Source organism: Lethenteron reissneri, chromosome 46, assembly GCF_015708825.2.
Source record: "Lethenteron reissneri isolate LAM-NWPU_2019-01 chromosome 46, ASM1570882v1, whole genome shotgun sequence".
Lineage (NCBI taxonomy): Eukaryota > Metazoa > Chordata > Hyperoartia > Petromyzontiformes > Petromyzontidae > Lethenteron > Lethenteron reissneri.
The window spans coordinates 11,423,625-11,554,432 of NC_083824.1; the positions used below are offsets into that span (position 1 = coordinate 11,423,625).

Consider the following 130,808-nt stretch of genomic DNA (forward strand, 5'->3'; position numbering starts at 1 on the left):
AGAATTGTAATTGGTATTTGGCAGTCATTAATGTATTAACTGCCAACATTCAGCCGGGGCGAATGTCAAACGTCGAGTTCAAAGGTGTCAGTGCAAAGGTGATATCGGGTGCTCGCACGGCAACTCACGGCTGCCCTGCGCCCACAAGGCGCATCGAGTCTAGTTCAAAGTCTGTGTGGGTTATCAGCCTTCGTGACAGCCAATAACCCCGCACCTCGCTAGCCAGACAGAGCCCGCATTGCCCGCGTTTATTAAGGCACGTTGTATAAGTCAGCAGACTTACTCAGTAGGTTCTAGATTTGAAGCTTTCGTGACTGCAAGGATTCATACCCTTAGGTTTTTTTCGGTAAAGTCACGTAGGGGGGAAATAAATAAATAAATAGATGGATCAATAACATATAACTCATTAAAAGAATATAACTAATAATAGAAATAAAATAATAAATCACGACGTTTCGGAGGCAACACAAGTCTCCGAACAACACATGGTCCCACCTGCCTCCGAAACGTCGTGATTTATTATTTTATTTCTATTGTTATTTTTATTCTTTTTCTTTCTTACCCACGTGACTTTACCGAAAAAACCTAAGAGTATTACTCAGTAAGGTTTAACCCGTAGGCATATTTGTTCAAGTAAAACTATATTAAACAAACTAAGCCGTACTTTTTAATTTACGAGGTGAGGCCCACTCCGCTGCGACGTGGCTCTCGTTAGCTGGACAGATGATAGCTGGACGAAGTGACTTATCATCACGTGGACATTAATTGCAGCCAAATTCTCTAAAACGCACGTTGGTTTTTCAATGTGGACGGGGGGAAACCGGAGGGCCTGGAGAAGAACCCACGCCACTACGGGGAGAGAGAGAAACGCCAACTCCAGGGTCGGGATCGAACTCACGACCTCCTATAATAGAGGTTTTTGGTGTTAGATCCCGTAAATATCAATGTGTCGTTAAACCCTCCACCACCCAATACAGCCAATTAGTAAGGTTTGTCACGTAAACATAACACGCCAATTCCTTACTCGTACAGCACACAATGTTGTGGGTTTACTCTCCAACACACCGGTGTGCTGTACTAGCAACAATTGGCACGTTTTGTTCACGTGACAAACCTTGCCAATTAGCTGTGTCGGGTGGTGGCGGGTTTAACGACACATTTATATTTACGCGATCTAACCGAAAAAAAACCGATATTATGGATATTAGTCGCGAAAGCCCACGTATTAAACCCACGACCTCCTGTAATACCAGGCGAGGTAGTTAACATCTCCTGGCGCCCATATTTCTCTACCCACCGACTCCTGACTGATGAATGCCCCGTGCGTCAACGGTGTCGTCAGCCGCTTCACGGTGGGAAGTTGTGGGCGCACTGCCACAGCCACAACAGTTATGCGGAATTTCGCGCACGTCCAAGCAGTTGAGTCATGAGAGAAAGTGGATTCTCGTCTGGTCGTCGAGGAGTTACCAAGGAAAATTATCACTCCATTTCCGCCTTCACCACAGCTGGATCTCCCGGTTGAACTTCATGCGTTTGAATGATGACAAGGTAAGACAGCAGAGATGTTGTTAAGCGATGTAATCAGTGCAAAAACGACAATACAGGGACTCCTCTGCTTAGGAACATTCGACTTACGAACTTTCAGAGATAACGAGAGCCGTAAGTTCAACCGCCACGCAATAGATGGCGATGGTGGCATCTGCAGAACATGAAGAACCAGTGGCATCTACGTCTACAGGAGATTATACAACTTTTAAAACCATTCCCCGCGTTTAGTGTACATCCTGTCTAACGTGTTTTGAATCGACAGGAGCAAAGTTGGACTTGCGAACAATACAACTTACGAACAGACCTCTGGTACCTAACTCGTTCGTAAGTAGAGGAGTGCCTGAGTACATTGAATCACGAGGGTCGTCGAATGCCTGTGGTCGAACCGCATCAGCCATCGTGACGACGTCTGGGTGAGCACGTGACGCCGAAGGATACACACGTGAGGATATCTTTAACGTAACAATTATGCCAAATGTAAGACGAACACCGCCCAGTTGTTAATTACCCCGACATTGAAACACGTAGCCGTATGGATTGCACAATTTCTGTAGAGTGCGAACTCTTTGCAGATCACTAACCAAATATAAGATTAAAACAACCACGTGTCGTGCGTGCAGTAGACATGATTATTGCAACAACAAATGACAACATAACCCAAACCCCTGTGTAACCATGAACACAGCATGCGCCTGAACAGGTGAGGGGGGGCACGGGGGGGGAGCACGGGGCATGGGTCGCGCTCTTGGGCACGCGAATTCTCAGGATCGCCCCCCCTTCTTCTTCTGCTTGAGCTTCATGTATTCCTCGTCGCACTGGATGGTGATGATGCTCAACAAGGACATGAACTCCTGGAAGTTCACTTGGCCGTCCTCGTCCGTGTCGAGGTCCTGCATCAACTGGTCCAGCATCCCCGGTTCGAGCTGATTCTAAACAACAATATAAAGATACAGCAGATGATGTGCTTCAGACGCCTTCTGGAAGTGCGTGATTGCCAGTGAGCAAACCCGGGACCGGTTTCGACATGCTGTGTCTCTTCGGCAGTCAGGCTTACTCTAAATCAATGCTGGTGAACTGAACGATGGTATGGGCAAAGAGCCTATCTATAAGGTCGACGCAACCATGATATAATACTATAACACAAGATAAGCGTGGGTGTCGTCGTGGAGAATATATACGTGGGAGGGGGCTTCGTTAACATTTTTGGCGTTCTCTGGTCTACTGACACCTGGTGAGACTGGGCCATAAAGAAGGCTGCTGTCCCTGGTGTAGGCCAATCGGTTTCAAAGGGGGCGTCCATAAATGACGTCACGCGATTTTGGACGATGTTTGACCCCCCCCCCTCCTCATTACACGGCTTCACAAAAAGGCAGCCCCCCCGCAAATATGACGTCACAAAGCTCTAGCCCCCCCCCCCAAAATAAAACATGCTTAAAATCGCTTTAAACTATTGTCATTGTAGTGTGTATTTAATGTGCCGCTGCACTCTGATGTTGTAAGAGAAAACATTTATAAAAAAAATTATATTTAATTAACTACAACGTGTTGTCTATATTTATTTAAAGTTGCGCATTTTGATGTGACGTCACATTTCTCAAACCCCCCCCTCCCCTCGTCACACATCGTCACAAATGTCTGACCCCCCCCCCCCCTAGGTGCGTGACGTCATTTATGGACGGCCCCAAATACAATGCCCATATATTACTATTATCAGAGCGTGTTTTGTTTGCATGTTCACCACTGGTGCCGTGTGTGTGGTTAATGCAGACTTTAGTTTGAACATCTTAACACATACTGTTTTATTGCCGGAAAGAGTCCAACTTATTCGTATTCCCCGTACTGTATATAAACAGGGTGCTTCAAAATGTTCTAATACTTCTAAGAATTTGCTAAAAAACATGTTCTGCCTCCGGGCACCTGGAGACCACTTGGAGAAGATTCCAGGCACGCGTTGACGATGATGGCGAACAAGTAGAGACTCTTTGACCTTTTGAAGCTGTTAACATCACATTTGTTATCACGCTATAGTCTATTATCCGTTCTATTTGCCATTAAAAACGATAGTCCCGTGTAAGCGTTAACATTTTTTTGAAGCACCCTGTATTTCCACTAACGACCACAGTGTTATTGACAAACGCGTTGAAGTGTTTCGTTATCCGTGCCTCTCCACTTTACGTTGCTGCGTTGGATTGGGTGGAGCCCCAATTGAGCAAACAACAACAACAACAACCCTGCAGGCGATCCGCGTGACGTTACACACGCAAGGTTAAAGGTGCAGCCCTGCAATTGCTCGCTCGCACCAAATGCCTGGCCGATGGGGCCTCCTGCCAGGGCGCAAACGAGAGGCTCATTGACATGCGCCGCACGTACGTTGAACTTCTTTCGCACCGTACGTAGCCAACCGTACTCATCGGAGGTGCGCGGGGGTTAGTGACAACAAAGTGCTCTTCTACGTTGACCGCACGTCACGTGTGTGTTGGGAGGTGGGCGTACCCACATTTTACCCCACCACATTGCGTCCTATGACTATCGACTGCCGTGTATTATTTGTATTGCTGGGCAGACAGAGGTGGCCGGTGGGGGGGGGTTGAGAAACGTGCCCATTGTTTCACCTGTCCCACCGGTGGGAAATCAAATCCTCTGGATTGCAAGTCCAGTGAGCGGCACGAAACCACCCACATCCGAGTCATCTTCGTCTGCGCTGGCCGGGAGAGAGAGACGCGAACTACAAATTTCCAGCAGCCGTCAGGGTCGGGATTGAACCCACGAGGTAGTTAACAGCTCGCCACCTCTCTTAAAGCCTCACCTCTTCGCTCCCCTGGCCCCTTCGCTTATTCCCGTCCCGCCCCTACCCTTTCGTGACCCTCACGTACCCCTCGATCGCTGTCACACATTCCCCAATCCTAGTACGCCCCCTTGCGACTCCATCATTCCGTTCTGCGGCGCCGTTTTGCAAGCGACGTCAAGCTCCTCGAGCTAATGGGCCGTCCATAAATGACGTCACGCGATTTTGGACGATTTTTGACCCCCCCCCCCCCTTCGTCACACGGCGTCACAAAAACAGACCCCCCCTCAAATATGACGTCACAAAGCTCTGCCCCACCCCAAAAAAAGAAAACATGCTTCAAATAGCTTTAAACTATTGTCATTGCAGTGCGTATTTAATGTGGCGCTGCACTCTGATGTTGTAGGAGAAAACATGTATTAAAAAGTCTATTTCATTAAGTAGAACGTGTTGTCTATATTTATTTAAAGGTGCGCATTTTGATGTGACGTCACATTTCTCAATCCCCCCCCACCCCCATCGTCACATATATCTGACCCCCCCCCCCACACCAGGTGCGTGACATCATTTATGGACGGCCCCTAAGGCGTTCGCTGTATAAATATACGATTTGACGAGATGCTGCGTGTATGGTACGGGACAAACCCATACGTTGGACAGACGTACTGAAAGTAACGTGAGCCTCACTCCCCGCTGCGACTTGCCTGGGCAGGTGCGGCTTGAGGAGGCGGCTCATGCGTCACCGCACCTCGCCCGCGCCTCCGGCTCATGCTCATGTGGAGAGGCTGCAGCACTACATGGGCTGCAAGTCCACGGAGTCCAGGAGCCGTTTAGACCCACGGGAGCCTCTGTGCGTAGTCGCAGAGAGGCTGAAACGCACTGGCCCTTGGGTCCAGGCTGGCGCAGTCTGAGCTCGTGGTGGTCAGGATTCAGATATTCAGATTGTTGAACTCTCTTTCTCTCTTGGCCATGTCTTCCCATGCTCCGAGCAAGCCTAAGAATATTTGCGTACTATACTTATGCAATGTGTATTTGCATAACGGATAAATGCGACCACACATCAGCACATTGCACAGAGACTGCGCGTATTTATTTTGTAGAGGAGTGGTGACAGGCTGAGAAAACAGAAAGTCTTGAACTTTAAACCGGGGCGAGGAGTCCACATCACAGGTGGCTGGGTGAAGGAAAATTCAGACTTGTGTGGGCAGCAGAGAGAGAGAGAGAATCAGCGGCTTCTTACTTGATCAAGGGTTGACTGGGAGCTTTTACAGAAAGCTCTGGTTGCTGAAGAGGAGAGCGCATGGAGGGGAGTAGAGTGAAATGAGAGGAAAGCAGTGATGAGTGTGATCCTGACATTAAACCAGGATTGGATTAGGAATCAATGGAATGAGCCGAATGCTGGGGCGATGTTGGTTTATTTGCGGGTGCCATTGAAGAGTCTGGCAGCGATATTTTGGATCATCTGGAGTTTGGATATGCACTGATTAAAAATCTCTTCGTCGTAGCGTCGATGTCTTTATTTTCATGATCAAATTTAGCTTTCAGAAAGCACAGAAACCCGCTCTCATCCATCTGTTAAGAAGTTTGATCTCGGTCGGCCCTCAACTCACTGCTATTTTCCAATTGGGTGCCTCTGAAAGATGTCTCAAATTATTTTGTGCGTGACTTTTCTTCCTCTCACATTCATTCCGAGCCCAACTGCGCAGCCGTCTCTCCGTGAAGTAGTGTCCGGCAGTCTTGTTTCCTTAAATTATGTTCTCTGCGATGCATTTTTTCTCGTTATTTATGTATTCTTTTTTTATTTGCTTGCTAATTAGTGGAGTTTATTTTTTTGTACAGAACTGGATACTTGATGTGCAGCATTGTGGGATGCAATTGCATAACTTACGCTCTATAAAATGAAATTATTATTAAACCCAGAGACAATTGCGGTGGCAAGCTGTGCGTGTGTGAATACGGTACCAGGAATCCAGGAAGCTCAGAGCGCATTAATTCCCCAAGCTCCTCTTTGCTGAGCGTGGTCGCGTCGTCAGACTCGGAAGAGTAGGCGTTGAACACCAATACGATGTCTTTAATGATTCCGTCCAGTTTGGGTTGGGCCATGTTTCTGCGCTTGTGTGTTTGTCCGCTGCGTGCCACAGTGTGGAATTTAAAAGGCAAATCGTTACCGTGCTTAGCGTTCATAGATTTCACAACTGTATATGACAAAGACAAAAACCCCTCCGTGTAGCCTGTAACAGACTGTTGGGGCAAGTGCTGATAGCGAGTAGCACCTATAAAGGCCGACACGGCACACGAGGGGGTGGGTAGCCAACACCTCGCCCGACCGCCTTTGTCTTCCCGGCGGCGACGTTTACACATCGCACCAGCTACTCATTTGAGACGGAGCCGACCTAGGGGAGACCCAGGACCGGTTCAGATAATCGTCACTGGTGTTGACCATGAACTCGAGTCGCCGGGTTCGTAGCACAACGTAGCGCTAACCGCTACACTACCGCCCCTTCCAAAACGGTGTATACACACAAACTTTGATGTATTCACGTAGGCAAGCGACGCACAATAATGTAAACATGTGGATGAGCACGTTTGTCTGATAAGTGTCGACAGAATACGCGTGGCATATCTGTAACTGTGGGTGAACGAATAAACGAGTTAAGTTTACGGAAACCACAACAGCCACGCTGGCAGCAGCGATAAAGGAGCGATAAGGCGGTGACCGGGCCAACGGCCATGCACAAAGCGATTAGGTGTCGGCAGACGTGGAACTCACCTCTGTCGCTTCCTCGGAAAATGTCTGCGCTGTGTGGCCGGGGAAAGGGCTCTTAACGCATCTGGGTCAGGTGGCACACCCACCCAGCCCAAGCGACGTGGTCACCCCCGGGGCTTCTCCGCCGAATATGCAGCGACAGGTCGGACCAGTAGCGGATGCGGCACAAACCAAAAATGCGAGCCCGTGTCTCTGTCGCGCCCACCGCATCTTGGCAAGTTTCTCTCGGCGGTGATGCATGGATGCCCCGTGTCAAAGGACAGTCATTCGCCGTGGAAGATTGTCTCTGGGGTCGTCCATAAATGACGTCACGCGATTTTGGACGATTTTTGACCCCCCCCCCCCCCAGTCATATGGCGTCACAAAAAGTCAGACCCCCCTCAAATATGACGTCACAATGCTCTGCCCCCCCCCCCCAAAATAAAACATGCTTAAAATCGCTTTAAACTATTGTCATTGTAGTGCGTATTTAATGTGGTGCTGCACTCTGATGTTGTAGGAGTGTTGTTATAACAATTAGTGTTGTTATAACAATTCTATATTTTTTTATTTAAAGCTTTCGTGACCTGCAGGGATTCATATTCTTGGTTCTTTCGGTAAAGTCACGTAGAAGGAAAATAATAAAATAATACAAATATTTCCCTTCTACGTGACTTTACCGAAAGATCGAAATTTTACCGAAAGAACCAAGAATATCATTCTATATTTATTTAAAGTTGCTCATTTTGATGTGACCACACATTTCTCAACCCCCCCCCCCCTAGATGCGTGGCGTCATTTATGGACGGCCCCTGAATGGAGTTTTCACGTGGACGTGTTAAGAAGCCATGGTATGCTCAGTACGGGAACGTTCACAAAGAGCCAGGCAGACAGACACGCGCATTCTCTATCAACAAACAAAACAGCTGTGGTGGGAGCCCGCTGAGTGTGAGTCAACGCGTCCCTTAGTCACGGGAGTAGCTGGGGTTGCCAAAAGTTTATAATATCGCCCAGGCTTTACTTGTGTGATCCCAGGCGTCTCGGGGCCTCTCTCGCACCAAGCGGGCGCCTCGCCTCTAAGCCCCATAGCCACCCGCAGCGCACCCCGATCCCTGTGAGCCCCCGTCTCGGGTGGGTGGGTTCAGCCTGGGCGAGTGACGGTGGGTGGGGGAGCGAGTCCGACGACGCTAGAGTGCAGCAGCAGCAGCAGCTGCACGATCACCCATTTGTCCTGTCAGAATCAGAATCGTTATTTATGCTGCAGAAATCCTATGAGCTACAGAAGCGTCGGGTCAAGCAACCCGCAGTTCTGACCCCGTGCCCCTATTGGACATCAGCGAAAAAAGAGCGTCAGAGCTCATTGGATTTCTCCTCCAGTATGAATAAATATTCCGATGCTGACATTTTCCCGGCACCTCCTCCAACCTCTGGAGCCGAACCTCTCCCTCCCCACGTGACAGGTGGGAAAGCGGTGGGGGGAAGGGGGCCGGGGGGAGAAGAATTGGGGAGTAGGGGGGAGAGGGGGGAAGAAAGGGGGAAGGAGGGGGAAGGAGGGGGGAGGAGGGGGGAAGGAGGGGGAAGGAGGGGGGAGGAGGGGGGGAATGGGGGGGAGAGGGGGGGGAGAAGGGAGGAGAAGGGGGGGAGGAGGGGGAGGAGGGGGGAGGAGGGGGAGAGGGGGGGGAGGAGGAGAAGGGGGAAGGGGGAGAAGAGAGGAGAAGGGGGGAGGAGGGGGGGGAGGAGGGGGGTGAGGAGGGGGAGGAGGGGGGAGGAGGGGGGGAGGAGGAGGGGGAGGAGGGGGGAGGAGGGGGGGGGAGAAGGGAGGAGAAGGGGGGGGGAGAAGGGAGGAGAAGGGGGGGGAGGAGGGGGGAGGAGGGGGGAGGAGGGGGAGGAGGGGGGAGGAGGGTGGGAGAGGAGGGGGAGGAGGGGGGGAGGAGGGGGGAGGAGGGGGGGGAGGAGGGGGGGAGGAGGGGAGGAGGGGGGAGGAGGGGGAGAATGGGGGAGAATGGGGGGAGAGGAGGGGGGAGGAGGGGGAGGGGCAGTTTCCGCTCAGCCTTGACGGAGCTCAACCACCCGGCGGGTCACGTGACCCGCTCCGCCGCGCGTCACGTGACCCACCCCGCAGGCCCCGCGATGTCTGCGCTGGCCCCGCCGCGGCTGCCCGGGTTGGTGCTCACCGAGCGGCTGGGCTCGGGCAGCCACGCCACGGTCTACCGGGGCTACAGCAAGGTGGCCAGGCTACACCACCACCACCACCCGCTCGCACTGCTCGCCCGTCGCCTCACGGCTGGTCTTATATTATATCTGTGCCGTGCCGTGTGTCAAGGCCTGTAGTGTGAGTGTGTGTCAAAGCTGTCTCTGACCTGTGTGTGTCAGGCCTGGAGTGTGCCAGTGCTGTGTGTCAGGGCTCTGTGTCAGGCATGTCTGTGTGTGTGTCAGACCTATTTGTGTGTCAGGCTCGTGTGTGCGTCAGTACTGTGTGTGTAAGAGCTATACGTGTGTGTGTCAAGGCTGTGTGTGTCAGAGCTGTACGTGTGTGTCAGGGCTGTGTGTGTGTGTCATGGCTGTGTGTGTCAGGGCTGTGTGTGTCAGGGCTGTGTGTGTCAGGGCTGTGTGTGTGTGTCAGGGCTCTGTGTGTGTGTGTCAGTACTGTGTGTGTGTAAGGGCTATACGTGTGTGTGTGTCAGGGCTGTGTGTCAGGGCTGTGTGTGTGTCAGGGCTCTGTGTGTGTGTGTCAGGGCTGTGTGTGTGTGTCAGGGCTCTGTGTGTCAGAGCTGTACGTGTGTGTCAGGGCTGTGTGTGTGTGTGTCAGGGCCGTGTTTGTGTCAGGGCTCTGTGGACGGTGATGGTAGTGGTGTTATGGGATGCTTTTAGCATGAATGGCGCTGTATTAAGTTACACTATTATTATTGTATGGGAGATTGTATGTCCGTATTGAGTCCTGTTCAGAGTCTGAAACATAGCAACTCCAGGCGTGTAACCAAGTGTACCGTAGTGGTCAACTGTATCTCTATAGGGTGTTTGACAGGTGAGTTAATGTCCATGTGGATGTACAGGTCAGAGCTGGGCTGCATGGGCCATACTCAACCGATCCGGTGTTTGACTTCTTTAACATATGCTGCTTAGAAATCAATGGATAATAAGCCCCCCATATCTTGACGGACTAAATGTAAAAACATGTAAAAAAAAATGTTTTACATTTTCACGGTAAAGCTGACCCTCGTCTGTTTGTAATATCAAGATGTTGACGTGTGTCCACAAGCTCACGCGGTGTCAGCATAGTAACCTAAACTAAACTATGTTTTATTTTACCAGGTAAGGCCCACTGAGCTATATTTAGATATTTTTTCAGGAGCGACCTGGCTATCACAAATGATAGCTCAACGAAGTGGCTTATCATTGTGTGGAAATTGAGAGCTTATACTCGAAATGCATGTTGCTTCTTAATGTGGAGGGAAAAACCAGAGGACCCGGAGAAAAATCCACGTGACCATAGGGAGATAGACATGCAACCTCCAATTATACAGCAGGCGTCAGGGTCGGGATCGAACCCACGACCTCCTGCATCCCAGGCGAGGTAGTTAACATCTCACCACAACGGCGCCCTGTCTCTACACATTTAAGGCTTTGAGTTCTGCCAGTAACAATTTGGGAACTGCTTGCTGGGCTGCGCCCTGATGAAACTAGTACTGTCAATGCTGCCCACTTGATGAAACTGAAATGTGCACTTGCTAACAGATGAAGTAATCGCTGTCAATGACTGCAACATGATAACGCCGGTCTGGTCTTGTGACACGTCCAGACCGCACCTCCGATTGAGCACGTGTTGGCTATGTACGCAAAAGAAGTTCAACATACACGCATGCATGCAACACAAAGCGACCGTGGAAATCCTCAAGTATGGTCAAGAATTGCTTCCGTGCCCTTCTTAGCTCGTGCATCTGTCAATGAAGATAATTGATGTCATCAGCCTCATCTGAACTTAGCCCTCTGTCTGTACTGGTTTATATTATTTAAAGCAAGGATACAAATAACACTGTTTGATGTTAAATTCATAAAACCATAGCATTCTCTCCTAATTCACTTTATATTGTAAACAATATGGATGCGTGCTCTATTTGCTTAATATCGAATGGCAAATGGCCAATTGACAAATAGCTATGGTACACTAATGTGGAATACATGGATCATGCCTTGGCCACAAGATCTGTAACTATTCCTGGGTTTTGTATTCCGACATTTGCTCAACTTTTTTTGTTTGTTAAACTCGCCGTCTCTTTCAGTAACTCGGCTTTGTCTCCGGGCTGCCTCCGCCCCCTTTGTGCTGTCCCCCATCACTAGACTAACAGTCGGGAGGTGGTGGCCGTGAAGTGCATTTCCAAGAAGAGTTTGACGCGCAGCTCCACGGAGAACTTGCTCACCGAGATAGAGATCCTGAAGAGCGTGCGCCACCCACACATCGTGGAACTCAAGGACTTCCAGGTGCGCCGCGCGCGACTCCGCCACGGATGTAACTTGTGTATCATGTATTATGGATAACGTATGTATGTTGAAGTCCCTTCGCACCGTACGTAAGCCAACCGTGCTAATCTGTGGGTCTCTGTGGGTGTCTTTCTAGGTCTCTCTGTGGCTCTCTGTGAGTCTCTATGGGTCTGGGTGTCTGGGTACAGGTGTCTGTGGGTCTCTGTGTATGTATGTACATTTATTTTAAATGGTCAACTCGGTTTACCATCCGTACAAAGTGATACTCGTTTTATTGACCCCAGAGGTATGATGGTCAATTCAACCATTCCCCCAAGTAGGATTTGACTGCGCAACCTTTTGATTGTGAGCCGCTTGTTCTATCGCCGGGCCACCTGCCGTGGGACTGTGGAATTTCCACCTCGGTGGTACCGGTGTAGATGAGCGCCGGGTGGCTCCCCGGTGTTGTTGTGGGTTGCACGTGGTGCCACTTGCTCATCTTTTCTCTACTTTACACTCCTATCATTGTTTTGCATTGTTTGTTGTTGTAACCTGCTGACACCGTGTCCCGATTGGACATCTGTGAAGGAGAGCTTCATAGCTCATCGGATTCCTCCTTCAGTCTAATTCCTCCTTAAGTCTAAATCAAGGTTCTGTTTCCGATAACTAAACTATTTTTTATTTTACCAGGTAAGGCCCACTGAGCTATATAGCTCCATTACAGAAGCGACCTGGCCACAAATGATATCTCAACGAAGTGGCTTCTCACGTGGAAATTGATCGCAGCCAAATACTCTAAACGCACGTTTCTAAATGTGGAGGCAAAACCCGGAGGACCCAGAGAAAAATCCACGCGACCACGGGGAGAGAGAGACACGCGAACTCCAAATATACGGGCGTTAGGGTCGGGATAGAACCCACGACCTTCTGTATACCAGGCGAGGTATTTAACAATCTCGCCACCGTGGCGTTGTGTGCACCCGCACGCCGTGTGTCTCGCAGTGGGACCATGAGAACATCTACCTCATCATGGAGTTCTGCGGGGGGGGCGACCTCTCCCGCTTCATCCGCAGCCGACGCCGCCTCCCGGAGAAAGCCGTGCGCCGCTTCCTGCAGCAGCTGGGTGCGCACCAGGGTCGTTGAAATCGTCACTTTTTTTTTCACATTGCCGCAAACCAAACGAGGAAACCGGTTTAAACCGGTTTCCGGTTTACCGCACGTCTAGAATGTCGAGCAACAAACACGGTGGTTTCACCTTTTAACTGAGCAACGAAGGGAGCCGCGCCAGAGCGGTATCATCGTTAACACTGAACTTGCAATCCAGAGGCCATCCGTTCAATTCCATCTCCCGGCCCAACAGTTTCCACAATTCCTCCCCCCCACCCACCACCTACGTTCACCCAGCGTTACTAATGGCTTCACCACAGTCGATCGGCAGGTAGCGTGTGGGTGGGGGTAATGTGGTCAGCGTGGAAGAGTAGACCAAATGCCCCCTTAGAGCTCTCGCAGGCTTTTCCTCCGGCAGTGGCAGGAGCGAGAAATTCCGCAGTGAAAAGAGCGCACCTACACAGGGAGGATGGGTAACTACGCTCCCTTGAGAGTGGTACATGCACCGCCACGCTTGACCGTTCCTTCGTCTGAACGTTACTTCTTCATGGGGCGGCAGGGTACCGCGGTGGTCACACTTGTAGCCCACAGCAGGAACGGCCCAGGTTCAATTCCGGACTCGTTGGGGGTGGGGGGGGTTGTGTATTTCCCCTCTGGTCTCAATTGGTTTCCTTCAGCTGCTCTGATTTCATCGCTGTCAACCCATACGGTTTACCCGTATCTTTGTACAAGGAAATAGAGTTTTCAGGTCCATACGGCGTACAGCCGTTTCAATACGGCCAAACATTTTTTTATCGTCTATTTGTGGTTCTCCCTTGTGACGGGACTTTTTAGGATGAACGTTGAGATTTATAAGTAGCACGGGGTGACCAATAAGGTCTGAATTGGTCTGTAATAAGGTAGGGCACTGATAAGGGATTGACAGGTATGTGATTTACTCCCATAACTAAACAACCATACAATGTAACCGCCATTGGCCAAACATCCCAATGCTGAAATATTACCTGGGAACACTCAATCGGGATTACACAGCAGAAGCAACAGCAGCAACATCATCCCATACTTTGAAACACTTGGCAGGACCCTCCTGAAAAGGTTTTGAGACTCAGCGAGGCTTTTCTGGGTCAACAAGCTAAATTAAATCAATATATATTTAAGCTGCTAGGTATTTGAAGCTCTGCATGGGGCTGTGGTCAAGGATTCAGATTATAAGCTTTTAGTTGCAGATGTTAAGCGTTAAGCTAATAATAATACTTTCATTTCATACGGCGTCATTCATGCTAATAGCCTCCCATAATGCTGACAATCATATATATAAGGACCAAATCCCATGTACAGCCACTGCCAAGCAAATGAAAACCCTACTACCAGGGAAAATCTAAAATGAATAAAAGAAATTAAGAATCGGCACCAAAACAAAAAGCACAAACAACAACACTTTCCACAACAAAAACGTCGGTCCATAAGGTCTACTACACATCCCAGACCACAATCCAAACTTCCCAAGCAAGCCAGGAAACCTTCACTGGAGGGGCGGTGGTGGAGTGCCAAAAAGTTACGACTCATACCAATCGGGGGAGATAAACGATTCAGAGTTGCAGGTGGATTCTTTGACGGGGCGAAGTTGAAGACTCGTAAGAGTGCCGCTACAGTAGCTTCAGATGGACTTTGCGGTGAGGTCTAAGCTCTTGCAAAACTCGAGGAAGGCAAATCGAGTGATTGAAACACACTTGGAAGAACAAGAGAAGATGCAGGCTTAATTAAAGACGTTAAAAGCCAAATGAAAGACATGACAGACCGAGTTATAACAATACCAATTATTGAGATAAGCAGGCAAAAATAATAGAAACAATTGCATTTCATTGTAGTACAGATGCGAATTATGCAACATTTGGGATCTGGCAGCGTTGTCGGCACTGGTCACAATGTCTCTCTCACCTTAGACCCAGCTTTTGTGTTTTGTGTATGTGCCTGATTGTGACATTTTCCGTGGCAGCTTCAGCCTTGCAGCATCTCTACGAGCGCAAAATATCCCACCTGGATCTGAAGCCCCAAAACATTCTGCTCACTTCCTGCAGCCACCCGACTCTCAAAGTGGCAGGTACGGCTGTCGGGACCATTCCCGTTGATGCCATCGCCTTCTCCATCACGTCATCATCTTGAGTTGACGCGCATACCTTCTAGCTCAGTGTGCTTGCAGTAGCCCACCACCTGTTATTGTTTTATCGTCATGCTTTAGTAGCCAGAAGAGCCTCACTGAGTCTCAGTACACCTGTTTCAGGAGGTTCCTACCAAGTTTTTTTTTTACAGCAGATGCTGAGATAAATTAATCAAAAGAGAATACACTATAGACAAGAACTTAATAAAATGTGTATTTTTTTTTTAATGCAGGCCAGGTGGCGATCCTGCATGTGATAAAGCGGGAACGATCTGCGAGTGTGAATGACGCTGCGTGCCTTTCCGCAGACTTCGGCTTTGCCCAGTACATGGTGCTGGAGGACGATTGCCGCTCACTCCGCGGCTCGCCGCTCTACATGGCGCCCGAGATGGTTTGCCGAGGCCAGTACGATGCCAAAGCCGACCTGTGGTCTGTGGGCATCATTCTGTACGGTGCGTCCTTTTGCACGGCTTGCCACTGCGTTCCGGTGATATCCCGGTTAATCGGTAGAACCCGTGCCTGGCGATCGGCGATGGTGCCAGCAGTAGTCCGTGATGGCCACGCTCTGATGCAAGAGTTCGTGTTATCGCTTGCGGTGTGTGAGCACACCACGGTGTATGTCTTGTCCTCCGCTCGCTTTGCAAGACATTTATTTTTAAAACAAATGTAAATATTTGAATGTTTTAATTCCTATGGCAGGGACGAGTCTGACCTCCCACGGGGCAGTTAGCGATGTCTGCGTACTAAGTGGTATTAAATTGTGGGATGATGACCGCGTTTCCCCCCAGGCTGGGATTCAGAATCAGAATCTTTATTTGAACTGGAGGAATCTGAGGAGATTACGAAGCTGTCTTTCACAGATCTCCAGTATGGGCGGGTTAACTGTGTTACCGTGTTACCGTGCTGGTCTAGACGGCGCTGGCGGAGTGGGCGTTCACAAGGCCGGTACGGTGGGGCCAGAGTCCGGCCGTGAGCCACCATAAACAACACTCGCAACATTCAAACAGAAACCTGCTCGTGGCAATTGAGCGTTCACATCTCCTATCTGAGCCAAAGTGGCTCAGCGGTGGAGCGTACCAATTGGAAGCTTGCGAGTTCAAATCCAGATTGGGAATTGGCTCTGCCAATCTTCATTCCAGGGTCGATAAAATAGTTACCGCCTCGTCTGGTGGCACAGACTAGGCTGAGAGCATTGCAATGTGGGTGTCACATGACATGCACGCAAGGCATGATGGGAGTTTGTGAGCAGCACACCAGCCTGCATGCATCTCCCGCTACGATGGGGCTTCTCGTCATTTACAGAAAGCATTGGGATTTGAACAGAGAATGCCGTGGCCATGATGCAAATGGAATTGTTGTTGGGGTGGGCGAGGGCTCACCCTGGCTCTTGTGTCTTGCAGAAGCGATCTTTGGGGAGCCACCCTTCGCCTCGCGCTCCTTCACCGAGCTGGAGGAGAAAATCAAGAGCGATCGCCCAATCGAGGTACGCTGTGTTCACAAGTGCCGCCTTGTTGTACGCTGACAAATTGACCCCAGTAGCTCAAGCGTGTGTCGTGTGAGAATGTAAAGCAAAAGTCAGAATCAAGTCACAGTGGGCCCCCCCCCCCCCCCCCCCCTGGCTCAGACAGGAGTGACGCAGTGTTCATCGCTGCTGGCGTTTCTGGGCCAGTGCTGAATAGACACACAGGATACATGTGCTGTGTTCAGCTTAACCTTGTGTCACGCTGTGTGTGTATGTGTGTGTTGCAGAGTGTGTGTGTGTTGTGGGGAGTGGTAGTGCAGCGGTTAGCGCACTGCGCTACAAACCTTGCAACCCGAGTTCGATTCCTGCTCACAGCCAACACCAGTGACTTTTATCTGAACCGGTCCTGGGCCTCCCCTAAGTCGACTCGGCCTCAAATGAGTACCAGGTGCGGTGTATAAACATCGCCACTGGAGAGGCAAAGTCGGCCGGGCGTCGTGCTGGCCACCCACGCCTTCTTGTGCCTTCACTAGGTGCTCACTAACTGCATTTGCCCCAACAGTCTGTTAAGGCTACACGGGGAGTCTTTTTGTGTGTTGGGGTGCGGTAGTGTAGTGGTTAATGCACTGCCTTTACTAACCCGACGACCCAAGTTCGATTCGCGCTCACGGCCAACACCGGTGACGATTATATCAACTGGTCCTGGGGCTCCCCTAGATCGACTCGGCTTCAAATAAGTACCTGGTAAGGTGCGTAAACATCGGCATTCGGGAGGCAAAAGCGTTTGGGGCGTGGTGCTGTCCACTCCACCCCCTCGTGCGCCGTGCCGGCATTTACAGGTGCTCGCTAACGGCACTTGGCCCTACTGTTTGTTAAGGCTATACTGGGGGCCCTTTGCCTTTGGTGTGGAGCAGCTGCCGCCCGGCGTGCACGTGTCGCCCGCGTGCCGCGACCTGCTGGAGCGGCTGCTGGTGCGCGACCCCGAGCGCCGCATCTCGTTTGAGGAGTTCTTCTCGCACCCGTTCCTCGACCTGGAGCACATGCCCAGCGCCAGCAGCCTGGAGATGGCAGTGAGTCCACCGCCACCACCGCCACCGCTTCAACGGTCCTTGAGCCACGAGCCCAACAAAACAACCATTTGGTAACACCCAGGGTGGCCAAATGCTAATGTGGATTTTCTTCCAAGCTTTCTATCTCTGGATCACAGCTATGCATGATAGCACCGTCACCGTGGAAGCTTCAAATGATAATGATACAAAGGTTTTAATGGAGAATATCATTACTGGGGTGAAAAAAACAATATAAAACGCCTATGGATGCGAGTGTCTATCAAACAAAGGGTGTGTACAGAAAGCTTTCTTCCCAGGTAGATGCTAAGATGAGCCCTAGGTACTCACTGTTAACAATTCCGTCTGAATGGAATAGAGTGTTGCTCCCTCTCACACGTGAGGTTTCTTCGGGTGCTGCGGTTTCCTGCCACGTGTTAACAATCGTTAAATTGGCCGATAACACCTCGATATATAGAGGAATGCAGAGCTTGGACAATTGTTGGTGCCGGGTCCTCACCGCTTCGGCTGCCTTCCCGCTGGTCTGCAGCTGCTCCTGGGGCCTCTTGAATCCGTTCTCCCTTTGAGAGAGTGAGCGAACACTGCGCGTGTTGCAAGTTGATATAATGACTATTAGTGCTCGCGGCGTGCTCACGCGGGCCGTGTGTCCGCAGGTTTCCCTGGTGACGGAAGCGGTGCAGAAAGACCAGAAGGGAGACTTGCAAGGCGCCCTAAACCTCTACTGCCAGTCCCTAGAGTTCTTCATACCCGCACTGCACTGTAAGTGGCCACACCAAAGGACCGACTAAGCACTCGCCATCTTGCCGTCCTACGGGTAAAACCTCTTCTATTGCCCGAGAACACATTAATATGTAGAGGACTGCAGAGCTTGGACGGTTGTTGGTGCCGGCTCCTCACCGCTTAGGCTGCCTTCCCTCGCTTGTCTGTAGCTCCTTCTCCTCCTGGTGCCTCTGAATCGCCCTCTCTTTCTCTCTGCGCGAGAGAGAGAGAGAGAGCGATCCCCCTTGCCTCCCAGAGCTCAGGCTCGGTTCCCTATCCTCTCTCCACCGTTTTAAATCGTTCGTGACAAAAAAGAGCCTCCTTAGCTTTTACAAACATTTATTAAGTAAGAACAAACACTTACATTTGAAAATCCTTAAGCACTTTTTTGCATGCACATCACATTTCCTCTTCTCAGACGTAATGAGAGGCGAAAACATAAAAAAAAATGAAGAAAATTGACAAACAATGAGGAACGCTACGGAAGAGACAATGCGTTCGCTCCGGGCGCAGCTGCAGACCGTCGGGCTACACTGTACATACGGCGGAAGGCGACGAGTCTGCCCGCGTCACGCACAGACTCGTCACCTCGGCGTCGGTAGCAGTCGTTAGGTGGTTATTACTGTGGGGGTCTTACGATAAGAATGGTCGTGAAAGCGGTGGGGGGCGGGCGGGGGGGTCGGGGGTCACCTGCATTCCCCTCGATCCGCCGCGTTCGCTTCGCCACGCGCTCGCCCCTCTACAACCGCTCACTGCCTCTCCCCCTCGTGTTCGGTGCAGTTTGCCGGTGTCGTATTGTTTATGTTGTACGTTTTTGGCCTCCGTTGTGTTCCGACGTTGCCGCCTGTTCCTCTGTACGGATCACTTTGCTGTTGTTCCCGTGACGATGCATGACAGATCTCCCTTGCAAACTGGCTGGGTGACTTAGCTAAACGGGATTTTTCCGTGTTTTAAAAATAAACATTGAGTTACATTTTCTCTCGCAAACAACCGGGAGCTGTTAGCCTGTCCATATTAACACGTGTTTCTTTCCAATCCAATGCTGGATGAGGGCCCCCCATGTCACGTAAGTCGAGGAGGCTATGTAACAAAACTTCATGTCACTGGTCGGTGTGAGCTGTAAAAGGTGGTTAGCATAGAAGCACAGCGCAACAACTAACATTTCTGCACTACAATCTGCTCCCCACCACATAGCCCCGAAGCCTATAATGCCTGTTATGCATGGTCTTCACCCATACAAGCACTAACCTGCTTAGCTTCTGAGATCTTCCAAGTGGCTCTGAACGTGGGAACAGCTTTATTGTGAAGCCAAAGCATTGGCTCCGTGAATGGACTCAAAAGCTGAGATGTTGTCACCTTTCGATTGCAGATGAAACTGACTGCCGACGGAAGGAAGCGGTGAGGAAAAAGGTCGGTGTCCTCCGGCTCACGATAATAATAATGAAAATGTATAAAGCGCCCTTAAACAATCGTTCTCAGGGCGCGAATGACTTCTCCCCTGTGGCCGTGCACGCTGCTGCAGCGGCACAGCCGACACGGCGTTTCTCTGCCTCAGTTCCCAGGGCTATTCGTCGCAGGAGGGTGGCTCCGTCGTCGCGGGGAGTAGCAGTGTCATGAGCAGGAGTGGTCTGAGGTTGATAGTTACAGGGCCAAAGTTTCGCGAGCCCCAATGTAGCACAACTCCCAAAGCCACTGGGCCCCCGCAGCAGTGCCGTGGCACGCCGGGTGATCTCGGCACGACCGGAGGAGGCAACGGGTGCGTTGAGCTGCCACTGCTGTCCGCGCACATTGGGAGTGGAGGAACCACGACGGCCCAGTGTCCCCGCAGTCACGAATCACCACTGCGTAATAACACGAGCGTATATACCGTACACGGGACTCCATTCTGTAGCTGCACTTGTAAATACAAATGTGAGTTTGTGGAATCTGCTTCGGGGGGGACTGGGGGTGGGGTGCTATAAAGAATCGGTTAGGCGGGTTGAGTACGAACATGATGACTCTAACAAAGGTGGATAGCTTGCAAACAAAGTTCAAGGGTGACCACACTTGGCCAAGAAACGGGGGCACTCGAATCCGTGAACATTTTGTCCAGCAGCCAAGGACAATGTGCCCGTAAGCTCAGACCATGTGATCAGCGAAGCAAGCCGAGTGGACACGGCCGAGGTAGCCAACGAAGAAGACGCCCTATAATGCCTCGCTACATGCGGTGGCAGAAGAAGTTCAACATACAGACACACACCATGCCTCCGTAATCATTACAATGAGTGCCACTCTGGGGAAGTCAACAGTAGGTTTCTTATCTACATACTCGTTCCTGCCGTAGGAACGTGGATCAGGGCTGTGAACGTGAAATGAGCACCGTCTCAATGCTCATTTGAGCACGAAAATTGTTTTCCTTTCAGTTAAATTCGTGCGAGGGCCGCTCCACAATTTGCGTGCTGGCACGGCCTTAACGGTGAATGACAACTTGCCGTCGTTTGCTGTCATCTCATGGTTGACTTCTTCAAACGTTGACAGCCGTTGGACGACGGCATCCCCGGCTCGTCGTCATTGTCGTCGTCTCGTCCCGTAGGTCACTCAGTACATCGCGCGGGCCGAGGAGCTCAAGGTGATGCTGAGGTGCAACTTCCAGGAGACCTGCGTGCGGGCATGCACCTCCCGCGAGATCCTGCTGGGTACTTGTTTCCACGACGTCGCACCGTGCGCTCTCTCGTTTACTATTAACTATTATTAACTTATCAGGTAAGGCCCACTCAGCTTTGTAGCTCTCTTTCAGAAATTATAGCTCGACAAAGTGGCTTATCATGTGGAAATTTATAGCAGTCCAAATACTCTAAACGCACGTTCATTCTAAATGTGGAAGGAAAAATCGGAGTACCCGGAGAAAAATCTACGCGACCAGGGTTGTGATCGGACCCACAACCTCCTGTGTACCCGGCGAGGTAGTTAACATCTCGCCACTGCGGCGCCTTACACATGCCGAGCAATGCCTGCTTCATTTTAAGAAAACATCCCTTTGGCGAACTTAACCCGTAGACTTTCGTAGACAATATTTTGACCTGATTGGGCCTTACAATAGTTTTGACCGAATGTTATTCCGACTTCCCGAATGTTGTCCCGAAGATGCCTGCTTTTGATGTACTTGCAAAAGAAACGCTGCGTATCTTAATCGCCGATAAATTTGGTTTGTGAGGATTGTTGTTCGGCTCACCGCTGTGAGCTCAAACGAGAACAATCGGCGCTCTAAATGCTTGCGCCGCCGCATGACAATTTAAGTAGGCGTGCTGTGGATCTCTCAAGTGCACGGTGGTCACCATCCGCAAGCACCACGCAGACTCAAACCTTACATAGCTTCCTCCAGGTCTGACCGGATCGAGTGCATTCCAGGTGCTCTGCCACAGGCGTCAAGGTCGGCGAATGTTCGCCGGAGGGTTTTTGGCGTGGGCGTAACCCGCGTTCAGCGCCTAATGGGCATTGTCCTTCGTGAGTGAACGGCCGATGGATTAAATGTAGTATGATTCTGCTCTCAGAAATGTCGAAAGACAAGCCCCGCCTCCACAAGGCCCTCCAGCTGGCACAGCAAGCCGTCACACTGGTAGGTGGACCATTGCTCTTGCCGTGGCTCTGTGTTCTGCAGTCACCCATTGTCCCGTCGCTTTCAGCATCACACATTGCGTGATGTCGGATTGTTGCGTCTCGAACTCGCGTCCACGGAGGGCTGCGCATTATCTGGGTAGAAATGGCATGTCCAATGAAAAAAATAACTTTTTATTTGTACTGTAACCGTGGGATTTTGTATGATATAATTGTCATTTTGTATAATCGGAGAATTTTTTTTGCATGTTTTGCCACAACTATGTGTGGTTAATGCTGACTTGATTTCTTATAAAATTTACTGTTTGGTGTTTGAATATCTTCACACCTTTTTTATTGCTAAAAAGGGTAAAACCAATTTTTTTCATAATTTTTGATAATGGCAAAAAGGTCCTGTAGATAATCATCTCTTTTTTTTTACAAGTGTTTCCTCACACAATGAATGACACATTTCAGGCTTTTATTTACCTAAACTAACAATTTGGTCTGCCATGATTTACATATCCAAGCTCGATTGTCATTTTGTTTGGAAAATCGGGAACACGTGGCTCGTAAGCCACCCACGCCTCCCTGAACATCACCAAAGAAATACAAAGATCACAAGAGGCAGACAGAGCCAATTAGTTTTGACCGCCTTGAATACGCTTTCAAAGCCAACACTGGGCACTGTTCATCAATAGCGGTTGTCACAGATCCATACGTGAAACCTTCCTCCACTCGATTAACACTCTTAATTCGTGTAACATTGAGAGCGCATTGCATAAGGCTGTGTAGTACCCCCCACCCCCCGGTTAACTCTGGTTAAGGGAGGGCAGGCCGGCGAATGCTGAAGCCCGTGCGTTGGCCCGCAGGAGGAGGACGGTGCCGAGCCGGTGCTGGAGCTCTACCAGGAGGCGCTGGGGGAGCTCATCCTCATGCTGGCAGGTGAGGGCTGCACGGGGCAGCATGTGGCAGGGCAGTGCGTGGCACGGGGAGCATGTGGAGGAGCAGTGCGTGGCAGGGCAGTGCGTGGCACGGGGAGCGTGTGGAGGGGCAGCGTGTGGTGTGGCAGGGCAGTGCGCAGCACAGGGAGCGCTTGTCTAGTCGCTCGCTCGTCTTAGTGCACCTAGCGTCGCTACGCTTTATCGCACTATTGGAGTGTTGATAAGGAATTGCAAATGTACATATGTACATTGAAATTCTTTTGCAACTGTACTTAGCCAACCGTGCCAATCGGAGGTACGGGGAAGGACAATAACAAACATTTTAAAAGCAGTTGATAATATAACATATTTACGGGAGAAGAGGCCTCCTCCTATCTGCATTGTGATACGCAATGCAGATAGGAGCATCCTAATGCAAACCCTGCTATTCTCCTGGAGTACTATTTATATACGTGACCTAATGACCTTTATTTACTTGGTTTTGATTTAGTAACAATTTAGTAATTAGAACAAGTTTTAACTAATTGCTCGTGATTGTATAAGTGTATTTTCACGAGGTAACTTGTACGGTGATTTTAACAAACCAATCTCGTCGCAAAAAATACATTTTCCCAGGGTTAAATGTGAATCATCTCAGGTACCACCCTTAAGAGATTGACACTCATAGCGAGGACTTCGGGTCTTCGTGTGTTTTGTCAAAATGTTTTATTAATTACCCAATTCTACAAAACGGTCATTGTATCCCAGTAACCAGGTAATCTCTTTTTACAGCTGAACAGGAAGGCAGAAGAAAGCAGCTCCTTCACTCGGAGGTAAATCTTGCAACAGAATTGTAGCTCTCAAGTCAAGTTTAGTTAATGTTTTTAACCGAGTGAGGAACTTAAGAGCCCAGGATTATAATCTCACTTGCACGAGTGACCTGGGTCATGAAAATGACAAAGAGAAAAACAAATAAAATAAAGTGCAGCGATGAAGCAGATAGAAATTGGGGCAAAAAACATCTGTGCCGTGTAAGAGTGTCAGTAAAGACGTATAAACAACTGCTGTTTGGTAGATATCACAAAGCTTGATAGGCGAATCATGTTTCTTCCGTAACAAATCGCAAATTCACAATTGTTCGGTCTCATGTGCGTTTCCATCCAGAGCAGATGGTGTGTGTTGTTTATCAGCTTCGAACAACAGATGTCTTTTCATCACCAGATTCAGAATGTCATGAGCAGGGCTGAGCGCATCAAACAAGACAATAAGGTGCAGCTCTCCACCAGTGTTGCGTCTTTTTTTGTGTATAACTGTGACTAATACTTGTAAGACATTGATGCACAGCGATGTGCATACATACGTACAGCCAGACATATATGTGTAAAGGTATGCAAAAGAATGATAATAATAAGTTCCTTTCAAAATATACGATTTAATTCTATTTTAATTGCTTTACAAATGCGTTTGCATTTTGAGTTGTGCTTTTATAGTCAATGTTTTCGACACTGTGTGGTCGAGACAACCTCTCAGAAACTGCGTTGTAACGCGGTGCGCCCGGTCCACGTTGTAACGGACGCATTCCGCGCTGTGCGAAAAGTGTTGCCAAGTGGAAGAACCGCGTTGTAGCGAAAACGCGTTGTGTGAGCACGCGTTACACGAGGAGGACTTACGTTAATTTGTTTTCATTGTGTCTGCAGCATGGGGTACACGTGCTCCACTCCGGACAGTAATGCATGCGCAGAGAAAATGTTTACGACCAATGCTAAAGCTATGGGACCTGTAAGAGCTACAGTGTTAAATGGAACAAAGCTTTGTCACTGATTTGTGATTTGTTTAATTCTAGATGCGGGAGTCGAAGGACACTGCTCTGGAAGCAGGGGAGCTCTCCGACTCTGTGAGAACAGGTACATTGTGAATCGAGCTTCCCCAGTAACACAGACATGCTTCCACCCCCGTGACAGATGAGTTCAGGTCCAGAGGTCACCAAGGCTATTGTTGCTGATGCCACGAAATGTCGTTTATTTCGCGAGATCCCTCGGCTGTTGTGAAATCAACACATTACCCCCACAGTCTCCCGTTAAAGAATTAAAGAAGTCCTCTTTGAGCGTCTTCGTGACCGCGCAGAAGTCTTCGACACTCGTCTCCTGGTTCCGCTCCGCCCTCTCAAACTGCTCCTCCTCCGTCTCCACGCAAGGACTGTGCGATGGGGGCCCACGAGGCTCCATCCTCAGCCCTCTGCTCTTCTCAATGTAGCTCCTCGCTGTCGGCAAAATCACCTCTAGGGTTCAAGTCGAACCCCGTTTCTATGCTGACAATGGGCAGTTCTACGCCGCCATTCACTCCATGAGCCCAGCTTCACTTGATGCTCTCGTTGTACAATTCACAGTGAATCTGCACTCAGCATTCCAAGTACATATACTTAGAACTGCAATTACACCATACGTAGCCGGCCATGCTAAACGTAGCCAACCATGCTCAAGTTAAAATAAAAAACATTTTAGATTTTCATCACTTGTGACGTCAGCAGCTGTACTTAAACCCGCTCGGTGTTGTTCGTTGTGGTCTCTTTCAGCGTGTACGATACAGTAGCGCTGCTGTGGGAGCGCTCGGCATCTGAGCGATTGGAGCGGCGTGGAGAACGGTGCGACACCTTTGGAACGCTGAATTTAGTGCACAGTAGGAAGGGCGTTATGGTGTACATTCTCTATGCGGCTTTGAAAAAGCTGTCAAACTCGCGCCGTGGCGATTAAATGTGTACAGGTGACCATTTCACCTTGACACCCGCTGGGGAACAGGCTTTGCGACGTGGAGACGGACTGGCTGTTTAACTTGAGAACTTACACCATACGTAGAGACACATGAAGCGTGTCCATGCCATTGTTTGTTCCCCGTAGTCTTTGCGTGCAGAGATGCACAGAGATCCCTGAAACGTACGATGCAGAGCAGTTTTCCGGTGCAAAATATCACCGTGCAATTGTTGGGCATGTGCCTGAGCTTGTACTGCAACCCTTTAGGAAGATAAATGAGAAAATGTGCCATGCACCGATGCACATGTATTGTACGTTATATTTCATCGCAGTATTTAAATGAGATATTTTGAAGCTACGTAGTGTGTGCAATTTTACGTGTATCTCAATGCATATGAAAAAACATTAACATACACGTTGGTTTAAGTTGCTTATTTAATATTACGAGGCAGTCTATGATTTGTATTTAAATATTGGTATAATATATATATAGGGAGGCTCTTAGATATTTATATGGCCAGGATGTCCTTGTATACCAGCGGTAAGGGTAGGTGGGGCGAGGGGTCACACCCTTGCCATGACCCCTTTTCCAAGACTTGAGATTTTAGGTGCCGTGATCATACCTGGAGCCGTCATGGTCCCAGGCTCCGCATATGAAGTTCTCTATAAATAAACGTGTTCATCACATTGAATGGCCGTGCCCGTGTATTGTGTTCTGCTGTGCAGTATTTCTTCCTCCTGGTCATACTTTTTTACGCAGTGCCACAAGTTCCTGGTTTAAATTGTCAGCCTTTACATTGTTTGATGCTGACATCTGCTAGTGCTACTTCTACTCGTATTTGATATATTTCACGAACTTAAATGTGAGTGGAGTGGTGAGTAGCACACTGAAACTCGGGTCAACACAGTAACATGAGTTTGTTTACCAGTCACGTTGGGATTACAAACTTTCTCTTGTGTTGTTGAAGTGTGTGTGTGGATGTGTGTGTGCGGTTAGCGTGCTGCGCTACGAACCTGGTGACCCGGTTCGATTCCCACTCACGGCCAACACCGGTGATGATTATCTGAACCGGCCCTGGGCCTCCCCTAGGTCGACTCAGCCTCAAATGAGTACCTGGTCCGATGTGTAAACATCGTCACTAGGGAGACAAAGGCGGCCGGGCGTGGTGTTGGCCACCCACCCCCTCGTGTGCCGTGCCGGCCTTTATAGGTGCTCGCTAACAGCACTTGCCCCTACAGTCTGTTAAGGCTATACGGGGGATCTTTTGTTGTGACAATGTCCAGTTCACTTGGTAGCGGAGATTCACAAGTCTCAAGATGTCTGGCTCTTGCCGAAGGATAATAGATTAGCGTAACCGGTGTTTGGCGTTGCCATTATCTTGCCAGGTCGCTTCTGAAAAAGAGCTACATAGCTCAGTGGGCTTTACCTGGTCAAATAAAATAGTCGTTAAATATGATTTGGGTCTTTCGGTAAAGTCACGTAGATCGGTTTGTTATTTTCGTTTCAACCTATCTACGTGACGTTACCGAAAGACCCAAAGAATATGAATTCCTGCAGTAACGAAAGCTTTAAATAAAGATTTCGTCGTTAAATAGTTAAAATAGTTTTCACGGTAAAATAATAATTAGGTAAAACACGAGTTTTTCAATGCACACACTTTTTCACTCAAAAGTAGAAAATACATTTTGACCCCAGAAATTTATTAAATTTGATGTGCTGAATAAAAGTGGATGGCTTTCTTTTGCTGTGTTAAATTTGCTTTATGCACACCACCCACTTTTATTCAGCACATCAAATTTGTTTTATTCTGGGGTCAAACGAACGTGACATGTTTTACTTAAATTGACAAATACATTTGTATAAATGTTTATTTAAAAAAAGTGCCTTCTTCCTCTGCTTCAGTTGCTTGAGCTTTTGAAAAATAAACCTCGCTCACTTTCTACTACATTGCACGGTAGAACCATAGCTGTTCAAATGTGTTCCGAGCCGTGTTTGGAAGTTTCTGCATCGTAAAACGATCATTGAAGGCCTTTGAAGGCCTGATTATAGACGTTGCAAATCGGACGGTTGTAACCCGGATGTCACGGTTCCCAAACTTTAAATCACAATTTTTAGCTGACACTTAAAAAATACATAAAATCAATACTTGATGTGAATATCCATGTTTCACAAAACGTTATGCGTGCAAAAAATTGCCCTTAATAATATATATTTAAAACTTTTTTTTTAAACACGCTTTTATGAAATGTACCGTACTAGTAATGGAAGAACTCCACGACTCCAGGAAGTGGCCCCGAAGCTTGCCATAACGTAAGGGACTGTTGACCGTGGACAATTAGGCCCAAGCCGAAACATAACATTAAAAAGATGGTTTAAAACATTTTTATGATAGAATTTAGTTTCGTCATCAGTATGACATAAGTATACCAAGTTTGCAGTGGATACCACATTGGGAATTGGGTTAAAATTGAGTTACAAGATTTGAGGATACAACAACGACAAGAACAACAACAGAGTGAGTTAAATAAAAGCGTGTAACAATAAAAAGGAAGAACAATCATGGCTTACGGGGTAACATACACTTGCTCCATTACAGTATAATTATTTTAAAAAAAGCGACATGACATAAAATTGCAACTTTTATCTCAGCCACAGCCCTGGGCGGAATGCACGGAGCAATGTGGCACTGGGTCGGGTTTGCCCGTCAAATCATCTCCCTTTGGGTCGCTGTGGCAGCGGGAATGAGGAACGAACATCAGTCCCCTCGAGCGGTGATGCACTGCGGGGTGACTTTGTAGGACTTGATAATTGTTTTTTTACCCTTCTATCTGGCAACAAAACTGACACCTTTTTTTACAAGGAGTCATGTTTGCATAGACCACAATACTTGCAGCCATAATGTAAACAAAAAACATAACTATGATAATATATGCACTGTCCTTGAAGTTGATTGGTCCACACCGAGGACTTGTTCATGGGGAGGGTTCGGAATTGCGAGAGTTGAGGAAGTACGTGGGGAGGGAATCACTGGTTGGTTACCGGAGCATATAAAATATAACTCGCCACAAATCAACGCCGGACTTTCATCTTCACCATTACGGGGCGAATCGCGTTCGAGGGATAACGCAATCATGACATGACCCCTCCCACCACCACCACTCCCAGCCAACTCTTCCACCGTGAACACGCGAGATGAACTTTGTGAGCACAGCCAAAACCCGAGCATCCTCCACCATCGTCAGGGAGGAAACGCGGCGTGGGGGGAGCGGTGCCGGTCTGTGCGTCGTCAGCCTGGCACGGGGAGCGGCGATTCTGCAGAGGGACGTGGTGCCGCACCTCGCTCAGGCAAGGAAGGGAGGCAGGGAGGCTGCGAGGATGATTCTTTATCATCATTCGTCTTGCGTCTGGCTGGTACGGGTGGGGAAGGTCATCTGCGTTCTCGGTCTGTTCAGAGAGTGCCTACGAATCTCAGACACCAGGGTGTTTGGAAAAGATGGACCCAAATTCGAAGATATAGCGAATTCAGATCGAGTGCATCTTTTTGAAACGCCCTGTGTAACAAACTAAAACTTATTTCTCGAGGTGATTATTGATAAGAGTTGAGTGCCCTTTGGTATGGCATGATAATTGTTGTTTTATTATGTGTGTGTGTATAATCACTTTTCAACAACATTCTTAGTTAATACGCCCCCGTAACTTCTAAATCACAAGTTTTATTATTGGGAATGTAAAATAAATATTGATTTAAAGCTTTCGTGAATGCAAGAATTCATACTGTTTGGTTCTTTCGGTAGAGTCGCGTAGATAGGTTCAAATAAAATAACAAAAAACGACGACGTTTCGATCACAACACCACTTACAGACGCACAACCCAGTACCACACGGCCGCTTGTGTTGTGATCGAAACGTCGTAGCTCTTTGTTATTTTATTTCAACCTATCGACGTGACTTTACCTGAAAGACACAAAGAAAATGTAAAATAACATTCAACGTTTGATAATCGAGGACACTTTAAAACATATTAAACATGTTGAATAAGCAAAACACATTACACGTACGTAGAAATATGCTGCCATTTAAATGTGTCGAAGGCTCAAACAGCAACAAATAATTCCGTGCAAGGGTCACTAACGAGGGGATGACCACGGTGTTGTTTGCGGGCGTAGTTGAGACTGGGGATGGAATGGCAGAAGCAAAGGTAGGGGGGGCACATTGTTGCTCATAAGGCGTTTTTGGGGGGTTAGATCGCGTCAATATAACTGTGTCGTTAAACCCGTCACCACCCGACACAGCCAATTAGTAATATGCCACGTAAACAGAACGTGCCAATTCGTTACGAGTACAGCACACCGGTGTGTTGGAGGGTAAACTCACAACATTTACAATTCGAGTACGACGTTTCGCCAGTAATTACAACCGGCTTCATCAGGCGACAGACAGATTTGCGCAGAAATCCTCCTCCTGTTTCGCGTTGTTGTTCATTGCAACTTGCTGGGACATCAGTGAGGAGAGGAGAAGAAAAAGGAGAAGAAAAAAGACAGCTACGTGGCTAATCGGATTCCTCATCCTCCTGTCCTAAATAAAAGATGCCGATTCGCAAAAAAAAAGTGATCGTGTTTGCTTGCCCCCCCCCCCATCCCCAATGTCAACGAACGTGCCTCGGAATCCCTTGCGTGCCACGTGGGCTGCTCGGAGGAAGGTTTCTGTGTGGAGGAAGGAAACGTGGTGTGGTGTGGCCATGGGTCCCAGCACGAATGAATGTTCGTGCTGGGACCCATGGCCACACCACCAGAGTCCAGAGCGCAGAGGGAGAACTTGGCACAGACCCCCCCCCCCCTTCATCCTGTGGCATTAATTGTTACGAACGCGTTCATCGGGTTTATAGGAAGAATGCGCAGCGCTGGGTGTAATGTGACACGACAAAACGGCAAAGATATCATCCTGTCTAGCCTGTGGCATGCAGCCTCTGTGGTCGAGAAGAGGCTGCGTGACGCACGAGCCTGGAGACTCACAAACTCGGCCTGGCGGTGCCACCAAAGACAAAGGTCCCCCGTCTAGCCTTGACTGACTGTTGGGGCAAGTGCTGTTAGTGAGTCGCACCTATGAAGGCCGGCACGGCACCACGTCCGGCCGCCTTTGTGTTCCCAGTGGCGATGTTTACGCACCGCGCTAGGCACTTACTTGAGGCTGAATCGACATAGGGGAGGCCCAGGATGGGTTCAGATTATAATCTTCACTGGTGTTGGTCGTGAGTGGGAATCAAACTCGGGTCGCTGTGTTCATTTGATCCTTATGGCGCTACCCCGGGTAACCAAATGATACAAAATGACCGAGGCAATTCAATATTTTATTTCTGGGACACTATTTTTTCCCAGGGGTGTACTTCACTCCGCGACTGGGGTACCTATCAATCCGAAATCGGTGCTACTCCGCGATGTCGAAACGCAGCGAGGACGATTACGCTGAAACCCTGAACGCTCGCGGTATGCACCATAGCGCATCGTGTACATCTCGTTGAGATGAGTCGATTGCCGCATCGCCGACCATCAACAGACTAAACATAACTGCATTACGGACATTATGCGAGAGCCGGGGTACTATGGAACCCCGGGGTACCGCCATGAGGTTCATTTGTGCATTAATTCAAGTGTCAATGCGTTCTTGCTTTGCTTTGTGCAATTGTCGCTCTGCCCATGGTTCTCTCTCATTCATCTGTAATCTGGTATCAATACATGTTTGTCTCTGTGTGTAATTTTGGTCTCGTGACACGTTCATCTGTGTGCAATCCGGTCTAACTACATGTTAATCTGTGCATTCGGGCCTTTGTTTGCATGTCTACGTTTAGTACAGTGATGGAAAAAAGTATTTGATTCCCTGCTGATTTTGTACGTTTGCCCACTGACAAAGAAATGATCAGTCTATAATTTTAATGGTAGGTTTATTTGAACAGTGAGAGACAGAATAACAACAACAAAATCCAGAAAAAAGCATGTCGGATGAAATCTCTTCCCCAGTGCCACGCTCCCCATGCTCCTCTCGCGTCTCCACTGGGGCTCGGTCCACGGTTGGGCCCTGCTGCCCCGGAGCCTCCTGGCGCCGCCCCCCCCGGCACGCCGCCTCCACTCGGGCGGCGGGGGTCACCTCGGCTCGGGCGCCGGGGGTCCCCTCGGCTCGGGCGGCGGGGGGAACCACTACACCCACGTGGTGGTCGGGGCCGGCAGCGCGGGCTGCGTGATGGCCGGGCGCCTGTCCGAGGACGCGGCGTCCCGCGTGCTGCTGCTGGAGGCCGGCCCCAGGGATACGGTGCTGGGCAGCAAGCGGCTCGCCTGGCACATCCACATGCCCGCCGGGTTGGGCAAGGCCCTCCACAATAGCAAGTGAGGCCCCCCCCCCCCACAACGCCTCTGGTGAGACTCGCTGGGGCGGGACGGGGGATTGGTTACAAGTACAGGGATCTCCTCTACTTCCGAACATTCGACTTACGAACTTTCAGAGATACGAACAAACCTGTCCGTATGTCCAGTCGCCCGTTCGGACCGAGAGTCTTAAATTCAACCGCAGTGTGGTGGAATCTCCATCTGCAGAACGTGAAGAACCAGTGGCATCTACAAGAGATTATACAACTTGCAAAGCCATTCCCCGTGTTCAGTGTGCATGCCGTACAATGTGTTTGAAATCGACAGGAGTGAAGTTGGAACTTAACTCGTTCGTAAGTAGAGGAGTCCCTGTAGATAGTTTTTTTTTGTTCAACCAGTGTGAGAACGTAAAGAGGCAAGAGAGGTCAGTGTCATTTGCACGAGCGACCTCAGGTCACTAAAATGACAGGTCAACAGTGTTAAAAACAAGTGCAGCGTTGAGGCAAATAGAAATCGACCAAACGAAACGTAATAGAGCAAAAACACAACCGCGTTGCAGGAGATATCTTTCAACAGTGCACAAACGTAAACTAAACTATTTTTCTAATTTTACTGGGTAAGGCCCACTGAGCTATACAGCTCTTTTTCAGAAGCGACCTGGCCACAAATGATAGCTCAACGAAGATGGCTTATCACGTGTAAATGTATAGCAGCCAAATACTAAATGTCGAGGGGAAAACCGGAGGTCCTGTAAAAAATCAATGCCCCTACGGGGAGAGACATGCAAACTCAAAATATACAGGAAATACTCCAAATATAAATAACAATGAAGTTATATTTCCGATAACATAATAAAAATATTTAATTATACTGGAGGAATCCGATGAGTTATAAAGTTCTTTTTCACAAATCTCCATTAGTTTTCACAAAAGTTGACCTTGGACCAAATACTTTAAAACGAATTCGTAGTGAAATGAAGTTCCATGAAACACCGTGCCAATTATTTGCTTTGGCTCACACCGGTAGGTTGAGAAACAATTCTCACAACCAAATTTAGCAACGACGAGATCGGCAACGCCTCTCCCATTCCAATCCAGGGAAGCCAAATGTCACCGTGCCTCCTGACTCAACTTCTTAAACAGATGTCCTCGATTATTGCTCACCCGTGCCCAACTTTATTGACTGACTCACCCCTACCATAACTGAAACATCTCAGTGCACTTCTGCCAAACTCTTGTCAACGCTTGACGCCGCTCGTGCCGCGCGTGCCACGCGTGCCACGCGTGCGTGCGTGTGACGTGTGCCCAGGTACGCAGTGCACTACTACACGGAGCCCCAGGAGCACTTGGGTGGGAGGTCGCTCCTCTGGCCCCGAGGTCGCGTCTGGGGTGGATCCTCGTCCCTGAATGGCATGATCTACATCCGGGGCCACGCCCTGGACTATGACGGGTGGGTGGCGCCGTTACCTCAAGCAGGAGTCGGACGGAACTGTCGTTGTGCAAACGCTCTGAGTTAACGTGAGCAAGGGAAGGGAACGCTTAGTGTTACGCCTTGCAGGTGTAGTAAGTATCGGAGGAGACGATGTCGAAGTTGAGACACACTGTTTATTAACTCCGGGACAGATACAATAGTTGAAGGGGTATCGGCCCCTTCACCCGTACTATGGGAAACCCACCCTAGTACTAAGCCCTCTGTCCTGTCCCCCAGTCCTCCTCTACTGGGCTACGGGAGGCTGACTGATCTGGCCCTGGCAAGCACAGATCTCGGCACCAGCTAACCAGCCTTGCCCTGACAAGGGCAGCGGTCTGGAAGCTCCTGGGCCGCGCCACTGGCTTACCCGGCTCGGCCCTTATAAGGACGGCGAGACCGGGGAGTCCCAGGGCCTAATCTCCGAGTCTTGGATCTTCACTGGTCAGCTTCGTGTCGAACTGAACTCGAGCTCTTTGGGTTCCACCTTTTATAGGGATCGCCTCCGAGGGCTGGGGCGTGGGCAATAACTGATGCGGACGTCGGTGTGACCACCCGTGTATGTGAGTGCCGACAACCCTGTGTTTGTTGTCCGCCGTTTCTCCCGTAATAACCCCTACACAGGCACGGAACTCCCACCTTGAAACTCCCGCCATTGTTTGGCACGGTGACCATCGATGGCGTACACCACGACTCAACAACCTCTCACACAGTTTAACACGTAGGCTTTTGCGACCAGTATTACCATAATGGAGGGGTTTTTTTTTTGTTAGATCGCATAAATATAAATGTGTCATTCAACACGCCACCACCCGACACAGACAATTAGTAAGGTTTGTCAATAAACAAAACATGACAATTAGTTACTAGTTCAGCACACCGTTTGTGTGTTGAAGAGTAAAACCACAACATTTACGATTCGAATACGACGTTTTTCTGGTAATTACAACCAGCCTCATCAGGCGACAGCCAGAATTTTGGAGAAATCCTCCTCCTATTTCGGTCTTAAATAGAGGGATGAATGTGATGTCGTCACTTGTGAGCCAATCCGGTGTGAAAGCGATCCCCTCACATCGAGCACAATTACCATACAATAGCACGCACCGCCTCGCAACGCCGATCACAATTAAACACGGCAATTAATAGCACCCGCGCGTACATTGGTGGTGGCCCTCGACGCTCGTATACAGCAGTGGAACAAAAGGCCCAAAATAGCCAGGGACCCTCTTGAAAAGAAGCCTCCAGAAGTCTGAAGCCCCCTGCGTGCGTGAGCCTCTGCGAGGGTAAAGCTCGAAATTCCTCCACACGGTATTCACACGTGCCTCAGTCTCTCTGCTCAATGTAGACACGACTCTCTGTTTGCACGAGGCTCTCTCTGCCGAGAGAGGGTGAGGTGCGGCGGTGGCTCCGGTGCGATTGCAGCGGTGCTGCCGCACTTTCAAACAGTTACGATCCCTGCCAGCGGTGTGCGGTGCGCCGCTGATTTTAGACTGAAAACTCGTTTCTCTAGAGCTGCTTTGTGTGTTTGGTTTATTTTCCTTCCCCCCCGCACCTCCGATTAGCACGGTTGGCTACGTACGGTGCGGAAGAAGTTCAACGTGCACACATATGGCCCACTCTGCCTGGTGAGCTCTCCCCTGTCCACCCTCCACCAGGTGGGAGCAGGAGCACGGAGCGAGCGGGTGGTCGTACGCAAACTGCCTCCCCTACTTCCGCCGAGCACAGAGCCACGCCCTGGGCCCCAACGAGTACCGCGGCGGCGACGGCCCCCTGCGCGTGTCGAGCGTGCCCACCAAGGGCCCGCTGCACGTGGCCTTCCTGGAGGCGGCGAGTCAGGCCGGCCACGCGCTCAACGACGACATGAATGGTTTCCGGCAGGAGGGCTTCGGGTGGTACGACCTCACCATCCATCAGGGTGCGTGTGCGCGTGCGGCGGCTGCAGCAGTAGTGATGATCGTAAGGTGGTGGTCGTAATTATGATCATGACGATGATGATGATCAGTAATGAAGATATCGAGTGTGCAGGAGGTGCAACTGTTCACCCCCAGGCCGCTATATCCTTGCACCAGGACCCACGCCAACCACGTTATTCTACTGATGACACCGATGATAACATCACGGTGTTGGTAGCATCTGCCCCAGTAAGTCGAGAGAGAGCGCCTTGCACTGTAAGGGGGCCTCACGCTGTAAAGCCCTCTCTCTTGACTGTCAATCTGTGCCCAGTCTTATCTGTCGGCCACCATCCTTCGTAGTGCAAACACTCCAACGAAAATTGTATTTTGTCCAGTGAACTTTGTATGAATGGGACTTTGTTCATATTTATCTTTCAGCCATCCTGTGTCCTTCGTTTCACATCGATAATTCTTAAGTAATATTATGATTAGTGTCACAAAATCTGAAATGGTTTCATAATCGAGGTTTTTTCGGGTTAGATTGCGTAAATATAAATGTGTCATTAAACCCTCCACCATAGCCAATTAGTAAAGTTTGGAAACAAAGCATGCCAATTCGTTACTAGTACAGCACACCGGTGTGTTGGAGAGTAAACCCACAACATTGTAAATGTGCACACCTGTGCACACCTGCGCGCACCTGCGCGCACCTGCGCGCACCTGCGCGCACCTGCGCGCACCTGTGCACACCTGTGCACACCTGCGCACACCTGTGCACCGCCAGGCAAACGCTGGAGCTCGGCGTGTGCGTACCTGCACCCCGCACTGTCGCGCCCCAACCTGGAGGTGCGAGACGGCGCCGTGGCCACCCGCGTCCTCTTCCGGGGCGAGCGAGCCGTGGGGGTCGAGGTGCTACGAGGCGGGGTCAAGGAGCAGGTGAGGTCCCGCGGGGTTGTCGTGGGAGCAGGCGGGGGGGGGGCGGGGCTGTCTCGCGCTCATCGAGCCAGACGAAGGCTCCTTTGTTTAACACGTGTGAGGCTTTCGCGACCAATGTTATTCATAATCAACGTTTTTGGGTTTAGATCGCGTTATTTATAAATGTGTCGTAACCCTCCACCACCCGACACGGCCAATCAGTAAAAATGTGTCACGTTGACAAAGACAAATAGTTAACTGCTTTAGCCCACCGGTGTGTTGAAGCCAGTGGCTTCCGAATAAATGTTGTGGCTTCAACACACCGGTGGGCTAAAGCAGTGAACTATTTGTCTTTGTCAACGTGACACATTTTTACTGATTGGCCGTGTCGGGTGGTGGAGGGTTACGACACATTTATAAATAACGCGATCTAAACCCAAAAACGTTGATTATGAAGGCTCCTTTGGTGACTGCCGCTGCCGCCGCCCCATGCCGCCCCACGTTGCTGCTGCCAGGTATTTGCCGAGCGGGAGGTGATCCTCTGCGGTGGCGCCATCAACTCTCCCCAGCTGCTGTTGCTGTCGGGGATTGGACCGGAGAAGCACCTCAAGCAAGTGGGGATCCCGGTGCTGGTAAACAGCCCTGGTGGGTTCGCCTTGGTTTTTGTCGGCGCACCCTTTTCGATGTATTCCATAATCAGGTTCTTGTGTTCGTCCAGATTTCTAGTCACTCGATTGTTCTACTTTGTTTTAACGCGATTGATTTTGTCGTTTTGGTGACCCGGGTAACACTTGCAAGATGTATTTATGTTTGTTTAACTTCTTTCGCACCGTACGAAGTCAACGGTGCTAATCGGAGGTGCGGGGGGAAGGACAACAAACCAAATACAAAAACCAGTTCTAAAGAAATTAGTTTTCAATATATTTAAAGTGCACAGGTCCAGTGGCTTCCGAATATCGAATGAGAACCCATAGGATCGAGGGGTCCTATGGGTTCTAACCCGGTTAAACAAAATTGTCTTGACTTAAAACTTGAAGATAATGACGACATTGAGCTTCGTACATGTACACACCTAGCCATGAGGTCAGTCCGTTGCTTGGTGAGGACATCCCCACCACCAGGCGGATTTTATTTGACCATGTTTCACCACACTGGTCAGTGCAGGTTAGTGAAAGCAGCGAGCATAGCTGTGGGAGTATAGAAGTACAGTACAACGATACGTTTTTTTCTTCGTTACGTAGCCATGCAGTAGGCCCGTTTTATGTACGGTGGTTGCCCATCCAAGTATTTATCCAGGCTCAAGCACTGCTTAGCTTCGGAGAGCCGATGAGTTCACGTGCCTTCTGGGCAGTTTGGTCATGGGCTGTTGTTGTAAATTGAATGGGATGATGATTTCCCTCTCATTCCTCCCCCCACCACCCCGGCGGGCGTATAGGCGTGGGTCGCAACCTGCAGGACCACCTGAGTATGAACATTAAGCAGAGGTGCACGCAGCCCCTGACGGCTTACACCGCCCAGAAGCCACACAACATGATCCGCACGGCGCTGGCGTGGATGCTGACGTCTACAGGTGAGGAGGGTGGACACTTGTCCGCAACGCGGTTCAATAGGACGAGAGCGTGCGACTGCGCTCGTCCAGGACAGACCGTAGTACAACGTGTCATGACGCAATGCCCCGATCCGCGATTACGAAGGAGACGACGCGGTGATGACACTCTCGACTGCTCCTGCTGACCCGGTTGTTGTCTGGGATTGACCACCTGAATGCGAAATTGTAGCTGTTGCTCTGAGTCTACGTCAGCAGCCGCACGCGAAAGGAGAAAAAATAGGACGACAGATGCTGCAACGGTGTCTCCACGACCTCTCCAAATCCCACATCTCCCAAAATTCCGCACATCGACCGATTTGTCTCTTATCTCACGAAATCCCTCGCCTCCACGCTCCGGACGATCCAAAATGCCGCTGCCAGGCACCTCAACCGCACCCGAGGCCTCGTCAGCGAAACACTCGCATCCCTCCGCCGGTTCCTGATCCAATCCCAAACCATCTTCAACGTCTCCGTACGGAGATAGAAAAAAATAAAAATAAAAAAGTGAATAGAAATATCACGACGTTTCGATCGCAACACAAGCGATCGTCATCAGGAAAAGGGGTCAGCCTCTAAAGGCAAACTGTTTATAAAGGTTTGGAGATGGGCGTAGCCCAAGAGTATTAGCAGCACCAGTAGCATGGGCGGGGCAGCAATGCCAAAGCAGCAGCAATACCAATGCAGGGGCAATGCCAATGCAGCAGCAATGCCAATGCAGCGGCAATGCCAATGTAGCAGCAATGCCAATGCGGCAGCAATGCCAATGCGGCAGCAACGCCAATGCGGCAGCAACGCCAATGCGGCAGCAACGCCAATGCGGCAGCAACGCCAATGCGGCAGCAACGCCAATGCGGCAGCAACGCCAATGCGGCAGCAACGCCAATGCGGCAGCAACGCCAATGCGGCAGCAACGCCAATGCGGCAGCAACGCCAATGCGGCAGCAACGCCAATGCGGCAGCAACGCCAATGCGGCAGCAATGCCAATGCGGCAAAGGGCCGCCAAGAAATCCGTGCACCCCGCTCCACACACCACACTGCTGACGGTGGAGGTTGATTGACAAAGTGGTTGACGGCATCTTTGCAATGATTGCCGAGTCTAGAACCTTCCTCTCGGTTGAAATAGTGTCTGTGTCTGTGTATATGGATGGCTTCATGAACGAATCTTTGTTGATAGCTTGCAAAGTACCATCGTCTTTGAGAAATCAATTTCGTGTGAGCCAGACGCATTACAATAATGATCGACCACGGCAGAAGTATTGGTCCTACCGTGTTTCAAATCTGCCTTGTGCTCACGAACACGGTCCGAGACATGTCGCTTAGTTTTCCCAATGTAACTGCTGCTGCAGATACAGCTTAGTTTGTAGATGCCGGGATATTGCATGTCAGTAATCTTGTCCTTCACAGATGGGATCAGATCACAAATTGTATGTACTGTGTTAAATCGGACCTGGATCTTGTGTTCATGATTTTGGAAATCTTCTTGGTATGGCTGGTTGATGGTTTTGATTGGATCCTCCATATCCCTGTGTCCCTTTATCCTCACATTCCCATGTCCCTGCATCCCCATGTACCTGTGCATATCTCATTATGTCGCTATGTCCAGTCTGTCCCCATGCCCTTGGATGATGGGAATGATGATTTGTCCTTTGTGTACTTCTTTCCCCGTGTGCCTGCGTCCTTCCGTCTTGGTCTGTCGCCGTGTCCCCTCGCCTGTCTTCTCGTGTCTCCGTGCCCCTGTGTGTCTCCGCATCCGTGTCCCCAAGTGTCCTCGTGTCTCTGCATCTCCCGTGTCCTCACGTCCCCGTGTGTCTCTGTGTCCCCATGTCCAGGTCCAGCAGTCACCGCCCACATCGACACGGGCGGTTTCGTTCGCTCAGAGCCGGGGGTTCGACACCCGGACCTCCAGTTCCACTTCATACCGGGCGAAGTCATCAACCACTTCCGAGAAAACTCCACCATGGAGGCCTTCCAGGTGCTGTAGAATCTCCACGCTACCACGGTGGAGCCCTGTATCATGAATTTAACTGATGCAAATGGCCACTGTGATACTCCCCTCGACAGCATAGCTACGATGAGGGGGCAAATTGGACTGGGGGGGGTGGGCGGCGGTTTATTCTTTCCACCAGGGCCCAAGCCAACACTTTGCGTTGCCTCCCCTGAGCACTGCCACCTCAACGTGAGCTTCCCGAACACAAGGTGGCAGGTCGGATCCTAGGGGCACCAAGTTGGCGAATTCGATTCCGATGCTGAAGATGCGTGCTGTATATTTGGAGTTTGCGCCTCTCTCTCAACATCATCACGGTGGCTCGGAAATGTTAACTACCTCGCCTAGTATGCAGGAGGTCGTGGGTTCCATCCCGTGGTTTTGTGGAGTTTCCTCGGGGTCCTCCAGTTTTTCTCTCTACATTTAAAATCAACTTTGTTTGTTTAGAGTATTTGGCTGCAATACATTTCCGCTTGATAAGCCACTTTGTTGAGCTAGCAATTGTGGCCAGGTCACGTCTGAAAAAGAGCTGTATAGCTCAGTGAGCCTTGCCTGAATAGGAATGAGCCTTACCTGGTAAAATAAAAAAAATGCGTTAAATAGTTATTGAAAATACATCTTGAGACTCGACGAAAAGTTAACTTGCGTCCTCCGTTATCGTCACCAGGTCAGCGTGTGTGCATTGCGGCCGCAGAGCCGCGGGTGGGTGGAGCTGAAGTCCACCAATCCCCTGGATGCACCGTTGATCCAGCCCAACTACCTGAGCACAGGTGAGGGAGGCATGGCAGCCCATTTGCGAAGGGCAAAAAATAGTGGATGTGGGTGTTTCCGCCATGCTGCCGCTGGATGATCCGACATTGGCGTTGAACCCTCAGGAATTGTGCCCTAAATCTAGATTGAAAATCTAAATGAAAAACAAATATCTTTTATAACTAATTTTTGTGTTAAGTTATCCTTCCCCCCCGGTGCACCTCCAGTTGGTACGGTTGGCTACGTACGGTGCAAAATAAGTTCAACATACATCCTAAATCGGTTGATGAAGTTGGTGCTGCTGCTGCTGCCGCCCACGTGAACCGCAGACAGAGACGTGTGGGAGATGCGGCGCTGCGTGGAAGTCGCCCGAGACGTCGTTTCGCAGCGCGCCTTGGAACCCTTTCGCAGTGGAGAGGTCGCGCCGGGACCCGGGGTGAAGACGGCGGCGGAGGTGGACGCGTGGGTTCGCACCCAAGCCGAGACGACCTACCACCCTTGCGGGACGTGCCGCATGGGCGGGCGGGAGGATGATGCCGCCGCGGTGGTGGACGAGTTCGCTCGCGTGCGAGGGGTGAGCGGCCTGCGGGTGGTCGACGCGTCGGTGTTCCCGAGCGTGCCCAGCGGCAACACCAACGCGCCCACCATCATGGTGGCGGAGAAAGTGGCCGACCTCGCGCGGGGCCGCGAGACGCTGCCGCCGAGCCACGTGCCGGTGTACGTCGCCGGCGACGGTCGCCAATGAGTGGCGAAAACCAGCTGCTTGCTATCTGGGAGGCAAGCGGGCGATGCTTGGGGTGTTTGTAACCGTGTTGCATTGATGAGCTTCTGATCGAAGTGAAACTGGCTAGTAGGTGAAAAATCAAATGAAGCCACGGACATGCAAAGGGCTCTTGCAAACACTGAAAGCTGATCGCCTTTATTGCGTTTTTTTACCTTTTCATGAACGCAAATGATCCTTATGGCGGTACCCCAGGGTACCAAATAATACAAAATGACCGAGGCAATTAAAGATGTTATTTCTGGGACAGTACTTTTTTCCAGGGGTGTACTTAACTCTGCGACTGGGGTACCAATCAATCCGAAATCGGTGCTACTCCGAGGACGATTGCGCTGAAACCCTGAACGCTCGTACGCGCCGTAGTGGTGCATCGTGTCCAAGCTCGTAAAGATGAGTCGATTCCCGCATCACCGACCAGCAACAGATTAAAAATGACTGCATCACGGATATTACGCGAGAGCCGGGGTACCACCATAAGGTTCAGATTGTGCACCGGCTCATGCCTTGCAAACTTAAATTCTGTATTCAGCCATCGATTCATGTTTATTTTCATTTGCATAAACAGTATCAAGTATTCTTTGAGTCTTTCAGTACAGTCACAAGTATTAAGTAGTCTTCAGACCAATTGTCAAGTTGCATGTTGAACGTCTTTTCGCACCGTACGAAGCCAATCGTACTGACTGGAGGTGCCTATTTGATGACTGGTCCTCTGATTTGGAATACATTTAAATCAGATGCATGCGGCTCCGGAGCCGAAGGTTCCCGACCCATGCCCGAGAGTAGTGGTTTATCAACCCTTGGTTAGCTACTGTACCCAGCCTTGTTGACTTTTGTCGCAAACGAGTATCTCCACCCCCCACCCTTGCCTGACCCAACACGTTTCTGAAAAATAAATGCGTGAATAACGAACAACAATGTGTTAACCACCAATTGTCAAATTCGTTCTCGCTCGCCGGTTGGTCGATGGAAACCGACATTGTTTATGGTCAGCGAGTCTTCGATATCGCTCTAGATTGCCATATGGATTTAAAGCCGCTGCCACCACCGATCACGTATCATTCATGGTTGTTGAAACCGGTTTTATGTTTTGCCTTTTGTGGCTGCCGCATTGTTGCCCTTCACCGCACCTCCGATTCGCATGGTTGGCTGCGTACGATGCCAAAGAAGTTCAGCAGAGTACACATTCAACAAAACCGGGTTTGCCGCACGTATGGAAGTGTCCGTAGCAGCAACAACAACAACCCGCCATAATTACCCCATAGATAACGAGGGGGACGGCTTGCGAGCTGCCACGGTGGGGGTGTAGTGGTCAGCAGCACGCCACTGAACTTCGATCCCAGAAGTCACCGTTCGACTTCGATCTCCCGGTGCGACAGTTGTTTAAACAATGGAGGGGGGGGAATTGTATCAACTCCCACCCACCGATCTCTCACCACCCACTCACCACCCAGCAGCACCAGCAGCTGCGTCCATGGGTTCACCGCAGTGTTAGTCTACCAGCTGGGTGCATCTGGTGGGACAGCGTCTGCACTGCCGCCACAGCCTCCGTTCTCCACTCGGCCCGGCACGTTTGGGGTTTTCTCTGGGTGCTCCATTTTAACTCCCGCATGTTAAAAACACGCATTGAATGGAAACATCCCAAATAGAGGATCACAGTACGTGGGCAATTGTTGTTAGCGACGGTTTTGGCTTTGCCTTCCCCTCTTGCGTGCGGTTTACCGTGCGGTTTACCGTGCAGCCTCTGAATATTTCTCTCCCTCTGAATCACTCACTCTGAATCAATCCCTCAATCGTTCTCTGAGACCAAACGAAAACTGCACGCAGCATTACAATTCAAATTATCCGAGTTTTTTGTTTGTTATGAATGCGACGGAGCTTGCCCAGGCAGCGAGAGGACGACTTGTTCAGATCTGCAACAGGGTCCTCATGGCCACGCTCTCTGAGTGCAGGTGGCCCGGGTTCGAACCACACTCAGAACTTTTTCCCTGGCGATATTTACAAATTGACGCGATGACGCCACAATGCGATGGTGCCGCGTCATCGGAAGTGGGAGGTGAGGATGAGGGAAGAAGTGACATCACAGGGCGGTGAGGGTGTTGTGGGAGGGGGGGGCTGATGTCACGGGGAGGTGAGGAAGAGGCAGGAAGTGACGCCGTGGGAACTTGCAGCCTGTGAAAAATCTGGCAGAAGGAAGCGGTGACCGCTAGCCGTGAAGAATGGTCCAGTTCTCCGCGGTCACGTGGCCGCTCCCCCAACCGCCCTGGCAACGGCGGTGAGGGTGAAAGGTGGAGGGGCGTAGGTCAACCCGAAGGTGCCCTGGAGGACAGGGCTTCGTGGGGCGGAGTCGGGGCTGTGGGGGGCGGAGCTGTGGAAGGTGAACTCTTGCACGAGTGCGGAGAAGAAGAGGAAGAGTTCGACGCGAGCGAGAGATTCGCCCAGACAGGAACGGCGACCTGCACACGCGCAGAGACGCAGCACAGACACGGGGAAGGGGAGGGGGGGGGTCACAGCCATCGCGCATCTCTCCATGAGGTCGCTTGAAGAAGGCACCAAGACACGAGAAGGTCATTCGGCCAGGGTGACGGACTTTCACGGAGGAAGCCCACGCAGAACCGCGGGGGAACATGCAAACTCCACACATACACTCCGCAGAACAGAGAGGTTACAGACAAACTCCACACACACACACATATACCCTCACACACTTATTCACTCGGACTGACGTGCCACACTAGCTACACCATACCGAGGGTCACCCACACTGCCCGGTGCCAAGCTAGGTGCACCCACCGATGCCGAAGGGCATGAAGGCGTCCCTCCTGCGAAGGCGGCCGTGGGGGTCGAGGAACCTCTCGGGGTCGAAGAGGAGTGGCCGGGCCCAGACGTGGGGGTCCACGTGGCACGCCCACAGGTTCAGCAGCACCATGCTGCCCTGGGGTACAGTGAACCCCCGCAGCTCTGCGCACAGACAAAGTTCCCCCGTGTAGCCCACGCAGTGCAGTTGGGACAAGTGCCGTTAGCGAGGGGGTGATGTGGCCAACACGACTATGCCGGCCGGGCCACCTTTATCTCCCCAGTGCTGGTGTTTTGCACATGCCGCACCAGGAACTGATTTTTTTAGGCTAAGTCGACCGAGGGGAGGCCCAGAACCGGTTAAAATAATCGTCACTGGTGCTGGTGGCCGTGAGCAGAATTCGAACTCGGGTGTTTGCCGGGTATTTAGTGCAGTGTGGTAACCACTGCGCTTCCACTCCACGCACAGAGATCCCCCATGCAGCCTTGTTGGGGCAAGTGCGGTTAACGAGCACCTTGAAGGCCACCCATGAGTAGGGGTGGCACGGCCAGCACCACCACGCTCGCCCAGCCACTTTTGTCTCCCCAATGCTGATGGTTTATACACATCGCACAAAGTACTCATTTGAGGCTGAGTTGACTTAGGGGAGACCCAGGACCGGTTAAAATATCAGTTATTGGTTGTGAGCAGGAATCAAATGCGAGTCTTTGCCGGATTCGCAGCATAGTGCAACGTAGACACCTAAACACATACACAGTGTACATGCACACTTGTGTGTGTGTATACGTACGCACGGAGCGGGTGGCCGAGTGGGGGATGGCGAGCGGCACCACGGAACTCAGCCTCTGCACTTCCATGATGGTGGCGACGGTGAACGGGAGGCGCGGGCGATCGCTCAGAGACACACGGCATCCACGGCCGACCACCTGCGTCCAGCTCGGCCTGCACGCGCGCTGAGATGTGGGGACATGGAGACGCTGCCTCGCCAGCACACCCACCCCTTCACTCACCCACCCCTTCACTCGGCCACCCCTTCACTCGGCCACCCACTCACTCAGCCATCCACTCACCCATTCGTTCACCAACCCACTCAAGCATTTGTTCACCAACCAATGTGCTCGCTCTCATTCACCCACTTATTCATCCACTCAACTTTTCATTCACCTGCCTACTCACACAACAACAACAACCGCCATTCGCCACTAAGTGGCAGTGATGTCACCACGACGCTTGTGCCAGGCCATGTGCGCCTTGAGGCCACGTGAAGTGTCGAACGCCCGCTGGCAGGAGGTCGCGGGGCAGATGACTGGCTGATGCACCACCTGTGCCCCATACTGTGCCAACTTGCTGTGCTTTAGCCACCCGGCGCTCTGCTCGTTGTTGTGAGCGTCGCTCCTCCGCCCTCCGTTGTTGTTGGAGGGCAACTGCCTCCAACTGCCCAGTAGCATCCTTCATGAGCCTCCTCCACTGAGGCCGATCTTGACACCGCTGATACCAGTCATCGGCAAGTCCTCTCAGCTCCACGTCCTCCTGTACCACATCACGCCCGTTTAGCCCCCTCGATCCGGCCGAACAAAAGCTGTTTAGGCATGCGGTGGCTGGGCATGCAGGCTACATGACCCAGCCAACGCAGCCTTGCCTGCCGGAGGAGCTCACCGATGGGACTTTGCCCAGATCTTTCAAGGATTTGTGAGCTCCTCACACAATCCAGCCTGGTTAAACCCAGGATGGATCATAGGCAGGCCAGGCTAAATGTTTCTAACCAGCGAAGATGCCCCATTAGGGGGGTCCACGTTTCGCAAGCGTAGAGAAGGGAGGGAATGACTGTGGCCGAGAAGACCTGAAGCTTCGTGCGGAGCGACAGACCAGGCAGCTTCCACACAGCGTTACGCAACCGATGAAAAGATGCCGCTCGACTGATTCGGAGTGAGACTTCCGCTGCCAAACTGGAGCCGGTCATGAGCACACTGCCCAGGTATGGGAAACTCTCCACAACTGCCCCATCACCGATTGGGAGTTGTGGGGGTAGAGTGTCCGATGGTACAAAATACCCAGGCAGGTACTTCGTTTTGGTGGGGCTGATGGTAAGGCCTCACCTCTTAGTGGCACACTCCAGTTTCAACAGAAGCGTCTCTAACTCCTCACACACACCCACTCATTCACCCACCCACCTGCGCATTTGCCGACTCATGCAACCACCCACTCGTTCACCCGCCCACTCATTCACCCGCTCGCCCGCCCGTCCGCTCGCCCACCCGCTCACCCTGCACGGCCGGGTAGGTGCACATGAGGAGGAGGCCCCACAGCAGGGTGTTGGCCGTCGTGTCGGTCCCGGCAATGAAGAGGTCGGCGACGATGTAGAAGAGGTCATCGGCATCCAGCACTCCCCGGGTCCCTCCCGGGGCCTCCCCTCCTCCCTCCTCATCGTCGTCGTCGTGGCCTCCGCGGGACTCGACGAGGAAAGCGTCGATGAAGTCGCGGGGGTTTGCGGGATCCAGGGTCTCCTCGTGCTCACGGATTATCCCCTTGGAGAGGCGGGGGTTCACAATGGCCGTGTCAGTGGGTGGGTTCACAATGGCCATGTGGGTGGGTTTATAGTGGGTGAGGCGAATAGTTTCAGCACATGGTTTGTGTCTTCCCTTGGCCAAAAAGGGTTTCCTATCTTAATTTTGGAGCTTTCGTGACTGCAGGAATTATTCTTTGGTTCTTTCGGTAAAGTCACGTATAAAGATAAGGGTTTCCTATAATTGCTAGGTGTCTTCTATTGGGTTAGTGGGTGGGTGAAGAGGTGAGTATGTGGGTAAGCGAGTGTGGGTGAGTGCCCCTCGGCTGGACCGCACAGCAATCATCGCCACCCTCCCCCTTTACTGGCAGACTAATGCGCAGAGACAGCTGCCACTGGAGGTGCCCCAGGCTAGACCACGCAGCGGCACTGGCAGGACCCCCTTGACAAGACCGTCGCGAGACTCGGCGGGGCTCTCCGGACCTTGAGGAAGCGGGACACCTCGTCCACGGTGGAGAAGAGCTCCCGGAACGGACCGCACGGCAGAAAGCGGAGCGCCGGCACGAGGTTGATCAGCATGGCCGGGCTGTTGGACGCCAGCTCCATGCCGCGCACCATCAACCGCAGGGCACGGCGGAATCCGGCGCAGCCTTCATCGTCGTCCTTGCCACCGCTGCCGCCGCCGTCGTCGTCGTCATGGTTGTGGTAGTGGCGGGAGAAGCAGAGGCCGCAGATGACGTTGGCGACGGCGCCGTGTATGAGCGACGCCGGGGAGAAGGGGGCGGCCGCCCCCCCCGAACGCGATGCAAGCGTGCGGAGCAGACTCGACACCTCCCGCTCCACACGTGTCTCCAGCAGCCAGGGGGAGGTGGGGCCGGGGGAGGGGATGGAGCAAGATTCGGATCTGGATCCGGTTGTTGCGGTTGCGAGTCCGGCTCCGAATCGGCGCAGCGCCGCGTGAGAGAAGCGGCGGTGGCGCTGCCACGTGGCCCCCAGGGGAGCGAACACGATGCCTACGGTGTGGGGCGATTCGGCGAGAGAGGCCGCCACCACCACCACAACATGACCAACAACCACTCGCCTAACAACACTCCCATCACAAAGGCTAGACTATTTCAGCTCCATCTGCTCTGCCACCCCTGCGCCTCTACTCTCGATCGTCCACCATTCTTATGCCACGATGGCGATGCCGACCTAGGGGAGGCCCAGGACTGGTTCTGACATCATCATCACTTGTCTCGGGTTATTCGCGCAGCGTGCTCACCACGACACTGTCACTCCCCACCAAATCACTCACTCATTCCGCATTTACTCACACAATCACTACTCAACTACACCGTGTGTGTAGCCTTACAAGGAAACATAAATAGGTGACGCTTTGGGCAATACCCCTTCTTCATAGGGAGGCCAGAGAGACAGAGTGGACGCCGCTAAGAGCTGGAGACTGCACCTGTTCACAGCATTGGGGCCTGACGAGAATCACATTCTGCACACGTGTCTCCTGATTCACCGTTAAGTAATCGGCGTACGGCTAAGTCGACACATCCCCGTGAGCTCTCAGTGGCTCTGTAAGCGACATCTATCGATGGTCTCTGTGCGAGTCCAAGTATCGATACACCCACGCGCACGCCTGCACTATGCACGCTCTTGCTGCACGAGGGGCAGCTGCCACTGGGAAGAGGGGGGTGGGGGCCTCTCCTCACCCTTGCGCCGGGTGACGAGGCGGACGAGGGGCAGGTCCGGGCGGCCGGCGAGGGCCTCGGGGTGGTGGCCCAGCGCCTCCCTCACGGCGGTGGCGCTGCTCAACACCACGACGGGCGGGCGGCCAGCGACCGTGGCGATGCTCATCACGTCGCCATGGCGACGCGCCAGCATCTCCAGCGCAACGTGCAGCAGCCCTCCCGCTGCCGTGGCAACAGGGCACCGCGTCGAACGGTAACTACGTGAAGCAATACCTCGCGGTTGCCGTGGCAACGGGGCACCGCGTCGAACGGTAACTACGCAAAGCAATACCTCGCGGCTGCCGTGGCAACGGGGGACCGCGTCGAACGGTAAACTACACGAAGCAATACCTCGCGGTTGCCCTGGCAACGGGGCACCGGTAGCTAAGTAACGCAGAGCTTGGTGCCATGGAAACGGGGCAGCAAGTCAGTCGGTGGGTAACTGCGTGAAGCCACCACGTCCATTGGTAACTAAGCACACCTGCCGCTGTCAGGGCAACAGGGCACCATGTCAAACAGTCGGTAACTTGGTAAAAGTCGACCTGGTAACGGGGCAACTGCGTCAAACTACCCCCGAAGTCAAGGCGCCACCAACCAAAAATCGATGATAGAAATTGACAAAGTCGTGGTTATCGCGATAATCGTCACGGCGAGGGTAGTGGGGGCCACGTGGGTTCCCCCCCTCCCCTCCATCCCCCATCCACCCCCCTCCCCTCCCCTCCACCCCCCTCACCTCCACCCCCCTCACCTCCACCCCCCTCACCTCCACCCCCCTCACCTCCACCCCCCTCCACCCCCCTAACCTCCCCTCCACCCCCCTCACCTCCACCCCCCTCCACCCCCCTCACCTCCACCCCCCTCCACCCCCCTCACCTCCACCCCCCTCACCTCCACACCCCTCCACCCCCCTCCTCACCTCTCCTCCACCCCCCTCACCTCCACCCCCCTCCACCCCCCTCACCTCCACCCCCCTCCACCCCCCTCACCTCCCCTCCACCCCCCTCCACCCCCTCACCTCCACCCCCTCCACCCCCCTCACCTCCACCCCCCTCCACCCCCCTCACCTCCACCCCCCTCCACCCCCCTCCACCCCCCTCCACCCCCCTCTACCCCCCACCCCCCTCCCCCCCTCCTCCCCCCTCCCCCCCTCACCTTTGCGGGTCTCCCACCACAGCGCGGGCAGCCCCCCCACGAGGGGCCACGCCCGCGGGCCGGGGGGGAGAGGCCCCCCGGCGGCCGCGGGTCCCCGGCGTCGGAGCCAGAGGGCCGAGAGGAGCGCCGAGGCGACGGAGACGAGGGCGGCGAGGAGGAGGAGGAGTTGGGGAGACATTGGGACCAGGAGCCCCCCGAGTTACTGTGGCGGCCTCGGTGACGACCCGCGGGCGCTCAGCGCTGATACTAAAAGCGGCGTTTGGCTGCTGGCCATCGGACGAAGACGGTCACTCGCGTCGCGTCTGGATGAGCTTCTGCGGCCGTCTGGAACGTTCCACCGATATTAGCAAGCCGCTGGGAGAAATGCACTTTTAAATCGTCTATCATCTAGATTGACAAACCCATTTGTCTAGAAGCGATTTTTGTGTGTTGGTCTCCTTCCCCTGCAACTTGGATCAGCACGGTGGGTCTTAGGCACGTTGCCAAAAAAGTTAGACAAAGCTAAAGATCCCCCGTATAGCCTGAGCAGAATGTTGGGGCAAGTGCTGTCAGCGAGTAGCACCTATGAGGGCCTCTAATCCTGGCTCTACAGCTGAGACTCTCTCCTGGCTCTACAGCTGAGGCTCTATCCTGGCTCTACAGCTGAGACTCTCTCCTGGCTCTACAGCTGAGACTCTCTCCTGGCTCTACAGCTGAGACTCTCTCCTGGCTCTACAGCTGAGACTCTCTCCTGGCTCTGAGGCTCTCTCCTGGCTCTAGAGCTGAGACTCTCTCCTGGCTCTACAGCTGAGACTCTCTCCTGGCTCTGAGACTCTCTCCTGGCTCTACAGCTGAGACTCTCTCCTGGCTCTACAGCTGAGACTCTCTCCTGGCTCTACAGCTGAGACTCTCTCCTGGCTCTACAGCTGAGACTCTCTCCTGGCTCTGAGGCTCTCTCCTGGCTCTAGAGCTGAGACTCTCTCCTGGCTCTACAGCTGAGACTCTCTCCTGGCTCTACAGCTGAGACTCTCTCCTGGCTCTACAGCTGAGACTCTCTCCTGGCTCTGAGGCTCTCTCCTGGCTCTAGAGCTGAGACTCTCTCCTGGCTCTACAGCTGATACTCTACCACTGCGCTCCGGCTCCGGGTCTCGGCTCAACTCGCACCCACGTGGTGTCCCCCAGAGTCGCGGGGCGGGGCTTGTTGTGACGTGACGCCATCAGCGTGCGCGGCCTCACCCGGCCTCGGCTCGGGTCACAGTCGCTCTAATTATCGCTCTGTGCTATACTCTATCATATCTCATGCTAATACAATATAACAGCATAATACCGTGCTGGGCTGTGTTAGTATACTACCATGTTGTGTGAATAGAGTTGGGTAACGTTAGGGGACATTCACTTGGGACTCCAGTCCGTGTTTTGTATTGAATCCACTCCGTGTGTTGTATTTAATCCACTCCACGTTTTGTATGGAATCCACTCCGTGTTGTGTACTCAATCCACTCCACGCTCTATTTAATCCTCTCTGTGTGTGAGATTGGTCCTGGTAATTATCTAGAGGTAAAAAAACCTCTGAACTGGCATTAGTCCTGGGTTATAATCTAGAGGGTAAAAAACCTCTGAGCTGGCATTCGTCCTGGATTATAATCTAGAGGTAAATCCCCTCTGAGCTGGTCCTGGTTATTATCTCGAGGTAAAAAAACCTCTGAGTTGGCACTGGTCCTGGTTATAATCTAGAGGTAAAACCCCTCTGACCTGACACTGACCCTGTGTTATAATCTAGAGGTAAACCCCCTCTGAGCTGACACTGATGCTGGGTTATAATCTAGAGGTAAAACCCCTCTGACCTGACACCGCTCTATTTAAGACCGGAAGCAGGTGGATTGCTTCACTATTCTGGCAAATCGCCCGATGATGCTGGTTGTTGTAATTACCAGCGAAACGTCGTACTACTCCTCACGTTGTAAATGTGGAGTTACTCTCCAACACACCGGTGGGCTCAAGTAGTAACTATTTGGCGTTTTGTTTACGTGACAAATCCCTTACTAATTGGTGGTGGAGGGTTTTTAAAATTTTCTATTTACGCGATCGAACCCAAAAACCTTTATTATGAATAATATTGGTCGCGAAAGCCGACGTGTTAAACTGAGGTATACCCCTCTGAGCTGACACTGATGCTGGGTGATTGTCTAGAGGTAAAACCCTCTGACCTGACACTGATGCTGGGTTATAATCTAGAGGTAAAACCCTCTGACCTGACAGTGATGCTGGGTTATAATCTAGAGGTAAAACCCTCTGAACTGACACGGACCCTGTGTTATAATCTAGAGGTAAAACCCTCTGACCTGACACTGACCCTGTGTTATAATCTAGAGGTAAAACCCTCTGACCTGACACTGATGCTGTGTTATAATCTAGAGGTAAAACCCTCTGACCTGACACTGATGCTGGGTTATAATCTAGAGGTAAAACCCTCTGACCTGACACTGATGCTGGGTTATAATCTAGAGGTAAAACCCCTCTGACCTGACACTGACCCTGTGTTATAATCTAGAGGTAAAACCCCTCTGAGCTGACACTGATGCTGGGTTATAATCTAGAGGTAAAACCCCTCTGAGCTGACACTGATGCTGGGTTATAATCTAGAGGTAAAACCCTCTGACCTGACAGTGATGCTGGGTTATAATCTAGAGGTAAAACCCTCTGAACTGACACGGACCCTGTGTTATAATCTAGAGGTAAAACCCTCTGACCTGACACTGACCCTGTGTTATAATCTAGAGGTAAAACCCTCTGACCTGACACTGATGCTGTGTTATAATCTAGAGGTAAAACCCTCTGACCTGACACTGATGCTGGGTTATAATCTAGAGGTAAAACCCTCTGACCTGACACTGATGCTGGGTTATAATCTAGAGGTAAAACCCCTCTGACCTGACACTGACCCTGTGTTATAATCTAGAGGTAAAACCCCTCTGAGCTGACACTGATGCTGGGTTATAATCTAGAGGTAAACCCCCTCTGAACTGACACTGACCCTGTGTTATAATCTAGAGGTCAACCCCTCTGAACTGACACTGACCCTGTGTTATAATCTCGAGGTAAAACCCTCTGAGCTGACACTGACCCTGTGTTATAATCTAGAGGTAAAACCCTCTGACCTGACACTGACCCTGTGTTATAATCTAGAGGTAAAACCCCTCTGACCTGACACTGACCCTGTGTTATAATCTAGAGGTCAACCCCTCTGAACTGACACTGACCCTGTGTTATAATCTAGAGGTCAACCCCTCTGAACTGACACTGACCCTGTGTTATAATCTAGAGGTAAAACCCTCTGAACTGACACTGACCCTGTGTTATAATCTAGAGGTAAAACCCCTCTGACCTGACACGCCCCTCGAGTGACCACGCCCCGCGTGACGTCACGCGCCACCCGGAAGTGGAGGCTCGCGCTGTTGGTGGGCGTGCGACAGAGAAGGCAACATGGCCAAGAGCTACGATTGCCTCTTCAAGCTGCTGCTCATCGGGGACAGCGGCGTGGGCAAGACCTGCGTGCTCTTCAGGTTCTCCGAGGACGCCTTCAACTCCACGTTCATTTCCACCATCGGTGGGTCGCGGCCGGTCGGCCAGGGAATCGCGTGGAGGTCGCATCTTGGTCCTCGGTTGTTCGGGGTTACGATCGCTGTATGGCGGCGGCGGCGGTGTCGGTGGGGCAGGGCGGGTGAGTTAAAGTTTGGATGAACTCGACCCCGGCTTGGGATTGTTCAAAGTAAGTGGGTTTAAACTGCTGTTGGTTGGTCCATAGCGAGTGATGGTGGTGGTGTGTGAGACCAAATGGGCGTTGTAAGTTATTGGTGGGCGAGTTTTGTGAGGTTAAGCGAAACTTTGGATGAACTTTGTCCCGGCCTGGTAACGTTCAAAGTAAGTGGATTTAAACTGCCCTTGGCTGGCCGATGGCGAGAGGCGCTTGTGTGGGAGAGAGAGAGAGAGAGGACAATGGATGTGCAGTGTTGGTGAGTGAGTCAGAGGTTAAGCAAAACTTTGGACGAACTTGGTCCCGGCCTGGTAACGTTCAAAGTAAGTGAATTAAACCGTCTCCGCCACAGCTGGTTAGCTGGTGGCGAGAGATTGGGGGGTGGCACGGTGGTTGTCAATGGACGCAAGTTAATTTGTGGGTCTGAGTGTGAGTGAGGGTGGAGGGGGGGGTCGTAAAGTGGTGGATGAACGCTGCCCCGGCCTGGTAATGTTCAGAACAAATCGCGTGGTGGGGTGGCGCTTGATGGTGAAGCCTGGCCTGGTTGTTGGTGTCTGTGGTGGATGTGTGGGTGGGTGAGAGTGGGGAGAGGAAGTGAAACTGAGGGTGGACGCACCTCCGGCTTGGTCGCCTTCAATCTGGAGCTATCATTGCCGTCACCGGCGGTGAGTGGCGGCTGGTGATGAGAGAGAATACGTTTGTGGGGGTTTTTGTGCGGATGAAAGTTCTGTTTCGTGTGTGTGTGGAGTGGGGGTCGGTAGCGGTTAGCGCTGCGCTACGAACCCGGCGACCCGAGTTCGATTCCCGCTCACAGGCCAACACCAGTGACGAATATTTGAACTGGTCCTGGGCCTCCCCTAGGTTGACTCAGCCTCAAATGAGTACCGGGTGAGATGTGTAAACATCGCCACTGGGGAGACAAAGGCGGCCGGGCGTGGTCCTGGCCACCCACCCCCTCGTGTGCCGTGCCGGCCTTAATAGGTGCTCGCTAACAGCACTTGCCGTAACAGTCTGGTAAGGACTATACGGGGAATCTTTGTCTCTGGGGGTCGAGGTACGTGTTGAAGTCTGGCTGGACTTTGTCCCGGCATACTAACGTTCTAAGATATGCTTAAGTGTGGGCGGCGGTGGCTTTTAATTAATTCCGTACTTCAGGGCCCAGGCGAACCACGTTAAACAGCTGACCTTAACCACGTTTAGTCTTCACGACAACGCTAATGATGACGTCGTGTTAAGTATTATACAGCATGACGAATGCACTGGGACCCATCATATTTAGCAGGGAGGGCGCTCCTTTGCCTATAAACGTTTGGCAGTTCCACCAGCATGGGTTCAGTGTCGCGCTGAATGCCAAGTGAGACACTTGACTTTGGAAATCGGTCCAGAGTTCGGCTGGCTGCGTGGAACCACCGCTGCAGGAATTCTGCGCTCTTATTAAGTCCGTGGCACCCGATAGGATGTTGTAGGTGGGGGGACGGATCTGTTATTTTTGTTATTCGCCCGACATTAGATCGTCTCCAAGATCTTTTGCCGAGGCAATGGGAAAACAGCTGTCGCAGCGCTCCTGTGACCACCCTGGGGAGCGGTGGTGCAGCGGTTAGCGCTACGCTGCGCTACCAACCCGGCGACCCGAGTTCGATTCCCGCTCACGGCCAACACCGGTGACGATTGTCTGAGCCGGTAATGGGCCTCCCCTGGGTCGACTCGGCCTTCAATGAGTACCTGGTGCGGTGTGTAAAAAAAAATTGCCACTAGGGAGACAAAGGTGGTCGCGCGTGGTGCTGGCCACCCACCTCCTCGTGTACCGTTGCAGCCAACATAGGTGCCCGCTAACAGCACTTACCCCAACAGTCTGTTACAGGCTGTATGGGGGATCTTTGTCTTTGATGTGACCCCGTACACCCCCCCCCCCCCCCCGCTGTGCGGGGTCACAGCAGTACCGGTCACTTCTGACCCTTGGCGCTTTCTTCAGTAATGATGGCAAATTACTTTGGAGCGTCTTTTTCTTGTTTGCGATTTCTTGTGCGTACACACAGAGCCCTCTCAACACTTTGCCCGTGGCAAGTGACCGGAAGGTTTTGCTTTGCTCCGTTGAACAGTTTGATTACAGCTCTTGGTCAGGTCAGGAAGATTATAGTTTCGTCTGAAAGGTTGTTGTTCGGAGTCCTATATATTTACACACATCCCCAAGATCGTCACTTGAGATGAAACATCTCATTTGCAAGCGTGTCCTGGGCGTCAAGTTTTCAGTTTCATTTATTTGGTATAGCCCTGTGAGCCAATCGGCTCTTGAATCGGGTGCAACCGCAACAAACAAGAAACAAAAACATGAACAAAAAACATCTTAAAGTGACTATGTGACTATGTGCAAGCAGAAAATCCAAGAAAAAGCACCGTACACCAACACTGTGTGCAAAAATCCCAGTGGGATGCAAGTCAAACAACAACTTAGATTAAGGCCATCAGTCTCACTCAGTACTACAACAAACAAACATGGCCAAACCAAAAAAAGTGACACATACCTCGCAAGTCCGCAATGACAACGACAAAGATCCTCTATATAGCCTCAACAGTCTGTTGGGGCAAGTGCTGTGAGCGAGCACCTATGAAGGCCGGCATGGTATATGAGGGGGTTGGTGGCCAGTATCACGCCCGACCGCCTTTGTCTCCCTAGTGGCGATGTTTACACACCTCACCAGGTACTAATTTGAGGCTGAGTCGACCTAGGGACGTACACATACTCATGCACGCTCGCGCGCATACAAATACAACTCACACACACGCGCACTCACACAGCAAACATGGAATGACACGTATGCAAATGATTCAAATGTGCAACGTATACAGTATGTACGTTTGTGTAATGAACATTGCACACAGTCCAACACACAAAAAATGCCACTGCTGTTCGTATATAATGCACTCTGGCTGTCACAATAGCAGATGCTGTACAAGAGTTGTATATTTTAGTCTGGGAGATCGTTTCATGTTATACTTCCACTCGTTTACCCAGGAAAGCCTCACAGAATCTCAAGACTCGTCTTCAGGAGGGTCCTGCCAAGTTTTTGCAGTAGGGGGACGATGTTGCTGCTGTATGTGATCCCAATTGAGAAATTTGCAGGCGATTTCTCAGCATTGGGATGTAGTTTGGCCAATGTCGGCTTCAATGCATGTATATCTATTTGTTTTATCTATGGGAGAAAACCGGGCAACTCTGAGGAAACCCACGCAGAACAGGGGAAGATACAAACTCCATGCTGAGAGGTGCCCGAGATGGGAGTCGAACCCAGGCCCTTCTTGCTGCGGGGCACGAGGTGTCACCGCTGCGCCGCCTTTACACCCCGCCCAAATGGTGGCAGGGCTAGTGTGCGCGTGTCTCTGCGAGTCCAAGGTCCAGTATCGAGGAGCCCACCCTCGCATCCACCGCTGGTGAGGTCACTCGGCGGTGAGCTACGCGCAGGGGAGAGCGACATGACAACGCGTTCCATCCGAAGGTTGAACCGGCTATTATCTGGCATTTATCCCCAGCCATGCTCGGTCCACTGATCACAACCCCGCCACGTCAATCATTCACCCAGCACCTGCGCCCGAGCTGAATTCATGGTCGTCGAATTAAATAAGCGAGACAATTCACCGGCTTCACGTATCAGTCGTAACAAAAAAAGTCGCTATTACGCATTTCGTCAACCACACGGCCCTCTGGGAGTGCGTAATTCCAGCGACGTTGGCCTCGGCACCCTCATCACGGTCTGAATTAGGTGCTCGCATACAGCGGTTGCCCCAACAGTCTGTTAAGGCTATAAGGGGGGATTTTGGTCTTTGTATGTGTGCACGTGTGTGTGTGCGTGTGTGTGTGCGCGTGTGTGTGTGTGCGTCATCAGGGGGAGCATAAGTGCAGCGGTTAGCGCACTACACGACGAACCCAATGGCTCGAGTTCAGTTCCCACTCACGGCCAACACCGGTGACAATTATCTGAACCGGTCTTGTGCCTCCCCTAGGTCGACTCAGCCTCAACTGAGTACATGGTGCAATGTGAAAACATCACCACTGGGGAGACAAAGGCGGCCGGGTGTGGTGCTGGCCACCCACCCCCTCGTCTAGTGTGCCGGCCTTCATACGTGCTCGCAAACAAGACTTGCCCCAAAAGTCACGTAAAAGCTATATTTGTTGTTTGTCAGTGGGAATGTCCGTGTGTGTGTGTGTGCTGAGTGTGCATTGTGGGGTTCCTCCACTGACTCACTTGGCGGTTTGTACTCTGACCACTTCACTGGTCACATCAGGCTGCGTCCCATCGCTCCTCTGTCTGCCGTGCTCCCAGTTTCCCCGTGCCCGGCACGGCGGCGACGCAGCGGGGGAACGCGTTCTCCGCTTGTCGCAAAGGTTCGCGGTTCAAACCCAGCGGCCGCCCTGGTTATTCCTGCGGTGTTTAACAACCGTTACAGGAATAATACTAAGACGGGCTGTCTGCATCACGGTGGACGTTAAAGGACCCGTGTCGTCATTAGCTAATTACTGAATGGGGATCACACACACATCACCGATCATCGCCCCCAACTGGCCGACTAATTCCTGCTTGCAGGCAAGGTGCCGAGTCACCATGGGCCACACAGGAACAGCTGCCGCGGGGGGTTGTTGCCCCCCTATTGAATGCGAGTGAGATGGGATGCGGCGGTAAGTCGCCGATCGTGCACGTGCAGCGCGCTCCGAGACGCGGCGGCGGCGCTTACAGGAGGGCGCCGCGCTACCCACCACATGATCGTTGCCCGCTGTCTAACGAGGCGCGCGCGCTCTGTTTTGTGTCCACCAGGAATTGATTTCAAAATCCGCACAATAGACCTCGACGGAAAAAAGATCAAGCTGCAGATATGGTAACGATCCTGCGCTCCTCTTCGTCTGCTTACCCGCTTGATACTGCTGCTGCTGCTTCTGCTGTCATTCAGTGCCGTCAAATCACGTCATTGGCACCGTTTGGTACGCGCGCTGCCGTCCTCGTAGCGCAGGGCGATCGTTGCCAAGGAAGGTGCCGCAGCGTTTCGCAGACACGGTCTGCGGTCGTTTAACAGTCGGGGCGATATTGCTGTGCATTTCCCAATTGAGTGTTTTGTGGCTGAATTTCCATATTGGGAAAATTTTGGCCATAGTGTTTTGTAGACGATGCGTCCGCAATATTAACCAGGGCTGCCTTCTGGACTTGAACCGTGAACCTCTTTAACCAGTCTTACAAGGCGCTGCCGCTGGGCCAAGTCACTGCCCAATTAATTCATGGGCACCTAGTGAAGAAGCCGGATCAGGTGACACTGTCATTCTGACTTCCTGCAGTTTCCTGAAGATGGCCGATGCATTTCAAGGCTGAGTCAACCTAGGGGGGAGGCCCGTGACCGGTTCAGATATTCGTCACCGGTGTTGAGGCTGTGAGCGGGAATAGAACTCGGGTCGCCGGGGATCATAGCGTGGCGCGGGAGCCACTGCTCCAACGCTCCCCACAAACGTAATGAATCACAATTGTTATGAATCACACTGCACAATAATAATATAAATACACACAGTGCCAAGTATTGTCTGGCCCAGTGACTGTGCAACATCGCTCGCAACTGGTTAACTCCTCCTGGCAGAAGTAGACAGAGCGACTGTTGTCTTCCTCCAGCAAACAGAGAAGATATCTTCACTGGGCATAGTGTGTGAGTCACTGTGTGCAAATGTCATCAATTCTCCTGGCACTCGGGGCCAAAGGGTCGTCACATGGGTGCCCTCTGGCCGTACATTCTGCGGAGTAAATAAGACAAAGTAAACAATCTACAATGGTACCTCACTGCTAGGCATGGCAGTTACCAGATTGCATTTCTTTAAATCCGATTGGAGATGCCACGGTGGAGTAAGCGGTCAGCAGCACACTGGACTTGCGATCCAGAGGCCGCCGTTTCAATTCCATCTCCCGGCAACGCGGCAGTTGAAACATTGGGGGCGAGTTTCTTAACTCCCGCCACACCTCCTCTGTCCGCCCAGCAGAATCAGAATACGTGTATTTATTTTTATGTGTTGGAGGAATCCGATGAGCTATAAAGATATTTTTTTTACAGGTGTCCAGTTAAGCAGTGTAAATGGGTGATGGGCGCAGTTGACCAGTAGTTCCTGTGTGATGGGGTAAAGTGTGGGTACGCCTCTTCCAGCACACCTGGTAAACGTGGAAGAGTAGGCCAAGTACCACTGCTCCAGTGTTGTAGGCCCTTCCGCCAGCAGTGGTGTGAGGAGGCAACTGCGGGGCTGCACCTTTACCTTGCTCACCTCGCTCTTAGACTCACTCTAGAGGCGAGTACCTGGTCTGTTGTGTAAACACGAGCACTGGGGAAACAAAGGCAGCTGGGTGTGGCTTTTGCCACACCTACACACCTACCTCTTATGTGCCGTTCTGGCCTTTATAGGTGGTCGTTACATCACGTAGCGCAACAGTCTGTTCAGGCAATATGGGGGATCTTTTTATTTGTGTGTCTATGAGTGTGTGAGACCGTGTGTCTGTGTGTCGGTGAGTGTAACTACTCCGGGTGTGGTGCTGGCCACCCACCCCCTCGTGTGCATGGCCGGCCTTCATAGGCGCTTGCTTAACAGCACTTGCTCTGACAGTCTGTTCAGGCTATACGAGGGATCTTTGTAACTGTGGTCAATTTCTTGCAGGGACACCGCGGGCCAGGAGAGGTTTCGTACCATCACGACGGCGTACTACAGGGGAGCAATGGTGTGTGTGTACGTGTGTGTGTGTGTACTTGTGTGTATGCGTGTGTACGTGTGTATGCGTGTTCGTGTGTACGTGTGTGTGTGTGTGAGCGCGTGTGTGCTTACTTACTTGTTTCATGCCTTAAGCACCCAGGTTGCCCTTGCAATGGAGACGACGTTTCACGTCTCAATGTGTTTTAATTTAATCTCCTGGTTAATTCGTAATAATAATTGAGAGCGCTTTATATCGGTGCTATCGTTTTCCGCGTGGGGCGATGATCACGCAGGAAGGTGCTGCTGTGTCGTTTCACAGTATGGGGGCAATGATTGCGGCTGTGTGTAATGGCAATTGAGTAATTCACACGGTCATTTTTCGTTATTTTAGATTTGTACCGGTACCGCACCGCCAGCATACGATGGCCTCCTACTCGTTTATAGAATGATGCCACAGGATCGTTATTGTTCACCGTGAAGCAGACAGCGCGTTAGAGTCAATAGGGTAAAATACGCACCGCAGTAATAACCAGGGCGGTCTGCTGGTGTGGAACCACGAACCTCTGCCCCAAGTGCCCCCCACCGCTGGGCCGTGTAGTGGCAGCCGCCTGATGGTTTTCGTTACGACGGCTGCGCTGCGCATCGCCGGGGTCCCAACGCTTTCCCAGCTCTGGTCGATTAGAGTCAAAGCACCGGCCCCCGTCCGTTCGTCTGTAACTTACCGAAAACCGGCCTACGGGGGGCAGGGGGGGGGGACGGCATGCCGCTTCCAGCGAGCCTGGTGTGAGATCGTAACCGTCGTCGTTATCGCTTTTGAAATTCTTCCAAGGACGCACATGTTCTGGAGCGCGAGCGTCATGGAATCCATGCACGTGCCTGATTGTTCTTCCTCGTGTGCGTCGCCGCCGTGTGTTTGGCGCCCCGGCTGTGCCTGCACGCGCGCCGTTGTCGTCCCGCCAGGGGATCATGCTGGTGTACGACATCACCAGCGAGAAGTCATTCGAGAACATCAAGAACTGGATCAGAAACATCGAGGAGGTTCGCTTCTAATTCCTGCTGCTGTTATTACTGCGGCTGCTACTACTGCTGCTATGATTGCTGCTGCTACGACTATTGCTGCTACTGCTGCTTTTACTACTGCTGTTAGCACTAATACTGCTGTTACTACTGCTGCTACTGCTACTACTGCTGCTGTTATTACTGCGGCTGCTACTACGACTATTGCTGCTACTGCTGCTTTTACTATTGCTGTTGTTAGCACTAATGCTGCTATTACTACTGCTGCTACTGCTGCTACTGCTGCTACTGCTGCTACTGCTGCTGTTGCTGCTTCTGTTGGTGCTTGTGTAGCTGCTGCTGGAGCCGGCCGCATTCACTTGGCGAGCGCCGGAATTTCTGGCATGTTTTAAAAAAATCTGTCTCACTGCATTTCTTCTGTCTCTCGTTCTCGCTCTCTCTCGCTCACATTCTCTCCCTCACTTTCACTCACACGCTCTCTCTCGCTCTCTCTCCCAGCATGCCTCGGCGGACGTCCAGAAGATGGTTCTGGGCAACAAGTGTGACATGAACGATCGGCGGCAGGTGACCAAGGAACGCGGCGAGAAGGTACGCGACGGCGGCGTCCCTAGGGCCGCCAGGCCGCTGGGCCCGTAACGTGCCGACCCGGTTCTCGATGCAGCCACGACCCCCCGTCACCACCCCCCACCCCCCGCGCTACGTGAGCGTGCGTCTCCTCGCCATGGACCCCCTTCCCCTGTCTCTTCCTCTCCCCTGCCCACAGCTCAAGGGAAGCGACTGTAATTCCCAACTCGGGTGCCTCTCTCTCTGTGGCGTCTGTGTGTTCTCTCTCTCCCCCTGGTCTGCGTGGGTTTCCTCCCGGACTCTCCGGTTTCCTCCCTCGTGTGGCTATGAGCCGCTTGAAATGAAGTCACGGGCCGAAGGTTGTCCCAACGCTGGTGAAATGTTACTTGATTTGTGCAGGGGTGATAATCAAATCGCCCTGTTCAGCAACGCTATTATGGGGGCAGCGGAGTGGTGGCAGCGCAGTGGAAACACCTGTGCCTCGTAGCAAGAAAAGCCTGGGTTCAATTCCCAGCTCGGGTGCCTTCCTGTGTGGAGTTGGTATATTCCCTCCCTGTTCTGCATGGGCTTCCTCTGGCTTCTCCAATTTCCTCTCGCAGCTTGAAACCCCGCACCATGTAACTGGTGTTGGCTAAACAACTATTCACAGGTGACAAATCACCCGTGCCCCGAACCCAGTGGGATCTCGTTTGGCCGCCTAGAAATCCTCCGAAATTGTTTTTTTTGTTCCATCTCCCATCGTCTCTGTCGGAGCTTCGGATCCGCACTCCGATCACTCGCCCTTTTGGTTAGGCCCATTCCGTTACTTTTCCATCGGCACTCCACCAACACCCTGCTCACTGCCGTCTCTTTATTCGCATCACTTTGCTCCCGGGCCGCCTTCAATAACCGCCCTAGGTTCGCGCACTCTGTTTCCTCCGTTGCGGTGTCCCCGCGACCGATAGCTGTGCCCGTATCTTCTTCACTTTCATCGCGAGCTTGGCCGTTGGAATTCGGCCATCGCGGTGTTGTTGAAACGGGAGGCTCGACGCGCTCTCGACATCTTTGCTCCGCAGTTGGCGGAGGACTACAACATCCAGTTCATGGAGACGAGCGCCAAGGCCAGCATCAACGTGGAGGAGGTACGCAGAACGGCAGAACGCGCCAAGACACCTCGATGCGCGTGCCGTGCCGTGCGTGCTCTGTGCCGGGGCAGGCGCAGTCTCTGTGGCATTCAGTTGGGCGACGTAACGAAATTGAGTTTGTGTGATCCATGGAGCTGCATCCCGCTTCGTTTACATCTCATCTTGCATTTCATCTCAACACACTACGAAAGGGGGCACCCCCCCCAGTGGCAGCTGTCGTTTCTGTGCGAGACACAAGGTGACGAGGCACCTGGCTTACGAGAGGGCATTAGTCCACCAGGAGGTGTGATGTTTTTAATTTGGCTAGTTTGAACCGTAACGCAGGCACACAGTGGCCTACTCGTTTTGAAATACCACGCGCATAATATCTTCTGCTTAACAGGGTGGTCTGCCAGATTCGAACTTCTGCAACAAGTGGCTACCACTGAGCCACGAGTGGTTACTTTCAAGTTAAAGTTTGTTTCGAAATAGCAGCACGCGATGGTGCGCTGCACACCAACGGCAGGGCGGCTCGACTCCCATCCGTGTGCCCTGTGTTCGTGTCATGTGACCACCACATTGCATGTACAATGCTCTCAGCCTTTTCTAGACCATCTCGGAATAGCCGAACGTGTGACCGAATCACTGTTCAGACCACCAACCCGGGACTTAGAAATGTGGTCGTGTTACTGCCACGGTTACGAATGTGTATAATGATATATGTTGTATTTCAAATTGGATTTATAAATGTCACTCGGGAGTGGTAATTGAATGTACGCTGCAGGAATGTTTATCTCTCTCTTACTTAATTCTCGTCCGCATCCCTTTGTTTTGTTGTCCCATAAGGCGTTTTTTACACTGGCCAGAGAAATCAAAGCGAAAATGGACAAAAAGATGGTGAGTGTTGTTTAGTCTATACTACTTTACATGATTATTATAGTTATTGCATGTTATCATTACACGTGTTTACCCACAGAAGCCTCGGCAGAGTCCTTTGTTAAGGACGGTCCTGCCAAATGTTCCTAGTAGGATGCAATGTTGTTGCTGCTGCTGTGTGCGATTCCAGTTGCGTAATTTGCAGGTGATATATCAGCATTGGGATGTTTTGTACCGATACCGGTTACATTGTGGGTGTGTGTTTAGCTATGAGAGGGAACCGAATAACCTGGGGGAAACCCATGCAGAACAGGGGGAGAACATACAAACTCCACTCACTCGCATGCCCAAAGAAGACAAAGATCCCCCGTACAGCCGGAACAGATTTTTGGAGCCAGTGCTGTCAGCGAGCACCTATGAAGGCCGGCACACACACGTGGGAGTGGGTGGCTGGCACCACACCCGGCCTCCTTTGTCTAGCAAGTGGCGATAATTACTCGGTTGAGGCCGAGTCGACGTAGGGGAGGCCCAAAATCGATTAATAGAATTGTGACCGGTGTTGGCCGTGAGCGGGAATCAAACTCGGGTCGCCGGGTTCATCGCATAAGTGTAGCGCTTACCGCTACACTTATGCTCCCATACGCACATTCGCGCACTGTGCAGAACAAAGACACACTCTCACACGCACGCCCTTACAGACACAACAGACGTTCTCGCGCTGCGAGGCACGAGTGGTTACCACCGCACTGACGCCGCCGACGGATTCTGCTTCTCCTTGTTGTCGTTCTGTTTCCGCAGGAGGGGAACACTGCGGCGGAAAACAACTCGGTGCAGATCACGAACGCGTCGCACTCGAAGAAGAGCAGCTTCTTCCGCTGCGCCCTGCTGTAGGCGCCGGCGACGTTGAGACGGCGCGCGGCGACGACGGCGCCGACCCCGCGACCTCCACCATCGCCGCCCCCGCTTCGGACGCTGGGGGTGGGGGGGGCCCGCAAGCTGTGGAGAGCGTACTTTTCACGCGGCGAAAGGAATGAGGCCTCGACGTTTTGCAGACTCTTTCTAACCCTCGGCCCCTCCCGTTTTTTTGTACGGGAAAAGAGAAAGAGCAGCGACGTAGATTCTCGCGGGATTTTTTTTACGCTGTTCGCTAGCAATGCGATTTTTAACCAAACGGGACTTTTCTAATTTACGTGCGGGCCATCATCGGCTATCGCGCGACCGCGAATTTGTTATTCGGACAAAATTCGTGTTTATATTTAATAGCAGCTCGTTCTTAACGCACCAAACGGCCGCCAGTTACTTACCACTCGCGATTCCATGGGCGCGTCTTTGGGCGCGACCGTCGTTCTGATGAAACTGAAGCCGCGTCGAGCCGACACTAGCAGAGCGCTCTGTGCCGCTTGCGCTTAACAGTTTAATCTCGCCTCGCTGGCACTGTCGTAACCGCTTGGCAACCGCCGATCTCATGCTCCCAAACGCTCGAAAACGGCCCCGGGAATGCACGGGCGAGCGATCGCGTCTCCTGTCCCGATGCGCCGCGGCGCGGCTGCATCGCCCCGCATCGCGGTGCAGCGTTCTCCTTTATTCCCAAAACGTTCATTGCACGTTCCCCGAATCTGACCACGTTGCCCCCACCGTCGCTGCCGCTCGGGAGTAAGGGAGGCGATTTGGCAGAGTAAACGATCGGCTCGGCTGTGCACGCGCATCGCCCAAACAGCCACGATAACGACCCCAACAATAACTTTTTGCATTATGAATTCGGATTCATATCTAACAGAAAGAGGGCCCTTGCCTATAAATATCCGGCAGTGCACCGGCCTGACTGCTGATGAGACACTGGATGTCAAAACCTGTTTAAGCAGTACTGCTGAGAATATATCCCTCCCAGAAGGAAGGCCGTGGGATGTGTAAGACTAATGGGCTGTGTAGTGAAGAAAAAAAGATGACATTTTTACATATGGAGAGACCAATATGGGAAGTGCATCCGCGCATCGAACCAGGAGACGCTGCCCTTCGTGGATTTGGGCCTCTTGCAGAGACGTGCGGCACGTGCTGCCCTTCTTGACGCCGTTGCATATCGGAGCGCTTTAACAACGTGATAAGCGACTTGCATAGCATGTTGTCGTCTCGGCACATTCTGAAAGGGGCACCCCAGCGGCAGCTCTGCACCAGCACCTGCCCTGCAAGCGGGTGTCAGTCCGCCAGCAGGGCGCGACGATGGCCGCTTCGTCCGGTCCCGGTTTTGTAACATACTCGTGCAAGGGAACCCTGCTGCTGTGTGGAGATACTGAGCTTGCAATTTGCTTCTTATCGGCGGTGTCACAAGAGCAAGATCCGTCCGCTTCCCGCACCGCCTGGCGCTGCAGATCTCTGTGCTGAAATCTTTAACGCAAATGCTTTTACGAGGGTTATGAGCAGAATGCTGTTCTGGGAATTATTTTTGCGCGCCACATCCATCCATCTCGCCTTATTTTGTGCTCGCGCTGCTTGTAACACCTTTTTGTACGATGACGAGAATATGGAATATATCACTGTATTCCAATCTAGGATGATGATGATGATGGATATGCGTACGTTGTACTCTAGTCATAGTGCCTTATGCCGATAGTCCCTGCTCCGAGGCAGCCTCACGGCAATCCCGAAAATATCGAGTGGGAGATTTAATCCTTGCTCCAACCGATTTAATTTTGAGCATTCCGATTCGCGTTTACAGCGCGCTCCGTTCCGGGCCGCTAGAGCCAATGAGACTCGTTCTCGCGAGTCCTCGCCATCAACGTCTCTCTCTCTCCCGTCGCGATGGCGGGAGAGATTGTCGAAGGAGACATTACGGCGTCCCAGCACAAAGCTGGGTTCAGTTCGTCATTACGGACACGGCGACATCGTTCGCTGAAGTCGTTGTGACAACGAACTTCACTGAACACGGAGGCTTTCGTAGCCAATGTTACGATTCACAGTTGATTTATTTGGTTTAGGCCACGTAATGACCGGGTCATTTGTGCTGATAAGATCCCTCTGCCATCTGACACAGCCAAACATTGAATTGATACGTGGTGCACAAGCGCTTCAGGACACACCGGTTGTTATCGTTTCACTCGCTCACCTGTTAATTTTAAGAACAATTCTCACTTTGCTAAATATTGTTGTACACATGACCATTTAATCCAGTTTTGGCCATGTCCAGTCGTGTAGGGGCCTTAACGACACATTTGGCCAGATAGCTACATGGCCTGATCCTACTTGAATGGGTTGGGGGGGGGGGGGGTGAATTGGTGAACGCGGAAGAAACAAGAGCGTGGTGGTGGGTCGCGAGGACCAGAGTTTAGGAAACCGTGGTTTTAAATGTTGGCAGCGCATACGTCGTTAGGATAATGAAATGCTGTCTCCCCTCCCCCCATAACCCTGTGTTGTTTACTTGGGTGTAGGTTTGCTGTACTGTGTTATGGGAACGTGAATAGTCTGATTCACATGAATGACATGCAAATACGAATTGTATTATTGTTACGCTTGTTTACCCCGGGAAAGCCTCACCGAGTCTCAGACTCTTTCAGGAGGGTCCTGCCAAGTTTCTTCCTGTAGGGGGCAACATTTTGCTGTATTTTTCCCCAATAAGTAAATTTGCGCTGTATTTTTATAATTAGGCAAATTTTGCCCCCATGACGCTGGTACGCAAAGGCCTACGCTTCTTCTAATGTGACGTAACTCGAGGGGATATTTAACATCCACTGTGAGTGAAGCGGACGGCACCTAGTATTTTGCGGATGAGAAACACCGCAGTATTTGCCAGGGCGGCCTGCCAGGACCAAACCGTGAAGCGCCACCATCGCTCGTGTATTCGACGTAAACATAATAATTGAACCCTCCCAAAGACAAAATTTAAGTGCAATTTACCTTCGTAGTTTAAACTGTTAGTGAATTAAAATCGTGCTCATGACATGGACCTTTATCATTGCAGTTGCCCATCTGTTTAATATATAACGCACACAATCGTTGGGAATGTTGATGGGGAATGGCCGGGCGTGGTATAGCTTTGCGGCTTGTCTCCTGTTCGCGAGGTCAGTATTCGCAAAGGCCCTGTATTAACATTCACAACCGAAATCCAGGATCCGGCCGGGGTGGCTCAGTGGTTGAGTGAGCGGCTCTCAATCGGTAAGGTCATGAGTTCAAACCCTGGTTGGCGGGGGAGGGGGGTGTGTGGGGTGGACTCACGAATCATCGTTATCCCGACCTCCGGTGTCCACATTGGTTGTCCTCTGAAGAGACTCAACCTTGCCGTAGTAATGTGGAATTTCCATTGGAGGTGAGCGTCGATGCCCGAGTGTTCAACGGAGCAGGAAACGGCTCTTGTCGCTTTTCAACTCGGATCCAGTGGTGGATCGTGCCCCTATGATTCTCATACCTGTCAACCCCTTGTCAGTGCCCTACCTTATTACAGACCAACTCGGACCTTATTGGTCACCCTGTGCCCTTATAAATCTCAACGTTCATCCCACAAAGTCCCATCACAAGAGAGAAACACAAAAATACACTTTTTTGTTTGCTAAAGTTCCCTGTGCAAGGATACGGGTAACCCGTATGGGTTGACGGTTATGGATTATGTTCACTCAATGTTAGAATTGGTCTAGCGCGGGAGGAGTCTGCAACCAAAATAACCAGAAGCGCCTTTTCTCTTTTCGAATTCCTGTAATAAACCCAATATTTCAAGAGGCCCGCAATGCGCTGTGGTGAATACGAGACGGGGTGGGTCCTTTACAAATAACGCAGCGGTCCTTAAGAGCTGCAGGTTTGCGATCCCTTTGCTCTACCACGGCGCGTTGGTTCGTTTATAAATCCGTAAGCCCGCCAGGATCCCAGCAGTATTGACGAGTCTGCAATCGATACGAGCGACACTTTAATTTTCGTGTTTTTTAAAATATACCCAGCGGCAGGAGGACATCCTACGTACTGCGGTAATTTAGCAACGAGAATTTAAATGTGAAATTTTGGGCCAATGCAAGCAAAGGTGGGATTTTCGTCATTAAAAAAAGGCCGCAACAACGTAAGAGTATGTAACAAAAATATACATTTGATTCGTTCCACGCGTGGCTGTCGCTCACGCCGTGCGCGCCTGACATGCACGCACGTGTCACAGCGTTGGTCTCCGTCGTCTTGTTGTTGTTGTTGGCGGTGTCGGTGGCAGTGGTATGGGGGGAGCGGTAGTGTAGCGGTTAGCGCTCTGCGCTACGAACCCGGCGACCCGAGGTTCGATTCCCGCTCAGGGCCGGCACCGGTGACGATTATATCCGAGACGGTCCTGGACCTCCCCCCTAGGTCGACTGAGCCTGAAGTTAGTACGTGGTTGCGATGTGTAGACATCGTCGCTGGGGAGACAAAGGCGGCCGAGCGTGGTTCGGGCCACCCACCCCTCAACAGCACACATCGGTCGCACAAGTCTTCAGCTCGTGCATTTCGCTTAATGTTACAATACGGTGCAGAGCTCGGCCCCCCCCCCCCGTAGGAACCGACTTGGGCGCCGGATGCATGGTTTCCGGTTGTGAATGTTTAAAAAAAATCATTCATATCGAGGCGATGTGCGGGTCCGATACATCGCGTCGTGACGCACGAGTGCAAGGTGCCGTCAACGTGAGCCGAGCCGGTGATGAAAAACAAGGGGGGTGGAAAGATGGGGAACGGCCTCGCTGCCCCAAACCATGCAGGGTCCCACCGAAAGGGGAAATGGTGATTTAGTTTTTTTTTAAGGGGGAAGGGATGATAAGGAGAGAGGGGTAGAACTGAAACAGCTGACGTCAAGAAAATAAAAACAAAAGAGGCGGCCAAAACGACAATTTTTTCTCTCCACCCCTCCGAATCCGGCTGCCGTCAAATCTGCGGGGGTTCTGCCCCTTATCCTCGTTCCCTGTCTCCCGGTTAATGTTGGTACAGGGCATGAAAAATAAGAACTAGTTTTACCCTTTCTGGCACTAAAACAGGTGGTAAGGTGTTCAAACACTAAATAGATACCCTTTGCAAAGATTAAATAAAGTCTGCATTAACCACACGTGCATGTGGTGAACATGCAAACAGACATGCTGTTAACATGTGCATTTTCTTTTAAGTCTCACCAGTGTTAAACATGCATACGTTTTCATCAGAGCATGTTTTTTGACATGTTCACTACAAGTACGTGTGGTTAATGCAGACTTCATTCATTGCAAAGAGTATCTATTTTGTTTGAACATCTTAAGACCTGTTTTATTGCCAGCAAGGGTTAAACATATTATTTGTAATACTTTTGATACTGGCAAAAAGGTTCCATGATATTGATACAGGGCATCTGCAAATACTCTGACCTACGCGAACAAGAGGCGAGCTGCATCGTGATACCACACCTCGCCATGGTACTTGACGCTGCGAGCGAGGGCTGTTCAGTTGCGCCGTTAATTCGCGACGATTCGTCCACGATGCTGTTCATAAGAAACCCCCCATAAACGCAATGCATTTAGAGATTCTGTTCGTCTGTCGAGTGTTAAACACGCGGGGCCACGCGAGGTGCGGGCACGACGATGGGAGGACTGATCCCGTGCAGTGCCGGATGAAGCTCGTGCGGGGCCTGTAGCACATGTGATAAAGGGGCCCTAAATAAAATAGAAACTACAAATATTAAAAGACATTTTTAACTTGCATATTAAAGTAATAATATTTTTTCATTTGCTATATGGCCAGATGATATGACAAATCGCTAACCTTAAACACCCAGTCGTTCATAAAAGTTGAAGGCGGTATAGTACTATAGTAATAGAGCATGTGTAGAATCACTGAACCGGAATTGATAGCTTGAAAGCATCTAGCGCGGGGGGGAGCGGGGGGTCCTTGAAAGTGCAGAACCCGTAGCATTTGCTACTTTTGCTACGAGGATAATCCGGCACTGATCCCGTGGTCACAGCCGTCATCGATATCCGAGCCGGTTCTTGGCTCCCTCCTTGGCCAACCCGCATTGATCAGCAATGGTGAAGTGTCGTCAAAACGATCGCTGTGACTTGACGTGGCTTGCGATGGCTTTCATCTAACAGTGGAATGACACAGGTCCGCAAGAAACGAGCCGAGCATGCAGGCACCCCCAGGAGGTGCAGGCTGCAGTAAATGTTAAAAAAAACCACTGCTTTAAGGTTACCCAGTGCGTGTTCGATGAGACCGTCGTAAAAGAATGACGGAGCATCGCACGTTTGGAGTCCTGATGGTGGTTGGTGGCAGTGTCTGGCAGCAACTGTGACGTGGCCACGGATAGGCAAAGCATTCTGAGCAATTCCAAGGCGGAGGAGGTCTGTATTGAAGCTTCTGGGGATGAAAAATGCCAAAGCATATCAACTAAAGCTCGGGTGTTCAGCTCGACGTGTGGCAATTGTGCAGGAGTGGCATCTGATAATTACAACTGGGAGATGCGAGGAATGTCGTGTCAAGACGTGCGAAGCCACACGTTCCGGAGGAGGACATGGGGCAGGTGAGTTGTAGATATGGATTCGGCAAAATCAGTTGCGCTGGGTGGGGCACGTGTGCAGGACGGGGGAGGATAAGTTAAGCAACTTGGAGGTTGGGAAGAAAACATGGCAGGTGAGTGTTGCGGATGTAAAGACGACATGACACACTTTTCTTGAGATGGTTTATTTATTGAGGACACGTTCACTTGAACAGGTGGAGACGTCACTGCAACAGCCCCGAGTCTCCCGCACATCTCCCCCTTATATACCGACCGAGGCCACGCCCCCCTTCTCGATCATTCTCGCTGACTGGATGCTCCACCGGTCGACTTCACCGTCCTCTTCCGTCACCTGACCACGCTCCCTTCTCGATCATTCCCGTAGCCACCAGTCCCTTTCGTACTCAGCTGACTCCCCTGTCATTGCCTCACGTGACCACTAGTCCCTTCGCACTGCAGGCTGACTCTACTGTCATTCCATAGACATGGCAGGTGAGTGTTGCCGACGTGGTCGGAGAGACAAGTTCGAGTGGTTTACATGAGTCAAGGGGGAGGGGAAACCTAAGAGCAGACGGTGGGAAACTCGAGGCAGCTCTATGGGGTCTCTGAGTCTGTGGGTCTCTGTGTGAGTCTGTGGGTCTCTTTGTGAGTCTGTGGGTCTCTGTGCGAGTCTGTGGGTCTCTGTCAGGCTATGTGTCTCTGCTATGTATGGCAGGGGTCACCAAAATATTTCCAAAATCATGAGCAAACAAGATCCAGGTTCGATTTAACAGTACATACAATTCGTGATCTGATCCTATCTGTGAAGGACAATATCCCTGACATGCAATTCCCCGGCGTCTACAAACTAAGCTGTGTCTGCGGCAGTAGTTACATTGAGGAAACTAAGCGACATGTCTCGGACCGTGTTCGTGAACATAAGGCAGATCTGAAACACGCTAGGACCAATACCTCGGCCGTGGCTGATCATTGTTTTAATCCGGTGGGCTCACAAAATAGATTTCTCCAAGAAGAAGGTACTTTGCAAACCCACTGGCTATCAACAAAGATTCGTTCATGAAGCCATCCATATTTATAACCACAGACACAATTCCAACCGAGAAGATGGGTACAAGCTGAGCAATCATTGGAAGGACGTTATTAACCAGTTTCAATCTCAACTGGCTGTGATGTTCCCACCCTACCTTCCGATGTTATTTTTGGTTATATGATTTTACATTAACAGGTTAAATGTCTCACACTAACACAGCCACCTCGCGCGCCAACGCGGCAGAGGCTCTGCAATCCTACAATTAACAAGCTAATCTCTCACATTAACATGCTAATCTCTCACATTAACATGCTAATCTCTCTCATTAACATGCTAATCTCTCACATTAACATGCTAATTTATCACATTAACATTACTAGCCATGCCCACTTCGTTTATGACCCTTGGGCTACACCCATTTGAAACCTTTAAAACAGTCTGCATCAGCAGCTTTCCCCCTCTTTTCTCCTGATGACGATCGCTTGTGTTGTGATCAAAACAACGTAGTTTTTTCTTTTTTTTCTTTTCTTTCAACCTTTCTTCGTGACTTTTACCGAAACACCCAAATAATATGAATTCCTGCCGTCACGAAGGCTTTAAGTCAAGATTGTTTTGTGTTTTTTTTTAAGTATGATTCTTTCAACGTGAATTGCCTAATGAAGATAACATTTTAAGTTCATGTCAGAAACCGCTGCAACGCCACGGTATGATGTGTCTCGGGGTGGCTGTGAAGGCGTCCTCCATGTGAGAGAATTTCCCTTGAATCGTTGCGATCAGCTTCTAGTGTTGTAGCCACGCCGTTTGTGACCCATTCAGGGTGGTGAAAAAATTAACCTGTAAGAACAAAGTTTTTCACTATAAATCCTTTATATGCGTGGCGGCTAGAGTCCTCTCGTCCTCTGGCTTGAGATGGCTGCCACCTATGGGTCAGATGATTGCCTGCCACCATTAAGCAATTGGTAATTATTTTTTTTTTACCTAAAAAGTGTAAAATTTTGGAAACGACAATAAATTGTCACGCACAACGAGTCTGTGTGCAAAATGTCAGCTCGATTGGATCACGGGAAGTGGGTTAAAAAACGACCGAAAGATTTGCACGGTCGTAAGCGCGCAAGCAAGCAAGTGAACTTTATAAAGGATTTAAAAAGGCGCCCGTGGCTGTGATGAGAGACGAGGTCACAACGCGAGGTGGCACTGTGCAAATACAGCAGGTCCGCACGCTCTAGGCTTTTGGCAGTGTCAAAGTCGTTGTGTAGTTCTAGATTTGATTCTAGATTTGAAGTTTTCCTATGATTGCTTTTTCATTGCCTTCATGGCTTTATTTTGGTGATTTCGAAAAGTGTATTGGTTTAGCCATGTTTGTGTTGTTGTAGTACAGAGTTAGACTGATGGCCTTAATCTAAGTTGTCTTGTGGTTGTTGTTGTTTGACTTGCATCCCACTGGGATTTTTGCACACAGCGTTGGTGTACGGTGTTTTTTCTGCAATATTTTTGCTGTCTTTTCTTGGATTTTCTGTTTGCACTTAGTCACATATTCACTTTAAGATGTTTTTTTGTTCATGTTTTTGTTTTTTGTTTGTTGCGGTTGCACCCGATTCAAGAGCTGAATGGCTCACAGGGCTATACCTAATAAATGAACTTGAACTTGAACTTGACTGCAAGGATCCATACTCTTTGGTTCTTTCGGTAAAGTCACGTAGGTGAAAATAAAATTTAAAAAATCACGACGTTTCGGGCGCAACACAAGCGTCCATCACCAGGTGGCACAACCACAGCCAGACAATAATAGCTCAAGTGGGCAAAGAGTAGGGATGGGTCTACCCCCCCCCACCCCCCAATCGATACACTCGGCGCTCCGCCTCTCTTCCCTGAAAGCGACCGAGCGATCGATGCGCCCGCACCGCTCGGCGCTCCACCGCTCTGGTCTGGAATCTCCCCACCCCCTCCCCCCACCCTCCCCCCACCCTCCCACTCCCCTCACCCCCTCCCTCACCAAGATGGCGGAAGTCGGCGGCCCGGGCGGGGACTCGCGCTTGGCGGCGGGGATGGCGGCCCTCGCCGCGTCGCTGCCTTCGCGCGCCGCGGCCGAGGACAACGGCCCCGCGTCGTCGACCGCCGCGGGCGGCGAGGAGGACGGCCAGGAGTTCGACGAGGAGGAGCTGGACGTGCCGCTTGAGGCGCCGCCTCAGAACCAGTGAGCGCTAACCCCCCCCCCACTCACCACCTCCAACCCAACAACCGTGCCATTGTCGGGCCACCGTCACCGAAGCCGCGGGTGTGGCGACAGCGCATGCGCGTCCGCCGGCGGTCAACGCAGGCGGGTCGGGGGCCGCGCATGCGCGCAGTGGCCGCCCGCGAGGTTTTCTCGCGGCCGCCCACCCGCAATGGTTGAATACGGGAGAGGGCCCCCCTCGTCTCCTCAACGTAAATGCTTGTTGTCGTTGACCGATTCTACCGAATTAGTTGCGGGCAACGTCGCCGTGGGGGTGCGAAGCGACGAGTTGCCGAGGCGATCGGTGTCTGTGTGCGGCGAGAGTGGGGCGTTGAGAGGCCGTTGCCCGCGGCTCGCCGTGCATTCCATCGCATTAGCGCCGCGATGCAATTGCGTGCTTGTTTAGGCCGAGCCCAATCATCCTCCACCTCCCCGCGGTCGATAAACGAGGAGTACCGCTTTGTTAGGACGCCAGCAACGCGTGGCGTGGTCATTTTCTCACAGGCTCACCGCCCATGCGAATGAGGAATTTCCACCGATGGCCCATAGAAGTACAGTACAACAATTGATGGCGTTGAATTCGACGATGCCCCACACACGCACACACACAGCATAAAGCGCCTGCCGCATGCGCGCTTGGTGGCCCCAATAAAATCCAGGTGGTTTGAAGTGGAGATCGCATTTTGATTCGCTGTGTGTGTGTGTCAATTGACATCCCCTGGACACCCCTCGCAAACGAGATGTCCCATCTCCAAGGATTTCCCAGGTGAAATATTTTAACGAATTAATCACACGTTGAGATGTGATTTGTGGTTGTTGTAACTTTCGTGAAGAGCAAAACTGGTCTTCGTTAAAACAAGAGAAGCGGCCCTCACCTCCTACGGTTCGGAAACATGGTCATCAATTAACAAACACAAAAAACGGAACAAAAACTGCAAAGAATCCAAAGCACGGAGCGATGCAGGTCCTTGGAATTACGTTGAGAGACGGGAAGAGGAACACGTGGATTCGAGAACACGTTGACTGCTCGTGGTATGGGCAGAGAGGGACGCGCCGTCGACCCTTGATGGCCCACGATCAAGAACAACAACGGAGTGGCAGCCGGGGAGAGGGGAACGCGTCTGGAAGAGAGATTGGAGCGATGACATTCACTCGTGCCCAGGTGACTGGCTGGGATTATTACCGTACGGTGCGAAAGAAGTCACGTGAATTACTTTGCGGGACCGTCGGCTGGTATCGGCTTGGGGGAGAGGGCATTTATCCGGCAGTGGCGCGACCAGAGCTGATGGTGATGAAGACAATTACTAATCGTTTGAATAGATGATGGCGATGGTGAGACACCCCTGTAGAGGAGTAAAACAAACACAGAGACCTTTAAACCAGGTGAGAGTCAAATGGGGAATATAAAGTTACTTTCTTTCCATGGGAAACCTGGGTCACAAACAGTTTGGTTCTAAATTAAGTAAGGGCCATCCATTTAGTCCGTACGCATGGAGGGGGAGGGTTAACCCAAATGCGTTCGCTTGCGTACGGGGGGGGGGGGGGCTACTGACAATGTGCGCATATGAAACGGGGGGAGGGGGTGAAGCCTCGATAATAATTTGCCTACATTGGCCTTCAAATTAGATAGTCCGGCGGTAGACTATTTGTTTGCACCAACACGTTCATATTATTAATCCTTGATCATTTCTGCGTGGATTAAATACCGTCCGTTCTATAGGATTCGGGGGGTGGGGGGGGGGTGTGTCAGGCGTTCGTACGCAGGTGGGTGGGGGGGGGTAAAAGTCCGCGTGCCTACAGGGAGGGGGAGGGGTCAAGTTGTGACAGATTTTTGCGTACGTACTAAATGGATGGCCCCTAAGAGCGTTGAACACAAGTAAAACAATGCACACACAACGTTCTAAGCTAAAAGATGTAATACATTAAGCATTAAATAACAGTTAAATGGAGGCATGACTAATATAGCCATATGCAACCTATACGACCTGCACACTTGGGTTAGGCTACGTGGTTGTGCAGCAGAGGGCAGTGCAGCCAAATCTGTTGTTTTGTACTGTAGGTCTATGCTCCCATCGTCTTGGGCTGCGACCCTTCATCAATCCGCAAAGACCACAGTGGTGGAGTGTGGTCACGTAGCCCCCCCCATGACCCGGGGAGGCCCTTGTCCAGCAGTGGATCAACACAACAAGGGCCGCACGTGTACACGACTCAAACAAAACTTGCATTCGTATCGTTCGAGCAGGCAAACCGTTTGCAGGCCTTGCTTTGGTAAATCAAATGCGGCTGGAAAAGGAGCGTTGTGAGGAAACGCCATGACCCCGGTGCGTTTGTTGGTCTTAAATGATTTGTGTTACTTGTTTCATTGGACGGTCGTGCAGCGGTTAACGTGTTGCGCCATGTACCCGGCGACCCGGGTTCGATTTCCGCTCTCGGCCAACGCCAGTGACAATAATCTGCACCGGTCCAGGGCCTATCCTAGGTCGGCTCAGCCTCAAATGAGTACCTGGCATGATGTATTAATGTCACCACTGGGGAGACAAAGGCGGCCGGGCGTGGTGCTGGCGACCCACCACCTCGTGTGCTGTGCCAGCCTTCATAGCACTTGTCCCAACAGTCTGTTAGAGGCTATACGGGGGACCTATGTCTTTGTCGGTGGGCTACGCGGCCAGGTATAGACGGCGATGGCACTTTGGTTTGCGAGATGCAGCCACTGCGTGTTTCGGCTCTTTTTAGTTGAAGCAGATGAGAACTCGCACGAGAATAGAGTCTGATATGCACGCGGGACCTGGGTCACCAAAATGACAAGGAGTAACGTAAAATATGTTTTACTGACAAGTAGTGTGTTTCAGTCCACATGGAAAATGATAAAGTTAGGCAATGTGAGGAATTCCATATTGCTATAGTGGAGGGGGGGGGGGGGGAGCTTTATGATGACATCACTCATCAGATCATGGGAGCTAAGCTGGTTTGAGCCTGGATGGTGCTTGGATGTGCAAACCCCGTGCACAGTCGGTGCTGCTTGGGAGTGGGGCTATGTCATGGGCCACAGAGGGCAGTGCAGCAAATTACATTTTTGTACTGTACACGACCACGTCTACGCTCCCCGATCACGGCGGTGAGGTATGGTCAAATAAACCCCACGGCCTTCATGGCGTGGGGAGGCCTTCTCCCAGTAGGGGATTGACAAAGAGAGCCGTGCGTGTGCTGTGTGGTATTTGCCTTTTCTCTCCGCAGCACGACAACTGTCGCAATCTGCAAAGTGATACACATTTCATTTGCACGAGAAATATGATGATGATGGTTACAATAGCGCCACACAAAGTAAACAATAGCGAACGGAGTAATGAGTGGTACAGTACGATATATAATGAGGGCAGCGTAGACATAGACACCGGTTTCTTTCGTTTCACACCCCACTGGCTCACACGTCGACATGGGCACCAGATCGCCAGATCGCCTGGGACCGACTTAACTGGGTGTGTGGCAGTGGGCGTCTTGGCATGCTGATGCATGCATGTACATGGAAATTATTTCGTACCGTATGTGGCCAACCACGCTAATCGGAGGTGCGGGGGACGGGCAACAAGCTAAACACAAAAAGTAGTGTTAAAAAAATGAGTTTTCAAAAAAGATTTAAAAGTGCATAGCTCCAGTGGTTTCCTAACATCGGAAGGAAGAGCGTTCCAGACAGCCGCAGAAGCGCACCGCCTTGATTTGTGTGCCTACACGCGACTGGAGCTGCCCAGCAGACAGCTGCCCACATTGTTGTGGACTGTCCCTCGTGACGGCTAGAAGGTGGATGAAGAAGGCCGAGCGAACGGGATGAAGTGACGATGATCCAGTGGTTGAGTGGCTTTGACATCGACCTTTAATGGCAAACTCTCGAAGATAAACATCCCATTGCTTTGGCAACAGCATCCCCCCCCCAATGTCTCCCACTTTTTATGATCACATGCCACCTCCACCCAATGCTGTTCTCCAAATCTTCTAATATCCGCCTACCTCCTCTGTTCTGAAGCAAAACGAAGAAGACACAATAGTTTACAGACTGAGAAATAACGTATTAGTAATATCAAGGAAATATATACGTGAAATTAAAGCCGAGTTTGGTGGGCAGCAAGAGCTGGGAGTAGCAGCAGTGTGCGTGTGCGTAATGCAATAATTGCCTTGCTACAGCGCAGCTAAATCTGCAGTGTGCCACTGTCACACAAAGGCGCAGAGGTGTCGGTTTGTTTCTCTGCGCAAAGACCCAGTCGATTTCTGCTCGTTGACTTGCGTCCACCGCTGGTGCTGATAATTAATTGCAGCCTAATTGGTGCTCACGAAGCAGAGGTTTGAGGGTGGGTGCGGGTGCAATGAGAAAATGGCTTTGAATATTTATTTACATAAAGATGCATTCTATTTTGCATCTCAACACTTCCATAAAGTGCAATTTTGAATACATTACGATGCATTGCAGGTTTGCAAAGATTCATATCAGTTGCAGAGCGGTACGTAGCATTGCATCTACATTGAAATAGCTTCATGACGATTATTTCATTTGTTATTCAGTGGGCGATGTCATTTCTGCCCATGAGTAGTGACTGCATGTCTGTTGAACCCATCACTGCATTAATAATAATTTGTACATTTGGTATTCGCTCAGTCATTCTTACAGTGCAGGGCTGTCCTGTAAATATGCACTATGCTTCAGAGACAGGTCTGCAGTAGTTTCACAGGAGGGGGATATCTTGCTCTGTGCGTGTAATCCCAATTGAGTAATTTGCGGTGTAATTTTTCAAACATGGCAAATTTTGGCCGTAACGCTGGCACACAATGGCCTGCCGTTCTTTGAATAACGTCACCGAATCTTTAACGTCCACTGTGAGGCAGACCACACGTCATAGTGTTTTACGGTTGGTGCACCACCGCGCTAATAACCTGGGCCGGGCTGCCGGTTTCGAACTGTGTACCTCTGCAACGAGTGGCGATCGCCCTACCCGCTCTGGAACGTCACCGCCCCCAGGTTTTGTCCCCCGTTACACGGGGCGATAACATTGTCCACCTCCTCTCATATTGGGGGGGGGGGGGGGGGGGCGATTAAGGAAAAACAAACCCAGGGTTGCTGCTGCCAGAGGGTGAAAGAAAGTGCACTTCCCGGAAGGGGACGTGCTGATAGGTTACATTTTTTTTAATACTCGACCTTCCGTAAAAATACCGGCCCTGCGTGTGTGGGGTAGGCAGGTCCGCGGTGGAGCCCGCCCGGAGGAAACTGACTGTCTGCAGTTAATCAAGGAGTCCCTGCTTCCTGGAATGGAAACAATGTGGCAGCTGCTTGCGGCCATGCCGAGAAGGGGGGAGAAAGAAGAAATTGTTGCCCCTTCCACCTCCCCCCTCCGCATACTCGTCCCAGGGTTTTGTGGCCGAACCTGTTGCACTTGCCCGTTTGCTGTCGCTCACGCCGACAGTTATGCAACGGAGAACGCACAACATCTCGCGCCCGCTCAACGGCAGGACGACCGCGGCACACGTGCAGACACAGTCACTCGACCAAACCCCTTTTGGGTCACGGGGGGGGGGGTAGGGGGTTGTTTTGACCGTACTTCCTCACGCTGGGCAGTACCGGGGATGGTCACGGCAGGGATCGCAGAGGCAGAGTACAACGATGGATTATGTTGAACTGCCGTCTGCTACCCCACCACACAGCAGTCCGCTGCCGGATGAAAGCCATCCCCATGCTGCACGGGTCGCAGGGATTATTTGATAATGCTACCTCCTACTGGGCGGTGTGCGGGAAGGTGGCGGTGGGGAGCGTGGACGTGGCAGCATAGAAGTACGGTAGAACAATGGATTTTGCTGCACTGGTCCTCTGCTGCCCGCCATATATTCCCACAGCAGACTCGAACACCTCTTGGTGAATGGTGGTCACCAATTAATTCCGAGCACATTCATAACACGTGCACTCGTAATCGCCGTGCAAGCAGCCAGGTGGCTCGGCGGCAGAGCGAGCGGCTCGCAATCGGAAGGTCGCGAGTTCACATCCTGGTTGGTGGGGGAGGTTGACTCAGCCCTTCACATCTCTCCAGGATGAATAAAATTATTACAACTTTGTGGGAAATTCGTGGTTGTCGTACAGATAGATCAGCCCCTGCCATATGAACGTGGATGTCCATCACTGGCTGAGGGCGGTAAATGGAAAGATGATGACTGCTGCCTCTGCTCATTCCAGCAGGAAATCGCTTTGGCTTTGAAAATTACGTGTACACGTTATTCAGGGCTACGATTGTGCGGCTGGCCGCAGCCTAATTATTGATACAGAAAGTTGTATTATTGCTGCGGTGGAGCCTTGAGTGCATGGGTTAAAGACTCGATTGTCAAACATTTTCTCAAACCCGAGCAGCCACTTACGATAATGGAAGTTTTATACATTTTTTTCCTTTCTTTTTGTGACCGTCAGTCATTTAATTATCTCGGTCACGCACGGCGGGGTCGAGGTTGAGTCTCTACCCCCTTGCCCGCCCGCCCGCCCTTCTGACAAGACGCATGCTCGCCGTCGTTACCGCCATCCACTCGATTACAGACGACCCCTGAACTCTGCCACCCCCCAATCCCCTCGATCGTTCCTGGCTTGTGACGAGTAAATTGACCACGAGTCGCCCCCTTTAAGGAAGCGCGTGAGTCCAGACGGTGGTCGCCAGAAACCCTACCGTTGTCGCGTGACACTTGCTATGCGCAACACTTTTTCCATCGTATCTGTAGAAAATCGCCGCCCACCCCAATCAAGACCCAGTAGTCTCTCTCGCTCTCTGCAGCAGTGCTTGGGGTTTTTCTTCTCTGTATACGGAAGGGAGGGTAGCTTTCGCAGCATGCAGGAGGAAATGTGCATGCCCGTCAGTGGCACCTTGTGCTACGTCAATTTGTGCACAAGGCACAACTAACGAAAGCAACTGGACACATTCTGCGTCACAAGCACTGTGTGTGGCCTTAAAAGAAAAAAAATAGGCGACGTTTCGGGCAGTGGGCCTTCTGCATTGCACATCGGTGTGCCATGCGAATGGCCATAGGCGATGTTTCGGACGTATATGTTTTTTTTCGTTTAAGTCCACAGTGTGATTTATGAATGTGTTGAATTGTTTTGTATTGCATCAGCTGCACTGGCCAAAACAGTGCAATGCACACTTCTACGTTGTTTTGCCAGATCAGTTGCATCACACCATCGAGTACTTGCTGAGCAAAACAAATCAAAGACCGGCTTCTGTTTCGGTTTAAAACGAAAGAATATTGCAACAAACAAGAGAAATAACAAACTCGGCGCATTCGTCCATAACGCTGCCCTAGAAGGAAAATGTTTTTGACAATAGATGACCCTTCTCTACCTTGCAGTAGGGCCATTGCTGGCAACATTTCTGAATGGTTTATCCTGCAGGGCAGTGTTCTTCATTATTGTTGTTTGTGCTTGTGCATCGCTGCCAACACCGCCACCACAGCAGCAGCATCGCACGTTAATTTTTAGTTTACTTTTATTTTAAAAACGGAAGGTTTCTTCTCAATGCTGCAGCTTTCACAACGATGTTTTTTTTGGTTGCATTGCGAAGAGCAGGTGCCACGAGGCGGTTGCAGAACCTCGAGCGAAATGTATCGCTTCTACGTTTCTCTCTCTCGCACTCACGCGTGCGTGGGCGTAGGAAAGCGATTCCTTTCCGGCCATCCTAGCCGGGGGCGTAACCGCTGTGCGTGTATCCCACGCACCGCGCGTCTAAGATCGCCGCGCCCCACAATAGTGGGGAGTGCAATGTTATTCTATGCGCTTTGAAGAAGAGCCGTTTCCCAAAACGTCGCCTCGTCATATGCTTTTCCTTAAAAGCGAGCAGTGTCACTGACTAACGCGTTGAATAGGAGGAGTTGGGGAAACCTTATGCGGCGGTGGGAAACAGTTTCCTTACTGCAGATCGAATCGGAAATTCAAATCACATCTTTTACTACAAGGGCAGCTTGTAGTGACAGCTGACATTAGGAACATACGATTGTTAGGTGGTTGTCCAATACATACTCAATGTCTTATTGATAAGACTCACCTCACCATAGGAATGTGGAATATCGGCAACTGGCTCAGCGTGCTTGTAAAGAGGAGATGAGCACCGTTGTGATGATGCTCGGTGGAGCGGGAAATCACTTTGACTTTGTTGCTGCGAGATCAAACAAATTTCCCTCCAGTACCCGATTGGTGCGGCTAAGGTGATTGTAGTGATGGGTACTTATCATTGCAGCCAGTTTCAAGGTGGTAGGTTTCATGTGGCTTTCAGGCCGTTTGAAATGAAGTCCTGGTTCGTAGGTTGTCCACCGCTGGTGAAATGTAACTCGGGTGTGCAGGCAAAGAAGTCACTGATAAACAAATCACCCTGTTCAGCAGGGTTATTATAGGGGCATCAAGGTTATTATAGGGGCGGCAGGTTTAATATGGGGTGGCAGGGCGGTGCAGTGGTAACACAGATGTGGCCTCAGAGCAAGAAATTCCTGGGTTCAATTCCAGACTCGGGCACCTTGCTGATTAGAGTTTGTATGTTCTCCCCTGGTTCTGCGTGTGTTCTTTCTGGTTTCCAGTTCATCCCGTAGCTAAATAAACACATACATTGTAATTGGTGTTGGCCAAACATTCCAATGTTAAATTATTACATGTACAGTAACTGCAAATTACTCGGCAAAAAACGTGGCAGGACTCTCGTGAAAAATATTTCAGACTGTGTGAGATTTGCATGAGTGAACAAGCGTAATGAAAAATAACACTCTTCTTTCTGTATCAGAATATGCACATAACAATTGTTTCTCTTGGTTTTTCATGCAAATGTTATGCAATTTGTGGTTTTCTTTAGGCCAGTGATTGGAAGGAACGTAGCATGTGACGGGAAGGTGGTGCAAGCGTTTCGAAGCAGGTCTGATGTATGTATCGTCTACATGTAATTGCGTCTCGAGAATGATAGGCAGTGCATCCAATGCATTGTTGACACTTCGGGACAAATGAGGCAAATCATCGATTCGTGGATGAAATCATGCCCCTCCCTCCCCTCCTCACGCAGATCAATAAATAGTTATCTTGTCACGCCTTCACGAAAGGAACATCTCAAAATTCCTCCTAAAAATGTAATTACAAAGATTTGCAAAGAGATAAATCGGAAAAAAATGTGAACAAGCGGCATGTGTGAAAACTCCGCAGGAAGCGGCAACATGTGAGAAATAATACAGACTGAAAAACAAGTCGTAAAATATCAGAATGCTAGATCATAAATATATGTTTTCAATCTTACTGGAAAAACAGCGACATAGGGGAACCTTGCTTACAATTCTTGGCTACTCACTCCACAGCTTGGCAACAAATGATCTCACTCCACTTTATGGACTGAAGCTCTATTCTATGGTTGCATACGGCAATATGTTCGGGAGCTAAATGCCAATGTGTGGCAGACGGGTAGCCTTTTTGTGGGACACCGGTTATGTGTTTTCGTGTCACCTTAAAAGCAACTACCGTCATTAAAGAGAAATAAACTAATGTTCTCATTCCTAGTTTATGGGCTAATACTCTCATGCCACAGTTTAGGGACTAACGCTCAGTAGACGAATGCTGTGCCACGCGTTTTCTTTCCCTGCGTGAAAAATGTTGTCTAATCATTCGGAGGGGAGGGGGCCCGAATAATTCCATGCCCATTCCCCACTTAACGAATGCGCGGCATCGCCAGCTGCGCATTCCTTCACCGCATCGCGGCCATCGCGAGACTCCGCTGAAAAATCGAGCGGGGCGACCACCAAACCCCTGCGGCGGAGCGACGGTTAGACTCGGATCTTCGCGCGGGCCGCGTGGCCGTTTGGACCCCCGTGCCATCGAGATTCGGCGTCCCCGGAACTGTGCCCGCCACCGCTGCGGTGGCGTCGGCGAGCACCGGTGCACGTGAGCGGAAAGTTATTATTTTTTCCTGGTGGCGTGGGCGGTACGGGGACGAGCACGTGAGGTTGGGCCCCATGCTCCCGCGTGCGAGCGAGCGAGCAAGGGAGCGTTTGACCGAGCCGACGAGTCACCGTTGGGGGTTCCGCGCCGGTGCCCTTGCGAGCCATGCCACTGCCGCACTCGCGCATTGAGCATGTCGGACCTGACGCTGAACTCTCACGAGCCGCCATTCAGAGTACATCACTGCTGCAGGTAGGAGTTGGGTCGCCTGCCGCGTGCGTCTGTGGGGGGAGCGAGAGACCTGGACGACGGCCCGCGTGCGTGGCCGGATGGTGGAGTGGCGTGGCGCGCCCGCGGACGGTCAGATAGCACCGAGCTGCTCAATGGCGATGAATACTTTGCCAACGGTGACTGTTTTAGAGTTCACAATTAAACCCAGGTCGCCCTTGCAAAAAGAGGCAACGTTGTTTCATGAGTCTCGATGGGTTTATTTGATCTCCTGGTTAAATAAAGGAGACGGACCAAGTGATTGCTAATCAGAGGTAGATTGCTGGGTAGATGGCTTTTATTCTAGGTTAGGGTTGCAGCGGTGCACAAGTACAAATAGAATAAAGTCAACATATTTATCATGCACTATGCTTCATGAGGGCTGCTGCCTGAAACGTCGCTAGTTACAAAAATATTTTTTCCCATTTCAAGGGCGCAGTATTGATGACGAACGCATTGCGTTCAGGTTGGAGTATGCCTGTTGGGGCTCGAAGAGTCTTTGAATGCAGAGCCCTTGTTGGGAGCAAGTGTACAGTGGAACGGGAAATAAAATGCGATGTGTAAACAAAACCGGACCCAGAAAATTCCATTTCGAAGGAGAAGTTTGCCACTCGATTAAGAAGTAAATGTTAACAACAAAGAACAAAGAGATTATTAAACGTGTATACGGTATGAGACATCTTTAGCAGGAATGAGTCGAACATGCAAAATTCAGGTCTTTCCTGTAAAAAGAGTCTTGAGACTCCAAGAGCCTTTCCTGGATGAATGTAAGGCACTATGATATTGCTATCTTTTTAAAATTATTCTGCTGTGTTCACTGATAAGCCATATGATGGTGTAGCAGTGAAACACAGCAGAGATAATTTGTATTATCATCCAGACGGAGTCTGGGATTGGAAAATAATCATTGAATTAAGATTCTCGACATGCATGTTAGGGTTAAGATATATACTGTATGAATGTAAATTAATAATGTTTTTAATGTCGTGTGCGAGGAAACCAGAGTATCCGGAGAAACCATGCACATTTGTGGAACTAATACTTGGAGGTCTGCACAGACAGGTTCATGAACCCCACGTTCTGAGCCATCTCGCAGGCTGTGGTATGGCCAATGCCATGTTGATCTGTGATCTCTGGGCGTAATGTGATCTTCGTGATCCTAGGGGGTGGGAGGCACCGGGAGCTGTGGATTTGGGGGGGGGGGGGGTGCGTGGAGATGGATGCATTGTAGTGGGAGGCGATTACGTGGGTAATTTTAACAGGCTGTGCAGCTTCGTTTCTGATGGAGCCTTCAGACACACACGTGTCTGGGTGCAGCTCTTGGGTGGGTTTCCTCGCCTGCTTGCCTCCGCGTGCCTTAACGGACTGAGATGACTGGCAGATGCGCCGTCTATGGTCCCCACTGTGCGAACTTGCTGCATGTTAGCACACCTGGCGCGCTCCGCTGGTTGTTCTGAGCTTTACTCTATCGCCCTCCGTTCCTGGATGGTGACTGCCTCCCCCTGCCCAGAAGTTTCTTTCACTCGCCTCCTCGACAGAGGCCGATCTTGACGCTGCCGGTACCAGTCATCGGCAAGTCTATTTGGCTCCACATCCTTTTGTACCGTATCAGCCCATCTCTTTTCTAGCCTGTGCCGCACCCGTTTAGCCCCCCTATCCGGTCAAACAGAAACTGCTTTGGCATGCGATAGCTGGGCATGCGGGCTACATGACCCTGCCAACGCAGCCTAGTCTGCGGGAGGAACTCATCCATGGAATTGTGGCCAGATCTTTCAAGGGTTTGTGAGCTCACACAATCTAGTCTGGTTAAACCCAGAATGGATCGTAGGCAGGCCAGCCTGAATGTTTCAAACCGCAGCAGATGTTCCTTTTAAAGGGATACACGTTTTGCAAGTATAGAGAAGGGAGGGCATGACTGGCCGAGAACACGCAAAGCTTCGTGTGGAGTGACAGACCGGGTAGCTTCCACGCAGCGTTACGCAGCTGTATCAGATGGAAATTCCACCAGTAAAGCCATGGAAAGCTTCTCGAACTACATAGTCAAAGAAGATGTTAAATAGTGTAGAGGCCAGAGGACATCCCTGTCACACCCCAAGGTGAACATAAAATTATTCTGACTCTTGGTCATGCAGCTTTATCTAGGCCTGCGCACTATCATGAAGGCCCTTAATTATTTTGAGCAAAGGGTTAGGGATTCTGAATGCACAAACAATAACCCAGAGCCCTGGCCTATTGATGGTGTCCTAGGCCTTGATCAGGTCAATAAAGCAGAGATGTGTAGGTCATGTTGGAATTCCCTTCGCCTCTGCTGGAGCAGATAAACAGAGAAAATGGTACCTTCTTAATTTTAGGACTTTCGTGACTGCAGGAATTATTATTTGGTTCTTTTGGTTAAGTCACGTCTAAAGATAAAATAATAAATTAAATAATAACATAAAATCTAACCAGAAAACTATAGACAGACATTAGTAGACAGATATCACCAAGATCTGTTACCTGTGTTGCTCTCTCTATGTATCTTGGTGATATCTGTCTACTAATATGTCTGTCTATAGTTTTCTGGTTAGATTTTATGTCGCTATTTCATTATACCTGATGATGATTGCTTGTGTTGCAATCGAAACGTCGTAATATGCTATTATTTAATTTATTATTTTATCTTTAGACGTGACTTAACCGAAAGAACCAAATAATAAAAATGGTACCTGTGCAGGACTGCCTTGGTCTAATACCACACTGGGGCTCTGCAAGCCTCTCTGCATGCCTAGCAAGGGAATGTTGAATAATCCTATCCAGTACCTTCCCCCCGGCAAGATACACACCCATATTCACACCATCTTCCAATCCTCCCATCACACACATACAAACTGTCCAAGCAAACTCCGTGGATTTAAATCTCTAATCAGACCGATTAATTGCCGTACTCGGCAAGGATATGTACCTCTTCATTCCCTGTTCAATGCTGACATGGCACCTCTGGGCACTTTGTTACAACATTTCCACTTATCTTATCACTGTTGTGCTGATGACATGCAAATTTGCATTCAGTTAGGCTCTTTACTTTGCTGCAAGAAAACATTTTCTTTTACTAAATGCTGACAAAACTGAGGCCATATTCATCGGCCGCCCTCCCTCTACAGCTCACTACAATTGGTTCGCCAGGTTTGTCAATGGATTGTCACGATGTCTGCCCATCGCAGGAGATCAGATATCTTGGTGTTCAGTTTGACCAGTCCCTGTCCATTAATCCATTTATAAATATGGCCCGGCTGCGTCGATTCCTATCACTTGATGACTGAGAGAGACCAGTCCATGCTTTTGTGTTCGCCCGACTTGATGACTGTAACACATTACGACTGTTTGGGATTCCGAGTGAGGGGCTGGGTTAGACTCCAGCTCGTTCAGAACACAGCTGCCAGAGTCCCTATGCGCACACCGTTTCGCGAGCAGCACATCACACACACCTGCTCACTTGTCTCTGCATTGGCTACCAGTCAAGTACCGAGTGGACTATAAGATACTGCTGCTGCTGACCTACAAGGTGCTCGGTGGGTTAGCTCTGCAATATCTGCATGAACTGATCCGTGTTGACTCGCCAACGAGAGGTCCCTGAGATCTTGCCTTCTGCTAAGGACTCGGAACCCAAGGCTCTGTTGCTTGGGTGATCGGGCTCTTGGCACTGTGCAGCTTCCACACTATGGAACGCTACGCCTTTGCTAATAAGACAATTAGAGTCGTTAGATGTGTAAGTCTGATTTGAAAACTCACCTCTTCAATTTGTCCTGTACTCTCTACCTCTGGCCGTTGACCCTGCTTTTGTTTATTTCCTGCTTTCCATACACGGTTATACATTGGGATCTACGAATTACATTTACTTTCCAAGTGTAAATAATTATTATTAGCGAGCACCTATGAAGGCTGGCATGGCACACAAGGGGGTGAGTCCACCAAGAGGAGGCTCAGGATAATTGTCACTGGTGTGGGCTGTCAGCGGGGAAACAAACTCGCCGGGTTTGTAGCACAGGGCGCCATCTGCTGCTCTGTCGCTCCTCACTAATGCAAAGACACACACACCATCAGAAAGCTAATTCAAAACATCTCTAGTCAGTGATTACGCATGGGGATGCTCTGTTTATATTTTATGTACATGCCCTTTGATGCATTTTTGAATAACACCATCTAGAAATGAATTGATTGATTATTTGGTGATACTGCTGTGTTGGCAGTGGTGAACAAGCCAAAATAGCACAAAAAACAATTGCCAATGTCACCTTGTGGCCTTAAAAGAAAAAAAAGAAAACAAGCAACAGTTTTGGCAATGTCCATTATCAATAAGCGCACAAATAGGAGAGGCCTGAGTGACGCCTGGATAAGCCTAGGAGACTCTTGTATTGATCGATTAGTTGTACTCTAGACTTTGGCAGCCCTGAGCCTGTGATGGAAATTCCACATTTCCACGACGGAGGTAACCAGTCTTGGCACCGCGCTGCTGATTTCCCGCACACGGGGGGGCCAGTACTGTACGACGGTTCTAGAGAAGCGCAGCAGCAGCGGGAGTGTCGGCCGAGTCGTGTGCGAACATTCGCCTCGGCCGGAGCGTGAGCTGCCACGGGGAAGCGGCGACCGTACACAGGATGCGGTCGCCTTCCGGCCACCGCGTTAACCGCGGCCAAGGAAAACCTGGGAGCGGGCGAGTGGGCAGCCGGGCTGCTGGGCTACGCTGTTCTGGCCTCAAGCAAAAATACAGACGGAGTACACTGCTGCTGTGCTGAAATTACGACAGTCCCTTCTCATCTGATGGTTCGTTCATAGGATATCATTGATGAATTTAGTCTGTAGGTTATAATTAATGAATGTATGTGAGGTGCAGTCAGTGATTCTGCCTCGTGTTGCTCAGCCCATTCATTCATGAACACGTTGAATAATTCACAAGCTTTTATGAATGAGAGGTGTGCTAGCGGTATGAGCCTGTCCATCCGGTACTTTGTCAGTAGGCTTGGCGGATCCCACTCATTTTCATGTGATGCACGGTGGAACGGAGGTGGTAGTAGAGAAAGTAGGTTGCTGACCTTTCCTTGCAGACTTGAGAGTGTTATCGTGTGTGTGGGTTTTCTCAGGGTACTCCGTTTCCTCCCACACACAAAACCCTCAATAAGGAAGTCCCCGAATTTCCTTGTGTAGGACCCTCCTGAAGACGTATTTTGGCCTGCGGAAGGCCTTCCTGCACACAGCGCCCTGATTTTTATTTTATTATTTTGCCTGTTTACCCAAAAAAGCCTCCCTAAGTCTCAAGACCTTCTTCAGCAGAGTCCCGTCAAGTTTTCGCAGGAGGGGGCACGATGTCGCTGCTGCTGCTGCTTCTGTGCGATCCCAGTTGAGCAATTTTCAGGTAATGTTTCAGCATTGGGATGTTTTGGCCAAGTACCGGTTCCATTGCGGGTGTGTGTGTCTTTAGCTATGGGAGAAAACCGGGGAGAACCGGGAGGAAACCCATGCAGAACAGAGGGGGGAAATATAACAAAGATGTGCCCGAGGTCGGGAATGAAATTCATGCCTCTTTTACTGTCGGGACGAGTGTCTCCACTGCACCACCTTGCTGCCCTTAAACAAAATAAAGTTCTTGCTGATTTGAATATTGCATGTCTATTTTATTTTTTTTGCTCTGTCGTCTTGAACTCCGCGACCAATATTTATTTGATGAGAACACAAATAGAATCAATTGTGTTATCAAGACAAATACATTTTCACGTGTCTGGTATTGGTTTCATTGTGATGTATTGATGATGATGGTGGTGGCAGTGGTGGTAATATGATGATGGTAATGCCATGTTATGGTCTTGATGGTGCTGCTGACAAGGTTGTTGTTGACATTTGTGACAGCGTTGATGCTGACGATGGTGGCGATACAAAGATGATGGTCATTGGTGATGCTGGTGGCGACAGTTCAGCGGCGGTAACAACGTTGATGGGTGTCATTGCAACATGATGATGATGGTGCTGCCAGTGATCGCTGTAGAGGAAAGCCCCTGTTGTTGTTTGCGGTGACGTTCATGGTGGTGGTGGTGCCGTGTGTGCAGGTGGTACCATGGCAAGCTGGACCGCTCCATCGCCGAGGAGCGGCTGCAGCAGGCGAGTCGCCCGGGCAGTTACCTCGTGCGCGAGAGCGACCGCCAGCCCGGATCCTTTGTGCTCTCCTTCCTCGGCAAGACCGGAGTCAACCACTTCAGGTGTGTATGTGAGCGTGAGCACGTTTGTGTGATTGTGTGAGCACGTTTGTGTGATTGTTTGTGTGAGCACGTGTGTGCGATTGTGTGGGGAGCGGAAGTGTAGCGGTTAGCGCGCTGCGCTATTAACCTGGCGACCCAGGTTCGATTCCCGCTCATGGCCAACACCAGTGACGATTATCTGAACCGGTCCCGGGCCTCCCCTAGGTCGACTCAGCCTCAAATGAGTACCTGGTGCGATGTGTAAACATTATCACTAGGGAGACAAAGGCGGCCGGGCGTCGTGTTGGCCACCCACCCCCTCGTGTGTCGTGCCGGCTTTCATCGGTGCTCGCTAACAGCACTTACCCCTACAGTCTATTAAGGCTAAATAGGGGGTCTTTGTGTCAGCACGAGTGTGTGATTGTGTGCGTGTGAGCACGTGTGTGCGAGTGTGCGCACGTGTCTGTAATTGTTTGTGAGTACATGTGTGTGATTGTGTGAGTATGGGGAGCGGTAGGGTAGCGGTTAGCATGCTGCGCTACAGACCAGGCGACCCGAATTCGATTCCCACTCACGGCCAACACCAGTGACAATTATCTGAATCAGTCCTGGGCCTCCCCTAAGTCGACTCAACCTCAAATGAGTACCTGGTGCATTGTGTAAACATTGCAACTGGGGAGACAAAGGCAGCCGGGCGTGGTATTTGTCACCAACCCCCTCGTGTGCCGTTCCTGCTTTCATAGGTGCTCGCTAACAGCACTTGCCCCAACAGTCTGTTAAGGCTATAATGTGGATATTTGCCTTTGTACAACAGTAGCTGAGTGATGTTATCTCTGCCCCCTAATCCCACAACGCCAACCTCCATGCCTGCCCGTTTCGTTATCAGTGGTGCTCGGTATCCGTGGCTGGCATCGAGTCTCTCCCTTAGGTCAGCTCAACCTAGAATGCGTACGCTTTGTGATGGTGTACGAAGTACACTCGCTTGTGAGATGATCACTTTAATAATCGTCATTTCCTCGGTCCTCTGAGAGTAAGCAGGGTTGTGGTACTTTTGTCACGCTGACCCGATTTGTTTGCCCGTGCTGACGCGGCCCAGCAAGGGGGGGCGGGGGGGCGCATTTGCCGCTTGGTTGCAGATGCTTGCGGTTAGAAAGTGAATGCTGGCGGGCCGCCCTAGTGGTCAATTTGGGTGTCTTAACCATTGCAAGTACACCCCATCCACTGCAAAGCAGACGTTAAAGTTCCCTATTGTGTCGTTCAAAACGAGTAGGCCCATCCTGCGCTGGTGTTGTGGTTCGAATTAAAATATTACCCCCAAATTATTCTTACAACGTTTGTTTACCCAGGAAAGCCTCACTCTTGACTCTTTCAGGAGGGTCCTGCCACGTTTTCACAGTGGTGGTGGGGGGGGGGGGTCAGGATGATGATTGCTCTGTATATTGAGTACTTTGCGGTGTAATTTGACTAATGTTGGCCTACTCTTGCGAAGGACGTAATGCGATCTTTCACATCCACTGACGAGGACAGCACGTGTTTATACGGTCGATACAGCCGCAGTATTGACCAGGGCGGCCACTGTGACTCGATCCGTACAACTGCAACAAGCGGCCAATACGCAACTCCAAGGCCGTGTGACCACGGAAAAGAATGTGCCCACACCGGGAGATATGCCACGACCTCCTAGGTGTAAGCCAGTAGTCCTAACCACAAAACCACATGGAAATTAGGAGGGAAACCCATGCGGAACGGGAGGGGGGTGGGGGGGTGTGGGAAGACATACAAACTCCTGAGTCGGGAATCGAACCCAGGGCCTTTTTGCTGTGAGGTGCAAGTGTTGCCATTTCACTACCCTGCCCCACCCAGCCTGGGTCACAGCAGCGTAGCGTGTTTTGGCATGGGCCCTTTTGGACAGAATAAAATGCAGTTGCACCAGGCCCTTCTGACTGCGGGGCATGAGCGTCGCCATCATCGTGCTGCCACCCACCCTGCTGCCCAGTGTGAACCGTGCGGTCGTTGTGCCTGCGCCCCCCACCCTCTGTCCCCGTGCTGCCCCCACGCAGGATCATTGCAATGTGCGGTGACTACTACATCGGCGGGCGGAGGTTCTCCTCTCTGTCCGACCTCATCGGCTACTACAGCCACGTGTCCTGCCTGCTCAAGGGGGAGCAGCTCCTCTACCCCGTGCCCCCTCCTGAGGTTCCTCCCGCAGTCCACAACTCCCCCGAACTGACATACTCGCACCGTGCTACACGCACGCCGTGCCACGCACACACCCCTACCACACGCACACACTGCTACCACACACACACACACTGCTACCACACACACACCACTACCATACAACCCTACCACACACACCGCTGTGTGTGGATATTCGTGTTCTCGTGAGCTTGTTCCCCTGTGCGTATGTGTAATTGCAATGGGCTGTGCGCATTTATGTCTGTGTGTGTTTGTGCGTGCAGCCGGTCGAGGATCGGAGACGCGTGCGCGCCATCCTGCCCTACACCAAGGTGCCGGAGACGGACGAGCTCAGGTAGTGAAGCCCTGTCGCCGTGCCCGCCCCGACTCCCTCTCTCCCAACCCCTCGCCTGCCCGGCGTCGAGCGGACACACCGCTCGGCAACGGCACCACCGGTGCACTGGCACACAGCGGCGCGCGCCACCTCCGCCGCTTACAGGCAGTGGAGCGGCCTCGCCCGTCATGTCTGCACCGCCTCATCTCCTCCGCGAGACTTGGCCTCTCCGCTGTGACGAGCATTACCTCCCGCAGAGAGGGGGGGTGGCCAGATGAGCTGGCGCGCGTGTGCCGTTGATAATGACTTGCGCGCGCCGGCGCCGTCGTGTTACCGGCGCCGAGACCCTTGGACGCGTGTTTGCCTTCTGCCGCTCTCTAGCCTCCTCGCCGGTTTGCCTCCCTGCCCGCTGTGCGTGCGTGCGTGTGTCTCGCTGTGCGTGCGTGCATGTGTCTCGCTGTGCGTGCGTGTGTCTCGCTGTGCGTGCGTGCGTGTGTCTCGCTGTGCGTGCGTGCGTGTGGCTCGCTGTGCGTGCGTGCGTGTGTCTCGCTCTCTCCTTGCCTCTCTACCTCTCGCCTCCCCACCCCTTCCGTTCTTCGCCTCTCTCCCCCGCTCTCTCTGCGCCCCCTCCCCTGCCTTACAGCCCTGTCTTCCAGACCCTCGTGTACCTGGCACTCTCTTACGTTTTTCTGCTCTGCTTCAGGTAAGCCTCTTGCCTGCCCTTCTGCCCTTTTCTGCCTGCCCCTCCTTCTCCTGCATGCCCGCCATTCTGCCTGCCATTCCAGCTCGCCTTCCTGCCCTCCTCTGTTGTGCCCATTCTTTCCTGCCCGCTTGCCTCCCCGTCCTCTTCCAGCTGTGTGTCTTGTTCTCATAGGGGTTGTTCCCTATACAGGTTTGTAAATACCGTGTCTGTCTGCTCGTATTATTATTACCACAGTGTCGTAAATGTGCAGCGGTGAGACTTCTTATCTCGTGCAGAGCTATTACGAATGAAGGCGCTGCTATATTTCAGTCTCCAGTAGTTTCACAGTGGATAGGCGATATTGCTACGTGTGTAATCACAATCGAGTTTTCATATTATTTGGGTCTTTCGGTAAAGCCGCGTAGAAAGAATAATAATACAAATAATAACAATATCACGACGTTTCGATCGCAACACAAGCAATCGTCATCAGGTGAAAAAATATAGCGGGAGAGCTGCTGAGGCTGAGGCAGTTCTCCCGCTACGTGGCTTTACCGAAAGACCCAAAGAATATTAATTCCTGCAGTCACGAAAGCTTTAAGTCCCAATTGAGTAATTTTGCGATGTAATTTTTCCAAATTTGGATCCGTTGGCACTACATGGCCTTTAACGTCCACTGTGAGTGACGCAGACAACGTGTAGAATTTTACAGTTAACAATACACACCGCAGTAATAACCAGGGTGGCCTGCCGGATTTGAGCCGCGAGCTTCTGCAACAAGTGGTGGACGCTCTACCGCTGGGCCATGTCACCGCCCCAGGTGCTGAAGAGCGGGCAAAGACGATTACCAGTAATGATGATGATAGCGATGACGATGAAGGAGATCGTTTTACCGAACTGAGCAACAGACACAACGACACTGACGATGATTGTGTGTCTGTCAAGTTTTGCATGGAACTAGGACTCGTATCTTAACACCAGATGTTCCTATAAACATCTTGCAGTTCACCAGCATTGGTTCCAGCAAGGTGCTTCTGAGACACTGAGTGTCGCAACCAGTTTGCAGTTTGCTGCTGAAATGACAGGCTCACAGAGGGAAGGCCATGTGGCCAATGGGATGTTTAAAAATTACACTTGTTTATTTTCTGTGTGTGGAGGGACAGATATGCGAAGGAGGCGCGCATTGTCTTGTATCAAACACGTTTGATACTCGTCCAGCTCGTAGACTAAATGAAGCGGATCGCTAAGTTATTGAACAATTGAAGATGCCGCTCTTACACTTGTGCAGTATTCACATGCGTGCTGATCTGTGTGTGCGTGCATTATGGTGTGTGCTCGCACTTGCGTGCATATTAATTAATGCCTGTGTCCCTGTCTGCGTGTGCGTTTGCTTGTTTGCATATATCTTGCCTGTGTCTGGCTGTATGTGTTTGTGCCTGCGTGCGTGCATGCCTGCCTGCCTGTACATGCCTGGGTGTGCCTGTCTGCATGTCTGTATGTGTGTCTTTGTGCGCATCCCTGTCTGTGTACCCCCCTGTGCCGGCCTGCATGTTCCTGTCTCTGTGTGTGTTCCCGCGTGTTTGCACGTGTATGTATGTGTGTGCATGCCTGTCTGCGTGTTTACATCTCCCTGTGTGTGCGCGTACCTGTCTTTGTACCTGTGTACTTCCCTGTACTTTCCTGTCTGCGTTCATACGTGTTGGGTGCGTGTGTCTGCGTGCCTGCCGTCTGCGTCTGCCTGCCTCTGCGTGCACCTCGCCTGTCTTTGCGTGCCTACGTCTGCCGGTCGCTGCTTGCGACCGCTTGCGTCCGCTTGTGCGCGCCAACCTTTAGCTTTGTGAAGGGCGACGTGTTCATCGTGCACAACACCCTGGAGGACGGCTGGCTCTGGGTGACGAACCTGCGCACCAGCGAGCACGGAGTCATCGTGGAGGACCTGGTGGAGGAAGTGGTGAGCACCCATTCTTTATGCGACCTCTCCCCCCCTGGCCCGCACACCGCCGCGGGTGAAGGTGTGTCTTCGCGCTCGCCTGCTGGTCAGTTGGCGTGTGCCAAACTAAAATGCCGCTCGGTAGTGTAGACACAAATGAACGGTGTGAAATAAAAATTGAAGAGGAGCATTCATTGATTCATTCGGTATTAACGAATGGATTTGCAAGGGAGACCAGGATGTCGATTGTTCACGTATAGCAAACACGGAATGACACGACACGTATGTTCAACATACATACATGCTTGTATGTTGAACTTCTGTATGTTGAACTTTTTTCGCACCATACGTAACCAACCGTGCTAATTGGAGGTGCGGGGGAAGGACAACATATACATCACACACACATACAAATATCTCCCATTTAGCCTTCCAATAGGCTGTTGGAGCAAGTGCTTTTAGCGAGCACCTATGAAGGCTCGCATGGTACTCGAGGGGGTGGGTGGCCAGCACCGCACCCGACCGCCTTTGTCTCCCTCGTTTGAGGCTGAGTGAACTTAGGGGAGGCGCGGGACAGGTTCAGATAATCGTCATTGGTGTTGGCCGTGAGCGGGAATCGAACTCGAGTCGCCGAGTTCGTAGCACAGCGCGCTAATCGCTAGACTACCGCTCCCTACTGCATGGCACACACACATACACCCACATATATGTACACATATTACACACATCCATTGCCATAATACACACAAGCACCCACCACACACGCATGCAGAGAAACCTGTAATGACACCTATACAAATTTGTTTTACCTATACCTTACACGTTCAAAGCTAGCACGGGCAGCGTAGCAGTGGCTGATAAAGAATACCAACAACAGTGATAATAGTTTAACCAAAGATAATTATCCTCGACACCCGCATGACAAAGATTGCGCCTTGGTTAGCCGTGCTGTAGGGCCACTGACACGAGCGACCTCGGAGCTGGTTGTGGTCGGTTAGCGCCCCGTGAGAGGGCATTTGTAGCGGCGCTGCTGTGTGATGACATGGTGCGGACCGCTAACGGTGACCTCTCTTCTCTTCAGGCCAGCAAGGAGGATCCTCATGAAGGAAAGCCGTGAGTGTCGCCTCGTCTCTCCCCACACCGTGACCACCGTTTTGTGTCTGCCAGCGCTGCCAGGTAGCTCAGCGGTAGAGCGAGGAGGCTCCCAGCAGTCGGAAGGTCACGAGTTCAAATCCTGAGTCGGCCCATCATCCCTTCCCCCCCCCTGGGGTTGATAACATAGGTACCGCTATGTGGGGAAGATCTGACAGCTGTTGTCCGATGGATACACAATGCCCCCACCTTTCCATTGAATTTCGGAATCTCCACCACTGTCTCTGCAGGGACCATTGGTAAACTGTAGATGAGGAACAATGCGTCGATGCCCAGGTGAACGGGAATTCACTTTGGCTTGAGCAGTCACGGGGACAGAACTCGCCACAGGTGTAGCTTCGTAAACAGCGGCATGTACTCGTGACCGCATCAGGCAATCGCAGGTCGAGGGAGATCTTGAACCTGGACTTGAGCAGGGGCAGGGAATCAACAACTCGGATGGACGGGGGAAAGGAATTCTACAGCAATGGGGGCAGCAGAGGAGAATGAGCAACCTCCCCACTTATGGAAGGTTGACCGGGACTTTCCACGGACAGCCTGGGTTGCTGGAGCAGAGGACATTAGGAGGGGAGTAGAATGAGACCGACTTGGCCGACCTGGTCTGGCTATGTGTGAGTTATATCTGGAGTCTGGCTAGCCAAGGTTTCACCATCCCGAAATGGTTTAACGGAACTGAAACTCCGTCTCTTGTTTTGCAGGTGGTTCCATGGCAAGATCACGAAGCAGGAAGCGTACACCCTCCTCATGTCCGGTGAGAAACTCGGCACACGGCACACGCTCGCCCCCCCCCCCCCCCCCCCCACCTTGTTAAGGCGCGTCGCGACACCGAAAACACAAGAAGCTGGCAAAGCAGCCCATCGAGGGAGCCTGTGTTTTGCCGTAGCTTTCAGGTGTGTACAGATGGCACGTACACAAGAAAACTTTCGTACACGTGAGCTCGCACACGTGCGTGCGTCGTCGAAGCGGCGATTCCAAAAGTTTCTGGGTCCGTGCGCCTCCATCAATCCTCAAGATGGGTTTTTGCGGACCACCGTGCAGTAAATAGATGTGGTGCTTTGTGGGAAAAAAATCCCCCCTACCGCCTTGCAGGCACCATCAGTGGCCTGGTCAGGCAGGCTCGGCGGGAGAGCGAGCGGCTCGCAATCCGAAGGTCTCGAGGTCAAAATCCTGGCTGGGACTGTTGGCTTGGCCCAGCATTCTTCCCCCTAGGGAGTCGATACAATAAGTCAATGAGTGTCACCAAGTGGGGAAGTCGATGGCAATCGTTGTGCTTTGGATATACTCACCCCGGCCATACGAATGTTGATTTTTTTTTTTCCTGAAGTGGGCAAGGTGTGCAGCTTCCTGGTACGCCCGTCGGACAGCACGCCGGGTGACTACTCGCTCTACTTCCGCACGCCCGACAACATCCAGCGCTTCAAGATCCAGCGGTCCACCAGCACGCAGTTCAGCATGGGCGGCCGCTACTACAACAGGTGTCTGAGCCTGTGTGTGTGTGTGTGTATAGTGCTCGCTAACAGCACTTGCCCCAACAGTCTGTACAGGCAATTCGGAGGATCTTTGTCTTTTTGTATGGGGAGGAGTATTGTAGTGGTTTAATGGGGCTGCGCTATGAACTTGGGTGATCCTAGTTCGATTCCCGCTCTCTGCCAACAACTGAGACGATTATCTGAACTGGTCCTGGGCCTCCCCTCGGTCGACTCAACCTCAAATGAGTATCTGGCATCATGTGTAATCATTTCCACTTGGGAGACGAAGGCAGCCCAGTGTGATACTGGCCACCCACCGCCTCGTGTGCCGTGCTGGCTTTCATAGGTGCTCCCTAACAACACTTACCCCACCGATCTGTGCAGGCTATCTATGCAGGGGATCTTTGCGCACGTAAGTGCTACAGGCCACGCTGCAGACAAGGAAAGCGTTCGGTTATGGAGGAATTCACCTTCCCACCGTTGACGATATGCCAGAAAAATGCACGGATTTCCCGAAGTCGCGAGAAATGTGGATGAAATGGAACTTGCCTGCGTCCGTACAAGCAGCTGTGGCGCGCGGCGAACCCCCGCCCCTCCCCCACCCGCGGCTTGTGCATGTCTCTCCAATTCTTTGTTGTCTTTCCCCCACACTTCTGATTAGCACAGTTGCCTACGTACGGTGCTAAAGAAGTTCAAGCATACATGCGACATGCATAATCTGAGACGAGCGTGTGCCGTTGCTTTGTAGCATCGACGAGATCATCAATCACTACAAGCAGGAGCAGATTGTGGAGGGACACAACCTCAAGGAGCCCGTGCCCGTCCAGGTGAGAGGCGGCGACGCCAACAACACGTGGCATCTGTCGGTCGCGGGTGTCTCTTCCCGCCTGGCGTTTTTTCCTCTCGTGTGTAGACAGCCGTCCTGCTCCTCTCTCTCTCTCCACTCAATCCTGTCCAGGGCCATCTCTTGCACGTCCACTACAATCCTCCATATCCCTCCAATGTCCAACTTACCGATCGCTTTGCCAGGCGTTTTGCTTGCATTTTCATCATCGTCAGCCATGAGCAATCCACTGCTGGATTAAGTCCTCCCCAAGCAGTCGCCATCTCTCACGGCCACACGGAAATCCCATATCGCTCCTGCTGCACGTGAGATAGAATGATTGTAACATCCGGCTCGTACATGCGCTCTATCTCCGCGGTGGACATCCCTCTTGGGGTGTGCAAGTCGGCAACACAAATGTGAATGAACTCGGAAACAATTTTAACCTTTCGAAAGCGTTTGTGATGCCAGTGACTTCAGAAGAAGCCCTCCTCAAATGAGCATCGAGTAGTGCAAATCTATATTGACAACCCTGAGCCACTGGTGGAAATTCCACGTTCCTATGTCAGGAACCGGTCTGTCCAGAGGATAACCGCGATTGAAATTCCCACAAAGTGGTACAGCTTCATCAGACGGTGCTCGTCTCACCCACCTCGGAGAGGAATGCCGCCCACGATGGTGATGGTAACGGCGATGACGAGGTTGCATTTGCGCCGACAGGACAACAAGTTGTACTGCAACATGGTCGATGGCAAGGACATCTACCGCACGATCCGCGAGCGACAGAGAGACACGATGCTGCTCAAGAACGTGGTGAAGAAGGGCTACCTCCTCAAGAAAGGTGAGCGGCGGCGGCGTCGCCACTTTCACCGCCGACCCGAGTTTTGCTTTCCGACCGCAGTGAGGGCATCCTCCGGGTGTCGTGCTCGTGTCTGGCAGCAAGAAGGCCGTGGGTGCGATTCCCTACTCGGGTGCCTTTCTGTGCAGAGTTTGTATTTTCTCCCGCTGATCTGTAGAGAGTGTGAGTGAGAGTGGAGTTTGTATGTTCTCCCCCTGTTCTGTAGAGAATGTGAGTGAGAGTGGAGTTTATCTTCTCCCGCTGTTCTGTAGAGAATGTGAGTGGCGTTTTATGATCTCCTGTTCTGTACACAGTGTGAGTGAGAGTGGAGTTTGTATATTCTCCCCTTGTTCTGTAGAGTGTGTGAGTGCCGTTTTTATATTCTACTTTTTCTTCATGGATTTCCTCCAGCTTCCCCGGTGTACCTCCCATAGCTAAACACACAGAATGTAACTGGTATTGGCCAAAACATCGCAATGCTGAAAATTGACACTGAAAATTGCTAAATTCAGACGATGGGGGAGGGGGGGTGGTGATTGCTATGCGTTTCCCAATTAAGTCACTGGATCAAGGGGAAGATAACCAAGAGGCAGAGATGAGTGATCTGGAGATGAGAGGTACGGATTAGTTGTCACATGCAGACGTTATGATGTAACGTCTGAATGATGTAACGCCAGCACACGCTCATTGTATTCCTCGGCCCATGAGGGAATATGACCAGAAGGGCTCTCTGCCTTGGATCTTTTTGCGTGATCAACGATGACCGGACTGAGGCCTTCGACTGTCTCCGCTTGAGAACCTGGTTCAACCACGGCCGGCTGAAACGCTGGAATTGAACCCAGGATCTCGGTTGCGGCAGGCTAGCCTGCCCCACCATCGTGTCCGGCGCGCTGAGCCGGGCTGACGGCCACCAAACCCGGTGTGTGCCGCGCTGCCTCCCACAGGCAAGAGCAAGCGCTGGAAGAGCCTCTACTTCGTGCTGGGCGGGAACGACGCACAGCTCTTCTTCTTCGAGAGCGAGAAGCGTGCCACCAAACCCAAGGGCCTCATCGACCTCAGCATTTGCTCCATCTACGCCGTGCACGAGAGCTTCTTTGGACGGTGAGCTGCGGGCTAGTGGGCTTGGCGGGTGGGCGAGCTTGTGGCTTGCTGGTGGGCTGGCAGGCTGGTTGATGGGCTGGTAGGGGTGGGCTGGTGGTCGGACAGCCTGGTAGGCGATCTGATGGGCTGGCAGACTCGTAGACGGGTCCGTGGGCTGGCAGGTTGGTGTGCGGGCTGCAGGCTGGTGGGCGGGTTGGGTGGTGGGCAAGCTGGTGGACTGGCAGGCTGGTGGGTGCTGGCTGTCTGGTGTCTTGCTGATCGCGTCCACACTTTCCCACGCAGGCCCCACTGCTTCCAGATCGTGGTGCAGGACTTCAGCGAGGAGAACGACATCTTCTACTTTGCCGCCGAGACCCAGGAGTCGGCGCAGGTGAGCGGGCGGAGCGGAGGGGCCGCGCGCGGGTTCGTAAACGCGCTCATGCACGTGACGAAGACACGTGTTTGACTCGACAATGTAGGATTTCGGAGCACGATGCTAATGTCAATTACGGATCAAAGCATATCTCAAAGTCGTGTATGTGAAAAGCAATTTTAACATTATAAATAATGGCGAAGGAGAGGGGATTCGGTAATTTCACTCGCAGACATAATCGCCTATGTTACCCGAGCCTATATCAACACAATACATGTCTACACAATATAATACTGTAAATTAAAAATTAAATCATGTAAACTCTAATATACTTCTTATAAAATAAAAATGTAAATAAAGAGGGGATGGATGGAGACGAGACAAAGGGAAGGGCGCCGGTCTCCATGCGGCGAGATGCTGCACGGTGCAGCACGCTCGTCATCGTACCGCACTGGCTGCTGACAACGCCATTGGGTTGCGGTGCTAGGCTCGGGTAGCGTACGTCGCGTTGCGGATGGCATTCCGAAAATTGCCTCGCATGTGTCAATAAAAGGTCTCAATGCAAAGCGCGCGTTATTCCATAACGCCGTACTATAGAAGTGCATGAACCGAGGATTGTCTGTATAACCCCAGAGGAAGTGGTGGTGCAGTGGTTAGCGCACTGACCTACGAAGCTGGCCATCCGCGCTCGCTTCCCGCTCGCGGCCAATAGCAGTGATGAATATCTGAACCATTCCCGGGCCTGCCCTCGGTCGGCCTGGCCGTAAACGAGAAATTGGTGCGGTGTGTAAACATCGCCACTGGGAAGACAAAAGCTGCCGAGCGTGGTGCCGGTCACACAGTCACCTCGTGCTCCATGCCGGCCTTCACAGGTGCTCTCCTAAAGGCACTACGTCGGCTACACGGGGGCATCTCTGTCTGTGTGTGTGTGTGTCCTCAGGAGTGGATGAAGGCCATCCAGCAGTCCTGCGCCAAGTTCCGCCGTCTTACGCAGGGCTCCACCAACAAGCACCTGCGCCAGGTACTTGCGGCACTACACGCGATCGTAGCACGGCGAGAAAAATATCTTATTTATTGTTATGACTGACTTGGTGTCGGTAGAGCAAACACCTCGCTTTCGGAAGGTCTCCAGTTCATATCGTGTTTGGTTGGGGGTTGGCTCGGCCAATCATTTCTCCCGCGTCAATAAAATAGGTACCACGTTGTGACGAAGTCAAGTGGTTGTCCAATGGATTAGGCTCGCCCCCCGCCTACCATCGGGATGTGGAACTTGTTCCACTGGCTCTGCAGGGCTGTAAATGAGAGATGAGCACAAATGTCACGATGCTCATTGGAACAGGAGATCACTCTGACTTGTTTCGAGAAACTAATTTTCCTGAATATTCGTTGTTTGCGCAGTTTTTTTTATTTCCTCTGTAATCGGATTGTGTTTGCTCGCTTCGTTGCTGTATTTTGTTTTTACTGTCTTCTCTGCGGCAGTACGGCCGTCCACTTTTCACCGAGTTAATCTTAACAATTAGCAATTCCCGTTAGGGTCACGGAACTGGTTGCAGAGAGAGTTTTTTTTGCGTGTGTGTAATCTTTTTGCTGTGGGGAGCGGCAATGCCGCACTACGAACCCGGCGACCCGAGTTCGATTCCCACTCACGGCCAACACCGGTGACGATTATCTGAACTGGTCATGGGCCTCCCCTAGGTCAACTCGGCCTCAAATGAGTACCTGGTGCAGTGTGTAAACATCGCCACTGAGGGAGACAAAGACGGCCGGGCGTGGGGCTGGCCACCCACCGCCTCGTGTGCCGTGCTGGCCTCCAAAGGTACTTGCTGACAACACTTGCCGTGACCCAGCTCAGTCCAACCTTGCTAATGAGACTCTTACCATCCAGTTTAACAAAATCAACTTGAATGTGACCCCGACGTGGCGCCGCCGCCGCCGCCACACCCTCGCAGGTGCGCAGCCTCACGCTGTACGTGGAGGAGGCGCACAAGCTCCCGGCGAAGCACCTGACGCACCCGTACTGCACCATCCTGCTCAACAACGTGCAGGTGGCGCGCACGCCCGCCAAGGAGGGGCAGAACCCCGTGTGGGCCGAAGAGTTTGTCTTTGAGTGAGTGCGCACGGGCACGCTCGCCGGCGAGCTCTGCCATGTCACCCGCCTTCTCTCTCGATCAGTCACTCGCTCGTTGACTTTCTGAGTCTCTTGCTCAATCACTCACTGACTCGCTTAGTACCTTGCTTAGTCACTTGCTGACTCGCTTAGTCCCTTGCTTAGTCAAACGCTCGCTGACTTGCTCAGTCACTCGCCGAGCCACTTGCGCACAGACTCACTCAGTCACCCACTGGCTGACTTGGTCACCCTGTCAGTCAATTGCTTGCTCGCTCACTTGCCTGCAAGGTGATTCAGTATCACGATTGTAAGTTTCCAAAATACCATGTTGATCGTGCTCGGATGGGTGACCACCATACCCAACAGGCTGCTATAGACTGCTGTGGTTGTGGCTATGTTGAGGGCAGCACAGGGTAGTGCAGCAAAATCCAATGTTGTCCTGTACTTGATGCTCCCCCCCCCCCCCTTCAATCCACACTGACCATCAAGGTGAAGCATGGTCATATAACCCCCACGACCCAGATGGCGGGCGAGGGGAGGCCGTCATCCAGCAGTAGATTGGCTGCTGTACACAGTGCGTGTGAGCATCTCGGACGTGCTGTCTTGTGGGAAGCGAGGCGGTGTTGCGTGAGGGTGCGGGCGGCCGGGTTTGATCATGTGTGTATGTTGAACTTCTTTCGCACCGTATGTAGCCAACTGCGCTAATTGGAGGCGTGGAGGAAGGACAACAAACTTAACACAAAAAGCAGTTCTAAAGAAATGAGTTTTCAATCTATGTTATTTAAAAATGCATGGCTGTAGTGGCTTAATATCGGAAGGACGAGCGTTCCAGATAGCCGCAAAATCGCATCTGACAGCACGCGATGCGGTGACCATCTTTGTTTGATGGTTAGCTAAAAGCCGCTGCGAAGTTGACCGGAGTTCGTGTGATGGCTGATGCCCCTTGACGAGATCAGCAAGGTATTGCGGTTCATTTGTGGCATAGCATCTTGTGTGTCAAGAGCACGACCTTGTAATGTGTTCATTCAGCAACCGGAAGCCAATGCAGAATGGCCCCCGCTGTGGAATTATCGTCCATGCCTCTTCACCCCCTGTGCTCCCTTCTACCCATCCAGTGACCTTCCCCCGGACATTGATGTGTTTGAGATCATCCTCAGCAACCGGACCAAGAAGTACAAGGATCCTGACATCTGTGAGTGAAAGTTGAACATTGTAACCAATACATCACCACCACCACCACTACCACCATCGCCACTGGTGCTACCATTACCACCAATGCCACACTACTGCCTATCGTCAATGTCATCCCTACTGCCACCATTGCCACCATCGCCACAAACAACACCTGATTAACATCATCTCTTCTCCCATCACCACTTAAAGCTCCTTTGCTATTGCTGCCACTACCATCACCACCACCACCATAACTGCCACCAGTGCCACCACTATCATATCCACTGCCAATCACCACTGCTGCCACCAGCATCACCATCACCACCTCCATCACTTTAACCATTGCCACCACCACTACCATTATTATCACCACTACCATTATTTCCACCGCTGTGATTCCCACATTTCACCCATGAATCTCACTGCGAGTACAACTTGAGGATCTGTATCTCTCGGTGGTGTTCACACACGAATGGGAAAGACCTGGCCAATGGCGTTCGTCACTCTGCCTTGTCACAGGAAGCTGTGCAGTCAGCTGACATTGGGCAGTGTGGTACTTCAGAGGAGGAAGCAAGGCCAGCCAGGGCTTGTTGTGTCGATGAAGATGGCGTTTGCTTTGTCAGTAAATTGTTGCAGGGAGTACCAGCTGGATTGCGAACGCAGGACAAATGGCTCGCTCTGATCTCTCCTTGCTCCCCATCTCCCTCGTCTGCATTCTTCCACATCACTGTTCTCTCTCTTTTTTCCCCCCACATCGCTCTATAACCCTCTCCAACTTCCCATTCTCATCCTCCCTGTGTCTCCATTTCATCGCCCCCTCATCTCCCCGTTATCGCCGTGCCTTTCTCTACTCCTCGTCGTCTCCCCCGTGTCTCTATTCCGCTCGCTGCTCATCCACTTCTCTCCTGTGTCTCTCCCGCCCTTCCGTCTCCTCTTCATCTCCCCCCATGTCTCTTCATCGCCCCACCGTCTCCGCAGTGTTCATGTGCTGCCCGCTGAAGCGGCTGCAGAACGGTCACCTGACGGACGAGTGGTTCCAGCTGACGTCGCACGTGCCGCTGCGCGGCGTCGAGCCCGGCTCGCTGCGCGTCAAGGCGCGCTACTCGCTCGAGGTCATCATGCCCGAGGACGAGTATGCCGACTTCCGCGAGGTGAGGGTCCCCCTCCTCGCCTGGCTGCCAACGTCGACGTCGTCCTGCTGCTAATGCTGCCGACGTTGCTGCCGATGCTGCTGCTGATGACAGTGATGATGATGACGACGGTGGTCATGCTGGTTATTTGATGATATTCCCTATGCATACAGCATTTCGATTTTCTGGTTGTTGCCACTTGACGGCAGCAGTAGCGGATATCATCATGCATGCGTGCGTGTGTGTGCATGTGTGTGGCCTACAAACAGAGGGGAGGGATAATTATATCAGCGCAATGCGCTATGAACCGAGTTCACGACCAACATCCATGGTAAATATTTTAACCAGTCCATGACCTCCCCTATGTCGACTCAACCTTAAAATGAGCACCTGGTGCGGTGTGTAAAACATCAATACTGGGGAGACAATGGGGGCCGGTCGTGGCGCTTGCTACCCATCCCTCGTGCGCCTTGCCGGCCTTCATAGGTGCTCGCTAACGGCACTTGCCCCAACAGTCCACGGGTGAGAGGGCGCCATCTTCCGAGTCGCAAGCGTAGACGGGGACCGAGGGGCGGCTGCGTCGCGGTCGATTAACCGAGCACCGTCCTGTTGTCTTCTTCGTCGCCGCTGGCGTCGCGTGCAGCTTCTGCAGCAGCCACGCGAGTACCACGTGGTGCAGGCGCTGTCGCACGTGTGCGGCCAGGACCGCTCGCTGCTCGCCAGCACGCTCCTGCGCGTCTTCCGGCACGAGCGGCAGGAGGTGGCGCTACTGCGCACCTTCAACGACCGCGAGATCAGCATGGAAGGCAAGCGCCCGCCACATGCCTCTTCACGTGCCCGCCAGCCGGTCACACGCGCACGCACGTTCTACGCTCCGCTCTTGTGGGAAACTGTAGCCACAATAATTCTGCACGTGCGTGGATTGGGTGGCGCGTCTTTATCGCTCTGGTTGTTTGCTTTTGGGAAAGCTGGGTTTTTAACAAATTAGATGACTCGGCCCAATTGTACCTCCTGGGGTCGATAAAGTGAGAAGGCAACAGTTGTCGCCCAATGCGTAAACTCACCTACGTCGTGGGAATGTGGAATTCCCACCACTGACTCTGCACGGCTGTAAATGGAAGATGAGCACCAATGCCTCAATGCTCATTTCAGCAGCAAATCAGATTAAGCTGACGTTGGAAGAGCAACGCAGGTTTTATTGATATTGTTTCTAATTTACGAGCATTATAGACTTGTAGTTCCCCCCCCAAATGTAAAACTTTGTGTAAACGATGAGAAACTCATTGGACAGAAACTTGGATGCAAGCTGGCAATAAATGAGAATCCATATACTAGCAGGAATTGAGGTCAGCACAGCGCAAAGCACGACGTTGACCCCATGGGATGGTTCCTCCCATCATGCTTTGCATTCTTACCCTCAAGACTCCTGGACACCCGTGCAAATGAGATGTTCCATCTCACGGGATTGAAATGATATTAATAAAAAAAATACGAGCTGTTATTTAAGCCAAGATCTGCTTGTTTTTTGGGTCCTTCGATAAAGTCACATAGATAGGTTTAAAGAAAATAACAAAAAAACAACAATAACAAACTACACCGTTTTTTTACTCTACTGATAGACCCAAAGAATATGAATTCCTGCAGTCACAAAAGCTTCGAGCAAGATCTGCTTGCTTCAACAGGACCCGTATCTTGTAGAGAGAGAGGGTCCTTTCTATGACATCTGGCAGTTCACCAGCATTGATTCAAGCAAGCTTAACTTTTGCTGACGAGACTGTGTGCGTCGAAACCGGTCCAGAGTTTTGCTTGCACCCAATCAACGCCGCTGAAATGTTGCACTCCCAGGAGGTTGCGGGTCCGATGCATTCCGTGAAGCGCACTTGCGTTTTTTAAGTGGCGATACGGACATGGCAAGGAGACGTCGCTGTCTGCGAAACGAAATCTGCCTCGTTTCACGGCTTGCGCTTTGCGCTGCCCGTTCATCCTCGTCGCCCCTCTTCCCCCCCCCCCCCCATCCTCCCCCGCGCAGAGGAGGCGGCGACGCTATTCCGCGCCACCACGCTGGCCAGCACGCTCATGGAGCAGTACATGAAGAGCACGGCCTGGCCCTTCATCCAGCACGCGCTGCGCGACACCGTGCTGCGTGTGCTCGAGAGCCGCCAGTCCTGCGAGGTGCGCCGCGGCGATTGTGCCGCCAGCGTGTGCGGGGCATCAATCGTGCATGTGTGCGTGTTTGTGCGTGTATGTCTCACCACTCGTTCGCTTGCATGTGTGTGGTGTGTAAACATCACCATTAGGGACACAAAGGAGGCCGGGCGTGGTGCTGACCATCCATTCCCTCGTGTACTGTGCCGGCCTTCATAGGTGCTCGCTAACAGCACTTGCCCTAACAGTCTGTTAAGGCTATACGGGGGTCTTTTTGTGACGCGGCGAGTTTGCGGTGTTCTGCGTGCGAGGGGCGGCGCTGTGCGAGCGAGCCATGAGTGGCGCTATTTTCTCGCCGCTCGTACGAGGCGCCCGTATTGGACGGTCGTCATCTCCGGCAGTCAAATCGTGCAACGCCCCGGTTCTGTACCGTGGCCTCCTGTCCGTGAGCCCATCGACACTTCATGTGGCCTCAAAAGCGCAGCAAACCAAGCACAAGCGCTGTGGCGACGTCAACCGCCACAAATACAACAGCGGCGAATGGCGGCTGTTGTATTTAATAGTCATGGCTCGACTCAGGCTTGGCTCTGGCTTAAGCGAGCCGGCTCAATGCCACACTTTACTTGAGCCAGCTCCAAGCACGGTCCCAGCCCACGCTCAGGATTTACTTTTGCCGAACCTGAGCTAAGCCGCTCATACTTGTTTTAGAAGCAGTTGCAAGACCCGAGATGTGAGCGTGAGAGACCGAGCCAGAGCCAAGGTGTGACCAGGAATATGGCCCTGAGTGCGTCTCAGTGTTGGCGGGTGTTCTTCCTAGCGTGTCTCAGCGGTTTCGTAACACGATGACAAAGATCCGCCAAATAGGCTTTGACTGTTGGGGCAAGTGCTGGTAGAGAACGCACGCATCGGCGCTTCTCACGCGGCCACCATCCCCTCCGCCCTCTGCAGCTGAACCCGAGCAAACTGGAGAAGGGAGAGGACGTGAACGCGAATCTGGGCCACCTACTCGCCCTCCTCTCTGAGCTTATCGAGAAAATCTTCCTGTCCACGGACGACTTCCCCATGTGAGTGCCGATTCATCCCAACGCGGCCCCGAGTGGACGTTGGTGTGCACGTGTGTGCGTGCGTGCGTGCGTACTCTGTGTTCGTGTTGTACTGTGTTCCTGTGTATGCGTTCGCATGTCAGAAAGAACGGCAAGACGGCTCCTGAGGTTGGGAACTAATTTAAATGGCATTGCCGTGGTGAATTGTGGGTATTCAACGGATAGGCAAAAATGTAACAGGACCAGTTTCGCCTTTAAGACTAATCGTACGTGCACATTCTACATCACGGCATTAATAATGTTACTGTTATTATTCCGCTCGTTTACCCAGGAAAACCTCACCGAGTCTCAATACTTTTTCAGAAGGGTCCTGTCTGGTTTTTTGCAGTAAGGTGTCGATTTGGACTTGTGTGATTCAATTTCAGTAAATTGCAGGTACCTTCTCAGCATTGGGATATTTTTGCCCAATTCCAGTTATATTTTATGTTTTCTTTTAGCTATGGAAGGAAACCGGAGAACCCGGACGAAACCCCCCATGCAGAACAGGGGGAGAACATACAAACTCTGCACAGTGGGGCGCTCCAGTCGGGAATCGAACCCAAGCCCTCCTTGCTGTGAGGCCATGAGTGCTACCAACGCGCTGCCACCCTGCCATTCAATGTCACGTGACATCACCGTACCGCATTGTTTTATGCACACTGCCATGTTTAGACTGCCAAACCCTGTAGGGGTCAAAATCTGTGGCCATGTGATTTTGCTCCATCGGCCTTCGGGGACTCCTTACACCGTGTTTTTCAGCAGCAATTGTCTTAGGTGAGCTTTACCAACCCTCATTTTGGTCTCTTTCTGTTATAAAAGCCCGGCATTACGTTTGTCCGTCAACTAAATTATGAGAACCTTTCGGAAGGCCTGAATCTAAAAGTTATGGGAAGTGGACCCCTCCTCCCCAGACGTGGGGGTAAAAAGTTGATCCAACAGGTTTTCAAAAATTGTCGACCCCTCCCCCCCCCAAAAAAATGAACACACCCTACATACAATAGTCATTGGTATCTGCGCACATTGGGGGTGTGGGGAGAAGAATGGGACATCGGTGGGGGCGAGGCGCAAAGCTCCGAGGAGCCCTCCGCGGGAGCTAGAATAAGGCGGTCGTAGGCTGCCGAAATTCTAGTTGCTTAAACTAGGTTCACACTGCTTACATGCCCTGCAGAGAATGCTCACCTCGTGCCAGTCCGAGCTGGCGTAAACCATGAATTCACTGCGCTTGAGAACCCCGATGGTTTCTGCATTGATGTTCGGCATCCACGTATCCACGAGCGAGCACATCCTTCTTCACCGGCACCGCAGAGATACAAACAGAATTCTCAGCTGGAATAAACCTGAATTGAGTGAGAAGCCAATTATTATTTAGTTTAACACGTAGGCTTTCGCGACCAATATTATTCATAATAAACATTTTTGGGTTATATCGCGTTAATTTTATAAATGTGTCGTAACCCTCCACCACCCAACACGGCCAATCAATAAAAAAATGTCACGTTGACAAAAGACAAATAGTTCACTACTTTAGCCCACCGGTGTGTTGAAGAGTGAATCCACAACATTTACAATTTTTGAGTACGACGTTTCGCTGGTAATTACATCCAGCATCTTCGGGCAATGTTGCCAGAATAGTGAAGCCCTCACTTGCTCCCGGTCTTAAATAGAGCAGCAGGGTGACGTCATCATATAACCCATTCAGGTGCAGTGATTTGAGGGGGGGGGTATTGTAATTATATCATAGATTAGTAAGCAGTCAATAGTTATGATGAGTAATGAGTTGTAGATTAGTAATTAGTTGTAATATGTATCATTATGATTAGTAATCAGTTGTAGATTAGTAATTATTTTTAATGTGTGTTATTCAATAACGTAACCCAATTATTATACCAAAGCAGGTGCAGAGATCAGAAGGGGGCAGAGGGGGTGAGATGGTTATTGTAATTATATACTACGTTAGTAATCAGTTTCCCCTATAAGAAATTGTAATATGTATTATTTAATAATACGCTTCCAGGCCGCACTAAGCCTGTAGCTGTCAGAGCGATTAAAGTTATTTGTATTTCTCTCAATTTCAATGGATTCTCTAATTAGTCTTTGCCAGTAATATGTAGTTTTACACAACACTTCAACGTTATCAAAATCAATTGAGCGTCCTTGTTGGCAAGCATTGGTGGCCAGGCCGAGGGCATCAGTTCGCTTCAGCTGAGAGCCCGGTTTCACCACGGGTGGCTAGAGCCCAGAGGTTATAAGTCTGCACGTCGTCTGTGCCGGTCCGGTATCCGTGCCGCGTATTCGGCCCCTAAGGCACCGAGCACGCTCGCCATCCGCTCTCCTGTTTAAACGTCGATGCCCTCTCCTTTCCCCATCTGCCATCCCCCCCCTCCCCCGTCTCCCAGGACGCTAAGGTTCCTCTTCGGCTGCCTGCAGAAGTCCGTACAGGAGAAGTGGCCGGCGAACGAAACCATGCGCACGCGCGTCGTCAGGTACGTGGGGGAGGGGGCCCGGGATGGCAACGGCCCCGTGACCTTGGGTGCCAGTGGGTCAGCCGCTCGAGCGGCGAGCGTCATGTCTCACTTATGTTTTGCTCGTTTACCCACGAAAAGGCCTCGATGAGTCTCAAGACTCTTTCTCAGGAGGGTACTGCCAAGTTTTTGCAGTCGGGGGCACGATGCTGCTGTTGCTGCTGTTGCTGCTGCTGTGTGATCCCAATTGAGTAATTTGCAGGTGATTTTTATTTCTTGCACTAGTTTTGGTCCAGTATTTCAGTGACATTGGTGTGGTTATGTTTATCTTTGGGAGGAAACTGGAGAGCACATCCAAACTCCACACAGAAAAGCTCCCGAGTCGGGAATCAAGCTCAGGGCCTCTTTGCTCGGAGGCACAATTATTACCGCTGGGCCACAGTGACAGAGCGTGCTTAACACGAGCCCTGTCCACTATTCTCCCTATTGCTAGTCCAGCGCATGCGCCCTCTGGCCCAATGGGCTCCGGTGCAGTTGCACGGCCTGCACTCTCGATAGCTCCACGACCAATGGGCCGACTGTTCAAGGCAACTACAATCATTGTAAAGTGTATGTGTGTGTAGCGGCATAGTGGTTAGCGCAACTGCACTAGGGATCTGGCACCCTGATTTAAATTCCCGGCCATGGATAACATCGGTGGTGGAGATTTGAACCGGTCCTGTGCCTTCCCTAGGTCGACTCAGCCTGAAACGAATACCTCGTTCGTTGTGTAAATATCAGCCCTAGGGAGACGAACACAGCCAGGCATTGTCCAGCCCACACCCACCCTCTTGTGCGTGATGCTGTGACCCTTAGAGTTGTAAGTTTATTTTATTTAACCAGGTGAGAACTCAAGAGTTTCATTTGCAAGGGTGACCTGGGACATTATTCGATTAGAAGGGGGCCGACGATTGCCGTCTGTGATCCCACTTGAGTGACTAGCAGTGTCATTTTCGGGTTTTGGCATATTTGGAGTCTGACGCCGGCGTGCATCGGCCTGCTCTTCCGAATGACGTCACGGGATCTTTGAGGTCCACTTTGAAGCAGACTGCGTGTGGTGTTATGGTCATTACAGCCGCAGTTGTAGGTGCTCGCTAACTTCACTTGCCCCAACAGTCTATTAATGCTAGACGGGGAACTTTGTCTTTGCGTGTGTGTGTATGTATGCACAGCGGTTTTGTGTTCCTGAGACTCATCTGCCCGGCGATCCTCACACCCAAAGCTTTCGGCATCATCTCCGGTACGGAACGCTGCTCCACAATGACGGTGCCACTCGTGGGCAGACCGTCTTACAGACGGGGGTCGTGTGAGAGTGAGACCTGACGCTGGTCCTCGCGAAACCCTCACCGCTCCTCTGAGCCTGACCACTAACAGACACCACACTCACCAGATACACTCACCTCTCAGCTGACCTCCGTCACTAACAGACACAACTCACGCACACTCACCTAATACTCGCCACTCACAGACACTCACCACTAACAGACATTAAAAAAGGAAGCACAAAGTCAGCGCAAAGCACTTGACTATACGCATACCAGTCGAGTGTTATTCACTTCTGCTGTGTGTCTAAATGCAAGCTGATCTCACGGTGCAGTACCGAGAGAGGGAGAGGAAGTCGGTGATGGAAGACACGAGGAAGGTATTCAGTCAGGACTGGAACAGGGACAGGGAGTTGCCAGCACGGATGACTGGGGGAAGGGAGCTTTAAACGCGTGTGTAAACACGTGGAGAACGGTAGCGTCGTGGTTATCGCGCTACACTACAAACCTGGCGACCTAAGATTGATGTCCACTCATGGTCAACATCAGTGACGAATATCTGAACCAGTCCTGGGTCTCCCCTAGGCTGACTCAGCCTCAAACGAGTACCTGGTGCGATATATATAACATCGCCACTCGGGAGACAAAAGGCAGCCGGCCGTAGTCCTGGCCACCCACCCCTTCGTGTGCCGTGCCTGGCTTCGTAGGAGCTACCCACCAACAGCGCCTGCCCCAGCATTCTGTTAAGGCTACGCGGGACATCTTTGTCTTTGTTTGCAGACCCCCCATCTCCTACAGCCGTCCGCACCCTCCTCCTCGCCGCCAAGTCCCTTCAGAACCTCGCCAACCTCGTCGAGTTTGGAGCCAAGGTACAGCTCCTTAACAGGACGCTTGCCGACGACACTGGCCACACACGCGCCGTCGCGCGGCGTGGGCAGTGCCAACTCCGGGGAGATCACCGCAGCCGGGCGCGTGCTTTGTCCTGGCAGCCCCACCTCCTGCACGCGTGTGCCGTGCCGGCCTTAACGCACAGCCCGTAATGTCGCTCCACTGCCGTGCGGGTCATTGGGTGTGTTTGACCATACTTCATCACGCTGGTCACCACGGGTTGGTGAAGGTCGGATGTGGGAGGGTTACAGGGCAACAATGGATTTTGCTGCACTGCTGCCCGCGGTAACCGATAACACTTGTGTCTTTTGTGCATGGTGGTCGCTAATCCAAGCACTATCCAGGCCCAAACCTACTTAACATTCGAAATCTGATGTGATCCAGTGCAATTTGGCTGATGTGGTCATAGGCCGGCCTTAATAGAGCAATGCCTAACCGCACTTACCTCCTACAGCCTGTGTCGGGGAGTGGCGGTGCAGCGGTTAGCGTTGCACTGTGCAACGAATGAAACGACCCGAATTCCATTCCCACTCATGGCCAATAAGTGACGGCGAATATATTTGAAACGGTCCTGGGCCCTCTTTCCCTTGGTCGGCTCGCCCTCAAATGAGTACCTGGTGGGGGTGTGTAAACATCATCGGGCGTGGTGCTGCCACCCACTCCCTCATGCCCCGTGCCGGCGTTCATAGGTGCTCGCCGACCGCACTTGCCCCGACAGTCTGTACAAGGCCACACGGGGGATCTTTGTCTTTGCGTGCAGGAGGCGTACATGGAGGGCGTTAACCCGTTCATCAAGCACAACCGCCAACGGATGGTCACCTTCCTGGACAAACTCGCGGTAACCATCGTGATTGTGATCCTGTAGCAATAACGATGATGATGACGGGAATGGCGATGATGACAACGACGATGATAATGACAATTATAACTGCACTGACGACGATCTTGACGATGACGACGATGATTCGTTTAGAGTGTAGCTCTCTAACGCAGTGAGTGGCCCTCAGTAGCGCTGTTGATGGTGCTCCGATTGGTGGTGTTGACGCTGCTGTTGACGTTAATACCGAGGTTGGTGATGCTGCTGTTAGCTGATGTTGCTATTGTTGCCAATGATGCTGTTGGTGCTGCTGCTTCTGATGACGATGATGATGCAGTCATTGATGCTGATGCCGTTGTTGCCGCTGGTGCTGCGGCGTGCAGAATGTGCAGGAGTTGTGCGATTCCCCGGAGCACTTCAAGACGGACGTGTCGCGCGACCTCGCGGCGCTGCACAATGTCTGCGTGTGCCACCTGGACGAGCTGCGTACGCTGAGCAACGAGCGCGGGGTGCAGCAGGTGACACGCGCGCACGCAAGCACGCACACGTAGACAGCCGCCGTTCACCGTTAAGTGGCGGTGGCCTCACCATTGTGCCAGGCTAGGTGCTCTTTGAGTTCATATGAAGCGTGGAAGGCTCACTGGTAGGAGTTCACAGGTGCCATAGGTTGACTGGACATGTGGTAAAATACTGGACATCTGTGTAAAGGCACTTTATAGCTCATCGGATCCCTCCAGTATAAATAAATATTCTCATTCTGACTGAGATGATTGGCAGATGCACCACCTGTGCTCCCCATTGTGTTGTGCATAGGACAGTCGGGGGCGATGCTGCTTTGTGTAATATTAATTGACTCTTCGAATGACGTCAAGGAATCTTGAACGTCCACTGCGAGCGAAGCAGACGTATGTACAGTATGTTGAACCTCTTTTGTGCACCTCTTTTAACCTACCGTGCTAACCGAAAGTGCAGATGGCGCGTGGTTAGTATCTTACGGTTGATGCAGACCGCATTGTTAACCAGGGCCACCCGCCGCATGCGAACCACGAAACGCTCTGCCGCTGGGCCCCGTCACCGTGACCACGTAGACGCTCGCCAACGGCGCTTCGCTGTCTCGGCGGCTAAGCGGAGGGGTGGTGGGTGACCTCCACCTTTGTGTGTGCGAGTGCAGCACGCATTGAAGAAGCTGCTGGCCATCACGGAGATGCTGCAGCAGAAGCAGAATCATTATTTGTCCATGGGCGGGCAGGTCAGGTAGCCTCCGGTGGTGTCCTCCTGCACAACCAGCTCAGCCTCAGCAGCCCCAGCCCATCCATCGCCTTCGCTCTAATTTATTTTACTCCACCTCGGTTTTAACGCGTCGTCGTTTATACGTATATTTTTTTCTCCATCCCCCCCCCCCCATTCGCATACTCGACAGCGCAACGACCGAGGTCTCCTCCTGCCAATCACAGCCTGCAACGTGTAATTTATAGCTCAAACATACTCGTCTCTCTCTCTGACGGTTTTTTTTTACGTCGATTTATAAATATGTGTATACTTCGTAAAATTTTTGTATCATGTTTATTATTATTCCCGTCGACGTCTCTGCTCCGCAATCGTTTTCTCCGCTCGTTTTTTTCCTTCATTCGGCCGATCGTCGGCGGCCGAGCCCGGCGGGTTTTCCCCCCCCGTGCCCTGGCGTCACACTCGTCCAATCGCAAGCCGACGTCCGGGCCACTTGACCCCACTTTTGTCCAATGGTGCGGCCCAATCCGGCAGCCGCGCTCTCTCTCTGTCTCTCTGATTCCTGCGGAATCGTAAATTCTGCCGCGGAGGATGGACTAAGAGCGTGCACACGTGTTGCGTGTCACCTCCTGCCTCCCGCTGGCTCGTGGTTCATTGAGTTAATTGCTGCGGATTTTGTTTGGGTTGGCACTTGCACCCCTCCCCCCCACCCGACTGCGTGTTTTTATTTGCGAACGGTGGCGGCGACTTTGACGATGTTCTGAAGAGCGAGGAATAATTATAATCGATGCATTAATGAGATATGATGGGGTGGGTACCAGGTGTGGGGGAGGTGGGGAGAAGGGGTGGGTGTAGGGGAGGGGTAGATGGGGTTAATGGGATAATTAGTAGGGGTCATCACCGGTTAGGTAAGGGGGGGTGGGGTTTGAATAAATAAATTAGTGATCAGCTAACACTATGCAAAATCACGTGTGGAAAACACACGCAAGCAACAGCCACCATCGCACGGACGAACGGATGGATCACCGGAGGGACATACAGATTACCAGACATCACCGGACGGATTACCATACAGACGGACAGATGATCACCGAACGGACCGACAGAATGCTGGGCATGCAGGGCGCATGGTCGCGGAGCCGCCTCGCCGGCCACAAGTGTCGCCGGCTACACGCCTAGCGAGTGAGTGGCTCAACAGCCGACCCAACTGCCACTGGCTGCTCAATCTGACGAACCGCTCGGGCGGTTTTACCCGGCGGTTCGCCAACCTTTTCTGGACACGCGGACCGCAGCCAACCAATCATGCTGTGAAATGCCATGAAAACTATTAACTTGCTTTTTGTTGAGCGTTCTAAATAGTCGTGCCATGGGCAGTCGAACACACGGTGCTTTTTGTGAAGGGGAATCGGAGTTTAAATCCCCAGTGGTTTGCACGACGCCGGTTGACTGCTGGCCATGAAATCTGGTCGCGTGTTCGTTGCGCAACAGCCACGGGCCGTCGAGTCGGGGCGGCGTGGCGAGTTTTAAAAGAGAGATTTTTATTCTTTTGGGTCTTTCTTTTCTCGGGGCGGGGGCCGGTGATTCCGCGCAGCACGTCCAGGGCGGCCGGCCGGCAACTCGTGACCTGCGTGGCAAGGTGCCAAAGCCACCACCGGGTTGAGCCGAGCCGAACGAGCGAGTCTCCGGGCTCCCGTGTGCCGGGCACACTCACACACACTCTCACTAATGAAGACATCACAACAAAAACAGGGTTTCTAAATGCCGGTGCGGTCGTCATTTAGGCTGCGATTTCTTAATTCCGATGTTCTCTAATAAATGTCGATAAGCACAAGGCTGCATGGTAATAGTTCCGCACGCTCTCTCTTGTGTTGGAGCAACTGGGGGGGGGCAGATTGTCTGGCGAGCCTGCAGCCCCCGGGACATGCGCGTGCTGACTTGTCCCCCCTCCACCCTGTGGGAGTTCTGAGGAGTCGTGAGCGCAGCGTTTTGCTGTCGTGCACAGGGAAGGCAAAAGAAGCCGACAAATGGTTAACAAAAAAAACATTGACGATCGTTGGCTTCCCAGCAAGCGCGTGCTTGATCTCTGGTGCGTTGTCTCAAAGGAAACGTTCATCCGTACGCATCCCGAGATACCGGACCCGGTGTCCCGCGCCGGGGGTGCGGTGGCGTTGGGTGTCTTTCTGGATTCCTGTCCGCGCCGGCGTCTGCTCTGCTCCCCGTTCCGCGATGTCCTCCCTCGTCGCGCCCCAAAGTTCAACCACCCACCGCCGTTGCGGTCGCGTCGCCTCTTCCTTGTCGCCCGCGCCTCTCGAAATACAGTTTTCCACTACGTGCACTTAACTATACAAACAAAAAAAACTTTCAAAAATTGCAAAAGCAAACAAAAAAATGTAACCGTTGCCACCACCACCACCGCGCACCCTCGTTGCTGTCTCCTTACTCCAAAAGCGCGACGTCGCGTCTCGCCGGTGCCATCTGTAATGCGCCCGTTGCTCCCAATGCTCGCGTTATTTCCCGTGTCACGTTCCTGCCGTCACCACCGGCTTCACAGTTTTCTTCGATGATGATGTTACCGTCGTTTAATACTTAAGAGCCGTGACGAACGGGCGGCAGAATCGGCCGAAAGTTGTAGTTTAAAACTGACGACGTTTTTCTTTTTGTACACGACATGTATCAAATGAATAAATGCTGTTTGTTGTTGGAATAAACAATGCCAAATATGTACATAAATCATCGCCGGTTTGCAGCATGGTTCATTTGACACGAAAACCACCGTGCTTTGTCGCATCGCCACGCTGCTAATAAGCACACCGCGTGGATTAATGCGTGGATTCATGTCGCATCTGCTTTTGTTTTTGACGGATGCGATGGGAGTCGCGGCTATTTTTACGGTTCCGCTTTTTTGTTCCAGGAAAGCCTCGCCGAGTCGCATGACTTCTTTTCTTTCAGTAGGAGGCGACGGTTGCTCGATTTTTAACAAACTGGGGGGGCATGTCCAGCTGTCTAAGCTTGGCCTGCTGCTCCCGTGTGATGGAAGTGCCGTCGTGAAACAGAGTCGTCGTGAAACCGAGTTGTGCGCCCAGCCGTCGCTCACCGCGGATTCCCCTCTTGGGCGGTGGTTCTCAATCCGGGGGGGGGGGGGGGGCGGTACACGAGGTGATTTATAAACGTGTGAAATTATATCATACGCGAGAGTCATTGGTGAATAATCACGTATGGATCTGCAAATGGAAAATAAGTACGGGAAAATGTCAATTCATACGCCACCCTAGAACGATCCAAAGGATCTTTACAAAATTCATTGATCTTTTAACAAAGTGGTTTCCAAGAGTAACCGGCGAGCAAATGACGTCACGCACGCAGAGCGTCCCGTTAGTGGTATTTGCTGGTGAGGCTCTCGCTCACAAAACGGGCAATTGGTTCAATATTGGCGTTCATTGTTCACGTCTCGTTCTCGGGACCATGTTAGGTCGGACAATGCGGTACTCGGTTTAAACGAAATTCAACGCGGGGGGGGGGGGAGGGGGGTAATAGCCAAACAAGGGTTGAGAAACCACTGCTGTGGAATACTCTATCATGCTCTTTGGGTTAAAACGTCCTGACCTCGCCTGTGTGGCGTAACGTGAAAACCAAGGATCGTTCTATACACGGCATCCATGCGAATTGCGTATCTGTCAACCACTTATCAGTGCCTACCTTAACACAGACCAATTCGAACATTATTGGTCACCCCGTGCCCCTTATGAATCTCAACGTTCATCCTACAAAGTGTCGTCCCAAGGGAGAGACACGGACACATTATGGGGGTTTTTGCCCGTATCGAAACGGCTGTACGCCGTGTGGACCTAAAAACTAAATGTCCCTGCACAAGAATACGGGGTTCTAAACCACGTGGGCTGACACGGAGTGGCATCTCTACGACCGCCGGCAAGGAACCACAGACCGAGCTGCCAGGCGGCGTGGAACGGCGCTCACTACGAGTTCGGAGTTGATGTCCACCCACAGTTTATACAGGAAGCGGGGCCTGTGCTGATGCGTCCTCTGGGAGTCTGTGGGGGTGGGAGAGAGCGGTGGGGACCCCTGGAGGCAGCGTGGGATAATTATTTATTATTTTTTACCATCTGGTTGCGATTCTCACGCAGTGTCTTAACGCAGTGTCCGGCTATCCGGGGTTTTTGTTCTCTCGGAGCCGGAAATCATCCCGTGGGCGGCCGGGGGGTCACAGCGGGGAGCTGCGGATCGTGCGATGGATGTTGGTCAGTTCGTGCAGAGCTGAAACTCCCGGGACGGAGTTGCGGAAAGCTCTGCACGAACTGCACACCCCGGCGCCAAGGCTCTTTGTGCTGTTCTCGACCTCGTGCCGCTCGTCACTGGCGGGAGGTTCGTGAAGGACGCTGCGTTTGGACAGTTGAAGGCGCAGTCGCCCTCACAACAACGAACGGAGCGCCGGGCGGCTAAAACGCAGCGAGGTGGCGCGGTGCGGACCACTGGTGGTGCATCATCTGCCTGCCATCTTAGTCCAACCCCATTGTACCTGCTGGGTCTGTCCCGTGACCTGCCGGTAGCGAGCCTTCGACACTTCACGTGATAGCCACAGGGTGCACCTGGCCTGGCACAGGCGGCGCGGTGAGGTCACCGCCACTTCGTGATGGATGTCGGCTGTTGTTGGTGATGGTGACCGGGAACTGTAGGTCGGCCAGGGATGAGTGAGCGAGCGAGCGAGCGAATGCAGCAGACACCCTCGCCACAGTCGCCTTGCAGTCCACCCTTCCAACGTCCCCCGCGTTTCTTGAGTGTCGGTGCGGAGTGACTGAAGTGAACACAGCCATCACGATGGCACTGACGTTCCACCTCCGATTAGCACGGTTGGCTACGTACGGCGCGAAAGAAGTTCAACGCACACGTGTCTTGTAACGCCACCGCACAGTGATCACTCCGCGCGCTCGGAGAGAGAGGCAGAGATGCGCCAGGGGGAGGAACCTTGCCCAAGGTGCGCGGTCCTACGTGTATCAAGATGTTTATCGCCCGAGTAATGAGTAGCTCATACACGTGGGGAGGGAACCAGAGCACCCGGTGAAAACCACACGCGTGCCTGGAGGCGACGCTCCATCCCATGCAGATGGAACAGATGGCGATTAGTCCGCATTTTTTATGCATTTTCGCTCACAACATCTGCGTGTGATGCACCGACCCCCCTCGCTGTTGTCTCCACGTCGTGCAGGCCACGTGCAGCGTAGCCGTCGTTGCCCGGTGCGTGTGGGCGACTGGTGAAGACTGCCTGACGTCAGTCGGACTCGTGCATTTCAAAGTCCAACTCATAAGCGTTACATCTCGCACGAGTAACTCTCGTGGCATGTTCCAAAGGCATTTAACAACAACAACGGGTTAACCTATATCCCCCCCCCCATCCCGATGTGTAACAACAGCCACTTGGATATTCGATCGCTCGGCGCGGCAATTCCTTGCTCCACGAGAGGGGGGCTCGCGTGAGCCCTGCCCCCCCCCCCCACGTGTCAATGTTCATGCGCTCTTCGCCGAAGTCGTTTTTTGGTCTCGCCAACCGCACTCACTGGGTCTGGGTTTGGGGAAGTCGCTAGTTCCGTGGGGGAGAGAGAGACAGAGCCACAACTCGTGGGGTTACTTCTGTCCCGTGCTCCGTGCGAGTGGACACCACGGGGAGTGACGGAGCTCCACGTTGAGTGACGGAGCTCCACGGGGAGTGACGGAGCTCCACGAGGAGTGACGGAGCTCCACGGGGAGTGACGGAGCTCCACGGGGAGTGACGGAGCTCCACTTGAGTGACGGAGCTCTACGGTGAGTGACGGAGCTCCACGGGGAGTGACGGAGCTCCACGGGGAGTGACGGAAGCTCCACGAGGAGTGACGGAGCTCTACGGGGAGTGACGGGACCCCACGGGGAGTGACGGAGTTCCACGGGGAGTGACGGAGCTCCACGGGGAGTGACGGAGCTCCACGTTGAGTGACGGAGCTCCACATCCAGCACCTCCGCTGGAGTTTCCTCCAAGCAGTGACCGGATACGTTCAGAGGTGAGGACGTGGAGCGGTGGAGAGACACTCTCCAGTCGGAGTTCCACGGTGCGCAGGGACGTGTCGGTCATCACTCCCAACTACTCCGGTCTCTCCGGGTGAGCGGATATTCGGAGACGTGGCTCTCAGCCCCGCACAGATGGCGTTAGGGATAGGAGATAGTGTTTGGCATAGGGTGAGAGATGAGGTTAGGGTGAGAGATGAGGTTAGGGCATAGTCTTGGGATAGGGTGAGAGATATGAATAGGGGATAGTGTTTGGCATAGGGTGAGAGATGAGGGATAGTGTTGGGATAGGGTGAGAGATGAGGGATAGTGTTGGGATAGGGTGAGAGATGAGGTTAGGGGATAGTGTTGGGATAGGGTGAGAGTTGAGGGATAGTGTTGGGATAGGGTGAGAGATATGAATAGGGGATAGTGTTTGGCATAGGGTGAGAGATAGGGATAGGGGATAGTGTTGGGATAGGGTGAGAGATGAGGTTAGGGGATAGTGTTGGGAAAGGGATGATAGTGGGTCTGGTTCAGTGCGGAATTGCGGGCGGGTTACATGGAGTGGCTGGGGTGCGCGTGACAGCGGAGCGCTCCGTGTTAGGTCGGGGCTGAGTGTGCCGCCAAGCGGCTTCTGCTGCTCACTTCCCAAATGACGACGCCGCCGTCGCCACCGCCGCGAGCGATAACCCTGACCCGCAGCGGCGTTAACCAGGGCGGGCCGCCGGGCTCCGACCGCGAACCTGCGCAGCTCCTGCTGGAGCCGCGTCGTGGGCCAGACGTGGCCCTCGCAGACAGAGTCGGCCCGGGGGGGGGGGTGCAGTCTGGGGGAGCCCGGGGCAAATCCCACAGCGTGGGCCCACCGCCCCAACGCCTTCAAACTAAAGCGGGAGTATTACATCTGACATCGTCACCACCACCAGCACCACCAGAGTGCAGGGGCCCGGGGCGTGTACCCTCGGGGCGGCTGTGGCTTCCAGCATTCGCGTTACCACGCCACGTGGAGCCATCAAAGAAAAGGGGGAAGAGCCGAGCTGTGTGCTTTTTGTTGTTCTTCCCCTCTCTCCACCACCCGATCGCTTTTTTCTTATCGCAACGCCAGAAATAGCAGCCACACGATCCATGAGCGGAATTTCCTCAAATTGGCCAACGCCCCGTGACTGTCTCTGAGCGTCGCCACCGCTGCCCCCCGCGCCCCTCTCTGTCTCCCCACGCCACTGCTCCGGTCACCCCCGGGGCTGCCCCCCTGGAAAAATATCTGCGGTGCTTGTGCAGCGACATAGAATGGGTGACTACGGCAGCGTAGCGCTGGTGGCTGGTCGAGAGCGAGATCGTGGTTGGAGTCGCCCGGTCTACCAGCAGGGCAGGTGATGACTGGCAGTGAAGGGCATTTGAGGATGGAGCAGCCGGTCTGCCAGTCGGGAACGTGATAGGCACGGATGTCGGGTACAGGTGACAGAGGGGACACGTGCGACAGAGCCCAGAACCTTCTGGTAGGTTCCAGAAGGGGGCGTGGCCGAGGGCGGAGCCAGGCCGCGCTGGGGGGCATAAAAGGGAGGTCCCGAGGCTGGGTCGGGGCTGCTGCGGTTTGGGAATGGAGCCGTCGTCTTCGTCCCCGTCTTCACCTCCTCGTCGGTGTTGGGTCAGGCAGAGTGCCGGCTGACCTGACACGTATATAGTTATCCCCTATACTGTGGAACGTGTCGAATAAACGTGAATGCCTCCTACTATTAGTGTCTCTGAAGTGACTCATTACACTTGTAATCTGCTAAGGCTACACGGGGGACCTTTGTCTTTGTAAGGGGAGCTGTGGTGCGCTACGAACCCGGCGGCCCGAGTTCGATCCTCGCTCACAGCCACCAACACCCAGTGACGATTATCTGAACCTGTGCCTGGCCATGCTCCCCTAGGTCGACTCGGCCTCAAGTGAGTAACCTGGGTGCGGTGTGTAAACATCGCCACCTGGGGGAGACAAAGGCGGACGGGCGTGGTTGCTGGCCACCCACCCCCCCCTCATGTGCCAGTTCGGCCTTCATAGGTGCTACTCGCTAACAGCACTTGCCCCTACAGTCTGTGACAGGCTACACGGGAGATCTTTGTCTTTGCATATAGAACATTTTAAAATAAAAAAATATATTATAGGCGACGTTTCAGGCATTCGCTCTTCCATTTTTTTCAAAGCATCGTCGTGAATCGAAGGGGCAGTGGAGAGAGGGGATGATATAACTATTTTTTACAAAAATAAAACTACAAATTTTTATTTCACCAGGTAAGGTCCCCATTGAGCTACGTAGTAGCCGCTTTTCACAAGCGACCTGGGCATCACAAACGAGAGCTCAACCACGTGGCGGGATCGTTGTCGTAACGTCGCTTGGCAATGTATAGCAGCAGCCCAAACACTGAACGGGTGATGATGTTGATTCCAAATGTGGAGGGGAAAACCGGAGGACCCGGAGAAAAATCCACGCGACCACGTGGAGAAAGAGACACAATATACAAACTCCAAATATACAGCAGCAGGCTTCAGGATCGGGATCGAACCCACGACCTCCTGTGCACCAGGCGAGGGAGTTAACATATCCTCGTCACTGTGATGTTGATGAGAGAGAGACGCAAACTCCAAATATACAGCAGCAGGCGTCAGGGTCGGGATCGAACCCACGACCTCCTGTGTACCAGGCGAGGTAGTCAACATCTCAGGCTGCTCCTGTCACACCGTGGGGGCGGCCCTGATGACAATTACAATCATTACAAATGTGTGTCTCTGATGACAATTACAATCATTAATAATGTGTGTCTCTGATGACAGCTAAAGCCGTGCCCACGGTCTCGCCCTCCTCCCTGTCTGGAATCGTGTACTTTGTACAGTGCTGTATGTGCACGTCTATGTAAACAGTACTGTAGTACTGTATACAGTACTGTCTGTGCTACGTTGTAAATACAGTACTACAGTACTACTACAGTACTGTATTTACAGAACGGCGTATACTGTATACACTGTATGCCCGACACATTATTGTATACAACACATACAGTGCGGTGTGTGCAGGTGGTACACGTTTACTGTATAACAGCACACGATACTGTATGTACAGTCGATAATCGATTATCCAGCGGCTTCGGTTGGGAGTGGGCGCCGGGTTTTGAAAAACGTCGAATAATCAATAAATCAATCGTCATCACGCACATGTGTGCGTGATGACGTCACCGCGCACGTGTGCGCGTGATGGCGTCACCCGCACCCCCACGGCGATGAGCCGGGCACGTGCGCGGTGACGTCACACAGCCCCCACCCACCCCCTCCAGCCTGGCCGTGGATCGATCGATGCTCGTAAATAACAAACGACGATATAATTGATAATTGGTTCTTTACCCTTCTATCTGGCAACAAAACTGACACCTTTTTGCAAGGAGTCATGTTTGCATAGACCGCAATACCTGCAGTCATAAATACAAACAAAAGACATAACTCTGATAATGTGCACTGTCCCTGAAGTTGATTGGTCCACACCCGAGACAGCTTTCCTTCGAGCCTAGTCTCATATGGGTTGGACCAGATGACGCCTTTTGGCGAAAGCTGTCTCGGGTGTGGACCAATCAACTTCAGGGACAGTGCACATTATCAGAGTTATGTCTTTTGTTTGTATTTATGACTGCAGGTATTGCGGTCTATGCAAACATGACTCCTTGCAAAAAGGTGTCAGTTTTGTTGCCAGATAGAAGGGTAAAGAACCAATTATCATATTTTTACTGGCAAATTAGGTCCCCATAGTGACGATATAATTATTTATTTTATACACACACACATATATACAGTATTACAATTCGTTCATTCTACAGCATCACAACTATAGAATAGAAATAAGATACGCAGGCCAATGTATTCCTTCTCCGGGTAAATAACAAAATAATCAAACATTTTGTTTGTTTGTATTGTACACATCACATCAGCCGCACGCTTCTCTTGCGAATTGCATCGCAGCTGCAGCAGCGGCAGCGGCATTGACTCAAAGCGGCAGTCTCTGGAGCGGCGGGTTTCGACCCACGGGGCCTCATCAGCAGAGCGGGCGGGTCTCGCTGCCAAGACGATGCCGCACACAGAGGGGCGAAGCCACAACTCAGAAGTCTGTGGCATTGGCCCGGAGGAATCCGATGAGCCGTGAAGCTCTTTTAGCCACAGATGTGATCGAGAGTTGCAGGGGCCGTGGAGGAGGAGACGGAGAGAGACGGGGAGAGATACTGCGAGATAATACTTCATCAGACGAGAGAGAGAGACACTGAGGTTGTGGTGGCAGATTGGAACCGACGAACACACGGGGAGAGAAAGAGAGATAGCGAGAGATGGAGAGTGAGAGAGAGAGACGGCGATAAGGGGACACAGATGCTGGAGAGAGCCAAAGAGACACCGGCTGAGAGGGGGAGAGCGAAATAACAGAGAGGGCGGTGAGGAGCGATCAAAGGCAGAGTGGAGAGTCGGAGAGAGACGGAGAAGATGAAAAGGAAACACGGCAGCGAGGGTGCAGGGAGAGGAGGGAAAGAGAGAGATTGCTGACAAGTTGGGAGAGTACGGAGAGAGAGGCAACAACAAGAGCTAATTTAGAGAGGGAGGGAGAGCTAATTTAGAGAGGGAGGGAGAGCTAAATTAGAGAGGCAGGGAGAGCTAATTTAGAGAGGCAGGGAGAGCTAATTTAGAGAGGGAGGGAGAGCTAATTTAGAGAGGCAGGGAGAGCTAATTTAGAGAGGGAGGGAGAGCTAATTTAGAGAGGCAGGGAGAGCTAATTTAGAGAGGCAGGGAGAGCTAATTTAGAGAGGGAGGGAGAGCTAATTTAGAGAGGCAGGGAGAGCTAATTTAGAGAGGCAGGGAGAGCTAATTTAGAGAGGCAGGGAGAGCTAATTAGAGAGGGAGGGAGAGCTAATTTAGAGAGGCAGGGAGAGCTAATTTAGAGAGGGAGGGAGAGCTAATTTAGAGAGGCAGGGAGAGCTAAATTAGAGAGGCAGGGAGAGCTAATTAGAGAGGCAGGGAGAGCTAATTAGAGAGGAGGGAGAGCTAATTTAGAGAGGGAGGGAGAGCTAATTTAGAGAGGCAGGGAGAGCTAATTTAGAGAGGGAGGGAGAGCTAATTTAGAGAGGCAGGGAGAGCTAATTTAGAGAGGGAGGGAGAGCTAAATTAGAGAGGCAGGGAGAGCTAAATTAGAGAGGCAGGGAGAGCTAATTTAGAGAGGCAGGGAGAGCTAATTTAGAGAGGGAGGGAGAGCTAATTTAGAGAGGGAGGGAGAGCTAAATTAGAGAGGCAGGGAGAGCTAAATTAGAGAGGGAGGGAGAGCTAATTTAGAGAGGGAGGGAGAGCTAATTTAGAGAGGCAGGGAGAGCTAATTTAGAGAGGGAGGGAGAGCTAATTTAGAGAGGCAGGGAGAGCTAAATTAGAGAGGCAGGGAGAGCTAATTTAGAGAGGGAGGGAGAGCTAATTTAGAGAGGGAGGGAGAGCTAAATTAGAGAGGCAGGGAGAGCTAAATTAGAGAGGGAGGGAGAGCTAATTTAGAGAGGGAGGGAGAGCTAATTTAGAGAGGCAGGGAGAGCTAATTTAGAGAGGGAGGGAGAGCTAATTTAGAGAGGCAGGGAGAGCTAAATTAGAGAGGCAGGGAGAGCTAATTTAGAGAGGGAGGGAGAGCTAATTTAGAGAGGCAGGGAGAGCTAAATTAGAGAGACAGGGAGAGCTAATTTAGAGAGGCAGGGAGAGCTAATTTAGAGAGGGAGGGAGAGCTAATTTAGAGAGGCAGGGAGAGCTAAATTAGAGAGGCAGGGAGAGCTAATTTAGAGAGGGAGGGAGAGCTAATTTAGAGAGGCAGGGAGAGCTAAATTAGAGAGACAGGGAGAGCTAATTTAGAGAGGCAGGGAGAGCTAAATTAGAGGGGGAGGGAGAGCTAATTTAGAGAGGCAGGGAGAGCTAATTTAGAGAGACAGGGAGAGCTAAATTAGAGAGGCAGGGAGAGCTAATTTAGAGAGGCAGGGAGAGCTAATTTAGAGAGGCAGGGAGAGCTAATTTAGAGAGGGAGGGAGAGCTAATTTTAGAGAGGAGGAGGAGAGCTAAATTAGAGAGACAGGGAGAGCTAAATTAGAGAGGCAGGGAGAGCTAATTTAGAGAGGCAGGGAGAGCTAAATTAGAGAGGCAGGGAGAGCTAATTTAGAGAGGGAGGGAGAGCTAATTTAGAGAGGGAGGGAGAGCTAAATTAGAGAGACAGGGAGAGCTAAATTAGAGAGACGGGGAGAGCTAAATTAGAGAGGCAGGGAGAGCTAAATTAGAGAGACGGGGAGAGCTAAATTAGAGAGGCAGGGAGAGCTAAATTAGAGAGACAGGGAGAGCTAAATTAGAGAGGGAGGGAGAGCTAAATTAGAGAGGCAGGGAGAGCTAATTTAGAGAGACAGGGAGAGCTAAATTAGAGAGACGGGGAGAGCTAAATTAGAGAGACGGGGAGAGCTAAATTAGAGAGACAGGGAGAGCTAAATTAGAGAGACAGGGAGAGCTAAATTAGAGAGGTAGGGAGAGCTAAATTAGAGAGACAGGGAGAGCTAAATTAGAGAGACGGGGAGAGCTAAATTAGAGAGGCAGGGAGAGCTAAATTAGAGAGACAGGGAGAGCTAAATTAGAGAGGGAGGGAGAGCTAAATTAGAGAGGCAGGGAGAGCTAATTTAGAGAGACGGGGAGAGCTAAATTAGAGAGGGAGAGCTAAATTAGAGAGACGGGGAGAGCTAAATTAGAGAGGGAGGGAGAGCTAAATTAGAGAGGGAGGGAGAGCTAAATTAGAGAGGCAGGGAGAGCTAAATTAGAGAGGCAGGGAGAGCTAAATTAGAGAGGCAGGGAGAGCTAAATTAGAGAGGGAGGGAGAGCTAAATTAGAGAGACGGGGAGAGCTAAATTAGAGAGACAGGGAGAGCTAAATTAGAGAGACAGGGAGAGCTAAATTAGAGAGACGGGGAGAGCTAAATTAGAGAGACAGGGAGAGCTAAATTAGAGAGACAGGGAGAGCTAAATTAGAGAGACGGGAGAGCTAAATTAGAGAGGCAGGGAGAGCTAATTTAGAGAGACAGGGAGAGCTAAATTAGAGAGACAGGGAGAGCTAAATTAGAGAGACGGGGAGAGCTAAATTAGAGAGGCAGGGAGAGCTAATTTAGAGAGACAGGGAGAGCTAATTTAGAGAGACAGGGAGAGCTAAATTAGAGAGACAGGGAGAGCTAAATTAGAGAGGGAGGGAGAGCTAAATTAGAGAGACGGGGAGAGCTAAATTAGAGAGGGAGGGAGAGCTAAATTAGAGAGGGAGGGAGAGCTAAATTAGAGAGACGGGGAGAGCTAAATTAGAGAGGCAGGGAGAGCTAATTTAGAGAGACAGGGAGAGCTAAATTAGAGAGACAGGGAGAGCTAAATTAGAGAGACGGGGAGAGCTAAATTAGAGAGGCAGGGAGAGCTAATTTAGAGAGACGGGGAGAGCTAAATTAGAGAGGCAGGGAGAGCTAATTTAGAGAGACGGGGAGAGCTAAATTAGAGAGGGAGGGAGAGCTAAATTAGAGAGACAGGGAGAGCTAAATTAGAGAGGCAGGGAGAGCTAATTTAGAGAGACAGGGAGAGCTAAATTAGAGAGACGGGGAGAGCTAAATTAGAGAGGCAGGGAGAGCTAATTTAGAGAGACGGGGAGAGCTAAATTAGAGAGGCAGGGAGAGCTAATTTAGAGAGACAGGGAGAGCTAATTTAGAGAGACAGGGAGAGCTAAATTAGAGAGGCAGGGAGAGCTAATTTAGAGAGGGAGGGAGAGCTAAATTAGAGAGACAGGGAGAGCTAAATTAGAGAGGGAGGGAGAGCTAATTTAGAGAGACAGGGAGAGCTAAATTAGAGAGGCAGGGAGAGCTAAATTAGAGAGGGAGGGAGAGCTAATTTAGAGAGACAGGGAGAGCTAAATTAGAGAGACAGGGAGAGCTAAATTAGAGAGGCAGGGAGAGCTAAATTAGAGAGGCAGGGAGAGCTAAATTAGAGAGGGAGGGAGAGCTAAATTAGAGAGGGAGGGAGAGCTAATTTAGAGAGACAGGGAGAGCTAAATTAGAGAAACAGGGAGAGCTAAATTAGAGAGGCAGGGAGAGCTAAATTAGAGAGGGAGGGAGAGCTAAATTAGAGAGACAGGGAGAGCTAAATTAGAGAGGCAGGGAGAGCTAAATTAGAGAGGGAGGGAGAGCTAATTTAGAGAGACAGGGAGAGCTAAATTAGAGAGACAGGGAGAGCTAAATTAGAGAGGCAGGGAGAGCTAAATTAGAGAGGCAGGGAGAGCTAAATTAGAGAGGCAGGGAGAGCTAAATTAGAGAGGGATGGAGAGCTAAATTAGAGAGGCAGGGAGAGCTAAATTAGAGAGGCAGGGAGAGCTAAATTAGAGAGGGAGGGAGAGCTAAATTAGAGAGGCAGGGAGAGCTAAATTAGAGAGGCAGGGAGAGCTAAATTAGAGAGGCAGGGAGAGCTAAATTAGAGAGGGAGGGAGAGCTAAATTAGAGAGACAGGGAGAGCTAATTTAGAGAGACAGGGAGAGCTAATTTAGAGAGGGAGGGAGAGCTAATTTAGAGAGACGGGGAGAGCTAAATTAGAGAGACAGGGAGAGCTAATTTAGAGAGACAGGGAGAGCTAATTTAGAGAGGGAGGGAGAGCTAAATTAGAGAGACAGGGAGAGCTAATTTAGAGAGACAGGGAGAGCTAATTTAGAGAGGGAGGGAGAGCTAAATTAGAGAGGCAGGGAGAGCTAAATTAGAGAGGGAGGGAGAGCTAAATTAGAGAGGGAGGGAGAGCTAAATTAGAGAGACAGGGAGAGCTAAATTAGAGAGGGAGGGAGAGCTAAATTAGAGAGACGGGGAGAGCTAATTTAGAGAGGGAGGGAGAGCTAAATTAGAGAGGCAGGGAGAGCTAAATTAGAGAGACAGGGAGAGCTAAATTAGAGAGGCAGGGAGAGCTAAATTAGAGAGGGAGGGAGAGCTAAATTAGAGAGACAGGGAGAGCTAATTTAGAGAGACAGGGAGAGCTAATTTAGAGAGGGAGGGAGAGCTAATTTAGAGAGGGAGGGAGAGCTAAATTAGAGAGACAGGGAGAGCTAAATTAGAGAGGGAGGGAGAGCTAAATTAGAGAGACGGGGAGAGCTAAATTAGAGAGACGGGGAGAGCTAAATTAGAGAGGCAGGGAGAGCTAATTTAGAGAGGCAGGGAGAGCTAATTTAGAGAGGGAGGGAGAGCTAATTTAGAGAGACA

General features: G+C 51.6%; 6 protein-coding genes across 9 annotated transcripts; 4 read left to right on the forward strand and 2 right to left on the reverse strand.

The window, feature by feature from the left end:
- Positions 1 to 1,563: 1,563 nt before the first annotated feature.
- LOC133354219 (protein S100-A1-like) lies at positions 1,564 to 7,274 on the reverse strand. Its single transcript, XM_061570886.1, has 3 exons — positions 7,104 to 7,274; positions 6,296 to 6,461; positions 1,564 to 2,477 (listed from the first exon to the last, which is right to left on the reverse strand). The coding sequence occupies exons 2-3, from the start codon at positions 6,434 to 6,436 to the stop codon at positions 2,310 to 2,312; spliced, it is 309 nt and encodes a 102-aa protein (XP_061426870.1). The 5' UTR covers positions 6,437 to 6,461; positions 7,104 to 7,274; the 3' UTR covers positions 1,564 to 2,309.
- A 1,898-nt stretch (positions 7,275 to 9,172) lies between these two features.
- On the forward strand, positions 9,173 to 26,025 carry ULK3 (unc-51 like kinase 3). Its single transcript, XM_061570685.1, has 16 exons — positions 9,173 to 9,305; positions 11,418 to 11,558; positions 12,540 to 12,660; positions 14,641 to 14,745; positions 15,111 to 15,254; positions 16,203 to 16,285; positions 17,179 to 17,334; positions 17,985 to 18,090; positions 19,460 to 19,500; positions 20,663 to 20,765; positions 21,621 to 21,685; positions 22,536 to 22,608; positions 23,379 to 23,419; positions 23,808 to 23,855; positions 24,430 to 24,490; positions 25,159 to 26,025. The coding sequence occupies exons 1-16, from the start codon at positions 9,210 to 9,212 to the stop codon at positions 25,173 to 25,175; spliced, it is 1,401 nt and encodes a 466-aa protein (XP_061426669.1). The 5' UTR covers positions 9,173 to 9,209; the 3' UTR covers positions 25,176 to 26,025.
- A 2,474-nt stretch (positions 26,026 to 28,499) lies between these two features.
- LOC133354258 (choline dehydrogenase, mitochondrial-like) lies at positions 28,500 to 41,200 on the forward strand. Its single transcript, XM_061570960.1, has 10 exons — positions 28,500 to 28,745; positions 31,349 to 31,711; positions 32,999 to 33,139; positions 34,813 to 35,072; positions 35,834 to 35,985; positions 36,480 to 36,609; positions 37,400 to 37,534; positions 39,383 to 39,525; positions 40,205 to 40,307; positions 40,617 to 41,200. Exons 2-10 carry the CDS (start codon positions 31,362 to 31,364, stop codon positions 41,030 to 41,032), a joined length of 1,830 nt encoding a protein of 609 aa, XP_061426944.1. The 5' UTR covers positions 28,500 to 28,745; positions 31,349 to 31,361; the 3' UTR covers positions 41,033 to 41,200.
- Positions 41,191 to 50,702, reverse strand: LOC133354259 (cytochrome P450 2U1-like). The gene is given in 8 exon segments (XM_061570961.1): positions 41,191 to 43,521; positions 43,859 to 44,026; positions 44,653 to 44,788; positions 44,790 to 44,815; positions 46,126 to 46,387; positions 46,849 to 47,378; positions 48,069 to 48,269; positions 49,239 to 50,702. Coding segments are annotated over 8 exon segments (1,719 nt in total). The 5' UTR covers positions 49,417 to 50,702; the 3' UTR covers positions 41,191 to 43,303.
- Positions 50,703 to 52,638: 1,936 nt separating this feature from the next.
- LOC133354279 (ras-related protein Rab-8A-like) lies at positions 52,639 to 69,714 on the forward strand. The gene is made up of 8 exons (XM_061570996.1): positions 52,639 to 52,824; positions 57,780 to 57,840; positions 59,642 to 59,702; positions 60,635 to 60,712; positions 61,190 to 61,279; positions 62,311 to 62,376; positions 63,205 to 63,255; positions 64,033 to 69,714. Exons 1-8 carry the CDS (start codon positions 52,701 to 52,703, stop codon positions 64,123 to 64,125), a joined length of 624 nt encoding a protein of 207 aa, XP_061426980.1. The 5' UTR covers positions 52,639 to 52,700; the 3' UTR covers positions 64,126 to 69,714.
- A 3,977-nt stretch (positions 69,715 to 73,691) lies between these two features.
- RASA1 (RAS p21 protein activator 1) lies at positions 73,692 to 118,233 on the forward strand. 4 transcript variants are annotated; one of them, XM_061571040.1, is made up of 26 exons: positions 73,692 to 73,908; positions 90,187 to 90,336; positions 92,376 to 92,511; positions 92,778 to 92,848; positions 95,343 to 95,460; positions 96,521 to 96,552; positions 97,290 to 97,342; positions 97,916 to 98,066; positions 98,809 to 98,887; positions 99,604 to 99,724; positions 100,666 to 100,822; positions 101,105 to 101,192; positions 102,115 to 102,195; positions 103,124 to 103,281; positions 104,397 to 104,473; positions 105,433 to 105,605; positions 106,228 to 106,390; positions 107,614 to 107,756; positions 108,678 to 108,793; positions 109,270 to 109,386; positions 111,208 to 111,294; positions 112,485 to 112,552; positions 113,355 to 113,443; positions 114,223 to 114,300; positions 114,663 to 114,797; positions 115,451 to 118,233. In XM_061571040.1, exons 1-26 carry the CDS (start codon positions 73,712 to 73,714, stop codon positions 115,535 to 115,537), a joined length of 2,925 nt encoding a protein of 974 aa, XP_061427024.1. In that variant the 5' UTR covers positions 73,692 to 73,711; the 3' UTR covers positions 115,538 to 118,233. The 4 variants fall into 4 exon arrangements, with proteins under 4 accessions (XP_061427024.1, XP_061427025.1, XP_061427027.1 ...); XM_061571041.1 differs by lacking the exon at positions 109,270 to 109,386; XM_061571043.1 differs by lacking the exons at positions 73,692 to 73,908; positions 90,187 to 90,336; positions 92,376 to 92,511; positions 92,778 to 92,848 and adding an exon at positions 92,874 to 93,530.
- Positions 118,234 to 130,808: the final 12,575 nt, after the last annotated feature.

Bases quoted from the DNA above. Each gene is read 5' to 3' on its own strand.
- LOC133354219 (XM_061570886.1), bottom strand. From the start codon at position 6,436: ATGGCCCAACCCAAACTGGACGGAATCATTAAAGACATCGTATTGGTG. The intron at 2,478-6,295 runs GTACCGTATTCA...ATTGTTGTTTAG, and splicing joins CTGAGCTTCCTGGATTCCTG to AATCAGCTCGAACCGGGGAT.
- ULK3 (XM_061570685.1), top strand. From the start codon at position 9,210: ATGTCTGCGCTGGCCCCGCCGCGGCTGCCCGGGTTGGTGCTCACCGAG. The intron at 9,306-11,417 runs GTGGCCAGGCTA...CCCCATCACTAG, and splicing joins TCTACCGGGGCTACAGCAAG to ACTAACAGTCGGGAGGTGGT. The intron at 23,856-24,429 runs GTGCAGCTCTCC...GTTTAATTCTAG, and splicing joins GCATCAAACAAGACAATAAG to ATGCGGGAGTCGAAGGACAC.
- LOC133354258 (XM_061570960.1), top strand. From the start codon at position 31,362: ATGCTCCTCTCGCGTCTCCACTGGGGCTCGGTCCACGGTTGGGCCCTG. The intron at 37,535-39,382 runs GTGAGGAGGGTG...CCCCATGTCCAG, and splicing joins GTGGATGCTGACGTCTACAG to GTCCAGCAGTCACCGCCCAC. The intron at 40,308-40,616 runs GTGAGGGAGGCA...CGTGAACCGCAG, and splicing joins GCCCAACTACCTGAGCACAG to ACAGAGACGTGTGGGAGATG.
- LOC133354279 (XM_061570996.1), top strand. From the start codon at position 52,701: ATGGCCAAGAGCTACGATTGCCTCTTCAAGCTGCTGCTCATCGGGGAC. The intron at 62,377-63,204 runs GTACGCAGAACG...TTGTCCCATAAG, and splicing joins CCAGCATCAACGTGGAGGAG to GCGTTTTTTACACTGGCCAG. The intron at 63,256-64,032 runs GTGAGTGTTGTT...CTGTTTCCGCAG, and splicing joins CGAAAATGGACAAAAAGATG to GAGGGGAACACTGCGGCGGA.
- RASA1 (XM_061571040.1), top strand. From the start codon at position 73,712: ATGGCGGAAGTCGGCGGCCCGGGCGGGGACTCGCGCTTGGCGGCGGGG. The intron at 90,337-92,375 runs GTGTGTATGTGA...GCCCCCACGCAG, and splicing joins ACCGGAGTCAACCACTTCAG to GATCATTGCAATGTGCGGTG. The intron at 98,067-98,808 runs GTGTCTGAGCCT...GTTGCTTTGTAG, and splicing joins GGCGGCCGCTACTACAACAG to CATCGACGAGATCATCAATC.